The sequence below is a fragment of the Perca flavescens genome, chromosome 4 (assembly GCF_004354835.1).
Source record: "Perca flavescens isolate YP-PL-M2 chromosome 4, PFLA_1.0, whole genome shotgun sequence".
NCBI lineage: Eukaryota > Metazoa > Chordata > Actinopteri > Perciformes > Percidae > Perca > Perca flavescens.
Window position 1 is genome coordinate 12,397,747 of NC_041334.1, and position 121,896 is coordinate 12,519,642.

The window sequence follows — 121,896 nt, forward strand, 5'->3', positions numbered from 1 at the left end:
ATCATCAGTGTAGCAGGACAGAAGGAGGTCTTACCCAGTTGTGTTTGTGTTGCTTTCAGAGAGCCTTGCTTCACTGAAAGGCCTGCTGGAGTTTCCACATAAACCCTCCACAAGTGGAATTTGTCCAATCTGTCCTTTTCAGGAGAGGGAATATGATCAATAAACTAGCATTAATTCGTTGACAACATGCTCACTTTTGAAAAACCATATGAATATGAAATGAGTAAGGCTGGCAGCAAAAACTCAGTTAATCTTCATTAGGGTGGCCAGTGCCCCCTATCATATTAAGCCTTGACCCCCCTCTGGCCCCCCCTATCTGTTTTAACCCCACTTTTATCCCCCAAACAGGGGACATTATTCATGTGCAGTGATAAAATGTAGGTTAACACTGAATATAATAAGTATTCTTGTGTTTATTGTGATATGTGTACCGTTAGTCCTTTGTAGAACCAGACCTATGGAGGTTTGGTGGTATGAAACACTTAATATTAATTGTTTAATATATTTGGTACCCCTAAAATTGCATGTGACCCCCAGCCTGGCCCTTCCATTTGAAATGGTCTACAACCACCACTTCTGAGGATTCTTGATTTATCTAGCCTATCTGACTCCTTAATAATGTCACAACTAACAGTAACAACTCAAGCCACCCACAAAGGCTCTGATTTGGTCCTTAGAAAGCTCCACACTGTGAACCAGCTAAGCCGTGGCGTTAAGCGCCATTGTTATGTTGTCCAGCTGCATCATGGCAGAGGGGAAAAGGGGAGGTAAGATTAATAACTTCAACAATTAATCAAATATCAGCACTGCTATGTTTTCGGTCCAGTGTCTATGGGAAGGCTAGAGTTGATTATTTATCACCACGTTCAGCTACTCCTGCTGCCACTCAAAATGTAAAGATCTTAGAGCTCACAAAGGTTACGCTAATTAGACTTCTCCTTAGGGAAGTGTGTGCTTGGGCAGATACATTTTGGGTGTCATAGTGGGTCAGTTGTTCACACTGTTGCTTCATAATAATGATCTGCTGCTCTATAAAATAACCCAATTTGGTGGAAAAATCTATTAATTCCAGTGGATGGTAGTCCGTTGCAGTAAATCCGCAAAAATCAACCATCTTGTGAGGCACAACACAAGAGGATCCTGAACTGATTTGTTACACCTGTCAAACTGTGGTACTAGGTAGCTTACCTGAACTTTCCCGCCTTGTTCCAGGTAAATATTAACACCTGGATTGTCCAGAGACAGGATCACACGGTCCAAAAAGCTAACAACAACTTTACGCCGCCGTTCCTGGAATGTCGCGTAAACCTGGATATCTGGGATTGAGGGGGTCTTTATCAGAGAGTACACACAGCGATCCTGGACAGAGTTAACATGGCCATGGATATCGATGACAGTGGGGCCAGTCACAATGAACAGGGTGCACCTGGTGGAGGGGACCAGGGACAGATACATAAACAAAATAACATCGTCAGCATAACATCCGATCTGCCTTACTGATTTTTTTATATTAATGACACAAACCACGGGAAAGCATTGCAAAAACAACAGTAAATGCTAACATCAGTGTCTACATGGTGACAGATACAATGCTAACAAGCTGATGTTTATCAGATATAATGTTTACCATGTTCACCATCTTAGTTTAGCAAGTTAGCATGCTAACATTTGCTTATTAGCAATAAACACAACATACAGCTGAGGCTAATTTGTTCATTAACCTAGTATTAGACAAATAAAATGTTAACATGATGATAGCGCTAGATGAAAAGTTTGCCAAATTATTAGAATTGATCTTGAGAGAGGGCATGAATGTCTGAACCAAATGTCATCGCAATTCATTCAATAGCTGTTGGGATGTTTCAGTTCAGCTCAAAGAAGACCAAGTGATAGATGGACAAGGCCATCTGTAGAGCCACGCTCTACCTCTGGATGGCTTTAGGGATGGACCATTCTTAGTGGCAGTAGGCATATTTGGGAGCATAGTGTGCTGCACCTTGACTATGAAACTCTTGGGATGTGGAATACCATATCTCTGGTGGAGAACAAGCCAGAGCTTGTGCAGTTGGAGGAGCAATGCCAACTAAAGTCATAAGCGCACAAGTACGCACAGTTTTAGCTCCGGAACCAGACTTCTGGATTGAGTCTGGCTTTTCTTTTTCTAGGGTTGCCTAGGGTTCGAGGTCTCAGGCAGGGATTGTCAAGAGCCCCCAAATGAGATTAGCCGCCTCTATGAAACTGGACAAATTGAAAAGGAAGGCTCTAACTGTTTGCACTAAACAACAGTTTGGAGTATTCATATTTTTTCTGGCTCCTTTTTCAAGTCCCTGAAAATGGGACCAGACTCCATAGTTCTGCTGAAGGACTTCAACCCTTTCCCAGATAGACTAATTCCTAATATTTGTTAAATTGCAAGTCTTTGTTCATGCCCTGGTGATGAGATTTCATTTACATCAGTTACTTTTTCATAGCACTTTCTACCAAATGTGAAGCCAACATATTTACTGATTGTCTCCCTGGCAAAGCTCCATGGAACCACGGGTCAAATAGAGAACTGCAGTCAGGTAGATCAGCAACCAAAGCATGATGGAGTAGTCCAGTCACGGAGCTGGATGAGACAAAATCACAATGGACATTTTTTTTGGTGTTTTAATTTCCAGCCTAAACAGGAGGAATGATTACAACCCTTCTTACTGTTTTAATGTACAGTCAGGCATCTGACTATTGTTTTAAGACAGACTTGAATTGTGAATTCATCTGTTAAGAAGATAGAATTAGCTCCACATTGACCTGCTAACATTACAATGCTGCTTAAGATTAATCAGTTATAATAAACTACATTGTGGTAGTAAGCTTACATAAATGAAGGATTTGAGTTAGCATTCCACCAGTTGTGAGTTAAAATAAAACATGTAGGGTTTTTCCCATTTCCTCATTAATTGTCATTTAAACGTAGAATATGTAAGATTCTGCTAGGGGTCTCTCAATCAAAACCTAGAATTTTTTATTACGTAAAGCTGCATGGGATCATGGGAGTTGTTGTCTTCGTTGTTAAACAATCACCTTTGCCGATGAAAATGTATCTGTTCCCATACAAGTTAATGTATTAAAGTTTTATCCATGTTGTTTAGTAAACATTTTTGTATTTCATGTCATTCTAATGAAATAGCTAAATTTTTCCCCCATAAATAGTTAGATTGTATTTGTGGTAGTAGCTGATAGGAAAAATAACTATAAATAAAGTTGTTGTAACCTTATAACATTACCATGGTTTAGCCACCAAGCATTAGCAAGTCTCTACTGTATTACTGTGTTGCAAAGTGGCATGTTATTAATGCAAAAATGATGCTTTTTGGCAGACAAAAATAATGTATTACTGTTACTGAGTATAATTCTGACATTGTATGATTTACCATCTGGTTATCTAATTGATCATCTGCTGTTTCCAGGCATTTCCCTAAGTTAATTAACAGCTTCCCTACTTTATTCTTTGTGGATCCAACATTTAATATAATGCAACTTGAAAGCATCACATCAGGTTATTTTCTCAGACTTGACAAAGCTTTCACAGAACCACAGAGGACATACCGAGTAGACCTCCAACATAGACTCCTGCCCAATCCTTACTCATACTCAACTTATATAGACAAACTGAACTGGTGACACACACAGCAAAGGCCATAATAAGTTGATGACAGTTTAGGCTCAACTAAAATGAATTTAAATGAACTGATCATAAGACACAATATCACCTCCACATTACTCCCCATGAACATTAAGCTGAACTTGTCAAACTGGTGGAGTTTCCCATGAAACTAGATAGGCTAAAATGTATAAAGTTAAAACAAAACAACTTTTATTCGGGCGCCCATATAGCTCAGTTGATAGAGCGGGCACCCATATATAGAGGTTTACTCCTCAACGCAGCTGGCCCGGGTTTAACTATGACCTGACTTACTCAGGTTTTATTTAAATCAAACCATGTCACTAATCTTTCTGATTTCATACTGGCCGAGGGTCAACTTCTGGAATGTGAATTCTTTACAAAAACAGCATAACCAATAATACAATTTCAAGAATTCAAATCCAGTTGCCTTTGCTTTTAAAGCCTTTAAAGCAATTTAAAGCCTCTTTGCCCGTTCAGTAGAATTGGACTAAACCAAACTTTGATGCTCACATGTCAGGACCAGGGCTATTGATATGTTGATTGACAGTGAGATAGACCAATTGATTTATGTAAAAGCTTTGCTTTCATGTCCAGTGGACTGGACATAAAAGGTAAATTGAAGTGTTTCCTTATTTTTGCATTCACCTCACTCAGTTTGCTTTGTGTCTGCAGTATTTGCTGCTGACTGAAGAATACACAATTTAAGATTGATTCCCACTGTGCTTTTTTTGTGTAACGTTAGTATGTATTTTTTTTTTTTTCAAATTCAAGCCTTTGCTTATTCCAAATTGGTTTTGAAATTTTCTTTCATCTCTCCTGCTGTGTGTTTAAGAGGCAGGATATGTGCTGAAGATGTGCAGAAAAGAGATGGAAAGCATGGTTCTCTTACCCTCAGAAAGATGAAGTTTGGTGCTGATGTCTCTGTGAGTTTGTCTTATCAGTGGAGGACTCTACTCACTCCCAAACAGTCACTTTTTGTGTGTCTCTAAGTGACAGGCTGATGAAACCAACAGACCCCTGAATGTCATGCTTCTTCCTGCTGAACCCTGCAGCTCCCCGCTACATCCAGTCACTGTTCCATTATTAATGTGACTATTATTGCCACTGTTCATCACACCCCCAACCGGCCCGTCAGACACCGCCTACCAAGAGCCTGGGTCTGTCCGAGGTTTCTTCCCAAGAGGGAGTTTTTCCTCGCCACTGTCGCACTGCTTGCTCTTGAGGGAATTACTGTAATTGTTGGAATTGTTGGGGCTTTGTAAATTATAGAGTGTGGTCTAGACCTACTCTATCTGTAAAGTGTCTCGAGATAACTCTTGTTATGATTTGATACTATAAATAAAATTGAATTGAATTGAATTGAACCCCTCCTCTTTTTGTCTTCCACATCTGGTTATGTGACATGCACTCAGGAGAATGTTAGGGTGAGGGTTAGGGGTTAGGGTTAGGGTTAGGGTTATAAAATACAATATGTGAATTATTGTGACATTTTAAGGAGCTAGTAGGTGCAGTTTTAGACAGGTGTAACTTAGGTGTAACTCAAATATTTTAACTACCCCAAAGACTTTAACCCCCAACCCCCTTACGTATGTTTGTGTTGTGTTGTGTGTGGAAAAACCTTTAAATTATAAATCGAGAGATGTGAGATTCTTGGTGGAACTGCTTCAAAAAAATAGTATTGCTGTATGCAAATCTGTTTAAATGGTCTATAATGTAATGTTTTTATCTCCAGCTAAGGTGACTAAATTCAGGCTGTGAAGGAAGGGTGGGGATTAGAGAGGAGGAGCAGTTTTATAAAGCATCTAGAGCAGAGTATATTTACTCAAGTACTGCACTTCATAACAAATTTGAGGAACTTTAATTGAGTCTTTTCTTTTCATGCCACTTTCCACTTCTACTCCACTACATTTCAAAGAGAAATATTGTACTTTATTATTACAATTATTGGACAGCTTTAGTTACTTTATAATTTGCATAAAGAACATGTATTATAGATTATTAATGTTGGTTAACCAATTAATATATTGACAAATTAGTATTTTAGTAGTATATAGTAAGTATTTTGACAATCATTTAAGTCATTTTTTTTTAAACGTTTCATGGTTCCAGCTTCACAAATTTGGGAATTTGTGGCTTTTAGTTGAAATAGTTTTAATAATTCTATTTTATTTCTAATAATTTATTAATCAAGAAAATACACAACAAATGGATCCATAATAAAATGATTATTATAGTTCAAAATTAACTCAACTACAACAGTAAAAACATGCTTATCATATTGCAGGAGTAAAAGTAATCTAATGATGTATTAGAGTATAACACAGTGGCAGACTCAAGCTGCCTGAGTCCTCGCGTAGTGTATACAAGAGGTGTACTTAGGCTATTACTTATTTTACATTCTCTATTTATCTGCATTTCTGTCTTTGTGTTGCTGCAACAACCAAATTTTCCCTCTGGGGATCCAAAGAAATCATTTTCCATCCACTACTATTATGTGAATATAGTAAGTTTATCCAAATAAGCAGCAAGTGGACTCGATTCTCCAGTCTGATGCCATTTTATCTTTACAAAAAAGAGGACACAACAGAATGGCATAATTAAAAGGGGAAGCAATATCTGACCATTGTGTTGGGTCATAAATACACTTAGGCGGGGGAAGACTGAAGGGGCATGACAGCACCAATCAACCTTATTATTTATTAAGGTATCGCAAACGCTCAGGTTCTGGCAAGGTTGAAAAATAATTATTAGACTAGATTATTATATGTCTATAAAACAAGCATTTATTTTACATGAAATAAATGCATGCAAACTCGTCAAAATTATAATTCAAACACATGTCAAATTGTATTGACATCTAGGCCTACAGTATATGATCTTCTGTTTCGGCTTGAAATTTGACCTTTTGTCAATGGGAAAACTAAAATAGTTCCTTCCGCTTTGCGATTTATTGTTTACAAATGGATACTATTGGTGCGTTATATTATTTATCCGTGTCGGAGTTCCGATTAGGAAAACAGACGTTGCCTAGCAACAAGCACCATCACACCACCTTTCCTCGGATTTCCGAGCTCGGAACTCGGACAACCGTGAGGACACCGAGCAAGAATTCCGATATGGATTCCAAGATGGCAGCGCCCTGTGTGACTTGTAGTATGAATTGTTGTCATTGTTTTTGGACCGCTTTGGCTGTTTAAATGAAGATTTTAATCACTCGTATCACTGGAATACCTTACTGCGTCCGTTTCTCTGCCTGTTGGTATGGGAATCAGTCTTGTTGTGAGTGCAATATTGAATGAAGCCTTGTTTGCTAACGTGGCTAGCTACTACTACTCGGCCAGTGCTACCATAGCAACAGCTTTCCGGGTGGTGTCCATGTTTTTTCTCCGACTCGGACGCGCAAAACATACCAGAACGCTTGAAGTGTGGAAATGACGTCATATCCGAGGTCCGAGTCGGTTCGTTGAGAATAATAGAACGCACCATATATACAGTATAGCAATGCAACCTGTCTAAACAGAGCCTTAATGTAGGTTTACGTAGGTTGGGGTTGCATTGTAATACAAAAAATATATAATTACATTTAGTATTCAGTATTTTAATTTGGTCATTTTTTTCATTCTTTACATTTATATATCCTATTTTTTCTCGTGGCAGAATTGATCTTCCATAGACTACATATGACAACGCAGTACAGTGTCCTTGGATTTTTTTTCCCACTCTCGACTTTTCTCACGCCTTCGTCTCCGCTCATCTGCTGTGATTGGCTTTTTGCTATGACAGCTTCCGCCCTGCATGTAAACTGCAGCTCTGATTAGTTGAAACATCTGACCTACGCAGAGTTCACGCCTTGTCTCCGGCAGAGGACAGGTTAAACATGGCGGCGTCTGTGAGGTGCTTTCTCCGTTCAGGAAAGGTACTGAAAATATTATCTTTTGTATAAAATTTTGCATTTGTAGATGATTAGTTTCCGTAATGGCGTCTCTCTGTCTTTTCTACAGAATGCCGTGTCGGCTCTGGGCCGGCGGGGATTTCACAAGAGTGCTCCGGCCGCTGTGCAGGTCAGTGTTAGCAGCGTTGCAGGCTAGCTTTAGCTAGCTAACACTCCAGCTGTTGTTTTTATGGTTTTTATGTTGTTTAACTACAGAGTTAATGACAAAGTACAGCTGACAGTTGTAATTGTCAGTGGTTACATGGTCGGACTATGTTTCACAGCTGGTTTAACCATAGACTGTGTAATATAACGTTAAGTTTAAGGGTTACTGCTGTTGTCACTGAACCGAGATGTCACATCCTGTCAAACCTAATTTTCATCTATTAAACACATGTAGAAAAAAAAAACCGTTTACTGTGAAAACCCATTTCCGCTCATGTCATGAAAAAGAAATCCTGTCATAATGAGAAACTTTCTCAAAGTAATGACGTAAGTCATTATCTTGAGATACTAAATAATTATTTTGAGATATTCCCCTTATAATGACTTGCAGAATGTTTTTCATCACATTAGCGAAAATGGGCTTTCATAGTTCATTGGTTGGTTGAAGCAACAGAAAACATTAACACCAGAAATATAACAATTTAGCGGTCAACTGGATGGATGGATGGATGGATGGATGGATGGAGTTTCTTTCTTTATCCCCGGAGGGAAATACCTTTATGTCAGTTCACAAACGAAAAACACTGAACAAAGAATCATTTTAGGGAATCAATCAAATATTAAAATTAAAACCACAATCAAAATGTCAAAAACACATTATAAGAGCTAAAAGTATGCCCTTTTAATTAGGTGTGCAGATGAGCGGATATGCATTGGGTTTGCAAAATGGAGGTTATTATAAATGATATGTACAAAAAGATATATATTTGGGATGGTAATGGGGCAATGCCTCATCATCATGCAAATCAAATAATCAGAGTAAGCCTAACACAACCTTATGTCCTTCTTTCTCTAAACAATTTTTATATATACTGTATACGTATATAAATGTTTATGTAAAATGTACAAAAATATAAAAAAGGCTATTGCAGGAGTAGTAAAACATATAAGTTAAGTAGTTGTAAAAACTACATTTGCGACATTCATTGCATTTCTGATTAGAGTTTCTGTAGTCCTCCCAGACAGTTTGAATGAAATCTGTATATAAAAATGTATTACAGACCTCACTAACAGGATGGCTTGACATGTAAAAGACATGAGAATAAACTCTGTCCTCTGGGTGACAGTAGTGGGTCTGTACTGACTGCAGCCAACGCTGTTGTTTGTTTATTTACTTTTTCCAGATGATGGTCCGTGATGCCCTGAACCAGGCGATGGACGAGGAGCTGGAGAGGGATGAGCGGGTGTTCCTGTTGGGGGAGGAGGTGGCCCAGTACGACGGAGCCTACAAGGTGAGTAGACGCTCCGTAGAACATAGTGGACGAGTTTCATAAAGAGCAGTTTTGACGTATTTCAGCACATTGTCTTTTGCGAGATGCTAACTAGCCAGTGATTGGACCAGATACGGGACAGTTAGATTAATATTGCTTGTTGTTGTCATTTCAGTCACACTTCCTCCTTCCCAAAACCTGTTTCTATCACAGTTATACACTCAGGCTGTGAGTCAAATTCAGTAAAAGAATCAGAAAGGAGTTTATTGCCACCGTAGTTACCCTACGTGGAATTTGCCTTGGTGATTGGTGCACACAAATAAATATATTAAACATGAATACCAATAAACAATAAATACAGAAACTGAGACAAATTATATACACAATATATACAAAAAGCTAAAAGCTACAGAATGGTGAAATAAAGATCAGGCTAACATGAGCTGTAGGTCATTTTAACATTGGACATTTCAGCAGCTCAGCCTTTTATCTTAGTGCAGCCACATTTATTTTAGTCTCTTTAAAGGAAAACTACGGTTTGTTTAGCTTGGGTGTTATTGCCGCAGTTATGGTCATCATTTCGATCAATAATAACATTGTTCTTCTCACCAAGTTCATAGCTGAGATCAGTAAGAACAAGTCCAGCAGGGCAAGTAACATGAACAGTCAGACGATTGGCACGTGCTTTATATTTTTCCCTAATAGAACGCGTACCGTAAACTTTATCGGGAACAAGGAATGTTACATAGGTGTGTGTGTGTGTGTTTGTGTGTGTGTGTGTGTGTGTAGGTGAGCAGGGGTCTGTGGAAAAAGTATGGAGACAAACGCATCATCGACACTCCGATCACAGAGGTGAGACTCTATGCCATTTTGCCCTTTACAAATGTTCTCTTTTGTACTCTAAACTAAATCAGCTCTCTCTCTCTGGTGCAGATGGGCTTTGCCGGCATCGCAGTGGGAGCCGCCATGGTGAGTTTCTTTTCATCCACAACAACGTAAAAGGCTTGAAACATGGTCCACCTAGTTATACAAACTCAAATGACAAGGCCTGGACCTCATGGCAAAAACGCATGTCCCTGGGTAACATACTGAATGTGCGCTCTTAATAGTGTGTATAAAATAAGGGTGTAGTCTCTGTGATGTCACCCGTAGGTTTCTATAGAGCTAAAATGAATGGCCATCTTGGCAGTGCCTGATGTCACCTAAATCCTAGCTCATCCTGGATATAATTTGGACGTGGTCTGACTCAGGTGTTGGGACAGGTGTTAGTTGCTAGGAGTGGACCTGTGAAGACCTCCACTAGATCATTTTTTATATTACAGCAATAAATAAATACAAACATTATCATGAAAAATACTAAATTAAAATTAGTTCAGTGCAATAAATGCCAATTTAAAGTAGAGTGAGACCTCTTCCTGCTGCTCTCCCTTTCCCTTCTTTGTCGCATGGGGGATATACATGTCAGAACAGCCAATAGGATCTCTCTCTCACTCTCACTCACTTACTTACTCACTCACTCACTCTGAAAGGACCTGTGATTGGCCAAGGACTCCCGTGACGGCTAGATTTACTAAAGCCTGAAAACAAAGCAAAGAGGAGGTGTTATTAATTATTGTTTTATCTTGGACCACTTGAATTACAATATGCTGAAAGATTAAAATGGAATTTTGCCCGTTAAGTTCAAGTTACAAAATATATTGTCATATGCACAGTAAGGAAACATGTGTCCCTGTACAATGAAATATCTTCTCACGATCACCTAGCTCTCTATTTTCTGTGTGCCCTGAAAATAAATCTGGTAAATTTCTCATTCATTTCTCCCTTTGACGTTTTGGAAAAATCCGTATATAAGAGTTTTAGGTCATGCCTTAGACTAACCAGATGGTACGTGACTCATAAGCATTTCGAGTGAAAAAACGAACAGAAAATCCCCAAAAAGTGTACATATCGTCATTTCAGAGCAAAGGAAGTACTCATCCCATAAACCACCGCGCACCACTGAATAAAGGAAGCTACGTTAGTTTAGCTAACAGCATGTGAATTTGCCGGGCGGCCAGTAGTTATCTGTCTGTGAATATGGGGCCCGGAGCTTCTGAAGGAGGGGTTGTATTTATTTGGCAGCTTGAGTTCAAACATCAACAGTCTTTGCCCAGCATCACTTACTGCACCTTTTTAATACTAATGAAAGCCAGCCATGACAGCACACCTGATTACTCTTCAGAAACTCTTCAGATTTAACAAGATGTCTCTGCTGTGCACGTGTCCACGTTATTTTGTCAACATGACTTGTTTCCCACCCCCAGCAGCTCTCACTAACGTTACCTTTGTCCCAACCCCTCCCCCCCTCCTCCTCCCCCCTCCTCCTCCCTCCTCCTCCCAGGCTGGCCTGAGACCCATCTGTGAGTTCATGACCTTTAACTTCTCCATGCAAGCCATTGACCAGATCATCAATTCTGCGGCAAAGACCTACTACATGTCAGCCGGTTTCCAGTCGGTGCCCATTGTCTTCAGAGGGCCCAACGGAGCATCGGCAGGCGTCGCCGCACAGCACTCGCAGTGCTTCGCTGCATGGTGCGTTCCCTGACACCTGATACTGTTGCTGTTGTTACTCTCACTTTTTACAACTTGGATCTTATTTTCGTAGTTTTGTCCATTATTTTATCAGTAATAATACATTGTAATCACCAAGGTAACAGCTGAGATGTGGGTAAAAAAGAAAAGACAATTAAAGTTCCAAAAAGAAGATAAGTAGTAGTAGTAGTAGTAGTAGTAGTAGTAGTAGTAGTAGTAGGTGAAGTAACAGTATGTGATGTTGGTCTGGCAGTAACAGTTGCTGTGTCCGTCTGCAGGTACGCTCACTGTCCAGGCCTGAAGGTTGTGAGTCCCTGGAACGCAGAAGATGCCAAAGGTCTCCTGAAATCAGCCATCAGAGACGACAACCCTGGTGAGACACCGCACTACAGCAGGTCAAAGTCCAACACCACAAAAAAAAAAAAGTACCACAAAGTTTGGGCTGCCGCATGTAAAGCTCACTGCTGTGGTCCACATGTGGAGCAGGTTCTTTCTCCTCAAGTGGATTTTGATATCTGGACACATCTAGAAAGTCAGAAACAATGTCCGAGCCAACGTTCGTGATTTTCTTTTGTAATTGGAATGTATTGCATTGTAATTTAGAGTCTAATTGTTTTATACTTGGAGAGAGGGATGCGTTTATACCTTTTCAACATCGGACTAGAATGCGTCCCAAACCACCTCCGGAGGTTTGACCAGTCTTGAATGTATTTACACTTAGATTTTTGTAAGCTACCGAACTGCCTGAGACCCATGAAGTGACTAGTGTAAATGGGGTTTACACTGAACTGTGTGCGTGCGTGTGTGTGTGCGTGCGTGTGTGTGCGTTGCAGTGGTGTTCCTGGAGAACGAGCTGATGTACGGTGTTCCCTTCGAGATGTCAGAGGAGTCCCAGTCCAAAGACTTCACCATTCCCATTGGCAAGGCCAAGGTGGAGAGACAAGGTGAGACTTGGTTGTACCAAACCTGGCAACCAGTCACAGCAGATAGTTCCAGCATGTAGATCAGTATCACAAGCTGGTCTTTGTCTTACACTTTGGGGGGAAAAAGGCGGCAAACAAAATGTTGAACTGTTCTTCTGAATTTGCAGAAATCACTACAGAGGGCGAATAGATGGGTGCAACAGTCTGTAATAGTGTTTTATAGAATTTTCTTTTTTGATTTTGATGATTTGCATAAAAAAATAGAAAATGAGTTTTGTTCCCATTTATGTGGTGATTTAAAACGGCTTGCTAACTTGTTAACCCTTGTGTTGTCTTCCCATCAACCATGAACTTGTTGTCCTTCCTGGTCAAAATTGAAAATGAATTTTTTTCGCTTTTTTTCCAGTTATTTGATGCTTTCAGAAAGTTTTTGTCACTTTTCTTAACACTTTTTAATTCATGATCAATAAACCTAATTTATATGACATTATACCTACTTTTTGAGTTGGGGAAAAAAAGCAGAAATTGCGAATTATTTTGACTAATTAAGATCAGAAGATGTTGAGTGGATTACCACAGACTGGTACATGTCAAAGCTTGGTCAGGATGCTGTTTTGAAACAATAAAAAAAAAAAAAAAAATTTTTCAAATGCTATAAAACACAAGTAATCAATTAATTTTACATGCGAACAATGTTATATCTAGGTTCCATACAACGTACGTGCATGCATTCATGTTATTTTGGGCAATTTGTTTGAAAGAAACCCATATTTCTGATTATAAAAAACACTTTGAAAACCCAAGGGTTAAGTGAAATGTGACCTAAACCTCTCTTCTTCTCCTTTCTGTGTTTCAGGGACTCATGTCTCTTTGGTCACTCACTCTCGCTACGTCAGTCACTGCCTGGACGCTGCCGTGGTCCTCGCCAAGGAGGGAATCGAGTGCGAGGTAGAGGAAGGAACACGCCTGTCGTCCCACGCAGATGACCCGTGCTCTGCGGCCTGTTAACCACTTCCTGTCTGTCTTTGTGTCAGGTGATCAACCTGCGCACCATCCGTCCTCTGGATGTGGAGTGTATTGAGACCAGCGTGATGAAGACCAACCACCTGGTGACGGTGGAGGGCGGCTGGCCTCAGTTTGGGGTTGGAGCGGAGATCTGCGCCAGGATCATGGAAGGTAACAGCTGACGCGCTGCTTTAAAGCCCTTTTCAGACCTTTGAGGATGTCCCATTGCTGTTTTGTCTTTTGTGCTCATTTGTTAGTACGTTCACTAAGTGACTTACTATTTCTTACGTCTTCATCCAGACGTGGCCGGACTATAAGAAACGCGTGCTCCGTGGACATTAAATGACAATTTTAAAACGTATCTATTCAGCATTGCTTTTAACTCACTGTCACTCTTGCTAGGCCTTCCCCTGTTTTTATTTTGATCTTTCACATATTCTATTGTTCTTAGCATACCTGTTTTTGATATTTGCTGCATGCCTGTTGTTTGTTGCTAATTCGACTGCTTGGTTTAATCACACGTGTCTGCACTTGTTTTAATTTGCGTGATTTTGTTTGTTTTGTGGTTTCTCACTTTGCTGTATGAAAAGTGCTATATAAATAAAGTTATTATTATAAAGTCAGGAATCTCAGAGTAGTAGCTGTGACGGTATGGCTCTTTTCTTACCGCGGTGAAAAAGTAACATATCGCCACGGTTAAAGGAGAAATCCGGCACAAAATGAACCTAGGGGTTAATAACACGTGTACCGAGTCGACCGTTCTCTGGGACATTCTTTCATGCTAATCGAATGTGACCCATTTTAGCGCAAACCGCTAATAGTCAGGGCACTGGAAAAGTAAAACGAAAACACTATTTCTATACCACTAACAAGGCTCAAAATAGCACCACACTTCCACGGTAGCATAATGAGGCTCCCTACATGTAAACCAGAAGCATTGAGAACTTTGTAAGTGTACAGACCGTTTATTAAAAAGGTAGTTAATCGTGATCAAATGAAGGGAGGGTGGGCGCTGTTGAGCGTGGAGCGATATGGAGCGGAGTAGCTGGGAGCGAAGGGAATGAAGAGCTCCACGAGCAAGGAGCGGACATTCTCACCTTTCTCACCATCTAGAGAATTGAGGCCACCAGCTAAACTATAATCTTCAACCTCCTACGTGTGTTTTCAGGTCCTGCCTTCAACTACCTGGATGCTCCGGCCACCAGGGTGACGGGCGTCGACATCCCCATGCCGTATGCCAAAATCCTGGAGGACAACAGCCTGCCGCAGATCAAAGACATCATCTTCTCTGTTAAAAAGACCCTCAATGTCTGAAACGCACACACACACGAGGCAAACCCACCTGAATCCTTCTTTGTCTTGTTCACACAGACGGTAAAAAAAAACCGTTTGAACCATGTGTAAATACAGCCAAACAGTTCCTTTTTAAAAATGCTCCAGATTGTAATGTTTTTTTGCCAGATGTTGGCCAATGAAACGCACAGCTGTCTATCTGCGCCGAGAGCAGTGGACACACACGGTTCGGTCAAGTTGTCGACTCTGTAAGTCTGTTACAAACTCGACGAAATCTCCGTGTGGCTCTGACTGCTCTCTCCATTTTCTTCCCTTCAAAATAAAAGTTTCTATTTGGGGAAGTTCACTAACAACAAATCATGTTTGCTCCTGCATGCTCTGAAATTTAGACTTGCAGACTGGTTACAACTTAATTTTTACTCTCGCTAGTTTTGTTTTTAATAAACTCCCACATTTCTAACCACCAAAACATATAATACTCAATCTATTAAACGTAATTCCTTCCACTTACACAGACTGGTTTGTCTCTAAAAAAAAAAAAAAAAAAAAAAAAAAAGCAGCAGTGAAGTAGACCGAGCGAGCCGGAGTGCTGGAGGTGGAGTGTGGTCAGGAATATTTATTGTAGCTGCAGCAGCTCTGTGGATGTTTTTGCTGCTTTAAATGACTCTGTTACAGAAATAAAAAAATGTTTTGAGTCCTTCATGCTGTTTCATTCTTTTACACCACAATGTATCTTCCTTTTTCTAAAGGCCCTGACACACCAACACGATTTTCGGCCGTCGGACAGTCTGGCGAGGTCAGTGACTTGAGTGTGTGTGTGTGTGTGTGTGTGTTCCGTGCGGTTGTCGGCCTTCATTTTGGCCGACCTGACTTGCTGGGTCGGAAAGCGGGCAGTCGGACTCAATGACCAATCTGATTGGTGGAGTGCTAACCCGGAAATGACGAGCGGGATGAGCGTGACGAACGCCTCAAATCTTTTAAACTGACCTTTTGTTGATCTGAAATGACAGACTCAGCAACTGCATGGCCTATTTCTTTCTTAAAATGTTTTCAGAAACAAGTTTCGGTGAACTATTTTCGTAAAATACGATATGATATTCCAAACAAAGCCACCATTGTGCCCGGTTTTAAAATCTGGGAACAGCCAGACCCACGTGACGTGTTTGTCCAATCAGCTGCCGGTTTTAGTTTTTTTTTTTTTTTTTGGGTGACAATTCAGATTAGCGCCACCCGCTCTCATGGAGACGTATTACGTCTTGCGCACGCGCAGAACGTACGCTCAAGTCGGCGCCGGGGCGGTGTGTTCCGAGGCACTTTTTTGACCAACTCGGGGAGTCTGATCAGTCTGACTGGCTGGTGTGTCGGAGCCTTAATAATTCAGGAGTCCATCCTGTTAAAACCAGATAACAGGTAAGAAATAGATTTTTTTTTTTTTCCACTAGGTTTGACTTCCATTAATTATTTAGGGGACTTTTATTTCATAAGTCCACATTTATTTCACTTATTTTTTTTATTTCAATTTCTTATATTCAAACGAAGGGGGCGTGGTTATGCTCACAGACGCAGACCTGTGGCATGTTGGTGTTTTGTGTGTGTTCAGAGACGATGTGTAGGCGATCGGGGGGGGATGGAGGGGAACTAGGATGTTGAGCTTTCATATACCTGCTGTATCATGATATAGCACAATGTATTAGTTGATCTAAATCTGCAAGGTATAATGTAATGTTAATTAATGTAATATTGAATAAATGTAAAGTAAGAAATACATTTGCCTATAGTATAAAGTACCATGAAATGGAAATAATCCAGTAAAGTACAAGTACCTCAACACTGTATTTGAAGGTGCTGTAGGTAGGGTTGGGAAGATCCAGGACTTAGCCAAAACAATTTGAACATCAACAACTTCTCAGTCCCTCCCCGCGTTTCCGCTAAAGGTCAAAATGGTCTCCAAAGACGGTCTACGGAAAGCCGTTCTACTCCCTATTCAGCCCCATTGTGTCGAATTTGGTTGCAGTTCCACCAGAGTTCCACTGGGGGGTGATCGCGGTCCAGTGCAAAATGAATGGGACCCTATGGAGCTAGACGGCTAAATGTGTCTCTTTTGCCTGATTGTCGTTGAGAAATCTTAGATTTGATTGTAGTTTTTGCAAGTTCAACATGGATTATAGGTCGAAAGTTGAATGAACGAGTACTTATGTCCTTTCGATTTCTTACAGGGTGAGTCGTTGATGCCCGTAACACGCTAGCATTCTGCTAATGAATGCTGATTGGTCAGTGAAAGACTGATTACGATCGGAGATCTCGCTTGACGGCATCCGAAGCGGAACCAGAATGTCAGAGTGAATATTTCGGCTTGGTCTTTAAAACATTAGTAAACCTCTTTCTAGCACTAGTACAGCAGATTAATGGGATATTTCAAGAGAATCGTTCAAATTGGTATAGAAGCATGAAATTTGGCACAGATACTCTCTAAGGGTCACTTTTTGGGAAAAAGGCATTGGCCACCCAAACATTCAACATGGCGGCCATTTTTTCAAGATGGCCGCTATTTCTGTCAAATGCTCATTATGTCAATCGTTCAAACAGTGATGTAGGCATAACATTTTGTGAAAATACTCTCTTAAGAATGTTTTTTTGGAAAACGGTGCTGGTCCCTCAAAAATTCAAGATGGCAACCTTTTTTCAAGATGGCTGCCATTTCTCTTGAATCCTTTCATACATTTTTGACAGAAATGGTGGCCATCTTGAAAATGGTCGCCATCCTGAACTTTTGAGTGGCACATACCTTTTTCCAAAAGAGTGTTCCTTGAAGAGTATTTCTGCCTAATTTTATAATTGCATCCCCATATGAACAATTGAAATAATTAATATTCGACAGGAACGGTGGCCATCTTTAAAAATGGCGGCCATCTTGAATTTTTGAGGGACAAGCATCTATTTCCATTAACATGTCCTTTAGAGAGTATTTGTATCAAATTTTATGCTTGGATCACTGATATAATAAGCATTGAATAGCAATGGCGGCCATCTTGAAAAATGGCCACCATATTGAATTTTTGAGTGGCCAACGCCTTTTTCCAAAATAGTGGCCCTTAGAGTATCTGTGCCAAATTTCATGCTTGTATACCAAAGTGAACGATTTTTTTACTAATCTGCTGTACTACACGTGTATTGACCGGGAGCGCCTAACCTGTCCAATAGGACCCTTCTCCTGTCAGCTGTGTTGTCGATGCCTCGAGAGAAGAAAGGAAGCGACTCAGAGCTTGCCGTAAAGCAGTATCTCTGGCCGTATGAGTTTATGACGTCATTGACATTTTAAAAGGCTTTTTAGAACAAAAAAGCCACTTTAAAAAAATGTATTTTCTTAGCCTCCCCTTTGAAATGCAACATTCAAATTACTACAAAAAATTACATCCTGAGAAAAGTGGATTTTGAGGGGTATAGCTCCATAGAGTCCCATTCATTCTGCACTGGCCTGTGAGCGCCCCCTATATGGAACTCTGGTGGAACTGCAACCAGTCCAGAAGCCGGAAGTATCGAGAGAGTGAAACTACTTCCCTTATTAGAAATTTTTCGCGGTCTCCTACGACCCTCCCCCCCCACAAGGGAGAGTGAATGCGTGTGCCTGAGTGATTGACACACAGTTACACACCCCCTGGCCCTGATTGGTACAACTGAACAGTATTTTTGCACTACAGGCTGTAGGTGCTGCCAGATTCTTTTTTTTTTTTTTTTTTTTTTTTAATGACCTGCTTCATTGCTTCATGTAGTTCTACTGGAACATAGGGTCAGTTTCAGCAAATATGACAGAAAGTTAGTTTTATAAATCTTACCTACTGCACTTCTAAGTACAGTTGAGTAACTGTACTTGGGTCATTTCACCACTGTTCTTTCTATAGAAAATCGAGCAACATCACAGCAAAATCAAAACATAAAAAAAAAATGAGCAATCTAAATCATTGCTTTTCCTTATGGGTAAATAAACCAAATTTTATAAAGTGAAAGAAAAGTCAGGATTAATTCTGAAAGCCCCAAATCTGCAACAGGAGCAGCAACAAGTGAGTCACCGACAGAGAAACAAGACCGTTAAGGACCTTAAACATTTTTATTGGCAAACTTTTACAGGAAGTTCTGCATCAGCCTGGCGGAACATCAGATCTGAGAGCAACAGGCAATAAAACACATCGGTTACAGTCCTCAACATAAACACGTCAAAAATAAACTATTCTGAAGAAGCTTTGAAGAACTCAAAAGAACAAACCCTCGTTACGAATGAAACTGTATCACATCCTCTCCTGGTTCAAAAAAAAAAAAAAAAACTTAATTTCGTCGCTTTCTAATTAAGAGAGAAAAGTTCAGCCGCGTTTCTAGAAATGGTGGACTTATTACTAAGTGAACACCACAGAAAACCATAAGCACTTTTATCGTTTGTGTCCTTAATTTCATAACGTCTTGGAAAGAACCATTTCATCTGCTGCTAATTATAGGGAAAACATTGGGACGTTATTCTCCATCCGTCTGAAGACCGATTTCACTTCTGTGTTCTTCCATTTTCAGCTGACCTGCTGTGCTTTGATTAAAAACACAAAGTGACGCTAGTTTAGTCAGAATTGGAAGTGAAAGAATTTCATTTTTCTTTACTTAAAAAGTCAAGATTTTTGACGAAATTGAACTTGATTTTTGACATTTTTCTGAAAGCTCAGATATAAAAAAAGGTGCTTCATAACCTGGGTCTGAAAACCAAACATACTGTATATGGAAGCCCGTCGTTAGTCAAAGTCGGTTTGAGTGGTTATTTAATGTTTATAGTGTGATTTTTATCCCTCACACGACCAACTCTGTAATCACACAACCATCTTGAGTTGTCAGATGACGTGAACGGGACTTGAACACAGCATGAAGGCCTCAGCATGCTTCAAACAAGCCCATTGAAGCCTAGATTCTGTTCTCATGGGTTCACTGTGGCCAACAAACAAAGAAAAGGAGGGAAAAAAACAAAATTGTGATAAATTCCAGGTCCTTTTTTGTGTGCATCCACTCGGCTCCCAAAAACCGTTAAAACAAACACAGCTTCAGTCTATAAACAGGAGAAGCCTAAACAGTTTAGAACGTCCACAGAGTTCAGAATGAAAAATCAAACCATTTTCTGTTCCTGTGAGTTTACGAACTTTACTTTGTGTCTGAATCCTTCTGAGGAACTTTAAACTCAAAGAGCTGCAGCGACTTTTTAACCCTGAATCAAGATTCAAAATTAATAGTTTTTTACCTCCTGATAACTTCCATCGTCTGGATCGACAAGAGCAGAACTGACTCCTGCTGCTGGTCACTTATCTGTAATCGAACTGTCAGATATTTAAACGTTTACACAGATTTATTGGTGCCTGATGGCTTTTTTTCAAGGCATGTTTGGGGGGTTGCTCAGCCTCTCTGAAGCCAAAGATTTGGCGTTTTCTTCCCATCGTACTTTCTACATGTACTATTCGCCCTAAAGTGGAGTTTTGTTTTTTCCCCTCAGGAGGCCACAGGCAATTTGGTACTAACTATATGGAAATATTTTGAGAGTACACATTCCAGTTTTCAAGATGAAAGTTAGCCTCTTACTAGTAGTTTAACTGGGAAGTGTGGAGCTAACAGTTTCAAATCTGCTAAAATCTTCGAATCGAAACATTATTCTGAAAACATGATTTCTTTTCTTTAATGAATGCAACTTAATCATATTCAGGTTAAAATGTGGATTTGTTCTCACGAGTCTTTCTTCTTGAAATTACTAAATTCTTTTCGTAGCGTGCCTTTTTAATGACGAATGTCCAATGTCTTTTATCCCCAAGTGGACCTAGTACTCCAATCGTATGTCCTTACAATTAGTACCAAATTGCATAGTTCTGTCCAGAAACCTTCCTAAGATTTAAGAAATGTCATCTCAGTTCCTTTCTAGTAAATTACTAGGAAACTTCTGGAAAACAAAATGTTACCAAAAAAAAAAATGGAAATTTTGGAAGCCGCTACCATCGTATGAGAAACAAGGACAAAAGAGGAAGTTGGTTGATTTTGAGATCCAGCTAACCTGAGACACACCACCATCAGGGGCACGTTCAATCTCAAAACACAGTACGCGCCGCTTTTCCTCAGAACCGCGTGAAAAACCGCGTGCAGCGAGCTTTAAGGTAGGTTTTCTCCCGTTTGGTGGGTGTGTCCGAGATGTTATCCAATCAGCGGCGACATGTAGTATACTTGTAGTGATAGAATGCAGTGCGCTTGTGCGCAAAGCAGGTGCTTCAACGACCACCGTTTCGGTTCAAATAAACTTTTTTTTGCTACGTTTTGTCGTGGCTGAACGTGTCCCAGGGGTTAAACCAATGCAGCTGATCATGTGATCAATCAGCTGTGGGGGTGTTATTAGTCTGACTTTGAGGGGAGCTGTTCTGTGTTGTGAGGCATTTCTGGGATCAAATTAACTCGTTTCTGGCCCAAACTGATTTTCAACATCAAAATAAGAATTTAAAGTAAAGCCCTCATTGGTTTCCCTCCAGTTACTGATGTCCTACAATTCCCAGAATCCCTTTCAATACCCCCCCCAGAGATGAGGTCGGGACCTCTGTCCTGCTCTCTGATTGGAGGTGAGCCTGGGCGAGGCCTAAAAAGTCTTAGGGAGCCGATAGGTCAGATCGTCCGACTTCTGAGTGTCCTTTCAGCAGGCCCAGCCTCACCACCACGACCCGCCTCTTCTTCTGCTCCGACCCTTCATCCTCATCATCATCCTCCTCCTCTTCATCCACCTCCTCCCTCTCCTTCCGCTTCCCCCTCTCCTTCCTCTTCTCCTCCTTCCTCTGCTTTTTCGCCTTCTTCCTCCTCTTCTTCTCCATCTCTGCCTTTTCCTCCTCTACCTGTTGCACTTGTACCTCTACCGCATCCATTTCTTCCTCCTCTACCGCCATATCCATTTCCTCGCCTTCTTCCTGATCCTCCTCCTCCTCTTCTTCATCGTCATCGTCCTCCTCTTCCTCATCATCATCATCATCTTCTTCTTCTTCTTCTTCCTCCTCCTCCTCCTCCTCCTCTTCTTCTTCAATATCCTCTTCCTCCACGTCTGACATCTGTTCTCCTTTCATCTGCCGTCCATTCTGTGTTAGCTGACAGGAAAAGAGCACAAAGTTAAGAAACAAGAATGATGTTCTCATCAACAATCCTCTCTTAGATATGTTTTTTTTTTTTTTTTTTTTTCTTCTTCTGTCTAACCTGTTATTCCTCTTGTGACCCTTAGAAGGTTCAGCGCCTTGGTTTGGGAACCACTAGCCTTAAGGTGCTGAAACACTAGGCAGACGGAAAGAACTAGTGTCGATGAAGGCCGACTGTGTCTTGGCCAAAAAGCAATTGAACACAACACTAAGAGTTCAGTCAACTGCCAACCAGCACGCACGTTCTGTGCCTGCGTGAGAAGAAATAACTCTCCACTCCGGCAGGCGACAGTAATCTATTTGGCATTCAAAAAGGAAAACCGCTATGACGAAAGCGGACAGCGGGAGACGGCTAACCAGACGGGCTGTCATCCGTTCTCCCGGCAAAGAATTGTCCCTGCGGTGGGGAAGCATAAAATGAGCCGAGCATAGTTTCCACTGATCTGGTGATAGCAATGGGTTTTCCTACGCTGTGACAAAAGTGTGTGAATTAAACATTACGTTTTTGAATTTTACTAATTTAGTGGGCGGGCTGGCCATCTGACTAGTGAGCTTGCTTGGACGGTGCTCAGTTCTCAGGCTAGCACCAACCACGGTGCTGAGGGAGAGAGGCCTACAGTCTTTATATTAAGCTTTACGGTATTGGACATTATAGTTTTTGTTTCAGCCAGTCAGAGTGATTCTTCTCACGATATCTCCGACGCCGATTCAACAGGTTAATTCACCTGAGGAAAAAAAAGCCAATGGGGTCGACTAGCGGCGACGACTCCTAAATCAGACAAGCCGTTCGACGAGTACAACTGTATACTTCCTTTAGATGTTCATTTCATCTTTATTTGCGGTCGTTTTGTCTCCCCCTATTGTTGATGAGATACGGTCTAGCCGCCGCCAACGTATGTGCAAGCAAGTTAGTTGTGAGCCCTGCACCACCAGCACCACCGATCATGATACTCACCGTCTTCTTCTTGCCGTTTCGGAGCCTGTGCAGCAGTAACCTGACCGTGTCTTTGTTCTGACACAGTCCCATGGTGTTGAGGGCGTCAAGAGCAGTGCCAGAGCAGCCCTGCAGGCGCAGCTCTGCCCCGAGAGCGGCCTGCAGGAAGTTGTTCTTCCAGATGTTCCTGGTGAAGAGCGGGATGGAGAGCGCCAACACGGCCCGGCGCTCCAGCAGAGTCTGGGCCTGGTCCTCTGACATCTGGCTGCACACACACACACACACAAAAAAAAACAGAACAGATGCTCATCAGGTCGCTGACCCACGCCTAACCAGATTTTGATCCAAGGACCCCATGATGAGGTCTAAGTAGATAATAAAAAAAAATAAAAATGAAATTAGAATTCCTTGATTTTTTTTTACTTGGCACGTGTTAAAGCTCCGTGGACTGTGAACTGTGAGACTTACTTGCTGCTCTTAGAGAGAGCGGTGATGTCGGGGAACAGCGCGGTGAGGCAGGTGGTGACGAGTGGAGCTTTGTCCTGGGCCCAGTTCAGACAGCGCCGCCAGGGGAAGGAAGACAGGGGCTTTCTGTTCGACACCTTCTGATGAAAGGGACTGTCTGTCTGCCTTGTCAGCGCCTTCATCTGTACCGTACATAACAATGAAGAAACAAGTGCTATGTGCCTTATGAAGACTTAAAGTTGGATACATTTATCCGGATTAACAAGTTTATCAACCAGGAGGAGCTTCTGTCCTCACCTCTTCTTTCAGCTGTTTGCTCCAGAACTCCATCATGGGCTTCCGGGCGCCTTTGGCAGACCAGAGCATTTTGAAAGCAGACTTGTAGCAGGACTTGCTCACCAGCAGCGCCGCTTTGCTCTTCTTCCCCATCCTGCGACCTCTCTTATTCTTGTCTTTCACCACTGACTGCAGCCAGCCACACCAAGGACAAAAACAGCAAACATCAAACATTAAAACGTCTTAATGCATCCCAAGTGTATGACCATATCAATGGTTTGTGTGCAGAGTGGTAGCCCTCTGTGTAAATCTGAGGCCTATATGGCAGAATCGCCTGGATTGTGATACCACTGTTATCAATATCGCTATTGTATCACTTACACATACCCGTTTTGTCTGAGGCGGTTTCAGCCACAGAGTCCTCTTCCCGCTCTGTTTGCGTTTGCATTTGTTCCTGATGACCTGTGCACAGGTCTCGCAAAGGAAGGACTTCTCGTTCACTGTGGCGTCTGGGAAGACCCACTGCACAGTCTCCGGGTTGCTGAAGGTGTACACTGCCCTCCGGTTGAACCTGCGGCCCTGCCGCTCGAACTCAAACTTACAGGTGACGCAGTTCTTGTCCTCCGGCCGCTTAGGACGCCAGCGGCCAATTCCCATTACAGGAGAGATGGCAGCAGCACATTTAGTGGCATCTATTTCTTGGGGGTCCTCTTCGGACTTCGGCGGAGTAGACACCTCCACATCATTTCCACCGGGGCAGTCCACTTCGGCACCCACGGCCGGTTCGGGAAGCACCACCGGCAGGGTGGGCTGCCCTGGGGAGCTATGCTCGGGTTCAGCCGCTGTCGTAAAGCTTTCCTGCGCGGGGACTCCACCGTCAGCCGCCGGTGTAACAGAGGAGGAAGACGCCTCCGTCGAAGTTAAGTTACTGGCCGCAGTGTGGGCATAGTCGTGGTCGTTTGGTTCGGATGGTGGACCAGTTTCATTATCGTTCCCCGCGTTGGTCTCGGCGTTTTCACTCGCCATAATGTATGAAGGCTCTCGGGTTTGAGTCAACAGTCGAAATACGCAGAAAGATAAACTCTGTCAGCGAGCATCACTGCTCTCAGAGCAGCAGGCTAACGGTAACTTACAAGCTAACACTGAACCCTCCAGAGGAAGAAAAACAAACTAAATAGAATTTCCAGGCAGATGTTTCAAAGTTAAACTCTCCTGACCGCTTTAAGCGACGTGTGCAACAAAGTTTTTTGAATATTACAAAGTGGCGGGGACAAAATATAGTCTGTTTTGTAGTATGAATAGTTCCAGAGTAGATTGAAAGAAGAGCTGTGACCAACAGGATGTAGCCACTGATAAACAAAATAGTTTCCGTTTCTGTTAACCGACAGGCTGCTGGCGTCCCCACGTGTTGGGAGGCAGATACTACATGTCTCTACAGATGGATGGATGGATGGATGGATAGAAGCACAAATATTACACACTATGCTATTTTACTAGTATAAAAACTGCTGTAACAATTAAGTTATATTTATTATTTTATTCACATTTATCAAATCTGAACACTTAATTATTAAGTCATATAGGTTTTACACAGACTGTTAATATTTACATTACCACAGATTTCCTACTACTATATTACTATTATTAAGAAAAAGTGGTAGCTTTAAGGTCATTCCAAACTTTGTATGACTTTGTATTATGACCTCAGTATTTATAAAATCATTTTTACTGCTCTGAATATATACAGTACACTGATCAGTGGTGTAAACGTAGCTACAATTCAAATCACACCAAGAGCTATCTTGAGACACTTTACAGATAGAGTAGATGTAGACCCCACTCTATAATTTACAAAGACCCAACAATTCCAGTAATTCCCACAAGAGCGAGCATTTAGTGTGACAGTGGCGAGGAAAAACTTCCTTTTAGGCAGAACCTTGAATGGTGAGAAAAACTTCCTTTTAGGGAGAAACCTCAGACAGACCTAGGCTCTTGGTGGGCGGTTGTCTGATGGTGCCGGTTGGGGGTATGATGAACAGTGGCAATTATAGTCACAATAAAGATAATGGAACTATGACTATAAATAGTAGTTGTTGTAGTAGTTCAGAGCGTAGCAGAGTGTAGTGGTGCACTGTAGGGTGTAGCATGACGTAGCAGGGCACTGCACGGCATAGCAGGGCACTGCAGGGCATAGCAGGGTGCCTAGCAGGACCATAGCGACAGCTGCAACCATGATTTAGGTGCCACCCTAATCCAGGGAAAACTGTGGGGCGAGAAAACCTAAGGGCTTAGGGGAACAAGTTCCCCAGAGCTAGGTTAGTAACAAGCATTTGCTCACAGATGAAAAGAGAGATGAGAGAGGAGCTCAGTGTGTCAATGAAGTCCCCTGGAAGTCTAAAACTATAACCGCATAGCTAAGAGCTGCAGAGAAGCAGAGATAGGGAGGGGGCGCGCCGTGACTGTGGCTACACACTTTCCCCCGCCAGTCTAGGCGAACGCTGCAACTCCTCACTCCCTAAATATAAGCTTTCTATGAAGAGAAGCAGAGATAGGGAAGAGGCGCACCATGACTGTGGCTACACACCCTCCCCTGCTGGTCGAGGCGAACGCTGCAACTCCTCACTCCCTAACCATGAGCTTTATCAAAGAGGAGAGTTTTAAGTTTACTCTTAAATATGGTGAGGGTGTCTGCCCCCCGAGCCCAGACTGGGAGCTCGATCCACAAAAGAGGAGCCTGATAACTGAAGGCTCAGGCTCACATTCTACTTTTAGAGACTCTAGGAACCACAAGTAACTCTTCTTTCTGGGAGCGCAGTGCTCTAGTGGGACAATAAGGTACTATGAGCTCTTCAAGATATGATGGTGCCTGACCATTTAGAGCTTTGTAGGTCAGGAGAAGGATTTTAAATTAAATCCTGGATTTTACAGGAAGCCATTGTAGAGAAGCTAATACAGGAGAAATATAATCTCTTTTCTTAGTTCTTGTCAGCACACATGCTGCAGCATTCTGGATCAGCTGGAGAATCTTAAGGGACTTATTTCAATTTGAGCATCCTGATAGTAAGGAATGCAGCACTCAGATCTAGTAAGAAAAGTATGGAGACAAGTCCTTTGTCTGAAGCAGTTAGAAGGTCATTAGTAATTTTCACCAGTGCCGTCTCTGTGCCATGATGCATTTCTTCAAATAAACTACTGCTATGTAGAAAGTCACACAACTGATTAGTGACTACCTTCTCAAGGATCTTGGAGAGAAAGGGAAGATTTGATATAGGTCTACAGTTGGCTAAGACCTCAGGATCGAGGGTGGGTTTTTTCAGAAGAGGTTTTATCACAGCTACTTTAAATGACTGCGTAACATAACCTGTTAATAAAGTAGCCTAATATTGATCATATATAGTAATGAAGTGTTAACCAAGGGGACACCACCAACACCACTGTGTAAAAATACTCTGAAGTCCTGTATGTATGTATTGTATTTAATTCAATAACAAAAGTATTAGCATTAAAAATAGTGCAAAAGTAAGAGAGCTCATTCATCAGAATGGCCCATTTCAGAATTATACTATTGGATTAGTTATACATTAACATGTTCAACACATTAATATTGCAGCTGGTAAAGGTGGAGCTCATTTTAATTACCTTATACACTATTGGGTAACTAATCTATAATAATGTATTAGTTTATTTGTATTTGCTATTAATAATCTACATAAGTAGGCCTAACTGTAAATGCAATGCAGTAGGCTACTACTAACTATGCACAGGAACTAACGCCCCCTAATATCAACGGGCAAAGTAGCCTACCTTGGTTTCCACATCACCGCAGTGGGTAGAAGAAGTAAAAAGTATTCAAACATTGCAGATAAATCTTGTTAAAAAATAATAATAATAATAATTGAATACTACTCAAAGCTTGACTGACTCAATTGTGTAGAGAAAAAAAAAATCACAGGATGCTATATTTTGCTTTCTCATTACAGTCCACACAAACACACAAGTAGCCTACATTAGCTGGAATGCACTGACACTGACTGTAATACATTTATTTTGTATTATTCTCATCTATAAAGTAACGGACATAGAAATGAAATTGATCAGTCCATCATCAAATCAATTTTATTTCTATGGTAGGCTAACGACTCATTTTTCTATGAGTTCTTATTTTGATAGGTTACCGGAAGTGTCCTCACATTTGAAAGAACTGTAGCTTGCAAACTGGTGGACGTAAATGGACTGGTTAACGTTAGATAGCTTGGAGCTGGTTTGGAGCTTTTACCTCCCCCTGTGTGTCGCGGTGAGCAGTGATGGAGCAGTTCTAGGTAAGACCGGACGGACTTTTAACATTTTATTTAACCTGTCAAACTGACGGTGTGACGTCTTTGCATAAACACCATGCTAACTAACGTTTGCTACCGTGCTAACTGCAATTATAATGGCAGCGAGACACCGAGACGCTTCATTAGAACGGAGAGGGAGGGGGAATCATCACACACAGTACACGACAGGTTATTAACTCAGGTGTTTCAATTAGGATCCTTCATGTATAAACATTATGTGGCAAAATAGTATAAACGTTTACTGTATGACGCACGCACCTCTAACATGACCACATTTAAATAATCTGACAGCTGCACAAGATCACTGGTGGCAGAAGTAACGTTACTCTGATTTTATATCTATTCCCAGTGTAGAAATACTAGCTATGTTAGTTGCATTACAATCTCAATTAAGTAAAAGTACATAAGTATTGGCATCAAAATATACTTCTGATATGGCCAATTTCTATTAATAATATTAATAATTAAGAATATTTACCAGCCGCGACAGCGACAGGCTGGTATTGTTTTCTCTCTCTCTCTCTCTCTCTCTCTCTCTCTCTCTCTCTCTCTCTCTCTCTCTCTCTCTCTCTCTGTCTCTGTGTGTGTCATCATGGCATAATGGGGCCCTGGATACGTACTGTAGGGTCCATATATGGTCCCTGCATGTAAAATAGTGGATTTAGCATATATGACGTCACCCATTGGTTTTTGGACTGCCATTTTAATAGTTTGTTCTGCTGTATTTTGTGCATACAAACAGTGTAACAACATGTCAACAGATATATGTTGGACAGTAGTTTATTGTGACTGATTTAGTGAGACACAATTAAGACAGAAGTGCTAATAAACTCAATATTACTACAGCGTTCACTACTGTTGATGCATGGAGCAGCTGTCTTGCATTTTGAGGTTGGGGTATTGTGAGGTTCTCCGATTTTCCGAACGAGTCGGAAATCCGACTTCAAAGTTGTAGATTTTCCAACCTTTGGAAGCCAGTGGATCGAAGAGATCATCCAGTGGAGATTTATCGGCGGGTAAATGTGGACCTCTGGGTACTGCCACCATTTATCTGCATGTAACGTTACGGCAGTACAGAAAATCCGCAAACTTTCCCGCTAGCGGTAGCTAGCTAGCTTGGTTGGCATAATGCTGAACAAGACATTTTTAGGTGGCCAAATGTTGCAATTAACTCTGATGAAGTGAAAACACACAGTGAGAGGGTCAACGTTTAAGATTAAAACACGAACAAAACCCAGAAACAACTTCAAAGCTATTGTATACAGTGCCATGGTTAGCATGCTAAGCCTCTGTCCTGATTGACAGGTCGGCGTGTAGCCCCGACTCTAAAGCATCCCCTGCCATATCGTCATTTTAAATTAATGGAACCATAATTAACTAAATGAACATCATGGTGATTTAAAAAGACTTGAAAGTAGCAATTGATGCCATAAACTCATTAATGTTGTTGTAATGAAATGAGTGAGAAGTAGTGTCATTTTCCCATACACTTCTATAGTATAGTAACCAACTTTTTCTACAACCAGCAGAGTTGCCCCCTGCTGGAAATTAGATAGGTTTAAGATCCTTCTGCATTGCTTCACTTTTCAGGCCAGGAAGCTGTGGACATTATTTTTACAGTCTATGAGCGGGTCCTACCACCAAGGCGGATTTGTTTATATTTCTGTCTGTCTGTGATAGCATCATAAAGATACAAGATGCAGTCATGATGAAACATTACAGGTGAGTAGTTAAAATCCCAATGAAGGTTGAGTTTAGGGTTGAGTACTGTTCAGATTTTTACCGATACTGGTAAAAATTACCCAACAGTAACATTTTTTTCAGTGTTTCCTCTATGTTGATTTTGTAGTGGCAGCCCACCATGGCAAAATGTCTGCCAATCACGGTATCAGAAATAGGGCTGTACAAAAAATGCTGTACAGCAGGTTGATCCTGCCGACATAATGCACCCCCTCGTTGGCTGCCGCTCACATTGCAATTTAACAACAAGTAGAACTATTCAGAGGTTATTGGGCCCGTACAGTTTAACTCCACATACTGTTGTGTTGATGTAGTTTATTGTCAAAACGTTCGCTTTCTTCCGAGTCGACAGCTCCACCAAAAACGTCACCGCAGTGGGTCCATTCTAATTCATTTTGTACACCTGTTCTAGATGTTAAGTGCCCTATAGTTCCTCAAAAAATACAGTTCAATCACAACTGGGGGGTGGGGGGGGGTTGTTTGGACAGACTTGCCCTCACTGCTAAAAAGAATCCTAAAGGAAACACTGTATTTAGAACATTTTATTTATTTAGAACATTACACACCACACAAAATAAAACACCTCCCTCTCCCCTCCCAAACCTGTCCCTCCAACCTATTAAATCAAATAAATGTTCCTCTACACTGTAACTTTTATTCTTGTATTTGTATATTATTTTATTTTAGCCTGTTTTTATTTTCTATCTCTTTGCAGTTGCTGTTTTATTGTTTAATGTAAAACACTTTGAATTGCCTTCTTGCTGAAATGTGCTATAGAAATAAAGTTGGCTTGCCTTACAACCTCCAGCCTGTCAGTCTGTCACCAGGGAATAGAGAACACTGCTGTGACTTTCTGTCTCAGAGCAAGAGTAGTTAACTGCACCGCGACCGCTTTCGCCTCACCATTAGGCTATATAACATTGCAGGGACGCTGACTGCATGACGTTTTGAAAAGTGTTACCATAATTCACACTGTGACTTAAACAAACTGCAGAGGCAACGTAATTTCGCTCCGTCTGCACCGCACCTCTGCTAGTCTATCGGAGCCACGCTCTCCGTCACACATGAAGAGAGGACGGATGAGCTAGCAGTAGGGCTTTGACTTTTGCCCAAAAATCATATTCGAAGTTTGTTTGTTTATTAATATTAATATTTGAATATATTCTAATATGTATTAATAATATTTTGACCATTAAATTCCTTCAGTAAGACCTATATTTTTATCAGACTTAAGTTGTATATGTTCTGTCCACCAGAGGGCAGTGTATCAGTCAATGTCAATAGGCAGACAATGTTTTCAGAAGAAAAACACAATTATTAAAATTATTATTAAAAGTCAGACCCTGGATTAGACACAAACACTATGCTTTCGACAGGAAGGAGGAGCTTTTCACCGTAGCCTACATAAGTGGTCTGATGTTTATACCTGTGTTGCTGGTGTGTGTGTGGAGTGTGTGTTAGAGTGAGAGAGTGACGGTGATTACCGGTAGCTTCAGAGCGAGTAGCGACTCTACAGTCATAGTGAGAGGAACAAAGTGTCTCCCCTGTTCTTTCTGACCACGGTGAGACATCTGGAGCAGGAAAAGTTAACCCACTCCTTGATGTCACGTTGTTTATGGAGAAGGAGACCCAGGAAATGAGTCGGGGAATGCAAGCCACGGCCGAGTGAAGTGCGTCGCCGCGACGAGTAGTTATGTTTTGAAATGCGTGAAAAAGCCTCGGAATCTGAATTAAAAACAACGTTAACAAGCAAACACATTTACAAAAAATAATGCCCATAACAGGTTTGAATATCATTATTATTTTTTAAATATTTGAATTATATTCGAATAACGAAGTTTCGAAGTCAAAGCCCTAGCTTGCAGTTCGCCCCCTAGTGACTCACTGCAGTGTAGGTCAAAACTGTGCCGACGTGGGCCAAAAATACACATCAAATACTGTATATTTTTCCCAAAGATGATTTTTGTCATTTTAGGTAGTTCTTATTACTAGTCGCTAGTCTTGCATTGCCAGACCTTACTCCACAGCACTGGAGTAAGGTCTGGCTCTACCACACATACATTACAGGATAGGAGATAGATTGTTTGCATTTAGCTGGATACATGGTTAAACATAATTTGTATCGCTGTGTGTAACGTTATTTAATCCACAGCAATCCTGCCACATTCAGTCCCAAAATGTCCCAGTTGGATAGAAAATGCCATAACTTTAAACACATTCTTTGTAAATCTTTACAATCATTCCCATAAAGAACCAAGCAGGCCTGCCTTGTTGCACGATCCAAATTTTCTTCAAAACTTGCCATTTTTAGCATGTAGCTTGCTAGCTCGAAGATTGTAGTTGTTTCCGCCAACACACAGAGAGTAGAAGGTGAATCCAGTAACTATAAAAAAACAAACACCTCACCTCCTCATGTTGTTTATCACTGGCTGGCAGTTTGTGGAAAAAGTCAGGGACACAAGACTAATCAGCCAGATGATGCCTGGACCATGGCAACACAGCATCAGCTGGCCGTTTATCTCCTTGGCAACCATCTAACAAGCAGCTGTTTCTCTTCTTGTTGCAGGTGTTGGTGGAAACAAAGAGAGAGATGTTCCCCTTAACAGTCTGACCTGAAGAAAAACAACAGTCAGCAGCCCAAAGCTGCAAATGGAGAATGGAGACCTGGGTCACATGGTGTGTGTGTGTGTGTGTGTGTGTGTGTGTGTGTGTGTGTGTGTGTGTGTGTGTGTGTGTGTGTGTGTGTGTGTGTGTGTGTGTGTGTGTGTGTGTGTGTGTGTGTGTGTGTGTGTGTGTGTGTGTGTGTGTGTGTGTGTGTGTGTGTGTGTGTGTGTCTCTGAATTTTATAATGACTTTAACAAGGAAACCATCGCATCGTGGCATATAATGAGCGATAACCAGTAGCAGTGTTTCCCACAGATTAGAAAGCAATTTGTTGCGTGGGGGGGATGGAGAGAGATACTTATTTTCGTAACAATCAAGTATCAAAAACTGAGGAGGATCACGCTGTTGGATGCTGTCCTCCTCTCCTACTTTAATGCCTAATGAATCTCTCTCTTTCTCTCCCTGACCCGGTCTTTCACTGGTTGAAGCCTGAAAATATTGTACACAAATTAATAAAATAACTAATTCCACTGGTCGGACTGTTCAGCTCTGTTTCAGACTGATACCCCCAGTTCAGGCTGGTCCTCATCCTCAACAGGGGCCTTTTTCAGTGGCGGAAAATACTTTTCAATACTCATCTGGATTGAAGCAGCAAACATTCAGTGTAAGAGTAAACAAATGACATAACATTGTTTATAATAAGTTTATTTGATTCACAGCTGCTATATAGTGTTTTGACCTCGACAACCCAACTGCATTTTACCGCAAACTTGCGACTAGTTAACTTTCTAAAGCAGGCACAATAATCGCTTGTTTGCTAAGAGTCGGGTCTGGACTCCAACGTTAACACACTGACAACATTTCATTCAGAGTGATTGTGTAAAGGTGTTCATGAGATACCAACCTTTCGTGAACTTGTGAATTTCGCCAGCCGTCTTCTCTCGTTTTCATGGAGACAGACACTGTGTGCACGGTGGGGGAGGGTGTGTGTGTGTGTGTGTGTGTGAGAGAGACAGAGAGACGGAAGAGAGCAGGGAAAGGAAATGCAGCAGAATGAATACGCTGCGTGTGTTAAATAGAGTTTAAAAAAATAAAATTAATAATGAAACGCAATATGTGGCGGCCGGTGTTGATTGTATGGCGCACCGCCACACATTTGTGTTTGTGTGAAAAACACTGCAGTAGGCTTGTGCCGATTGGCGATCAATTCGTATATCAAAGATCGGAGGAATGATCGGCGATTGTTTTTTCCTACATTAAAGAAATTTGACCTATCAGAACTGTAACATCTAGAATCTGCTCTCTACTCTTTATATTCTCGGGGAGCAGTAAGTCCACCCGCTGAGCCCCGTTAATCAGCACGAGTGACTTTAAAATCCTTAATGTTATTAAAAAAAAACAGTTGTCCTTATTCATGGATCTCACACCTGATGGGCTGTGCTTCTTTCGGACTGTCACCCAGCCTCCCTGGCTTCCTGGCTGGTGCCAGGGGATTGGAGCTACGTTAGATCAGCCTGCACCAATTAATGTTACTCGGGGATAAGATACAGCAGCTAACGTTAACGATCAAGTTTCCCTGTTGCGGAGCTTCGCCTCCTACACGACAAATAATTACAGTTATTACATGTTCAATTATCACATTAGAAGGGAAATAGCTCAATTTGACGCGCAGATCAACAGAGAGCTGGAGAGTGAGAGAAGCAATCGCTAACTTCTAAGGGGAGATTAGCCAGAAAAGTTGCTAAAAGGAGATTGCTAAGTGCTTGAGTAAACTAGTGTAATGTTCGCTTTAAATGTAAAGTGGATAAGCTACCGAGGCAAGACTCTATCAGCAACACAGAAGCATGTCAGCTATGGAGGAAATATTTATTCATAATTCAAATTTGAAAGTCCAAAGAGAAAACAAAGCGAGATCAAATTAAAAAAAATTTATTTTCCATTGGGCTTTTCCATTTGGATTTAATATTTGGCTTTTGAATTTCCATTTAACATTGGCTTTTCATTTGGACTTGACACATGTCAATGTAAATGAGGAGGCGTGGCCCAAAGGCTGGTGGGAGGGTCTGAAACAAAAGGGGTGCAGAGGCACCTTATGAACAGCAGGGGGAGCTGACTGCTGGGGACCATCTGTCTGCAGCTTCGCCACCAGGCTGGCTTGGCCTCTTGTCTCACATGATAGAAAATGATGATGTAGGCTAAACACAAACGACATTTCATGCAACAACAGTGAAGTTTTCATGTAGTTACTATAATTGGGCCCGTGTTAGTGGGGACTAGATTAGGACTGGATTTAAAGCTGATTCTGGTTCCCAACTTCGCCCCATGTGTGTCTGTTTAAAACACGGACTTGATGTTTTATTTAATTAAGCAACAGTAGAAACATGGGTGTGGGTAGCTCTGCTACGTGTGTCTGTGTGTGGTCAGATCTTGCGGACGCACACACACACACACACACACACACACACACACACACACACACAAAATCTCAACCGGATAGTCATCGTCCGAACTGCGACCTCTCCTTTTTCTTTCTCTCACTTTTTTGTCCGGGTGGTGCGCGCGGTGTGAGGTGCGTATCCGCGCTATTCTCCAACATGTACTCACAACAATCACTCCTTATTGACGGCATTTTGTACAGCCCGTGTACTTTTTCAGACTTCCAGCTGACAGCGGTGTCTGTGAGCACCACTGGCCGGCCAGCAGGGAGGAGATCCCGGCCGCCACCAGCTGGCTGTCCCGTCAGACTGAAGCTTCTGACAACATCGGAGAAAGTGTGCAGTTGGCCATCAGCGTTTGTAAAACTGCCCATATTCAAACTCTACTCTCTTAATTTATCGCATAAAAAAAGTCTCAGAAGTGAATTTAGTGGTGGAATAGCAGATGAAAATTGTAAAAAGTTTCCAGTTGTTTGCTGCTGTTACAGCAAACTCCCTATCTAGATTATAGAGTCGATTTTTTTTTTTTTTTAGTCCTAATCTAGTCCTCACTAAAACAGAATCAATTATAGTAACTACATGAAAACTTCACTGTTGTTGCATGAAATGTCGTTTGTGTTTAGCCTACATCATAATTTCATAATAAAGAGGCCAAGCCAGCCTGGTGGCAAAGCTGCAGACAGATGGTCCCCAGCAGTCAGCTCCCCCTGCTGTTCATAAGGTGCCTCTGCACCACTTTCGTTTCAGACCCTCCCACCAGCCTTTGGGCCACGCCTCCTCATTTACATTGACATGTGTCAAGTCCAAACGAAAAGCCAATGTTAAATGGAAATTCAAAAGCCAAATATTAAATCCAAATGGAAATTTAAAAAAATATATATATTTTTAATTTGATCTCGCTTTGTTTTCTCTTTGGACTTTCAATTTGAATTATGAATAAATATTTCCTCCATAGTCAGCACGTCAGCCAAGAAGGAGGCAGGACAGCCGAGCCGGTGTAGTTTCATAGATGAAAGCGTATCCATAATATGTCCAATTACATGTTCAATGTAGCCTGTCAGACTGGCGATCTGGCTATCGGCGATCTCGAGTAACCACAATTGGATGATTTGAAAATATTAGAGTTCGCCCAAACCTAATATCCAGTCTGCTGCCCTATAACAATGCAACGTATCGTTATCGTCTAGTTCAGTTTCAACGGCTCTACTCATTTAGGGGCTATGAAATGCATTATATCAATGACTGGCCTTGTTTTGATAAATTCATCAACAAGTTAACAGTTTCGATTTCAAATATGTGGTCGATTTATCAAAATAGTGCCTACTTGAAAATTTGTCACACTTTTTTGAGATGTAAACATAGGTAGGTTTAAACAAACAAACAAACAAACAAAGGACTCAGATGTGTCATCACTTCTGCTCTCAGGAGTTTAGACTCCAGACTAGCCAAGAGCTCAAATTCCTTCTTGGTGTACTTAGTAGTGACACAGGCCTTCAGTGTTGTCTCTGACTGCTGTTCCTGCTCTCTCCAGATGGGGGAGCCCGTGACTCTGAATGTGGGCGGCTGTGTGTACAGCACGTCTCTGTCCACGCTGCAGCGCTATCCAGACTCCATGCTGGGAGCCATGTTTGGAGGAGACCTGCCCACTGTCAGGGACGCAAACGGAAACTACTTCATCGACCGTGACGGCCTGCTTTTTCGGTGAGAGTGTGTTTATGCGCACGAGTTTGTGTGTCAATGTGGTATAGGCAAGCAGCAACCACCAGGGTCGAAAAATTAAGCCAATGCAGAGTTCATCGAGTGGCCACTTGAGGCTGGCTCCAAAACGGAGTTAACCCCCATAGACCCCCATGTAAAAATTCTATATCAACGGTTCATTTACGGGATAGTTCCTGCGCCGCCGGAAGTTGTCCCTCGCTTTCCGCTTTCTTTATGTTAACTTTAAACTCCGGTCGCATCGAGCAACATCGACGGCAAGTTTTAAGGAACTTTTGTATTGTGCAACAAGTCCGGCCTGCTTGGTTCCTTCGGGGAATGATTGTAAAGATGAAAAAAAAAAAATAGGTTTACGGCATTTACTCTCTAACTGGGACGATTTAGGACCGATTGACCGGGATTTGCTGTGGACAAAATACACACGGCGATACACTGGTAAGAGCTAATGACGTTAACCAAGTATCCAGCTAATTTAAAGAGCTCATGTTACTGTATTGTGTGAAGTTATTTTTTATTTAATATTGTATGTGGTGCAAATGTTCCACTGAAACAAGTTCCTTCCCGAGGCTATTTTGAAGAGCCACGCTCGCTGCGTCCGGAGCTTTGCGCTGCCCAAGACGATCGGGATTGGTTTGAAGAAATGCAAACAACCCGGAGCGTTTTTTTTTCCCTCCTATCCAGGAGTGTATGCTCCTGTTGCCAGACATTCCTCTGCCGCGCTGTGAAGATAGGTCTGGCAATGCGAGGATGACCTGGGCTCAACTAGACCCTGTGGGTCGTACAGCAGCTCTCCACCCTCCCGTCCTGACTTTAACTGAAAGCAGAGTCTTGCAGTATCACCAGCTCAGCAGTCTGGACTGATCCTGTCTCTGTTTCTGCTGTTTCAGCTACATCCTCAACTTCCTCAGGACGTCAGAGCTGACGCTGCCGTGCGACTTCAAGGAGACTGAGTTGCTCAGGAAGGAGGCTGACTTCTATCAGATTGAGCCCCTGATCCAGTGCCTGGGAGACCCCAAACCCCTGCTGCCCTACCCCACTGACACTTACGAGGAGGTGGTGGAGCTGTCCAGCACCAGGAAGCTGTCCAAGTACTCCAACCCTGTCGCAGTCATCATCACCCAGCTCACCATCACCACCAAGGTCAGTGGGAACACGTCTGAACATAAAACATGATTATGTGCATTATTATTTCTCTTCAGACCCTCTTGTCTGCTTCTGCCTCTGCATTTTCCTTATTCATTCACTACATGTGATTCACACAACTGAGAAACTTTCACAACACTTTTTTTCTATTAAAAAGTGTTTCCCACAGAATTAGATTCCACTTGTGGTGGTAGCTGACACTTTCTTAGATGAATTATCAAATAATACTGTATACTGTATATTAGTGCTGCACAATTAATCAAATTTTAATCACGATCACGATTTTGGCTTCCCACAAGCAAATTTGCGTGATCGAGCGATATTTAAAATGCGTTATTCCGTTTATAGAACGCTCCTTATCAAAGTTTTTGCAAAGCCAATCTAGCGCTCTATAAACCACTGTCTGATCACGTGCTTCCATGAGCCAATCAGAGTTGTTCCCTGCACCGCGCAGCTTAGTTTCTAGATGTAGACAGTCACAGAGGACAGAGTAACGTGAGGAAAATTCCACAACAGCTAGCAGTCAGTCAGTCATCATAAGCCGGTCACGATGTTTACCAGTTTACCAGTAAACGCAACATTTTGTCCCGTCCGTTTTGTTTTTCAGACAGGTTGTCTGCGACCAGTGCTAGTTTGAGTCTTTTAGCTCATAGCTTTAGCAACAGACTGTTGGACGTCTCGCTGTTGGAATCCAATACAGTCACACTTTTACACTGTTTAGCTGTCAGCATTTTAGCCGTGTTTAATCCAGTTACTACTGTAGCTAACGGTAGGCTAACGTTACCTGCTGTGTAACGTGTTATTAGTGTTTACTTGCGTGACATGCAGCGATGTTTATGTTGCCTCTAACGTGGGTTTCGGAGCATCAGAGCGCAACGCAGACATGCAAGTGGCGGCGTTATGAGCCACCGAAATCCGCGTTGCTATTTTGTCCGGTAGATACCGGGCACCACATGCGCCATTAACGTGAACAGTAAATTGCGTTGCCTGTATATTTCATGGCAAACGTGCATGTGTGGAAAGTGGTCGCACAACAGCTGAAATGGCATACTCCTTCACAGTATCCTTCAATAAAGGAGGAATGTAGCACAATATGGATGTATTAGCAGGAATGTAGCACAATATGGATGTAAAAGCAGTTATAATTAGCCTATGTGACAATAAAATGAGTTTTGGTTAAAATCAACAAATAATCGTGATAATTAATCGTGATCTCAATATTGATCAAAATAATCGTGATTATCATTTTGGCCATAATCGTGCAGCCCTACTGTATATGCTGTAATATAATGTTAATTTATAGATATCCTGACTAGCTAGGCTCTTTACATGCTTGCTGATAATATTATTTGAATAGTTGGGTCTCCAAGATTGACTGCGTTGTGTTAAGAACATACAGACTAACTTATCAGAGTTAACTTAAATGCATCAGGTTTGGACCAATTTGTGCAGAGGTTTTCATGTATGTATGTTGGCATTGAAAAAAAGGAAACATTGGCACTGGAAAAAAAAAGTTCCACTGAAAAACAAAACACAGAGAGAGAGAGAGATTGAGTAAGAGAGAAAGAGAGATAGCAAAGCGCCGTTATCTTCATTTCGGCGCCCATGTTATTCAGTCTGTCCAGCTACACTGGCTGCGATCAGGTGCAGAGCGTAATCACATACAGTAAGGCTACAGTGCAGCCGGGTACCTTACAAAATAAAACAAATTTCAAAATAAAACACACAGGTTTATGGTGATTTTGGCTGTCTTTCTTCTAAGCGGTGTCTAGGGATATCACGAGAACCGATACTTGCGATACCTTTAGATTCTAAAATAACAAAACACAGACGATGCCCATTTTTTTGAGCACCGATGCCAGTGCCAGTCCCACAATGAGCTTTCCTAAAGCCCGAGACACAGAAATTACAGTTAGACATTACAGACGTTACAGTTAGACATTACAGATGTTACAGTTAGACATTACGTTACAGTTAAGCATTACACCTAGACATTACAGACATTACATTACACATAGACATGACAGTTAGACATTAAGAACATTACAGTTAGACATTACGTTACAGTTAGGCATTACACTTAGACATGACAGAAATTACATTACACAGACATGACAGACATTAAAGATATTACAGTTAGACATTACAGACATTACAGTTAGGCATTACACATAGACATGACAGTTAGACATTACAGTTAGACATTACACATAGACATGACAGTTAGACATTACAGTTAGACATTACACATAGACATGACAGTTAGACATTACAGTTAGACATTACACATAGACATGACAGTTAGACATTACAGACATTACAGTTAGACATTACAGACATTACAGTTAGACATTACAGACATTACAGTTAGATATTACACACATTACAGTTAGACATTACAGACATTACAGTTAGTCATTACACATAGACATGACCGTTAGACAATACAGAAATTACAGTTAGACATTACAGACGTTACAGTTAGACATTACAGACGTTACAGTTAGACATTACGTTACAGTTAGGCATTACACTTAGACATTACAGACATTACATTACACATAGACATGACAGTTAGACATTAAGAACATTACAGTTAGACATTACAGACATTACAGTAAGATATTACACATAGACATTACAGACATTACATTACACAGACATGACAGACATTAAAGATATTACAGTTAGACATTACAGACATTACAGTTAGACATTACAGACATTACAGTTAGGCATTACAGACATTACAGTTAGACATTACGTTACAGTTAGGCATTCCACTTAGACATTACATTACACATAGACATGACAGACATTAAAGGTGCAATATGTAATATTGTGCGTAATATTGGCAGCTAGCGGTTAAAATAGTTACTGCACTACCAATTCAAAATACTGGAGAGTCGTTTCCCCGCCTCCTGCTCAGACTCGAGGTTCACGGGGACTACCAGGCTGAGACCACAGCATTCACAACAATGTTGCTAGACGACATTTCTCAGACTAGCCAGGCGTTACTCCACAGCACAGCAGAGGAGCTAACGTTAGATGCTAGTCTCACATAGCCAGACATTACTCCACAGCACAGAAGAGTAGCTAACGACAAATGCTAGTCTCACATAGCCAGACATTACAGACAGCACAGCGGAGTAGCTAACGACAGATGCTAGTCTCACATAGCCAGACATTACTCCACAGCACAGCGGAGTAGCTAACGTTAGATGCTGGCTATATTGACAGTCATAAAAGCCTGTGCTCACGAAGAGCTCTGTAACCAACTGACAGACACACTTTTTCGGCTTAAAATTACAGTATGAACCGCTAAAAACACAACAACCTCACTGTCATACTCTCCACTAGTCAGACACACTTCCTCGGCTTAGAATTACAATACGACATACTGTAAAAATACCACTACCTTGACGACGGAACACAGGAGACATTCAATATGAGTACACAAATGTTGAAATGACAAAAATGCCCGAGACTAGTAGCTGTGATAAATTAGCCAGAAGCTAATGCTTACCTGTTCAGGAGAAAATAAGCCAACTCTGCATCCTTTTGGGCTCTAAGCTGTCTCCATCTTTCAAATACATCTCCAATATTTACCAGGGGTTGTTACGTCTCTGGTCATGAAGAACTGTTAGAAACATGCTGTTTTTTTTTTTTTATGTCATGTAGAACAGCAGGAAACCGATGGAATGCCTTCTCCAGGTAGGGAATGAGTCCTTACCCCAAGTGAAGGAGTTCAAGTATCTTGGGGTTGTGTTCGGTGAGGACAGGGGACAATGGAGCGGGAGATTGGTCGGAGAATGAAGAAGAAGGAGTGCGGTGATTGCATTCAATCTATCGCACCGTTGTGACATGAAAAGAGAAGCCAGAAGGGACAAAGCTCTCGATCTACACGGTCATTTTTCGACCTACCCTCACCTATGGTCATGAAGGCTGGGTCATGACCGAAAGACGAGATCAGGGTACAAGCGGCTGAAATGGGTTTCCTCAGGAGGGTGGCTGGCGTCTCCCTTAGAGATAGGGTGAGAAGCTCAGTCATCCGTGAGGAGCTCGGAGTAGACATACTGCTCGCTGCGTCGAAAAGGAGCCAGTTGAGGTGGTTCATGCATCTGGTAAGGATGCCCCCTGAGGACATCCCTGGGAGGTGTTCCAGGCACGTCCAGCTGGGAGGAGGCCTCGGGAAGACCCAGGACTAGGTGGAGGGATTATATCTCCAACCTGGCCTGGGAACGCCTCGGGATCCCCAGTCGGAGCTGGTTAATGTTGCTCGGGAAAGGGAAGTTTGGGGTCCCCTGCTGAGCTGCTCCCCCAGTCCCGACACGGATAAGAAGAAGATGGATGGATGGATGGAGAATCTATCTCCGTTGATCCTGTTCGTTTGTTTGCTGCTTTCATGGCTATACTACCGTTGCAGCTGTAGCGTGCTGGGTTTACGTTTTTACAGGTATATCTGGCAACCCGGCCTGGCTGTCAAACTGGGCCGTTGATAACAACACACAGACCAAAACATAAACATAAATTCCGTCACGGAATGTAAATTTCAAAAAGAAAAAATACTGAAATTAGCATTGTTGTCAGAAAAGATAGTATTTCAGTTTAACATGTTTCCTTAATATCTGATGAGGCATTGGTGTCATTTTTGGATTTATTACAGTACAAATATTACATATTGGACCTTTAAAGATATTACAGTTAGACATTACAGACATTACATTTAGACATTACAGTTAGACATTACAGACATTACAGTTAGACATTACAGACATTACAGTTGGACATTACAGTTAGACATTACAGACATTACAGTTAGACATTACAGACATTACAGTTAGACATTACAGACATTACAGTTAGACATTACAAACATTACAGTTAGACATTACAGTTGGACATTACAGTTAGACATTACAGACATTACAGTTGGACTTTACAGTTAGACATTACAAACATTACAGTTAGACATTACAGTTGGACATTAAAGTTAGACATTATAGACATTACAGTTAGACATTACAGACATTACAGTTGGACATTACAGTTAGACATTACAAACATTACAGTTAGACATTACAGTTGGACATTACAGTTAGACATTACAGACATTACAGTTAGACATTACAGACATTACAGTTAGACCTTATAGACATTACAGTTAGACATTACAGACATTACAGTTAGACATTACAGACATTACAGTTAGACATTACAGTTAGACATTACAGAGACATTACAGTTAGACATTACAGACATTACAGTTGGACATTACAGACATTACAGACATTACAGTTAGACATTACAGACATTACAGTTAGACATTACAGACATTACAGTTAGACATTACAGACATTACAGTTAGACATTACAGACATTACAGTTAGACATTACAGATTACAGTTAGACATTACACTTAGACATTACATTACACATAGACATGACAGACATTAAAGATATTACAGTTAGACATTACAGACATTACATTTAGACATTACAGACATTACCGTTAGACATTACACGTAGACATTACAGTTAGTTAGACATTACAGACATTACAGTTGGACATTACAGTTAGACATTACAGACATTACAGTTAGACATTACAGTTGGACATTACAGACATTATAGTTAGACATTACAGGCATTACAGTTAGACATTACAGACATTACAGTTAGACATTACAGTTGGACATTACAGACATTACAGTTGGACATTACAGGCATTACAGTTAGACATTACAGACATTACATTTAGACATTACATACATTACAGTTGGGCATTACAGTTAGACATTACAGACATTAAATTTAGAAATTACATACATTACAGTTTGACATTACAGTTAGACATTACAGATATTACAGTTAGACATTACAGGCATTACAGTTAGACATTACAGACATTACATTACACATAGACATGATAGACATTACAGACATTAAAGTTAGACATTAAAGTTAGACATTACACATAGACATAACAGACATTACATTACACAGACATGACAGACATTAAAGACATTACAGTTAGACATTACAGACATTACAGTTTGACATTACAGACATTACAGTTGGACATTACACATAGACATAGTTAGACATTACATACATTACAGGTAGACATCACACATAGACATTACGGTTAGACATTACAGACATTATAGTTAGACATTACAGACATTACAGTTGGGCATTACAGTTAGACATTACAGACATTACAGTTAGACATTACAGATATTACAGTTGGTCATTACAGTTGGACATTACAGACATTACAGTTAGACATTACAGGCATTACAGTTAGATATTACAGACATTTCAGTTAGACATTACAGACATTACAGTTACACATTACAGATATTAATATTGGACATTACAGTTGGACATTACAGACATTACAGACATTACAGTTGGACATTACAGACATTACAGACATTACAGTTGGACATTACAGTTAGACATTACAGACATTACAGTTGGACATTACAGTTAGATATTACAGACATTACAGTTGGACATTATAGACATTACAGTTAGACATTACAGGCATTACAGTTAGACATTACAGACATTACAGTTAGACATTACAGTTGGACATTACAGACATTACAGTTGGACATTACAGGCATTACAGTTAGACATTACAGAAATTACATTTAGACATTACATACATTACAGTTGGGCATTACAGTTAGACATTACAGACATTAAATTTAGAAATTACATACATTACAGTTGGACATTACAGTTAGACATTACAGACATTACAGACATTACAGTTGGACATTACAGGCATTACAGTTAGATATTACAGACATTTCAGTTAGACATTACAGACATTACAGTTAGACATTACAGATATTACAGTTGGACATTACAGTTGGACATTACAGACATTACAGACATTACAGTTGGACATTACAGACATTACAGACATTACAGTTGGACATTACAGTTAGACATTACAGTTAGACATTACAGTTGGACATTACAGACATTACAGTTAGACATTACAGACATTACAGTTGGACATTATAGACATTACAGACATTACAACATTACAGGCATTACAGTTAGACATTACAGACATTACAGTTAGACATTACAGTTGGACATTACAGACATTACAGTTGGACATTACAGGCATTACAGTTAGACATTACAGAAATTACATTTAGACATTACATACATTACAGTTGGGCATTACAGTTAGACATTACAGACATTAAATTAGACATTACATACATTACAGTTGGACATTACAGTTAGACATTACAGACATTACAGACATTACAGTTGGACATTACAGACATTACAGACATTACAGTTGGACATTACAGTTAGACATTACAGACATTACAGTTTGACATTACAGACATTACAGTTGGACATTACACATAGACATAGTTAGACATTACATACATTACAGGTAGACATCACACATAGACATTACGGTTAGACATTACAGACATTATAGTTAGACATTACAGACATTACAGTTGGGCATTACAGTTAGACATTACAGACATTACAGTTAGACATTACAGATGATTACAGTTGGTCATTACAGTTGGACATTACAGTTGGACATTACAGACATTACAGTTAGACATTACAGGCATTACAGTTAGATATTACAGACATTACAGTTAGACATTACAGACATTACAGTTACACATTACAGACATTACAGTTGGACATTACAGTTAGACATTACAGACATTACAGACATTACAGTTAGACATTACAGACATTACAGGACATTACAGACATTACAGACATTACAGTTGGACATTACAGTTAGACATTACAGACATTACAGGACATTACAGACATTACAGTTAGACATTACAGACATTACAGTTGACATTACAGACATTACAGTTAGACATTACAGGCATTACAGTTAGACATTACAGACATTACAGTTAGACATTACAGACATTACATTTAGACATTACAGACATTACAGTTAGACATTACAGACATTACAGTTAGACATTACAGACATTACAGTTGGGCATTACAGTTAGACATTACAGACATTACACATTACAGTTGGACATTACAGACATTAGACATTACAGACATTACAGTTGGACATTACAGACATTACAGTTGGACATTACAGTTGGACATTACAGACATTACAGTTAGACATTACAGACATTACAGTTAGACATTACAGGCATTACAGTTAGACATTACAGACATTACAGTTAGACATTACAGACATTACAGTTAGACATTACAGACATTACAGTTAGACATTACAGTTGGACATTACAGACATTACAGTTGGACATTACAGACATTAGACATTACAGACATTACAGTTGGACATTACAGTTAGACATTACAGACATTACAGTTAGACATTACAGACATTACAGGCATTACAGTTAGACATTACAGGCATTACAGTTAGACATTACAGACAGACATTACAGTTAGACATTACAGACATTACAGTTAGACATTACAGTTAGACATTACAGACATTACAGTTAAGACATTACAGACAGTTAGGACATACAGTTAGACATTACATTTACACTTTGACATTAAACATTAGAGTTGGACATTACAGACATAGAGACATTAACATACATTACAGACATTACACAGAGACACACAGACATTATAGTTAGACATTACATGACAGACATTAAAGACATTACAGTTAGACATTACAGACATTACAGTTGGTCATTACAGTTCGACAGTTACATTACAGACATTACAGTTGGACATTACAGACATTACAGTTGGACATTACAGGCATTACAGTTAGAGACATTACAGTTAGACATTACAGACATTACAGTTAGACATTACAGACATTACAGTTAGACATTACAGACATTACAGTTGGACATTACAGACATTACAGGCATTACAGTTGGACATTACAGGCATTACAGTTAGACATTACAGACATTACAGTTAGACATTACAGATTACAGTTAGGCATTACAGTTAGACATTACAGACATTATAGTTGGACATTACAGTTAGACATTACAGATATTACACATTACAGACATTAGTTAGACAGGACATTACAGTTGGGCATTACAGTTAGACATTACAGACATTACAGTTAGACATTACAGACATTACAGTTGGTCATTACACAGTTACAGACATTACAGACATTACAGGTAGACATTACAGGCAGACATAACATTACATTTACATTACAGTTGGACACACAGACATGACAGACATTAAAGACCTTACAGTTAGACATTACAGACATTAAATTTAGACATTACACATAGACATTACAGACATTACATTACACAGACATTACAGTTAGACATTACAGACATTACAGAAATTACATTTAGACATTACAAACATTACAGTTGGGCATTACAGTTAGACATTACAGACATTAAAGTTAGAAATTACATACATTACAGTTGGACATTACAGTTAGACATTACAGATATTACAGTTAGACATTACAGACATTACAGTTAGACATTACAGGCATTACAGTTAGACATTACAGACATTACATTACACATAGACATGATAGACATTATAGACATTAAAGTTAGACATTACACATAGACATAACAGACATTACATTACACAGACATGACAGACATTAAAGACATTACAGTTAGACATTACAGACATTAAAGTTAGACATTACAGACCTTACAGGTAGACATCACACATAGACATTACAGTTTGACATTACAGACATTACAGTTGGACATTACAGTTAGACATTACAGACATTACAGTTGGACATTACAGACATTACAGTTGGACATTACAGACATTACAGTTAGACATTACAGGCATTACAGTTAGACATTACAGTTGGACATTACAGGCATTACAGTTGGACATTACAGACATTACAGTTAGACATTACAGACATTACATTTAGACATTACAGACATTACAGTTGGGCATTACAGTTAGACATTACAAACATTACAGACATTACAGTTAGACATTACAGACATTAAAGTTAGAAATTACATACATTACAGTTGGACATTACAGTTAGACATTACAGATATTACAGTTAGACATTACAGGCATTACAGTTAGACATTACAGACATTACATTACACATAGACATGATAGACATTACAGACATTAAAGTTAGACATTACACATAGACATAACAGACATTACATTACACAGACATGACAGACATTAAAGACATTACAGTTAGACATTACAGACATTAAAGTTAGACATTACAGACATTACAGTTAGACATTACAGACATTACAGTTGGACATTACAGTTAGACATTACAGACATTACAGTTAGACATTACAGACATTACAGTTAGACATTACAGGCATTGCAGTTAGATATTACAGACATTACACATATACATTACAGACATTAGTTAGACATTGCAGACATTATAGTTAGACATTACAGACATTATAGTTAGACATTACAGACACATTACAGACATTAGACATTACATTACAGTTAGACATTACAGACATTACAGTTAGACATTACAGACATTACAGTTAGACATTACAGTTGGACATTACAGTTGGACATTACAGACATTACAGTTAGACATTACAGACATTACAGTTAGACATTACAGACAGACATTACAGACATTACACATATACATTACAGACATTAGTTAGACATTGCAGACATTATAGTTAGACATTACAGACATTATAGTTAGACATTACAGACATAACAGTTATATATTACAGACATTACATTACAGTTCGACATGACAGATAGACATTACAGACAATACAGTTAGACATTACAGACAATACAGATAGACATTACAGACATTACAGTTAGACATTACAGACATTACAGTTAGACATTACAGACATTATAGTTAGACATTACAGATAGACATTACAGACATTACAGTTAGACATTACAGACATTACAGTTAGACATTACAGACCTTACAGTTAGACATTACAGACATTATAGTTAGACATTACAGACATTACAGTTAGACATTACAGACCTTACAGTTAGACATTACAGACATTATAGTTAGACATTACAGACATAACAGTTAGACATTACAGACATTACATTACAGTTAGACATGACAGACATTACAGACATGACAGTTAGACATTACAGACATTACAGTTAGACATTGCACATAGACATTACAGTTCGACATTACAATTAGACATTACAATTGGACATTACAGACATGACAGTTAGACATTACACATAGACATTACAGTTAGACATTACAGACATGACAGTTAGACATTACAGACAATACAGTTAGACATTACAGACATTATAGTTAGACATTACAGACATAACAGTTAGACATTACATTACAGTTAGACATGACAGATAGACATTACAGACATGACAGTTAGACATTACAGACATGACAGTTGGACATTACAGACATGACAGTTAGACATTACAGACAATACAGTTAGACATTACAGACATTATAGTTAGACATTACAGACATTACAGTTAGACATTGCACATAGACATTACAGTTCGACATTACAATTAGACATTACAATTGGACATTACAGACATGACAGTTAGACATTACACATAGACATTACAGTTAGACATTACAGACATGACAGTTAGACATTACAGACAATACAGTTAGACATTACAGACATTATAGTTAGACATTACAGACATAACAGTTAGACATTACATTACAGTTAGACATGACAGATAGACATTACAGACATGACAGTTAGACATTACAGACATGACAGTTAGACATTACAGACATGACAGTTAGACATTAGAGACAATACAGTTAGACATTACAGACATTATAGTTAGACATTACAGACATAACAGTTAGACATTACATTACAGTTAGACATGACAGATAGACATTACAGACATGACAGTTAGACATTACAGACATTACAGTTAGACATTACAGACCTTACAGTTAGACATGACAGACATTACAGACATTACAGTTAGACATTACAGACCTTACAGTTAGACATTACATACATTATAGTTAGACATTACAGACATAACAGTTAGACATTACAGACATTACATTACAGTTAGACATGACAGATAGACATTACAGACAATACAGTTAGACATTACAGACAATACAGTTAGACATTACAGACAATACAGTTAGACATTACAGACATTATAGTTAGACATTACAGACATAACAGTTAGACATTACATTACAGTTAGACATGACAGATAGACATTACAGACATGACAGTTGGACATTACAGACATGACAGTTAGACATTACAGACAATACAGTTAGACAAAACAGACAATACAGTTAGACATTACAGACATTATAGTTAGACATTACAGACATTACAGTTAGACATTGCACATAGACATTACAGTTCGACATTACAATTAGACATTACAATTGGACATTACAGACATGACAGTTAGACATTACACATAGACATGACAGTTAGACATTACAGACAATACAGTTAGACATTACAGACATTATAGTTAGACATTACAGACATAACAGTTAGACATTACATTACAGTTAGACATGACAGATAGACATTACAGACATGACAGTTAGACATTACAGACATGACAGTTAGACATTACAGACATGACAGTTAGACATTACAGACATGACAGTTAGACATTACAGACAATACAGTTAGACATTACAGACATTATAGTTAGACATTACAGACATAACAGTTAGACATTACATTACAGTTAGACATGACAGATAGACATTACAGACATGACAGTTAGACATTACAGACATTACAGTTAGACATTACAGACCTTACAGTTAGACATGACAGACATTACAGACATTACAGTTAGACATTACAGACCTTACAGTTAGACATTACATACATTATAGTTAGACATTACAGACATAACAGTTAGACATTACAGACATTACATTACAGTTAGACATGACAGATAGACATTACAGACAATACAGTTAGACATTACAGACAATACAGTTAGACATTACAGACATGACAGTTAGACATTACAGACATTACAGTTAGACATTGCACATAGACATTACAGTTCGACATTACAATTAGACATTACAATTGGACATTACAGACATGACAGTTAGACATTACACATAGACATTACAGACATGACAGTTAGACATTACAGACAATACAGTTAGACATTACAGACATTATAGTTAGACATTACAGACATAACAGTTAGACATTACATTACAGTTAGACATGACAGATAGACATTACAGACATGACAGTTAGACATTACAGACATGACAGTTAGACATTACAGACCTTACAGTTAGACATTACAGACATTACATTACAGTTAGACATGACAGATAGACATTACAGACCTTACAGTTAGACATTACAGACATTATTGTTAGACATTACAGACATAACAGTTAGACATTACATTACAGTTAGACATGACAGATATACATTACAGACCTTACAGTTAGACATTACAGACATTATTGTTAGACATTACAGACATAACAGTTAGACATTACATTACAGTTAGACATGACAGATAGACATTACAGACCTTACAGTTAGACATTACAGACATTATTGTTAGACATTACAGACATTACAGTTAGACATTACACATAGACATTACAGTTAGACATTACAGACATTAAAGTTAGACATGACACATAGACATGACAGACGTTACAGTTAGACATTACATACATTACAGTTAGACATCACACTTAGACATTATAGACATTGCATTACACATAGACATGACAGATAGACATTACAGACATTAGAGTTAGACATTACACACATTACATTACACATAGACCTGAGAGATAGACATTATAGAAATTACAGTTAGACATTACAGACATTACAGTTAGGCATCACAGTTAGACATTATAGACATTACAGTTCGACCTTACAGATATTACAGTTAGGCATTACAGTTAGACATTACAGTTAGACATTGGTTTTCAAGCCATGCTGTCTCTCTCTCTCTGCAACGCAGAGAAAGGGCAGGTTACCTTCCCATCTTGAATCTTGCTCTTTATGAGGTCATAAGGACCAAGATTCCAGATCAGCCCATCTGAGCTTTCATTATCGTTATACCCTAACGGCAGAGCAGGATACCCAGGGCTCGGTTTACAACTATCACCACTTCTAGCCACTGAGTGACCATAGGCAGGCTGGGGGAACGCATATTAATGTAGAAAAACCTCATGAATTGAAATTTTCATGACATTACAGTTAGGCATTACTGTTAGACCTTACAGACATTACAGTTAGACATTACACATAGACATTACAGTTAGACATTACAGACATTACAGTTAGACATTACACATAGACATTACAGACATTACATTACACATAGACATGACAGATAGACATTACAGAAATTACAGTTAGACATTACAGACATTTCAGTTAGACATTACAGACATTAGAGTTGGACATTACAGTTAGACATTACAGACATTACAGTTAAACATTACAGTTAGACATTACAGACATTACAGTTAGACATTACACACAGACATGACAGACGTTACATTACACATAGACATGACAGATTGACATTACAGACATTACAGTTAGACATTACACACAGACATGACAGATGTTACAGTTAGACATTACAGACATTAGAGTTAGAAATTACAGTTAGACATTACACACAGACACTACAGACATTACATTACACATAGACATGACAGATTGACATTACAGACATTACAGTTAGACATTACAGACCTTACAGTTAGGCATTACAGACATTACAGTTAGACATTACAGACCTTACAGTTAGGCATTACAGTTAGACATTATAGACATTACAGTTAGACATTACAGACATTACAGACATTACAGTTAGACATTACAATTAGACATTACAGACATTACAGTTAGACATTACAGACATTATAGTTAGACATTACAGACATTACAGTTAGACATTACAGACATTACAGTTAGACATTACACATAGATATTACAGTTAGACATTACAGACATTACAGTTAGACATTACACATAGATATTACAGTTAGACATTACAGACATTACAGTTAGACATTACAGATATTACAGTTAGACACTACACATAGACATTACAGACATTACACATATACAGACATTACATTATACATAGACATTACAGTTAGACATTACAGACATTACAGTTAGACATTACAGACATTACCGTTAGACATTACAGACATTATAGTTAGACATTACAGACATTACAGTTAGACATTACACATAGACATGACAGTTAGACATTACAGTTAGACATTATAGTTAGACCTGACAGTTAGACATTACAGTTAGACATTACAGACATTACAGTTAGACATTACACATAGACATTACAGTTAGACATTACAGACATTACAGTTAGACATTTGTTTTCAAGCCATGCTGTCTCTCTCTCTCTGCAAAGCAGAGAAAGGGGAGGTGACCTTCCGATCTGGAATCTTGGTCCTTATGAGGTCATAAGGACCAAGATTCCAGATTGGCCCACTTGAGCTTTCATTTTCTCAAAGGCAGAGCAGGATACCCAGGCCTCTGTTCACACCTATCACCATTTCTAGCCACTGGGTGACCATAGGCAGGCTGGGGGAACACATATTAATGTTGAAAAACCTCATAAAGTGAAATTTTCATGCCATGGGATCTTTAAGTAATTTTGTGTAGGTGCAGCGCTGTCCATACTGAAACGGAGCAGAGGGGATAAACAGTACACATAACTTAGTTTGGTTTCTTAGCCTGCTTGCCTTTCGTGGTTGAAAATAGAAATTTTGGCCCTTATTAAATTTCCCCCCATTGTAGCAATCCACAGACAGAAATGGAAACGTGAAGGGACAGTCAACGAGAAAGAGAGAGAGAACTGTTTCCACGTTCCTCCCCCTGCTGATTTTGACACAGAATTGTTCATGAATCCAAAAAAATTGTATCGCTCTTCTAGTACTACATTATTATGTGAATGTTCTGCTTATTAAATGTATTCCAAAGTAGACTATATATCATTCACTGTGAGAAAACAAGCAATTGTATGCAAAATCAGACATTCAGCACCCTCCTATAGCCTTAATAAAATGTGTTATTCGAAAAGAGGCTGCTTAGTTTGAATACTAGACCATTCGGGGTCCCCTCTAAATGAAACAATACATTTTTTTTTTAAATAAGTAGTCACACAACTCATTTTTCTTTTTTTCTTTTTTTTTTTAGGTCCATGCATTGTTGGAGTCCATCTCCAGTGGTTTCACAAAGTGGAACAAACACATGATGGACACCAGAGACTACCAGGTGTCCTTTACCTTCGGACCATGTGACCACCAACAGGAAGTCAGCCTGCGTGTCCACCTGCTTGACTTCATCTCCAAAGCTGTATGTGGCTTTTATTTATTGTGTAGAAATGATCCTCCTGTTACAAAACACGGGTCAGATCAGTCGGAGTACTTTAACTTTTGACAAGTCATGGCAAAATTGTGTGGTGATATGACTCCGTTTGTCTGTCTCATTATTTTTCAGGGTTTCACAATACGCAACACACGTGTTCACCACATGAGTGAACGGGCCAATGAGAACACGGTCGAACATCATTGGACGTTCTGCCGACGTGCCCGCAAAGTCGCAAACTGATGGATGAACTGATGGAGACAGATTTGTTGAAAGACAGAAGATGGTCAGGGTGTCTGCGGACAGACAGACAGACAGAGAGACTTATTTGTGGAGGCTTTGTTGTTAGGTGTTAATGTTTTGTACAATGTGTTGTTTTTGAATCACAAAGAAGTCCTTTTTTTTGGAAAGTAAAGTCATTTTTGGAAAGTGTTTTCCCAGCACAAGGTGAGGTTACTGAAGGCTAGCACATTAGCTACATGTAGTATATTATGACGAGATGTTTTGGAATCACATGCTCACATGTAGATGCAATGTTTGGGTACAAGTTTGTCCACATACTTTTGGCCACATACTGTAAGGTAGCTACATATTGGGCATATCAGTAGTATCACAAATCTGTTGTAGTAATTGAAAATTAAACACTCTGGAAAATTCTGATCTCAAGTCATTTTTTTAACTCCCTCTCAGTTCTCCTTTTGTCGACCATTCTCACAGAAATAAATGGACCAGTTTAAGATTAATTTAAAGGATATCTTCACATTTCTTTTAATATGTCTTAAAACAATAGCCAAGTGCCCTTATGAACATTGACATGTTTTTTCTTGCTGTAATCATTTCCCCTGCACAATGATAAAACATGCGACTTGAGCAACAAAAACAACAAGCGAAAACAACTGTTCTTACAGAGCTGAACATGTAAATGACCTGCTGGCGTGAACATGTGCCCAGGCCAGACTAAAAACAGCCCATCATTAAAGAAACGCAAGGAGCTGTGTTGGTGTCGAGGTGTAGCTTCAGCTAAAGGTGTGAAGACGAAATACCAGGAGGTCCAGTTTAAGTTATTCATCATCCTCGAGTTTGAAGACTTACCAGATGGTAAATCACTGCACAGCAAACTGCACAGAATCATGCTGTTCAAAATGTCCCATTACAAATGAATCTACTGAGAATGTTGAGCTTGCTCATATTTGATTGGCCTTAGCTTAACTTCCTCCTTAATTTTATTACCATAGCCTCTGTGGGTGAGAAGGCACAGCCTGGGTTCAGAATCACAATCACACCTTTATTGGCAAGGTACACATACAAGGAATTTGACAAAGAAGTTGTTGTAACTCTAGTGTACATTGTCATATCTGCCTGAAATTTCTCATGATTGACAAAGGTCCAGGCCTGAGGACATCTACAGGCCAAAATTGACCTTTGGTCATAGCGCCTCCCGCTGGCAACAGTAAATGCGCCTTATATGACATCCGATTTACATGAAACTTATAATGTGTGGTCTACATGTGATACTGAGCCGCCCCAAAGGGTGTAAGCTTCGCTTCAGAACTCAAACCTCCTATGCCGCCATTTTGATGCTACAAAGCGATCACCTCCCGTTAGCATTCCATTGACTGCCATTCATTTTCACATCACTTTGACAGCGAATAACTTTACATCTGAAGCGTTTAAAGACTCTATTTGTCCATTGTTTATTTCTAAAGAAACGCGACAATGTATAAAAGGCTCCATTACCTGGTACCTCACGTTATGGCTCCGTAGCAGACGTTTTTGTAAAAATAGGCTAACGATTGTGTCATAACCACGCGACTTACTGTCGCATAGTAGAGGAATTACCGTATAGTACAGGAGAAGCTCGCAGGCAGTTTGGATTTACATTAGCTGTTTAAGATTAATTACTAATGTTAACTAGCATGTTAGTTAGCAATAATTAGCCTGTGCTATCTCCTTACATATACCTACGCTCTCCGTCTCTGCAAGATTGGGAATGATTGAGATTTCTCTTGGCACAGCTACCAGAAGACTTACAACTTTCAGACACGTTGCTCACGTCACATTTGCTTTGTCTCTCTCAGTTGCAGGCTGCTCAGTAACGCTCAGCCATCACTGGAAAAGAGCTTCTAATATCCTTCACTGGTCTCCGTCCAGAGCAACGGACCAACCATTTTATATATGTCAATGAGCCACCCACTATACTTTAACCACAACCACTTACTCAGGCCACGCCCCCTTTCATAACATTTAAACCGTTTAAGGTAGAGTCTTGTGTGAGGTGTCATTGAACTCAGCAGAGAGTTTCTTCTTCATTGGTGATGGTTTGACCCACCCCCTATGCTTTAGCTACACCCCATTTTATAACTAGTGACCCTTTTAATGTAGACTATTGTGTGAGGTATCCTTGAACTCAGCAAAGAGTTCCTTTTTAATTGGTGATGTTTTACCCCGCCCCCTATGCTTAAGCCATGCCCCCTTTACTGTAATAACTAATCACCCGTTTCTTGTACACTATTCTGTGAGGTATCATTGAACTCAACAGAGTTTTCCTTGGTCATGGTTCGGCCCGCCCCCTATGCTTTAGCCGTGCCCCCTTTCACAGCAAATAAACTGTATGTCGTAGAGTCTTGTGTGAGGTATCAATGAACTCAGCAGGGAGTTTCATTATCATTGGTGACGATTTGCAGTGTCTGAGTGCCGCACAAATGCACGGTCGCAAGGAGCGCCGTCCGCCACTAACCCCGACGCGCGCAGAGGAGCGAGGGCCCGTCCAACGCTGCTTGCAGCTTTAATTATATATACGGAGTGTCTATTTGCTCCCCTGGTACGAATAGCCTCGGCCACACAGCTGAGCTATTCACACCCTGTGACGTAACAACAAAAAATTGTTGCTCGCGTACACCGAAATCATGGCGGAAGTTCATCTTCCATGACCGCAGAAACTGGCATATTAGGAAAGTTTTGTCTCTAAAGTTTATAACAATTGAATTTCTAGCGGAAAATGGATACTACAGTTGCACTTTCTGTCTTCAGTGAAAGCATATAACCGTTAGTTTGTTAGTTAGTACCATAGGTTAGTACCTATTTTTTGTATACAGTATGGTTACCTAGCAACCGCGGCTTGAAGACACCAAGTGGTAAACAGTTATACAACATTCTGTAAGAACTGTTAGGTGAGTGGTTACAACACTGAACTCTGGTCTGGGAGTCTGGAGGTCGAGTAGTTTTTTCATTTTGGATTAGATAATTAGCATGCAATTGCGCAAGTCGGGGCCCGCAAATTAGTTTTTGGTTTGGTTCAAACTGACAACATTTAATGCAACATTTTTTTTGCAGGGTGGTAGGGGAAGACTCATGAATATGCCTGCTCTGGTTGGGTTGGTTATGGTTAGGGTAAGAATGTCAGGGCGATAATATTCCAAAAAGGTGTAATACATGAGTAGTATGGATAACTGTGTGTAAATATATGCCAAGGTACATTGATATTTGTACCAGATGGGGTATTTATAGAACACATTGCTGTGTGCACCGGCGGGGTACGAATAGCATTCATTTCTAATTGCACCAGGGTATGAATAGCACTTCTAATTGCACCAGGGTACGAATAGCATACACTGCTAATTGTACCAGGGGTGCAAATAGCCTCAACCTAATATATATTATTGTGATTTTCCCTTGCCTCACCTACTGCCTTTAGTGTGTGATACGCTGACAGGTGAACAGGATGTTTGCACAGTGTTGCAGGATGTATTGCTGTCCCATGTTGACTATGATGCTTTTGGAGTGTTTGAAGCAGGAGGGGACTTTACACAGCCCCAGTGATCTGTTAAACATCTGTGTGAAGATCGGGGACAGCTGGTTAGCACAGACTTTTAGGCAGGAGGGAGACACGCCGTCTGGGCTGAGGGCCTTCCTGATCATCTGCCTCTGGAAGAGCTGACACATCCTGAGTGCAGGTAGGGGGTCGTTCAGGAGGGGTGAGGGGGTAGCAGGGGGAGTAGGTGGTTATTTGGCGTTTGGGTGGGTGAGGGGTGTGAAAGTGGACTTATCGCACCTGTAGTAAAAAAAACATACAGGCCATTAGCCAGTTGATGTGTCTCCACATTGTGAGGGGATTGTTCCCTGTGTTTAGTGATGTCCCGCAGGAAACTCCACACTGGCTGGCCCTGTTCAGACCTGGCATTAACAGGGTCTTGGGTGATCCGTTAATAAGTAGACAGCTCTAAGTACAGGTGTGACTCCCCCAGCAAGAAAGCATTGAGATCTGATAGCTCAGAGTGCACATGCTGAGTAGGACCGCCTACTCAACTGAAAGCACAACTATGTACATTCACTGGCTTTGTCCACAACGTTTGGAAATTTCGAAAAGCCCAGAGAGATATATTTCTAGTGTTAAACATTTTGGGTGATTTGGTTTGCCTGGAACACGCCAAGGAATACACACAGTCTGTCTTGTTTCGATTTCTTCCGTGGAGCTCACCGGCTGATTGGTGGTTGCCGGACAGATCGGTGAGGGTTCATCACCTAGTTGGTCGTTGGACGCTGATTGGCAGGTGGAGTCATTGTATGACCATATACACACAAATTAAGGGCTTGGTTAGCTATTTAAAGGTCTTAATATGCTTTAAACAGAGTAGTTTGTACAAAGTGTTGTCTGACCAATAAAGGCAAAGCTTTTTCTAACTTCTAGATGGGCGAGATGCAATGAATCAGTCAAATCAGGATAATGACTCACGTTTGGTCTCTCCTTGAAGGCAGTCATCGTGTTGTGCTCGGTTGTTCACATGAAAAGTGACACAAATAGTTGTCTGAAGAACGCCAGTGAAAACAAATAGGGTATGTTGACAAAAGTGTAGGGTTAAACTTTATGCTGGTCTTAGCTAGTTCTACGGAAGTCAGCTTGTTTTCTTCCGTTCGGTCTTAGCTAGTTCTACGGAAGTCAGCTTGTTTTCTTCCGTTCAGTATGTCCACAAAGTGGGATGAAAAGTCTGCTGTCATAGCCTTGTCCTGGCTGCATCCCACTGCCTCGCAGCAGATGCCTCTCTCCCAATAACTCTGTCCTTTTGTGTGTCTTTAGTCTTTAAATCATGAATATCATAGCACACTTTCAGACAGTCTCTCCTTGAAGAAATGTATCTGCTGTTGTTGCATTCACTTGTTCACATGAAAAGTGATGGAAGTAATAGAGTTAGCAGTGAAAATAGAGAGCTTGAGAGATAATTTTAAACCTTGCTTACTTTCACACCCACACACACTTGGCCGATCACTGCGCAAAGTGGATGTGATTGTTGGATTCGGAGATAATTTCAGACACTGTTAGATAAGCAGCCAACCACTTAGTTTGAAGCAAACTGGGGCCTTCAGTTGTACTTTCAACTTTTGTCGACTGAAAGGGATGTAGCTTTGTTCACACACTGTTTGGTGTCCTCTACAGTAAAAAAAAAAAAAAAAAAAATCGGACTCAACAGATACTAGAGGTTACAGACCTGTTACCTCACACAAAGCCTAAATAGTGGGAGTTTTGTGCACAACTTTATCTTCTTGTAAAGTTTCTCACAATGAGTAGTCTATATCCTTGACGTTCCACTTCCAGGATTGCTCCGGTGGCGCAGGAAATTCAGCCGGATGCATGTATTTTCCGTTTCCTTCCGCTTTCTTTGTGTTGGAATTTTAAATTTGCTGTATTAATTATTGTTGACTGCTCCTCAGATCTCTGCAGGGCAAATACAGACACCTAGCTAGACTATCTGTCCAATCTGAGTTTTCTCTGGCACGACTATTTTGCAGCTGCTCTGTGCGGAGTTTAGCGCCGCCCATGATTTAAAGAAATGGCATTAAACCAAAGCACGTTTTCCTCCCATTCCACGAATGCTATGTGGAGTAGCTAGAACCTCCTTCAGCACGCTTTGGAGGAGGGTCTGGTAAAGCGAGACTACACAATGAGGTGGTAAAGCCTCCTGTTCTTTTTCCTCTACAGAGTCACATTAGAAAACATACATCAGTTTCATCTTTGTGTCCAGTACACATATAATATATAGTATGTAGTCATATATTTATAAACCCAAGATGTGTTAGCCAGTTTAGCACCTTCCAATCATTTTTCATTTACAGTCTGGCTAGTCTATATCAACGACAGTTCATTTACGGGACAGTTCCGGTGCCGCCGAAAGTTCCGCCGGATGTCCCCCTTTCTGCTTTCTTTGAGTTAATTTTAAACTCCAGTTGGCTCGAGTCACATTAACCGGAACCTCTGAGCAGCGTTACAGGCTGAAAATGCCAAGTTTTAAGGAAAATGTTTTCCTCTATGCTTATCTACTTTAATTATTAAAGGCCTATGTTTAAAATGTTTATCTAATAAATAAATAGACCTTCTAATCACAGTGCACCATACCATTGTAATATTGCTGCATCTCAAGTTTAGTTAGTTAGGCACATAGACAATCAAGTTTAGGATAATGTAATAAGGGCCGTACACCAGGTATAGATGGCATACCTACTCTACGTGATAGTTTGGGATATCATTGGACCAATATGGTTGGAAACAATTAATTATGCTACTGATGTTGGTGTGTTACACAGTGATCTAAATACAGCTCTGATCACAGTTATTCCTAAGCCTAGAAAAGGACCCATTAGAATATGCTAACCATCTGCCATTATCACTGATTAATGCTGACCTCAAGATTTTTTCCAAGGTTTTAGCCAGTAGACTTTAGATAGTGGTTGGGAAAATAATTAGCCCCCATCAAACCGGCTTTATTTGGAGATACATTTATCAATATGATTCAAACACTGTATGCTAATCCTACAAGTATGTATGTGGGAGAAGGCTTCTCTGACATATTTGACATAAAACGTGGAACGAGACAGGGGGACCCTTGTCTCCTTTGAATTTAAATTTATCCTTAGAACCGCTGGCACAATTATTAGAATCCCTCAGATATCTCCTATTTCAATAGGTGGGACATCACATTCAATTTCACTTTAAGCGGATGACACATTAATTTGTATGAAAGATGTTCAGAAAACTGTTTCCTGTATCCTGAAAACACTGGAGCAATTTGATACAAGATTAACCGAATTGAAATCAACACTGGTGCTAATTAATATAGACAAAAATAAGGTTGCCCTCCCTCCCCAGATTAATGTTTCAAATAAGGTCCTTTATTGGGTTTTAAAGTACTTCCTTATCATCTATAGCTAAAACAAATGACTCTAAAATAGATGAAGATATTAAATGGAATGATATTATGTCTTAGTTCGTATATCAGTCGTTAAAATGAACATATTATAAAACATATATATACATTTTGTTACTTCAATGATGCCTCTAGCACCTCTAATAGGTAGTGACAAAAACAAGATACTTTACTAAGATTATGTATTCGGAATGGAAGGCGACCCAGTATAAAATGGTCAGCTCTTTAATACAAAACATCAGATGGGGGATGGGCATGCCCTAATTTTAAACTCTATCACTGGGCATTTGTATTGACAAGTAGCAGCTATTGGGTGAATGAAGATAAAACTTATAATAAGAATAAGAATTAATGGCACCAGTAAGATTAAAGGATTTCCTCCTTATAGGTTTATCTAACTTATATGCTTAAAGTAATTAGAGCAGCAGGAAAATTGCTAAACATTAAGAGTGTATGGCGTCATCTCCATTATGGAACAATAATCACCTTTAACTGGGGGGAAACCATTTATTAACAAAGCTTTTACTTTAGAATAAGTTCTGTCTGGAAAGCCTATGGAGTTCCCTGGGGGTCCAATTTAAAAGAACATCCTATTCTGAGCTGGATGCATAATGCTCCTAAATGATTACTGTCATATAATTCATTTATTTTAATTCTCAGAGATATATGCATACATATGGCATTAAAGCTTGGGATAGGGAAATATCAGAATTGGGAAGAGAATTGGACTGGGATACAATTTGGAGTATCCAGGAGTATTTGATTTTTGGGAAAGGTTTTTAGAACACTTACAGAGTTAACAGGGGTGCCACTACCAATGGAACCTACTATAGATCTTTGAAATGATGACTCACCTTTCTCTAACGGAAATAAACCTTGCAAAGTCTGGCTAACAGGCTTGACTGCAGTCAAAAAGATTGTAGTCCACCGTTGGAAACCTCATGATATTTCAAGTAGCCTACTCACTGGCTTCTGAGTTTTTTGGACATTTCTTACCTGGAGCTATCTTCAGTACAAGTCAACGATGTATTACCAAATACAATTTCAATTAGGACAGATTTGAAATCTAAATTAAAAGATGTTCTAACTAGATAAGAATGATATCCTTCAGTAGATATTATCATGGTGGTTGGTAAAGGGGAGAGGAGCTAGGGAAATAAGGAAGAAGGGAGGGATGGGGGTAGTGTAAGGAATGAGGGTAGAGGGATAGGTCGCTTTTTGCAACTTGTATTCAGATTTGAATTGTAAAATGATGATGTTGCAATAAAAAAAATCTATGATAAAAAAGTTTAAGATAATGTGGTGGCACCTGAGGTGGCCAATTAGATGCCAGCCAGCTAGCCGCTATATTGGTGGGCAATTGTTGTTGCTAGCATTTTCCTGGGGAACTAGCATGTTACCAGTTTGCTTTTGTCAACTAGACCTACAAAATTATTAATTATTATATGACCATTAATTATGAAAAACACACATGTAGTCAACACACATGTAGACATGATTTACTCTTCCCTCCCTCTTTGTCTTTCGTTTGTTGAAATGACCTTTTTAAATGTGCCTGTTCAGATTTGGCAACCCTCAACAAGCCAGAACCTGTTTTGGTGCTGGCTGCCATTATGCCAGGCAGTCATCTCTTAGCCAGGATAGAACAGTGTCTACAACGCATAATCTGGCCCAGATTTGGCAACCATCAGTGGGCCAGAACCCGTTTTGGTGCTGGCTGCCGTTTCGTCCAGCAAATTAAATGGGGCAAAGCTGGCTCACATTTGGCCTCATGTAGCCGTAACACAGCCAAGTCAACCAACCACCAACCAGTCCGATGGCTACCTGCTGTATCACTCATGTACAATTATAAGCACACACGGTAACTACAATATATGCTGTGGAAATATTTGAAACTAACATGAAAGTAGAACAATATAACAATGTGAGATTGCAAAGTACTGTTTAAAGTACTGTTAGACCGTTACTGGAGTTACTGTCTTTGTCATTGTAAAATGATCCAAAGACCTTTTTGCGTCTGACACTGAAAGCAATGAATTCCTGACAGATCTTTTTACGATCCACAAGGTCAAGTTTAGCCTTATGAATATGACTTAAAGCTACATGGTTCAGTTGACCCTGTCCTATTGTGGACTGAAGCCACTTCTTGAGCCTCCTGAAGGCACTGAAGCTTCGTTCAGCGTCTGCGGATGACGCAGGCATGACTAGAAGCAATCTGACGAGAGCTTCCACTTCTCGAAACAAACTATGCACCTTACCTGGCACTTACAATGTTGGCAGCCTCCTGACCTGACCTAGCGTGACCAAGTGTGACATGCCTGCATGTGTGTGTGTGTGTGTGTTTATGTGTATATACGTGGGTGACATTATTGATTGGGTGTGTTGGCATCTGTGTAGATACTGATCTGAAGTCAGTTTGGTAGGATTTGCGTATACACAAATACATTGTTTTATTTAAATGATGGTTTTTATATTTATACATATTTTTTGCATGCAAAATATGTCTACTTTATCCAACCCGCGAACAAAAATCATCCTGCGAAAAGACTTAAAAAGTAGCCCAATTATGCGTTACAACCGTGGACCTAGGGCACGTTCAAAAAGCAAACCGTAAAATGAAATAGTGGTGCGTTGAACACCCTGCTGTGTGCGCAAGTGCACTGCCTTTTTATTATAACGAGTTTATATACATGTCGCTTTTGATTGAGCAACACCTCTGACAGACCCACTAACTGAGAGACAACGTATCTCAAAGCTCATTGGACGCTGTTTACACCGTTCTGAGCAAATATGTCGTTGCACCCGGAAACCATAGCAAAACAGTGAACACTATTTGAGATTGAACGTGCCCCCCGCAACTAAGGCTGTGTTTAGACGGAAACGATCTGAAGAGAAAACGCAAAAGTGTCGTTGCGTTCTCACTTTTTATTCCGCGTTTAGACGAGCGTGGCGCAAAAGTGTGTGAAATGCGGTCCACCAAGTCCGCACGCCTGCGTAGAAACTTCCTTCTACTTGTCTCCTTCTCATCCTCCTCCTCCTCTCTCCCTCTCCTCTCCCTAGTAGCGCGAAGCGGACAACAAAAGCTGACAATTTTGTCTGGACAGACGAGGAGGTGGAGTTATTGCTCCAAACAATGCACACACACACACACACACACACACACACACACACACACACACATACACACACAGCACACACACACACATACACACACACACTTGCACAGTGCGTTTTTACCAGGAACACGACAGTGGAGCGTTTTTAAGATTTCCACTCTGGAGGGTGGTTTCCCTTTTTTGCGTTTTTAAGCCCCAAAAATGCCGTCGCCGTCTAAACGAAAGGCACATCTTATAAAATATTTTGTCGTTTTCACCCGCGGGCGTATTCGTGTAAACAGGGCCTCAGCAGAAGCCATGAACGTGTGCTTCAAGGTTAAGATGGTCCACTACAGGGGTGTTTGAAATCATTGGGAAACATATATATATACACAGGTAAGAAGGATATATACATGTTTTGAGTCCCCTGAATGGTTATTGTTACCTCTTTTGGGGAGTGGGTTTTCTTTCATATTTTTTCAGGTCTTCTAAATATTGGGGAGGGACATATCCCCTGAATCCCCCCCCAAAAAAAAAAAATCTACGCCTATGCTTAGGAACATATAATCTGAGTGAAAATTGCTTTGTTATACTAGCTGTAGGCTACAAAAAATAATTGTAGCTATACCAATATATCAACTATAATCAGTAGTGGTGGAAGAAATATTCAGATATTTTACTCAAGTAGAACTTAAGCAATACCTTAAGCATAGAAATACTCTTGTTACAAGTAAATGTCCTACACTCAACACTTTACTTAAGTAAACAGTACAAAAGTATTTGCATCAAAATATACTTCAAGTACCAAAAGTAAAAGTAGGCTACTCATTATGCAGAATGGCCCATTTCTGCATCATCAACATATTACTGGATTATAATTATCGATTAATTAATTTGCACATCTCTTTAATGTTGCAGCTGTTACAAGTGGTTTTAATTGTCTAATATAGGCCTACTGCTGGGTAGTTTAACCTAAAATAATCATAATGTATTGGTTGATTTAGATTGTGTATTAACAATCAAAATCGGCAGAGTAACTAGTAGCCTAACTATGCTGTCAAATAAATGTAGTTGAGTACAATACTTCAGGAAATGTAGTTAAGTAGGCTACATTCCACTACTGATAATATGTAAAGTCACCAAGATGGCTGGTTGGTTGTTGGAGCGAAGAATTTTAGTCACAAACACAAAAATAGGCATAAACCCCGCCCAGCCGTGACGTCATAACGTACTTAGGTTTCTTGCTTGAGAGAGCCACTGTTCAAATTAATACTGTGATGTAAAATACCGTAAAACATGTTTAGATTCTCTTGGGATTTATTGTGGATTATGTTTCAGAAGGGATTTTTCTGGTTGAACCTAAAAATATTTTTCAGTCACTTGTGCCCGTTCCCCACCCCCACCCCTCGGCGGGGTTAACAGAGCCCGCCCCCTCTCCTCTCTCCCCGGCTGCCTCCGCCTCTCTTCCCTGGTCTGTCATCCACACCGCTGTTGTTGCAGCCATTTTACTGTGAAGCGTCGGCACAGCGGCGACCGGAGGATGCCGAAACAGCGCCGTTAAAAGGTAATTCCGCTTATTTGTGGAGCGCTTTCATTCACGTTGGTTACCTTAACGTTTCCGACTCAGCAAATACGTCGGATAATGTCTGGCAAGCTGAGGGGCCATGCCGGTGCTGGCTGGAGGGTCTGTGGGTGCCTCTATAACTAGTAGCTGCTCAGACAGAGGAAAGATTGCTGGGAGAGTGTTTGGCGAGGAAGGCTTGTCGCTGGCAGTTTACAAGTCTGTGTGAAAAATGGCGACGTCTTTCATCAAACCACTAAAAGTTGTAAATGAGGCTTTATGCAGCGGTTACGTTAATGTGTATCTGGCTATACAGTTTAGGTGTTCTGGAGCGCAGTGTTCTACAAATTAAAGGAGTCTTGTTGAAGCTTTCGTTAGGGGGGCGCTCGAGAGCTATAGTACGACGAAGGTTTGCGCACGTTTTTGTAGCTTAGCCCTTATTGGCTAGTTTGTTTATTTTAGTATTTTATGTAATTAAAAAAATAAATTTAGTGACACCAGTAGGCTATAGGTTTCTTTGTTCTTAGAAATCAAGTAAACGGTCTCTTTCGGTTAGTTTTGTTGACCTGTAATCTCCATGGATGTATAATAATAACGGGATACCTATCTCAAAATGGCGCCTGTTTAGTTCAACGGAGTTGCTCGCGTGGGTCACACGGCAAAAAAGTTTCTAAGCTTCCGGGTTTACTTTTGTGATATGCGGCCCACTGAATATGCACAATAGTTTCTCTCCCGCTGGCCCCGTCCGCAAGTTCCTGCTCAGCCTATGGACTTTTTTATTGTGGAACTCGAGGTAAGGTTTTCAAATCCAAAACGTCCATGGAATCTTTTTTTTTTTTTTGAGTCATAATCAACCTTCTTTGCAGTCCGAAGTGTCCTGGCATGAGTTTTACAAATGTCTCCATTACAAGGGTGGCCTATGGGGAGAAACCTTTTTGCCGATTATATGCTGCAATACCACGAGTGGCCACTGGAAAAAAGGCTGCAAGGCTGAGCGCACCTCCTGTTGGCCTGGTATCAAGCTGACCTTTAAGAGATTCTAAAATGGATGAAGTTATTGTGGCTAAATGTCAGTTAGCAAGCTATCTAGCTCGGGGAGCTTTTCCCATTTCTTCAACTCTTTATTAAATTAAATGATGTACAATCCTGACAATAAAATGGTGGTTTAGTACAGAGAAGATTGAAAGAAGCTTACTGTGACTACTGATTAGAGCTCGTATTGCGAGACCTCCACAGAGCTGCGGAGTAAGGTCTGGCTTCACCACACATACATTCCAGGATTGGAGAAAAAGACGCCGTGGGTTGTTTGCATTACTTTAAACCAATCACAATCACGCAAAGCTCCAGACACAGCGATGGTGGCTCTGCCTTTGAGAAAATGGAAGCTCAGATGGGCCGATCTGGAATCTTGCTCCTATAATGTGTTGTATACTAGACGCGTCCAACGTGGCGCGCAACATTGTGACGTCAAAATGATGTAATATCCGGCCGGCACGGCCAATTTATGGCGCGCGAGCCGAGGCACAGCTCTTTTTTTTTATTTATTTTTTTTTAAATCTGCAGCGTGCGACAAAGCGGAAACAGGAGGCCTGAACGAGTTCGCCGACAACCGAATGCCAGGACTCTCACAGTGACTGCAAGTCTCTCATGTAAACTTACTGGGTTAAGATGAGCTTTTTTACGGTGAATGAAAGGCTTGATCCGACAAAGTAGGTCATTGAATCAAATCGAAGCATTGACGGCAATGCTGCTGCCAGTTCTGCCGTTGTTTACCTTTTTCTTCTTCTTCTAGTCAGTAGAAAGAGCAATGTCGGTAGCTTTTGCTCATTAGCGCCACCGCTGTTCAGGAGAAGACTGCGACTAGTGTCGCGACCACCAGCGCAGGTATAAATAGTCACGGCGATTTCATGACGTCACATATGCGCGCGCCAGCTGGGCTGCGGTTACTGTTAAACACTCTTTATGAGGTCATAAGGCGCAAGGTTACCCCCCTTTCTCTTCTTTCCCCGCCCAGAGAATTTGGCCCGCCCATGAGAAAGAAAGAGAGAGAGAGACAACATGGCAAGCAAAGTGGCAGTTGGTCAAGGCCACTCCCCCACGCCTCTCTCCTCCTCAGTAGCTACAGACACAGAAATGGCACATACTAAGGAAAGCTCATTGTGAGACTGGCTCTAGTGGCTGTAATTCTGCACCAAGGCTGGATTTCAGGAAAGAGACTTAAAGGGGTGATAGACACAAAACCGATTTTACACTGTCATAGTTGAATAACGACAGTTCGGTGGGTAAATAGGACATGCATATAAGCTCAAAATCCCATTGATACCCCTTTACTATGAAAATCTCATATTTTTAAACTGCCGCTGAAAATGGGCGAATCTCAACAAAGCTAGTTGCTTACGTAAGCATCTCAAAACCTGTACCTTTGTCACGCCCATGGGTGTATTAAGAGAACGGTCACGCCGCAACATTTACATAGGCTACACAACTGACCTGAGATCAGGTAGTCTTCTGAATCTAGGTCACGAAGATCTCTGCTATTCCATTACTAAAATTCACTTCGGAAACGTTTTAAGCGAGAAATCAACTATGTAAAGCTCAAATATGGGCCGTTTTACAAAAATGTATGTCTAATTGCAGATTTTGTCCGACTGTGTGTCGGACTTAAGCGGCCGGTGCTGCCTGTGTTGATGGCTTGCCGCCTGGCCTGCCTTCCTTCACAGACCCCAGCCTGCTTTGAGCTTGGTTATGGCTGGCAGCCCACAGCACTCCATACCCGTGCAAAGTCACTGTTTTGTGGGCTAATGGACCACCAAACGCCGCCAGGTGTGTGTGAGTGAGTGCGGTCAGCGAGCTTGTTATGCCAGCAATCTCTTACCACAGGTTCCAGTTAATCTTATAATGTGTGTAATTATAATGTGTTGAGTTATTTAAACAATCGGTGAAATACACGCCTCTTGTCCACGAGTCTCATTGATAGAGCCTGCGGCTGGATGTAGCTCTATCAATGAGAATAAGAATTCCTCTGAAATTCACAAAAATTCATTAACTTGAAATCGGACACCGTTGTTAGCTTTATAATACATTTAGCTAGATGTTGTATAAGTGGCGTGGCGAAATTCAAACCGTAAATATACTCGAATTACGTCAAAAATGAAGCTAACTATCCGTGATTTGTAGCTACACATAGCTAGGATTGAAGGGACAGTCGCAGCTGACGAAATCCCTAGCTAATCTTCACAAATATTCATTAACTTGAAATTGGACACCCTTATTAGCTTTATAAGACAGCTAGCAGGAAGAGGGGAGTTGCAGGACCTGGAGCTCTGTCAGGGCAGCGGCGTTTGGTAGTCCACAAAACGGTGACTTTGCGCGGGTATGGAGTGCTGTGGGCTGCCAGCCGTAACGGAGCTCAATTGAGCTCACAGCAGGCCGGGGTCTGTGAAGGAAGGCAGGCCGGGCGGCGAGGCAGCAACACAGGCAGCACTGGCCGCTGAACTCCGACGTCTTACTAAATTTGCAATTAGCCATCAATTTTCGTAAAACGGCCAATATTTGAGCTTTATATAGATGATTTCTCGCATAGAAAAGTCTCAGAAGTGAATTTGGTAACGAAACATTGCAGTGTCTGAAATATGAGATTCTGTCGCGTCTCTAATGTGTGTGTATTGTGGATTCGCTCAACCAATCAGCGCGCAGCTCATCTAAATATTCATGAGCATACCATATTTGGAATAAAAGCTCTTGTTACAAATAGGGCCAAAACACAGGGATGCATAAGGGCCAATAAAATATCAACCAGGCCATTTTCAACCCAACCAATGTTACATACCCCATTAGGAGACCATAAGGAACAGTGTGAAATACCCTATATAATCATTCTATCACCCCTTTAAGATACAGTATTAGGGGACCAATAAAGTATTTATAAAAGCACCCAAGAGCACCATGTCATGGGACCTTTAAATTCAGCCTCCTTGCTGCTGTAATCTGAGAGACAGTAACTCAAACATAGGTCCACGTTAGACAACATTTGTGAGCACTCCAATAATAATGATATACAGTATTACGGGAGTACATGTGAGCACAATAATACCGTTGTTTGCATGCTTTTATGCTAATGTAACCTAAGCACCTTTTTAAAACTGATAAACTTGCCGGTTAGCATGTAGTGAGTAAAAGGAGCCAACAAAAAAAAAAACTAATTACTTGCACTGAGACAAAAAATGCGTTGGCCCATTTATCTAAAGCCAGGGTAGATCGTGATAAGCCCTATTTCAACAAACGGTGGCGTATTCCTTTTAAAGTGTAAAATCAGCATTCACCATGGTCTCCGTGCACTTTACAATTAAAGGAACACAGAAATAACAGACAGCAACAAAACAATTGAACAAGCAATGAACAGCATTTAAGGAGAACTCCGGGTAATTTTTTACGTTAATCTTGATCGCTATACGTACGTGAGTACTGTCGATAGCAAAAAAAAACGCTGAATCGGTGCTAGCAACCCGGAGCTGCTGCAGCTAATGCCCAGAGCTGACTTTGCTAAAACGGTAAATAGTGCCTTTTGTGCCTCTTAACTGACAGAAAATGCAATTAAAATGTCTGTGCAACATGAATAGGGCTCTTACCTGACAACAAGATGTGTTTTCAACTCAAGACACCTTGCCGCTAGCTTGCCCCGCTAACTGCTAGCTGCCATTCGGGAATGTGTTCAGCCAGGCTTCTGTGGTAATCATCAGGCAGCAGTACCGTGTGTATTTATAGCTCCTCTATTGTGTGTGACATGGATCTGGCGTTGGTGAGTAGGAGTCTTTGCAGTGGCGAACTCTGTGGTAGTTTCCTTAGCCGGGCTAGCAGGCCCGTCTGACACCCTTGCCTCTGCTTCCTCGCCTCCCGCGGCCGACAACAATCCAACTAGCGCCCGCTGGTCTGGTGGATGTCCTCTGGAGGACAAGTCATGCCTTTGCGGCGAAAATAAGTAATATAGCACTGTAGTGGTTATGACCATATCAGTGACTATGTAACTATATGGAAACGGGCCAAATTATGTCTGATCCTTGTAAAGTAATAGCGTTACAGAAGGCTAGCTCTAGTCTCTCGCTGAAGTACCGTGGGAATTCAGTTGTAGTAGGAAAAGGTAAACGGCAGTGTGAAGATCGGACCGTAGTGTGTGAAGAGAGTGGAGGTGTTCACAAGGGAAGAAGCTTGGAGTATGAAAAACTAAGGCTTGTCCTCCGGAGGACATCCGCCAGACCAGCGGGCGCTCATTGGATTGTCGTTGGCCGCGGGAGGTAAGATAATATTAGAGATTTCAATCTGATCTGTCTGGCCAGTCCACTCTCGTCCACAGCGCTGTTTACACAAACACAGCTCTACTCCACTCTAAATAGTGAATTTTGACAAACAAGCTAATTTGGACAAATTCTTGTAAACTTAACTGCTGGCTAAACTAACCATCCTCTGCTGGAGCATTTATGGATGTATTATGAAACCATAACAAACCAACGTGGCTACTTAATGTGCACGTGAATGACACAATCTTTATGTTCACATCTTCATTCTTGATGATGATGCTGGTTGTATTCTGGCCCTCATGACCCCTGACCTAGGACTGGGTATAAATTAAGTACATTTGCACTAGGGCTGAACGATTTTTGAAAATAATCTAATTGCGATTTTTCCCCCCAAATATTGCGATTGCGATTCGATATTCGATTATTTTTTTAAGCTCTTTGTCTTCTGATTTATTGTTTGTCTTTGTTGAATAATACATTGTATAGTATGAACAACACACAATTACACACTAGACAGTTAAATAAGTAAAACAGTATAAATATATATATAAATATATATATATATATATATATATATATATATATATATATATATACCATATATATATATATATATATATATATATATATATATATATATATATATATATATATATATACATACATACATACATACATACATACATACATACATACATACACACACACACACACACACACACACACACACACACACACACACACACACACACACACACACATACATACACACATTTTTTTACAGTGCACAGAGAGGAGCTGCCTCCAGCCCCTCCCCCTCGTGAAGTTGTGTGCCGACACCGTCAACACTGCACTAGCTCAGAGAGGCTATCGTTACGTTAGCTCTAGCTCAGAGAGGCTATCGTTACGTTAGCTGCTGGTGGTCTTGCCGTGGGATTAACTGTACTAATAACACCGTTGAAACACCGCGGCCACGCTGCTGTGAAAGCTCCCCGAACGTCATTTATCAGTCTGGTTGTTACCCCTCTCAGTGGCAGCTCCTCCACTCATATCTTTATAACGGAGCTAACCGCTAAACGGAGCTAACCGCTAATCAGAGCTAGCTCGTTGCCAACCGAGCCTTCAGTTCTGCGTGCCTGTGTCCATTAACTGCATGTATGGACTCGAGCCCGAACAAAACCCTTCATTTTATTAAACTGGCTGTAAAAGATTTGAACTTCAACTCAGAATTGTTTGAATGACAGAGATCAGCTCAAGGTACGGTGTAGCGTTAGCGTGCTAAGTTGATGCTTTCTCTGGGGAGTGCAGACTGATTTGCTCTCGCGAGTCATCAAATCAAGACCAAATCGCAGCCTTTGCGATTAGGAAATCGCGTTTTAACATATCGCGATATTATCGCAAATGCAATTAATCGTTCAGCCCTAATTTGCACAATGATATGGTATTAGGCCTAGGCCCAATTTGTTTAGGAATAAAATAGGATGAGAAATAGTAAAAAAAAAAAATCCTAAAGGAAACACTGATGTCAACTGAGTGAACTTCTTCTAACATGTAGTGGGAGGCTAGGGGTGTGCAAAAAAATCGATTCTCATTCGTATCATGATTCAAGCTCTACCAATTTCAAAATCAATTCATAGAATTACAAAAATCGATTCATAGAAATAAAAAAAAATGTTTTTAGCACAAAAAGTAAGGAAATTTGTGTTTGGTAGATTATTTCTCTGTTATCAATGCTTTTTGGCAATAAATCTTATACCGTTGGAAAGCCTGTTTAGTTCCCTTCAAATGATGCCCCATTTGTAAGGACCATGCATTTGTGGGATGAGCAGCAGCGCTGAGTGTGTGGGTTGCGCCCATGAAAAATTTGCCAAATCTTCTCTGCCATTGCCAAACAGCTTATTCTGCCATTGACTCGTTTGGTGGATTGGATGATTGAAGTTTGAAGAAACAAGACATATTGGCAATTGAACAATTTATTCATTTCGCAAACAAAAGCCTCAGTAGCATTTGGAAGAAAAAATCGACATTGAATCGTGACATTTTCTGAATGGTGCACCCCATTCTAAAGATGAGGGGCACTGTAGGAGAATGGTCTATAACTAACAGATTTTTAGTCTAGTCTAGTGGCACAATTTGCAAGATCAGAAAAAAGGAGATTGCAGTAATCAAGTCAGGAAGACACAAATGCATGGATTACTGTTTCAACATCACAAAATGATGCAATGCAATGTTACTTAGATGGAAAAATGCTGTCTTGGTAATAGCCTTGATGTGAGATTGGAATGTCAGGCGAGGATCCAAAATCACACCAAGGTGTCTGATGCTCGAGCTTTCAGAGATAGTACAACCATCAATATTAATACACAGATTCTTAAACAAGTGACCATGTTTGGCTGGTTTTACTACTAATAGCTCTGTCTTATCAGCATTCAACAGCAGAAAGTTCATACCCATCCATTTTTCTGATACACATGCCTCTAAATTTAGGAGTTGGGAAAAGTTTTTTGGCTGTACATGTACATATAGCTGGGTATCCTCAGCATAGCAGTGAAATTTAACATTGTAGATGCTAACTAGAACTGCAAGCAGTTATGACGGGGCCCAAGCCTCCGATGCCAGTCGCCCTTGACGCCCCGGGGAAGTGCGCAACTCGCCCCCGGGGAGCACGCCAAAGCGGGACCAAAAGCGTTACGTGGGGAGGCAAACGTTGGTGAATATCGAGAGGTGTGAGCCACAAGGTCTGCGGTAGCCTGGTCTTATCAGACTCTCGTACATTTCATTTGTACAGAGAGTCTGGCCTCTCTCCATTGACAAGCGTTAACTTCCTTGAAGGCAGGTACTCTGTTGAAGTTTAAAACTATTGGATCTGCCCAGAGCTACTCTGGATCTGCCATAACCAATCGCTAACGTTTGGTCGTGACGTATGTCATGCGCATGTGCAACAGGAGGGGAGACTGTCAAGGCTATCATGCAAGGCTATTAGCAATAGCACCTAGCGTTAGCCTTAGCCAACTTCTTCACCACTAACCAACCGAGCTGGGAAATCAAACTTTTCCCAAAGCCCGTGTGGAGGAGGGCCACAACATCATGGCCACCAACAAAACTCAGCAAAGATTGTTCTTCCTCGGGCTTTAACTTCTGGATATTCAGCAGCGTTGCCACAACGGACCGAATGGCTTCGCTCGCATCTTTCTCCGCCACAACTCCAGCACGCGGCCTCAACGTCATCATTCTCAGCCACTCCCTCTGTTCGCTGATTGGACCGCCAAAAACTTTGGTTGAGAAAACCCAAGACTATACCACAAACCCAGAGGGAGTACAGATGTATGGCTGCAACTAACGATTATTTTAATAGATTAATCTGTCGATTTATTTTTTCGATGAATCGGATAAAAAAAACAAAAGCATTAATTTACATCAACTCGATAAATATTTACATACATACTTGTTGTTTTAGTTAATAGTTGTGTAAAGGTAAGTAACCCAAAGAGCAGATACAGAGAACACACACACACACACACACACACACACACACACACACACACACACACGTTCACTTGAAGCTTATTCATTAAATTATTACCCTCATTGTAGTAAGTGCAAGTTAAGTTCATTTATACACCACATTTAAACACCGCTTAACAGGGCTCCAGACTAACTTTTTTCACTAGGAGCACAGTGGCCCCCAACTGAAAATTTTAGGGGCACAACCAGAAAATTTAGGGGCACACACCCTAAATCAACATGCTAACCAAATATTCACATTTCTACTAATTTCCACTGTATTACTAATAAATACTTTGATAATAGATGCAGAAAATACAATGTGCTGTTTCACTGTGTCACTTTTGAAGATGCAACGTATAAGGTAAACTTGACAACCCCATCGCTGTCATGACAGGAAAACAAAATATATATTTTTTTATTGTATTTGTATATTTTTTAGCCTGTTTTAATTGCTCTTTAATGTTTTATGTAAAGCACTTTGAATTGCCTTGTTGCTGAAAGGTGCTGTAGAAATAAAGTTGCCTTGCCTTACAACCTCAGCCTGTCAGTCAGTCACCAGGGCAAATCACCGTTGTGCCTGGCTGCTCGTCTCAGAAGAAGTGTAACGTCAACAGCACCGCGACTGCTTTCGGCTCGCCATTAATATCAATATCGCAGGAAACGCTGTCTGCGTGAAGTTATGAAAAACTGTAACTACTTTATCGGCATTTCCGTGACTCACTGTGACTTCAACAAAACTGCAGAGCCGATGTAGTTTGCATCATCTGCAGCTCTGCGTGCTTTCTCTTTCAACGTTTAACGTGTAAAAAAAAAAAAAAAAGGGGGCAAATTTACTAGTCGCACATGTGCGACTGGATGTAAAATTCACACTCTCAAATTTTGGTCGCAGTCTGGAGGCCTGCTTAAGATGACCAAGTGCTATAAAAGAACTTTAAAATGAAATTCAAAATTACAACACACACATTTGTCAACAATAACTGATACGGGACAAAGCATACATGATAACAGATTGAAAAATGAATGGGCACAAAAGGCGAGTGAATAAAAACGTGTCTTTAGTCTTGCAAACTATACCACCCCTGCTTTACTACTGTTATTAACGAACGAACGCTAGGTTGTCATGCTTGTGAAGCTGGATAACGAGTAAACCCCACACCAGCACCAGAAGAGCTACTGGAGGGACGGTACGCTCCCCCTTCCTCCTCATCAAGGACTCCAACATGTTTACGTTTTAGGTGCTGAATCATCACCGTGGTGCACCCGTGCCATGCCATGTCGCTTTTGCTTATCTTGCAATTAACACGTCTTTGACTTATTTAGTGTAAAATGCTCCCACACCTTGGATGACTTAGGTCGTACCGATTTCTCTGCCTCCGCCGAGTGTTTCAGAACGTTATTGTTCTCTCCGGTCTCTCTCCGTATTTCCTTTACCCCTACTCTGCTCTTTTTTTCTTTTCTTTCACGCTGCGCTCTTTTTTTATTTTATTTTATTTTTTTAATCTCTGCGACTGAGTGCTGTAATAGTTGCAAGACACAACGAATCGATAATAAAATTCGTTGACAACTTTTTTTAATCAAATTTTATCGATTCATTGTTGCAGCCCTATACTGAAGCGAAATGAAAATTGAGCGGAAGTACGTAGGAGGGCGGAGCCAGGCTAGGTCTGCAGTACTCTGCCATTGCAAATATCCCATTACCATTGATTGAGTAGGAGGGCCAAGACTGGTCTACGTTAGATACAGCGCCCCCTAATGGCCGATATTTACCAAATTTGGTACAGAGCCTCAGAGCGGCATGCCGAATGAGCATCACATCTATTATAGTTCTATATATTTGGAGTCATCCAGTGCAAAAATAAACATATTGAACACTATAACTCATAAAGGACAAACTAGTAACATTTCTTACACACAGTGTGTCAATCTTGGATGTAACAGTATGGATTAATTGCACAAAGATGCGAAAAACTCTGGACTTCTAGGCTGGATGCAAAACCTTCTGTAAGGGCTAGGAAGACAACAAAAACATCAGCAGAAAGAGGCAACTTTTAGCTCCAAAAGACCCTAAGTTTCTACTATTTATAATTATAAAGTTATGAATCAGAAGTGCTGTTCGGCGTTGTATACAACATGCTCGACCTCAGAAGGGGTTAATCTTTAGAAAATTTGGTACAGAGCCTCGGAGTGCCATGCCGAACAAGCATCACAAGTTTCATGTTCATAGCATTTACTGTGGCAGGGTTATTGCAATTGCAAATTTCCCATTTAAATGCGTTGTTATTGGCCAAAACAAATAAACATTGATTATAGCGCCTCCTTATGGCCAATCTTCGCCAAATTTGGTACAGAGCATCGTAGTGGGATGTTGAACAAATATCTAAAGTTCTTTGCTGATAACATTTAATTTGGCTGAGATATATGTTGTAGCTAGCTAGGAAAATTTGGTCCTCAAATGCGCATACTTTAACGTAGCAAAATTCTTTGAGTAACGTTTGGTCAGGGCCATCTGGATATGCTACATAGCAGGTTTTGTGCAGATCGGTCGCACGGCCTAGGACGAGTTCGAGAAAGTTGGTTTTAGACATTGCGCAATGATAACAGTTTTCAGCCGAAATGGGCATGGCCTATATCATGTGATTCAGCTTGATTCAAGGAAGACGTGGATGTAAGGTTTTCTAATGTGTAATGTGGGAGTTAAAGGCAAAAAAAATTATAGCGCCACCTAGTGGTCCACATGTGTAATTTTTGGTAGGTGTTGTCCATGACCCATAGTGTAAGTAGTAAATTTAGACTTGGGTCCCATAGGCCAAGCCCACTTTTACCACTCAGTACCCCACTCTAGGGTTGGCCTCAGGAGTGCCCCTAGATGGTACCCATCAAATTTTGTAAAAATCGGATGAGCCGTTCATGAGATATAAACTTTTTGTACTTGTAGCGCCCCCTAGTCACCAATTCTCGTAAAACGCATGGGGGACCTTCAGAGGGTCATGGCAAACAAGAATCTAAAGTTTGGCGTTGATGGCATTTATTTTGGCCGAGATATGGCAAAGTTGATTTTTTTCAATGGGTGATAGAATGCAAAACTGATTGTACCCTTTCATAGTTGAATAACGACAGTTCGGTGAGTAAATAGGACATACATAGAAGCTCAAAGTCCCATTGACACCCCTTTACTATGAAAATCTCATATTTTGAAACTGCCGCTGAAAACGGGCGAATCTCAACAAAGCTGGAAGTTGACGTCAACCTCCCAAAAACCGGAACCTTTGTCAGCCCATGGGTGTATCAAGAGAACGGTCACGCCCCAACATTTACATAGAATACGCAATTGACCTGAGATCAGGTAGTCTTCTGAATCTAGCTAGGTCACGCAGATCTCTGCTATTCCATTACAAAATTCCCTTCTGAAACTTTTTTTATGCGAGAAATCAACTATATAAAGCTCAAATATGGGCCGCTTTACGAAAATGGATGGTTAATTGCAAATTTTGTCCGACTGTGTCGGAGTTCAGCGCCGGTGCTGCCTGTGTAGCTGCCTTGCCGCCTGGCCTGCGTTATTTCACACACCCCGGCCTGTTATGAGGTACTTGGAGCTCCGTCACGACTGGCAGCCCACAGCACTCCATACCCGCGCAAAGTCACCGTCTCTTGGGGTAATGGACAACTAAATGCCCCTGCCCTGATGGGGCTCCAGGGCCTGCATCTCCCCTCTTCCTGCTAGCTAAATGCCCGGTATATGTGAGTGAGAGCGCGGTAAGCGAGCTTGTTACGCCAGCAATCTCTTACCACAGGTTTCAGTTAATCTTTTAATGTGTGTAATTATAATGTGTTGAGTTATTTAAACAAACGATTGGGGAAATAAACGCCGCTTGTCCGCGAGTCTCAGGCTCTATCAAGAGCTAGCTAGCTTCCTCTTAAAATTCCTCTGAAATTCAGAAATATTCATTAACTTGAAATCAGACACCGTTGTTAGCTTTATAAGACATTTAGTTAGATGTTGTATAAGTGGCGTGACGAAATTCAAACTGTAAATATACTCGGAATTACGCCCAAAAATGAAGCTAACTAGCCACAATCTGTACACATAGGATTGAAGGGACAGTCGCAGCTAACAAAACCCTTACAGTTCACAAATATTCATTAACTTGAAATCGGACACCGTTGTTAGCTTTATAAGACATTTAGGTATATGTTGTATAGCTAAGTGGCGTGACATTGTGTGTAACATGTGGTAAGAGATTGCTGGTGTAACAAGTTCGCTGACCGCACTCTCACTCACACACAACGGGCCATTTAGCTAGCAGGAAAAGGGGAGTTCAATGCCCTGGAGCTCTGTCAGAGCTGCCAGCCGTAACGGAGCTCACAGCAGGCCGGGGTCTGTGAAGGAAGGCAGGCCTATTCATGTTTATAAAGGAGAATTCCGGTCGATTTCAACCCGTAGCTCTGTTGTTTGTAAATCAGGACTAATGTCAGTAGCGAGAAAAAACGAAAACAAACGGTGCCGCCTACACCGAGTTATCCTCCTGCTAGATTTTTCACCCAACAGTCTTAAACAAGGCTTGAAACAGGGCAAGTTTTAAACGTATTTTTAGCCTCAAAACGTGTTCGAAATGCCATTACTAGTGCTTAGCCATGTGCAGTTATTCCTTACGAGGGAACACCGCGAATTTGACGGTAGTAGATGTGACAGAAAGGCATAAAAGTTGTGTTAATCCTTACCTCTGTTTATGTACTGCTTTCCGGTCAAGTCCTCAACAATCTAGTACCGATCTCATACAATCCAATAATCCAAAATTTATTTTTTCCACACAAAAAACGGTTTGCCGAGGTCCTGTCCATAGTAATGAGCATGTATCAACAGGGTGTAACCTGACACCGCAGTGAAGCACAGCTGACCTACAGTTCAAGAGTTCAGGAGCTCATTTGCATAGGTAACCTAGCAACGGCGGAGCCTGCCTGTCGGCAGAAGCAGGGAGGAGCTCACAGAGCTGACAGACGGAGCTTGGAGTTAGATCAGGACTAATATCAGAAAATGGTTCAAGTTTGTGCCTTTCCAAATTGCGGCAACCAAATGAAGAGATGTTTGAGCTTGAGCTTTCACCGTCTACAACCTCCGCAGCTGGGAGATTTTACCGTTATGGCTGGTTGCACTTGGTGCGGGTACATGGTGGTGCTCGTGTGGATACTGTATCGCAATACCACCAAGGAAGAAAGCCTGTGCTGTAAGGATACAGCCTGGTCTGGACGGGTCAACGGACATTGTTTCGCCCATACAGAGAGGTTTCCCCATCTGCTCTATAAGGATGATCTAACCGGACAGACCTGATGGCCAGCTGTCTAATGAGTGAGTACAACAGGCTTTCGTGACTCTGTCTAGCTTAGGCACATTTGTTTTTAGTTGTATACACATTCAAAACACTAATCAAAACACACCTCTTCAGATTAGCTTTCCACATACAATAATCTTACATTTCTCACCTGATAGTTACTGTTTTTATTGTTTTTAATTGCTTCTAAATATGCTTGTTGTATGTGTTGGTTTTATTGCTTATCTGTTTTTAATGTGATTATATGTGCTGGTTTTTACTGTAAAGTGTCTTTGAGTATGATGAAAAGCCCTCTATAAATGAAATGTATTATTTATTATAAATAAATGCCTCACTTCTTTAGTAAAATAACCAAAGCTCCCCCTCCCCCCCCCCAGCCAATGCAGACTCGTGGCCTACCGGGTGATTCTGGAGAGGGTTCTGAGAGGAGAGCGCCTTGGCTGTGGCACCAGAAGAACATTGCCTACCTGTGTTATAGCAGCGACCAGACAAGAGTACCCCTCCCCAACTGGAAGTTACACATTTTCTGAGTCAAAAACTATGATTTCTAGTAATACTTGGTATGGCCAGGAATAAACAAAGCAATTGCACAGTTATATTAGGAAAACGTAAGAATATGTATATTGTACAAGTAAAGTTGAATAAGTAAATTGTAAGAATAAATAAATTGTAAGAATAAGTACATTGTACAGTTCTATACTGCACCTGTCTGTTACAGTGGTTTTATAATATAACAATACACATTACATTTGTGCTTTTGTGTCTTTACTTCAACAAAAAGGAAATAACAATATCACAATCTAGACACAATTAATGTAAAGTATGTACAGTACAGTGTGTGGTTTTATACATAATCATGCTGCAGCATAGTCTGAAGTGTACAAAGAAAAAATTGTTCAGTACTCTTTTTCCCAGGTCACATGCTCTTATAATGTGACCTGGCTTGAGCAACCAGTTCACTCTTATCCAGCAGAGGAACTGGGGCTATGTTACAAAGCAGTCGCCTTCTTCTCTGTCCATGATGGGGTAAGGGTTTTTTCTTCTGTGGACTTGAAATAACTATTTTGAAACTGGCTGGATGACCAGCTGGATGCCTTCTTGGGAGTTGACTGTGGCACTGCAGCTAATTCTGTCTCTATGTCACTGGATGGTGTCCCCTAAATAAGTAAGAAGGCGAAAGAGCATTGTAGTCAGACTCAATGGCCAAAACACTAACATTGAGGATGCATCTATCATAATCAGTGTTGGGTGTAAGGCAATTACAGTAATATATACATGTTTGCTGTAACGCAGTAATATAACTCATTACTAATTACATGTCGGTAATATCATACACGGGTCTCCGTAACGGGAGTTACAACATTAGTGTTTTTTTTTTTTTTTTTTTTTTTTTTCAAGAATTCACCAACACCGTGAAACATTTCTTCACAGAAAAAAAAGTGAGAATTACAATAGCCTTGGAAAGTATAAATCATAAAGACGTTACCTCCAATTTGTCTGCAGCTGGTCTTTTCGCTTATGGCATTTTCCTTCAGATACCGGGACTTGGCGCTCTTTTCGGTGAAAACCGCTACAAACACAGTAATCTCTCTCATGTAGCTAACGTTATCAAGCAAGCTGAAGTGCAACCAGCCATAACGGTAAAATCTCCCTGCTGCGGAGGTTGTAGACTGTGAAAGCTCAAGCTCAAATATCTCTTCATTTGGTTGCCGTAATTTTGGAAAGGCACAAACTCGAACCATTTTCTCATATTAGTCCTGATCTAACTCCAAGCTCCGTCTGTCAGCTGCTTCTGCCGACAGGCAGGCTCCGCCGTTGCTAGGTTACCTATGCAAATGAGCTCCTGAACTCTTGAACTGTAGGTCAGTTCCGCTTCACTGCGGTGTCAGGTTACAGCCTGTTGATACATGCTCATTCAAATGGACTGGACCTCGGCAAATCAGTTTTTTTTGGGGGGAAAAATACATTTTGGATCATTGGATTATATGAGATTGGCACTCGACTGTTGAGGACTTGACCAGAAAGCAGTACATAACAGAGGTAAGGATTAACACAACTTTTATGCCTTTCTGTCACATCGGAATTCTCCTTTTTAAAACTAGGCTGCCCGCAGATGCACCTGCTTATTAATCGGCTTGATATACTGGGATATTGGCCGATGCCGATTATGTAAAAAAAAAAAGAAGCCAAAAATCGACGGATTAATCGGTCGAGCTCTAGTTGTGCTTGAGGTCCTTGCGGAGTTTCGGACCAGTCCTGAAAATGGCAACCCCCTACCATGTACGGTTTAGGCTGTAGTCGGAGTTTTAGGTGGAGAAGAATAATAAAATGAATCTTAGTAAAAACTATAGGATTCCACAGCCCTGCTGTGCGAACGGCGTAGCTCTTGCTACCGCCGGTTCTTCCAGACTCGGGCTTGGACCCCTAATAATGTCAGCAAGGGGAACAATATAGATGGGAAAGAGCATTGGGCCAAGGACAGATCCCTGGGGTACACCAGATTTCACTCTAGAGGAGTCCTAATTGGTATTGTTGTAGTTGACATGTTCAGTTCGATTTAATAAATAAGAGCAGTGGTCCACACTGTCAGGAGGAGCGGCAAGAGAGATGTTGAGTTAGAGTCTGCAGTAGTTATTAGATAATTTACTGCTCTTACTACAGTTTCAGTTGAGTGACGGGAATGGCAGCCAAATTGAAATTTATTAAAAAGATTGTTGTCAGATAAATTTGCAGTAAGTTGGCTCGCATCAGCACGTTCAAGGAGTTTTGGCATAAAAGGTAGATTAGAGATTGGCCTATAATTGTTAAGAACTTGTGGGTCAGTATTTCTTTTTTTTTTTTTTTTTTTTAAGCAGCCGTTTAAGCAGTGGTTTTAAAAGCTGAGGGCACAGAACCCACTTAAAATGACCGATTAATAATATTAAGAATACTTGAAACAGGAAAAAGCTCTTTAAAAAGATTAGACAGTAATGGATCTAGTATGCAGGTTGTAGATTTAGAGGCAGTTACCAGACTGGCAAGGACCTCAGGGAAAATGGTTTGGAACTCTGAGAGACTGCAGTTTTTTCTGGGCCGCAGTGAATGATCAAGTCCTTAAAGGCAGGGTTGGTAAGGTTGAGAAGCTAATAGGGTTGCACAATATTGACAAAATGTCATATTGCGATATCAATATAAATTTTGATTACATTTTTTTTTTTTTTTTGTATTGCCTCTGCGTGGTTTACCACCCTTCAACATGTTTTGCATCGTGCATTAGCCTGTGAAACATCTGTTGGCTTAAAGCCAAAGTTTTTCCAAGCTACCGAGGAGGCATTACTTTTGGCCACTGTTTCCTCTTCAATCTGTTATTTTGTCTTTTCCCTGAGCAACACTCATTTTCTTACTTTTATGTTCTTTCTTTAGATCCACCGACTTCCTTCACTCTCTCTTAAGTTCCTTTTCTTTCACTTCTCTGATTCGTTGGGTTGTCTCTAGTTCTTCACTTACACTGTCGCTCTATCGAAATATGCACACACATCACGTGGTGGTTTGCTCCATAGGGTTTGTCACGTAATGGCCCGTGCACTGACGTGCAAGTGGCACGGTAACTAGCCAATGAAACATTATCATTAAAGCTTTTCAAGCGGGCTCTATATCAAACACAACTAAGCCACACAGTCAACGGACGGGACGCATCGCTCCACAAAATAAACAATATATCGCATACTTATTGCAACACTTTCGATATAATATTGTGCAACGTGATCTTGCGATAATAATATTGAGTTGATATATATTAAGCACCCCTAGAAGCTAGCGAGATTTCAAAGTAGAATCTCCTCTGTGCTCCGTCTAACCCCTTCCCCTGCCGCCGCCCCCCAAAACACAGATGTGCACCACTTCAAAGTGAGGCGCCGTTCTGCTTCTGTTTCAGAGTGGTGAAGAAAGGATTGCAATTTCCTCAAAACTTTCATTTCATACAATTACACAATTCACAGTTTCCCTTTTTTATCTATTCCCAGGAGGAATTAACAGTACAAAGTACCTTTTTGTTTATACATTTTGTTCTAATAAAAAAAAGATAATTACTTTTCATTTATGTTATAACAACTATCAAGACCTATCTCATTTCCGCACATGCTGTAATATATCATATAGTAATCAAAACTGTGTCCCGTGCTCCAGAGTTAGCGGACAGGTCTGGCTCTGGATATGGCAGTATCATCAGCTGTGGCAAACTAGTCTTGGCAGTGATTCTCCTTGAGAGAGACTGTACGTTACCATTTCTCTGGCGCAAATATTTAGTACCCATATCATTGATAAGCTAGGTGTATATATTGCCAAAAGAGAACAGTTATTGTAATCCATGTTCCCTTCTGCATCAAGCTATAGACCTAACGTTACTCACCGGTCGCATAGACACTGTGAAACAATAATTGACACTGCAGGGAGAGGTGGTCTCATTGATCCATGTATCCATGGTGTGGACATCGAATTATCCCTGTCATAACTACAAAAGAAAAATGCAGACCCTGCATCCGCACATTTGTGAAAAGCCAATATGTAAATGACACATGTTCAGACCCTGGCGACCAAATTAGCATTTTGTTAGAGAAGAAAATGTAAACATGTTAACTAGTGTAGCTTACTAGTAACTTTAGCCTAGATCGACAGTGAAGCTAACGTTAGCATTGGGCTAATATGACTAACATAACATAAATTGCTAACGTTGGCTAGACATTTCCTGAAAACAACAAATCATCCCCCCTCCCCAAATAAACAAAACAAAAACATAACTTACCTAACAAAAAGACTGCAACCACTGCTTCACTTTCAATGCTTTGTAGCTGCCTCAGCAGTCGCCATTTCTTCTTTTATTTTTTTTTTTAGATACATTTTTTATAAGCACCATTTATCATTCAGACATACAGAACACATTCCCCAATGTGTTCCAGGTAATATTAGATGGTGCACAGAACAGAGAAACGCTTGTTGAACAAGAACAAAAACCCTCTCCCACCCCCCACCCTCTGCGGTCTCGAGGAAAACTAAACGATCAGAAATCACGCTATGACTAGTCCCTCTCCTCTAGTTCTTGTGGCGCTGAGGTCATTAAGTCTGATATTTGTGCTGCTGTGCTTTTCCATAGGTTGATAGTTGATGATTTGGCTTTGTTAATCCTTGCTGTAGAGAGCTCAAGCCTAACTATGTCTAGAAAATACGCTAACCACTGTTTTATACAAAACGAGTGGGGGGAGGGGAGCCATCGTTTAACTATCATTTTCTTGGTTGCAGTTGAGCCGGCTAGCCAAATCTTCCTGTAATTTAGAGTTGTCATTAAGTAACAAAACAATCGGGTCAGTAGGAATTAGATATTCTATCACATCAGATAGTATTGATGTTTTTTTATGCCAGAACTCATGCACCTGTTCACACTCCAGGACCATTTGCAGGAAAGTTGTAGTTTGTTCAGGTTGACAGAGTGTACAATAGGGAGTGGGAATGGCTTTTTTTTTAAACGTATCTCTTCTGAGGAGTACAGTATGTCCTATGGCATATGTTGAAGTGGATATACTGGTGATTTGGGTTCTTGGAGCAATGGAAAATGTCCCAAACTGTCTCCCAATTAATTGTTCCCCTCAGGGCTCAGCTCTCGTTCCCATTACTTTACTATTGGGAGTTCTCCTATGGATATTTGCAACAGCCTAGCATAAATCTTGGACACTAATCCTCTCACAGGGAAATCAAAGAACCATTTAATGACTGGGTGCACCTCAAGACTGCCTCCCAGTGGCACTCCATAACATTTTAGAGCTGATCTTAGTTTTTTACAATCACTTTGCTACTAATTTCAGAACCTTCAAAACTCTAGATACAAAACTCAAAATGGTCATCACTTGTAACACAGGCTGTCCAATGTTCAAAACACTGCATTGTGCATTCATATCTTTAAAGAAATCTTGCACTTGCACAATCATTGGTTCAAAAAACTAGGCTAATTGATTGTGAAATACCATTGAAACATTACTTTAGATCACCCACACACAAGCTACCCATAGTTTCACTGTGTCATTGTTTGTACAATCATTAAATATTGTAGTTCAAAATAGGTGATACATGTTTCATTATGGTACTACAGGTAAATACATCCCTGTAAAAGTACTGCAGTAGTAGAGGGAATACTACAGACACAGTGGAATCATTGAACAAAACCTGAAATGTATTGATGAAAAACAATACTGTACAAACACAACATAGGTTTATTTGAATCAAAACAAAATAATTAGCTACCAAATGGAAAAGAAAAGACAGTACTGTAAAACCTCAAATGCAGTGTTCCTCAACTTGCTTGTACTTTAAAAAGCAAAACAAAGGAGTGATTACTGTAATTCTACATCTTCATCAACTCTGTCTTGTGGATTTGGCCACAGGTTGCAATTAGCCAAACTTTCATATTTAGTTTGCCTTATAGCTTGGGCTAACGGTTCAAGAGAGCTCGCAAATAGCATGGGGGAGAGCGGGCATCCCTGTCGAGAGCCCCCTTCGATGGGAAATATGAGAAATGAGAATACAAGCCATTGGTTGAGACTATGGCCGTGGGATTCGCATATAAAGTATGCACAATGTCAATGAATTTGGCCCCCAAACCAAGCCTCTCAATTACTTGCCACAAGTAGTTCCACTCTAGATAGTCAAAAGCCTCTTCCGCGTCCACTGATAAAACTGCTGCCATTGTTGGAAGGTTTCTGGCTTCTATTACATGAAATAATCTGCATACATTGTCTGTAGCGTGACACTTTGGTATGAAGCCTGATTGGTTGGGGTGGACTAGCGTCTCAATAAAGCGCTCTAAGCGGAGTGCCAAGACTTTGGAATAGAGCTTAATATGAGTCCTGATGAGGCTGATGAGTCTGTAATTTGAGCACTCCGTAAGATCTTTGGCCTTTTTGGGAATAACAGAAATTAGTGCAATGTTGGTTTGTTGGTGAAAAGTACCCATCTCTATGGTCGAGGTTAAAGCTTGTAAAATGATAGGTCCTTATATGTAAAAGTTCAAGAAGAAGCAGATTTTGCTCTTTTAGGATCTCCTGGGACTGTGTCGGATCTGGATTGCAGGAGGACTCATACAACTTTGAATAAAAGGATTGGAAAGTGGCGTTGATATCTTAAGGATTCATTGAGATACCTCTGTCAGTGTGGATGCTGTTGATAGTAGCTCTGGACTCGCTTTGTTTTAATTTCAGAACCAACAATTTGCTTGGTTTGCAACCACTGAAATAATAATTTAATAACTCTGCATTATGAATTCAGCTCTCCTTCTTAGCAAATAATTTTGCTCTGCTCGTCTTGACTAAAAGAGTATAGTAATAGAGCAGCTTCAGAGATTTACAACGTTCTTCCAACTCCGCAATCCTTGCTTCTCTTTTTCTTTTCAAATTGACCGCAAAGGAAGATGTGAAATCTCTAATAAATCCTTTAGTTGCTTGCCAAATGAATGCCTGGTCCAAGACTGAGTCAGTATTGATTGCTATAAACTCAGCATCAAAGGCTGTGTTCTGGAGAAGGGAGTTATGACATTGCCACCTTCTAGATCTTTCTCCTAACATATTGCAATGGAATGTGGTTAACAGCGCATTGTGATTAGACAGAATTGCTGGTTCTATTGCCATCGTGTGAAACATTGCCTTACGCTCATTAGAGCACAAAATATAATCATACGGGGAGTGGGTGAGGTGACGTGGAAAAGAAGGTGTAATCCTTGCTAGTAGGATTGTGCATCCTCCATACATCTGTAAAATGGTGGGATTCCACAACTGCTCTAAACATGTCGGACGTGTGTTTCTGGGTCTTTGTGTGGTTGACCCCTGATCTATCCTGATTTAGATCTAGCACTGCATTCATGTCTCCCCCTATAATTGGTGAATATTCATTAAGAGAGCAATTCATTGGTTAGACGCGGGAAAAAGCTTACGTCCTATGTAGACGGTGCATATCGAAACAAATGCTATTTTCCTTCTCCTTATTGTGGTGCATATATATGATATTCTGCCTGATAGATCTTTACTACTTTTATCTATGGTGAGTGTGAATTTCTGTGACAGTAACACAATGGAGCCCTTGGTTTCGGTGTTGTCACTAGATGAAGTAGCAATCTTGTAGTATTTATTTTCTAGGCGGTTTACATCTCTTTTTACTTAAATATGACTCTTGTATAAGCGCTACATCTATTTTCTTTCTTCTTAAATAGTCCAGGAATATAGCTTGTTTGATCGGTCCGTTTAGCCCCCTGATGTTAACTGAAAAGCTGATAAATTTGTAGCAAAGGGTGAACTGTTAGATCTGAGCAAGGTGTGGTAAAATCATAAAAAGTAAAATAAATCCCCTAACCCTCTGAGACCGCAGACCCCCTCCCCTAGCTATAAGATATGTGGCCACATCAAACGCAGCACGTGTAAACTCCAGCCCACAATTACCCTACCTGTTTAAAGTCACAGGTATGTTGAAACAGGTCTGGTAAACTTCTTCTGCTAAATATGAACGGTGTTAGAAAAACCCTAGAACTAGGTCTCAACCAGCTATCAAATTTCTCAAATAAGCTATGTGGAAATCACACCAATCTAGTAGGCCTGGCAAACTCGATTTCCTTTTTAGGATTCAGGTTATTCTGACTCACTCACTAAACTGATCCGGGTTGTGCGAGTCACTTGAATCACTTGAGTCAGTATTGTATGCTACGTCCAAGGCGAGCTTTTGATTTGGATAAAATGCCATGTTTTCATTTAGAATCTTTTAATTTTATTTAAAAAAAATATCCATAAATATAAATGGTCTGATAGAAAACCAAATATTCATCTAAAAATGACATGGAATTATATTTTTTAACTTTAATAGGACTGACAAATAAGAAAGTCATCTGGACTCTGAACATTTACAATGACTTAAAATATCTTTAATGTAAATTCCATGTGCCCCTTTTTCATATATGCACTGTATGCATTTAATGTTTTCAATGTGTATGTGCATCTGTATTTGAATAATAAAGTTTTGAGTTTATTAGTTTTGAGTTGTCGGCGAGGCGAGCTTACAATGTTTCGGACTGTCTGCTCGACCTAATTGCATTTTAATATACTACATTTATACACCAAACCTACAGTAGGCCTAGCTAGGCTATGTGCAGAACATTTCAAAAGTGAAAGAATGGCTTTTGTTGTTGATTTGCTTTAACCTGAGCTCGAGGAGAAGCTGCACTTGCTCGCTGCTCGCTCATCTGAATCAGATCCACTCATGACAACGTAGCCGACTGATTCAGTTGATTCGGGGGATTTACTGACTCCCACGAGAACTCACGAGTCATCAACAACTCATGAGTCATCGAGGGCTTGTGAGTTGTCGACAACTCATGAGTTGTCTGCGAGCCGAGCTGAGGCGAGCTTCTAATGTTTCAGACTGTCTGCTCAACCTAATTGCATTTTAATATACTACATTTATACACCAAACCTACAGTAGGCCTAGCTAGGCTACGTTCAGAACATTGTATGTTATTTCAGAAGTGAAAGAATGGCTTTTGTTGTTGATTTGCTTTACCCTGAGCTCGAGGAGAAGCTGCACCCGCTCGCTGCTCGCTCGTCTGAATCAGATCCACTCATGACAACGTAGCCGGCTGATTCAGTTGATTCGGGGGATTTACTGACTCCCACGAGAACTCACGAGTCATCAACAACTCATGAATCACCAACAACTCACGAGTCATCGAGTGCTCGTGAGTTCTTGAGTGAATCCCACGGTCTGCGAGCTTCCGCCTCTGAGTCTGCGGGTCGGGACTGTCTCTCTGCTCACTCTTGAGTTGACTTGTGGAGTTGCGGTTAACTACGAAATTGTAAGTTATAAAGCTTTTTGCAGCTAAGATGGCTAGGAATAGTAGAAGCTAATGTTGCAAGAGGTTTGTGTGTGCCGCTGTTATCATGTTAGATTGAATTGTAGTAGGACTCAACTGAACCGGGTTAATGATGCTAGAGACTCGTGATTTGTGAGTCAATTTAAAGACTCGGGTTAAAGATCCGAGTGAATCACGACTCGAACAGTTCTACAATCTAGTTGGAGTAACAAACAGAGTATAGGCTGAACAGACAGCATCCATCATGTTCTTTCAGTCTGGCTAAATGTTAACAAACAGACTGTAAACTGACCAGCCAGTATTTGTCATGTTCTTTCAGTCTGGTTAAGTTTCCCTTTTAAAGCTTGACCCCAAAACTCACATATAGTGTCCTCAGCATTTATCATGCTCTTTTTAGCCCGGTTAAATGTCAACAAAACATGACTGAGTACTGAGTAGCCAGCATTCATTATGTTCTTACAGTCTGGTTAAATGTTCCTTCAAAGTTTGGCTCGGAAACTTACATACAGCGTCCTCGAGTCAAACCTGGTACAGTAGCCCAGCTACCGCTAGTCCACAGCCGCTGGGTCCGCCAGCCTCTGCCCCGCAGCCGGCTCCAGCACCAGCCACGTGGCCCCCCTGCCATCTTCTGGTTCCATTGTTTTTTGCGCTGATCCGATCGGTGACTCAAAACTGTGCTCCGATCCGTGAGTTTTGTGATCCGTTGCACCCCTATTTAAGAGGGATGGGAAATATATATTACGACATTATTCAAATGTGTGGTATAGTTACATAAGAAATGAATTGCTCCAAATATAGGCAGTTTAAAACATGGCAGCCGTATTGTCAATTTCGGCAACCAAAAGCTGATGCCTGGTTGCCAAGCTGGCAACCACTTGGCTTCTTAGATGAAAGGTGCAGATCTGAGTGAAGGTTGCCGTGGTAACGAGCCAGTTGGGGTCTGGGCACCGAAGGTCGATACTTTTATGGCAGAGAAAAAAATACTCCGGTCCTATGAGTTTCGAAAAATGATTTATCTTTCGGTGCCAAATTTCGGTTCCAAAAGTGTCTGAGTGCGTAAGCGCGAGCTTATCTGTCCTGTCTGCATATTAGGGCTGTCAACGAATATTCTGAATTTGAATATATATTCGAATAGTTTTAAAAAAACGAATTTCGAAGGTGAAAATTAATATTCAAATTTAAAAAAAAAAAAAAAAAACTGCCATGGTAGCAGAGGCTGTCTGGCTGTCTGCTTTGCTAGCGCACCTGAAAGCCGTTACATACTGGACGCAGCTCAGCTGGCGCATACAAATGTGACCTCGTGAGATCGCCGTGACTATTTATACCTGCGCTGGTGGTCGCAACACTAGCTGCAGTCTTCTCCTGAACAGCGGTGGCGCTAATGAGCAAAGGCTACCGACGCTGCCCTTTCTACGGACTAGAAGAAGAAGGTAAACAACGGCAGAAGTGGCAGCAGCATTGCCGTCAATGCTTTGATTTGATTCACTGACCTACTTTGTCGGATCGAGCCTTTCATTCACCATAAAAGAACTCCTCTTAACCCAGTAAGTTTACCAGAGAGACCTGCAGTCACTCTGAGAGTCCTGTTGTCGGCGAACTCAAAAAAGAGCCGTGCGCGACGTCTGCTCGGCCGGATATTACATAATTTTGACGTCACGATGTCGCGCGCCACCTTGGATGCATGCGCAACCAGATGTTCGAATAGTTCGAATATTCGTTGTTATTTTAGAGGGAATATTCGAACGTAATTTTTAAGCAATTTTGACAGCCCTACCGCATATTGACAGAGAACACACACGCACACGCAGAGATGCGGACAGAGCAAACTATGTCGGCCCTGCAGTTTTGTCACAGTGAGTCACGGCAATGCCGATAAAGCGGTTTCAAGTGTGGTTACAGTTTTACAAAACTGTAACCACACAAACCGCAGATAGCATTTGCTGCGATATGATATTAAAGGAGAACTCCGGGCAATTTTTACATTAATCTTGATTGCTATATGTATATGAGTACTGTTGATAGCAAAAAAAACGAGCCGAGAGCTCCCACTCAGCTAAAACGGCAGTTATGGGGGCATAAGATAAAGAGTGCCTTTGTGCATCTTAACAGACACAAAATGCAATTAAAATGTCTGTGCAACATGAACAGAGACCTTACATGACAACAAGATGCATTTAGCAACTTAGCCATTGTTTAAATTCACCTACCCTCTTAGCTGCTAGCTGCCGTCTGAGATGAATGAGGCTCCGGTAATAATCATCACGCAGCAATTCCATGTGTATTTGTAGCATATATATCCATTTTAACCGGTATCGAAAGATTTTGAATGATGCCCAGCCCTAACTGTCTGGTGGTCTGGCTGTGTGAAGTGTCTGACAGCGCTGCTGCTGCTGACAGTAAACTAGTTTTTCCGCTGAGCATTAAACTAGCTATTAAAAATCCCCACCCTGTGTGTCACAGCTGCAGCAGTACACGTTCATGTTAACATTTAATATTCAAGTGACTCATATCAACAACATCTTGCAGTGAGCTAAGCTGCAGAACACGCTTCAGTTTCTGGACCACATTTAACAAGTAGTTGGAAGGCCAGGGGTTAGAAAGTCATAGTACCCATTGTCTCGCATTGCCAGATCTTCCTCCACAGTGCTGCAGAGAATGGTCTGGCGAGTCCACACAGCATTCCGGGATGGATATTGGCATTTCTTTAAACCAATCACAATCGTCTTTGGCTAAGCGCCGTGCGGAGCAATGGCACCTCTGCAATATAGCCTAAGGAAGGAACTTGTTTTGGTGGAACATGTGTACATTCAAAGGTTGTTTTGCAACAGAAAACTCCGATTGGACAGGTAGTCTAGCTAGCTGTCTGAATTTACCCTGCAGAGATCTGAGGAGCAGTTAACCATAGTCCTCAAAAATCCACCGGAGTTAAACATTAACACAAAAAAAAACAAAGGTAATGGATGTCCGGCGGAATTTCCGGCGGCACCGGAGCAATGGTTTATGTAGACCTATGACACTAATTATTCGCTAAATCTGTTTCCATTGCGTTTTGCTTGTAAACTTTTTTGCAATATTTCAAGACTTTTTTTCCCAAAATAAGCTTCATAAGGAGAGTGCAGTGTGAGAGGTCCACAATATCTCAACCAACATACATTTTTAGTTAATAAAAGGTTAATTCCTCCTCATTTGGTAGAACGGGGAAAAAAAAAAAAAAAAAAAAAAAAAAAAGAGTAGGAAAAAGAAAAGTTTGCAAAATAACAAAGTTCTTGTTCTTTTCTGTGATTCCATTTAACCAAATGCTTTCTGTATTTCCGGCAGGACTAGAAACATGGCTGGCGCTGCGCGAGGTCCCGTGGTTGGCCGGCCATTGGCATTTGCCAATGAAGAGCGAAAGGCGGTCCACTCCTGGTCCCGGATCTCGTCAGCGGGGCACAACGTCCTCCTGGATGCTCTAAAGATCCTCAGCCCAATGTCCTGTGACCTCTCAAGCAGTGAGGAGCTGGTCACCTTCCTGCAGGAACTGGGCGACGAGGGCCACAAGCCCACTGTGCTACGTAGCATGGACGTGTATGGCTACCGCTCCAGCACAAACCAACTCCTGACTGAAGACATGCTGAAGCCCCCCAACAGGAGCGCCAGACCTGCTGCCAAGAGGAGGGGAAGGAAGCCCCCGACCAAGAAGAGAGAGGTGCACCCATCCTGGAACACCTCTGAGAAGTGCAACCCTAAGATTCAAGGGGTCCGCCCTCCAGAGCTGCTGGTGGACCATCGTGCCATCACCTGCAGCAGGACACCCAGTCGGACTATGGAGGTATCGCAGGTGCGGCCGTGCCTCAGACTGACCAACATTGAGGGCCTGTCTGGCTTCCATACAGCCAGACTCCAGATTCACACTTCTTGGGACAAAACCTCTGAGGCACCATCTGTTGCCTTTTCAAAGCAACAGCACCCTCCAACGCTTTCAGGAATACCTTTGCAGCCTTCTCAGAACGGTGGTGGGGCGCCCACCAAAGCTGTGGCCTTGTTCAGCCAGAAGAGCCTGTCCTGCCCCATCCGATTGGACGGCGCCCTCATCGGAGATTCTGCACCGGTCTTTTACACAAATGGACGGGCATTCCCAGAGACTCACACAGAGCTGACCAGCAATGGCTGGAGGGGAAACGGCCTCCACAGAGATGGTCGGGGCCCCAAGGAACTGAACAACCCGACCCGGCAGAGGAATGGCTGGAAGGACAAAAACGGTCTTAGAAGGAAAGTGATAAAGGTGGATGACTCTCGCTCTGTAGCTGAGGCCCGCAGAAAAGCGCAAAAGATCCTACAGGTCAACCTGTCTCCAGTGATTCAGATTCAACCTCTCAACCATGTGCTGAGAGACTTCAGATACCAGAATAACTGAAACCCCCCACCCCCATTGTTTCCCTTAGCAGATGTTAGTGTTTTACATCCATTAGCCTATACCTGGCTGAGCCCCAGTGTTCATAGCAGACGTCTTACATTGGTTTTTTGTTAACTCTGCTGAGTGTTGAGGTCAGTCTGTCTTTGGAAGTTCTGGTTCCTGACAGGGGCACTCGGGATTGAAAGGCATTTGAAGTTAGGTGATGCTTTTCTCAGCAGGCAGGGAAAAGACTTGGCCGAATGCTGGTACATTTTCACAGTCCACTTTAGTTTACACTATACAATTCAACCAACCATCATTCTGCTTTATGTTGACTGCCTGCTAGCCAGTGTTGCTGATGGATTTGGGACACAGCATCCACTGGGACCGTTTGGTCAAAAGTGAATTTTCTGTCCTTCAACGAGGCACTGGGTCCTCCTCACAGTTGTTTAGAGTATGTATAACTCATTTGGAGTAGAGTGCCATTTTGTTAATTATTTTTACTTGTAGCGCTTAAAAACTGCTGTCACTCTGCAGCGCCCCATTTCCCCTGAAAAGAAGGGGAAAATGAAGTTGGTGATGGGACAGAACAATCGCATTGAACGCCCAGATAAACTGGTGGAAGAGCAGGGCAAGTTTCCAAAGTCCTTACAAGAGCAGACATGATGGTTGGTTGGTCCCAGCAAACAAATTAACTAAACAATTAAGAGAAAAATGTTTAGTTTGTCTTCCTTTTTGTACTTTTGTTGTTTCCACTGGAAATCAGGAAGGCTCTGGGGGCGAATATAGCAGGGAATCCAACCTGCAGCCCATATAGACATAGATTGATACTTGGATGATTTGTTTGAACTGCAGTCCTTCACAAAGTGTTCCTTTTTGGTTAAGTTTATCCACACATGGAGACAAAAAGACTTATAGAATATTTTTGACTGCTGGATGATTTGATGTCCTACAGAAACATGAATCCATAAACTGCAGAAAATGGCGACTATGGAAGAGGACTTGGGCCTACATCAAACAATTGGATTTCTGAGCTAAAAGAATTCTGACTTCAATCTTTAAAGTTCTCTCACTGTTAAACTTCATCTCTGAATCCTATATTTACAAATTTCTGACTAATTTCAGAGTTTATTTTCCAAATTGCACCTTTTCCCCTCAAAATTCCTCTATTCCATGATGTGGCCCTGGTCCACCGCCATAAACACCAGATACAAAAATAACCATCTGCTGTCGGTCTAATGCTGCTCAAGATTTACTTAAATACATTTTTTTTCTTCACAGGCAACCAACTGTCATTTGGAGCCTTGATGTAAGAAATTTGTTTGGCTGATTTAGAAATGTTTGTGGTGACATTTGTTAACTTAAGCTGCAGGACTTTCTGTTTCCTGACAAGTTAAATTTGAAACTACAGCTTCAGAAAGTTGAATCTCCCATCAGAACTTTGCTCTGTTGAGTCGAAGGAAAGAATTGCCCATCAAAATCTACTTGGTAGTTTCTTGATTTCTTGTGCTGTTATCAAACTGATGTGGCTCACATTCAAACTAAAATAAATGCACTTTGAGAGTGTGACAGTGCTTAATTGTCGCCTGTTTCCTAAACATGAAGGTCGTTAATATTCTTATTTCCTGTATCATGTAGAAAATATGTGAAATAATCTGAAAAATCTGGTTGGACTTTTTTTTTTGAAACCACACTGTTTTTTGCTACAGGTGCTAACTTTGCAACGTTGGTGCTGAATTAAATAACTGGCACAAGAATGTCGTCATATTCTGTTTTTCTAGTTCATAGTGGGGCATTTAGGAGTAGCAACTTCCTTTAAATTATTCTGAGGGATTTATAGCACTGCTGCCCCCTGCAGGTTGGGATGAGCTTGCCAAACCACCTTGTGTGTTTTCTAAAAGGTTTCTACTGTGAGGAGCCACCTTAATTAATTTTCATGTTGTCATCTGTAAGAAACTCCTGTGAATTTCCATTTGCGACAAAACTACATTCCACGAGAGAAAAGTTGAGTGTTGACCTCGGAAACAGTACTTTTACACAAAATCTTAACTTATAGTCCACTTAATAGCTTTTTCCCGGAACTTTTACTGATCTCACAAAGACCGTTAAATGTGAACAAAAGCTCTGGAAAAAGACAAAGCGAAACTTGATATTTTTTGTCAAAGTATACTTTTAATTTTTCTTTTTTTTTAAACAAAAAAAAAATAATGGAGAAAAAAAGATCACAAATATTGACTACTTTAAACCACCAGTTCCTAAAGTCCATGTAAAACAGAACTAAACCACCATCCGGTCAGTAAATGAGAACGAAAAAGATCTGTTTGCTGTGGACACCATTATGGCTGTAGAAAGATCTAATCAGATTTAAAATGGAAATATGTGCTTACTGGTTTGGAGTCCATGCAGTATTCACGTATTAGCATTCTGTTCCCCTGTTTAATCTTAGACCACATCAGTGTTTGGTGGTCGGCTTTACAGAGCTCCAAGTCCCTGTTCTGGTGAATTTTATGTTCCGATCTGTCTGTACGGAGTCATGTTCATGCCCACTGACAATTCCCCTTTTCTATATCTTTGTTAGTCTTGTTTGTGCAACACTTGTATAATATTGTATTTCCTACATGACCTTTTGAAAACGTTTTGTTCAATAAAACCAATCTAAAAAGAATCTGTAGGTAGTTTTTTTCCCCTCAAATAGCAACATTTTTTAAAATAAGACTCACTACTGCAGGAACAGTACCGTTTCTAATGCTGAGAAAGTTTAGCTTTATTACCACGTGATCAGGTTGTGTACGTTCTTAGGCAAAAGTTGTGCGTCACTGACGGGCAAGTAAGGGATCAGTCAATCAACAGACTATTTTTTTTATTATCTTTTGGGCAAAAATGAAAAACAATTGACTCCAACTTCTCAGTTGTAAAGATTTTATGCTTTTCTTACCCTTTCGTGATAGTAAACTGATTATCTTAAGTTTTTTATCGGTTTCCAGCACAAAACAAGCGATTAAGATGTCTCATTGGGCTTCAAGAAATTTTTCTCTTATTACGCTTATTTTTGACATTTTATAGACCTCACATCTCCAGACCTATGTCCACAGCGCTGTGGTGTTAAGGTCTGGCTCTACCACACATACATTCCAGGATCCACCTTCACTGTTCTGCAAAATGGTCTTGAGAAGGAACTTGTTTTGGTGAACATTTGCACCCCCCAATGTAGTTAACTGTTCACACAATACAGTAATTTGAGCTATTTAAATTAGCTGGATTATGCATTATTTTTACAGTAGTTTTCTGTCCCAAGCGGCAACTTCCGGGCCTGAAAAGTGAAGCTAATGTGGAAACCTGTATTAAACCTGCATTCTATCTATCCGGACAGAGGCCTAGCGATGCTTATCCGTGGTCCTTGGTCGCCTAAAAAGGTCTTGTTCAGTGTTTAGTAGCATCTTGTCAACCAAATCTAGCTAGCTAGCGTTAGCTGGTAATTTAAGGGAAAGTCTGCCGATTTTGGATGACTTGCTTCAGAAGAATTGAAAATCTGCGACTTTCTCTTTCTCTTTAGCGTTGAGCTTAGCACAGTGTCATTCAAGCCATAGAGACCCTGGCTTATCCTCCTTGCTCCTTCCTTTTGTCCAAAAATGGTCACTTCTGGCTCCAAAATACCAAGATAGTGGCAAAATTGTATTTCAATTATCCAAATTTTCTTCAAAACTTGCCATTTTCAGTGTGTAGATTGCTAGTTCGGAGGTTGTTGTTATTTCCCGTCACAGAGAGCAGAAGGTAATGGGCAAAGCCTGACCTCACACACGTGATTCCCGAACTGGGGCCCGGAGGTATAACAGAAGTGGGGCGCATATATAAATGAATGCATGGTTCTGCTAGCAAAGCATAGACAAGTTTGTGAAAGGACTGACGATTAATCTACACCAACACCACAACTACCAAAACAACTACAAGAAAACATGTAGTGGTGAACACGCTTCAATCTAAGGAGCCTGATTCGACTGTCAATTTCCCAGTCAAATCTTTTGCAGTGTGGTTTCGATGTCTATCGCTTCACGGAGAAACGGCTGATTATGGGGCTTCTCTCTCTCTCTTTCACTCTTGCCGTAAGTGGTAATATCAGTTCAGCTGTGTCAAAAAACTTGAGCTAGTCAATAAGCTTTATGTGAAATTCCGTTAGCCAGGTGAGAGTTTCACAGCCTGTTCTGCTGGTGTAGTTTGTTGACACAAGTGTCAAGTTCCAGAGCTGGTGTGGTTTAAAAAGCTCTTTGCTCAGGGCCCAGTCTGCAGGCATCATGTCTGCTGTGGGAGGTGGAGCAGGTGGAGAACGAGATATTAGAGCCAAAGAGAAAATAAGTGACATTTCAGTTTGGAGGGAGGGGGGGTGGAGGGGGGTGGCATGTTGAGCAAAGCAAGATGTTCAGCTGGTTGGATTTTGGCCTTTTGATTCACAGCTGTTTTCTGGATTCTTATGAGACAGAGTCACAGTAAGAAAATACGTCAAAATGTCCATTGAAACTTCTTCTCTGAAGTTAATCTGTATGTGTAGTTTCTCCACAACATAACATTACATTATATTAAGCTGACGCTTGCATTCAATAGGGGCACTGTAGATCAACATATCAACAGTAATGCGCTGTTGCATGCACACAGACTTATTCAAATGGACAATATTGTAAAAGATATGACTACGATCGAGAAGTCATCAATTCCACCAGCACACAAGCATGGGAAACCAGGAGTCAAATGGTTGCTTATTGCCTCACACAAACTAACAGTAATAAATGAGACAGTGAGCCTTGATTTACCTGTTTGACTCATTTCTTGTTGTTGCTCAGAACAGGTAACTGTGGTCTGGTGCTCAGTGCAGGCAATAAAACTGTAGGCTGCTGTTTGTATCTATAATGTTCTGGAAAACTGCAGGAGGGGCATCAAAATATTCAAATTGTACAGATCTGGCACATATTAAATAATGTTCTTCAAGTAAATTCAATGGACAAAATAATGACAGCATGTGTCCAGATTGACGAAAGGAATTCATAGCCTCCAGATGGAGCTTCAGGCGTGACCCTGCCATGCTTGGCATGAGCATTGGTTTAACGCAAGGTCTGCCATTGGTCACCAGAAAAGTCTGTCTTGAGTCTGGTGTTTTGTTTATAGATGACGTAACTGTTTGATTAAGGTGGACCTTCAGTCAATCCGTTAACCACATTATGAATTCAGACCAACAAATTAGCTGTACGAGGCTTCATCAGTTCCAAGGGCGGACTGGCCATCTGGCATACCTGGCACTTTCCCGGCATGCTTTTTGGGCCAACTGCCGACACTTTATTTATTTATTTATTTTTTATTAAAAAGATTTTTTATCCGGCCCATAAAAGTGGTAGGCCTAGATTGGCGGCCCATTGTTTTTTCAATTGACACTGTCACTGTTGGCCCAAAACACTTTAGCCAAAAATATCACATAGGCTTGGTTTTTTTTTCTGACAGACGTGGCCCATGAAACACGTAGCTCAGCGGCCCATTGGCTGTTTTCTTAATTGACACTGGACTGGCCCAATCATATCTTTAAACAGCACCCTCTTCGGGATTTCTGCATGCATGCAGTTTCAGGGCCCTATATTAACGATCTGAAACGCAAGTATGAAACGCAAAACGCAAGTAGCTTTGTGGGCGGATCTCGGGCGCTGTTGCTATTATACCGGCAGGATAAATGACTCTTGCGCCCGACGCAAATCTTAAATGGGTTGGTCTGACGTAGCTAGGTGTGGTTTGGGCGTAATGTGAAAATAACCAATAAGAGCGTCATCTCACATTCCCTTTAAGAGCAGGAGCGCTTGTTCCATGGCGGATTGCTATTAAGACGGCGGATTGCCCGGCGCACGCCAGCGGGAGCTGTCCGAGATGCGGCAAAGTAATAAATGCCCGTCTTGGCCGGGTGCCGATGTTGCTGCGGCCTCTCGGGCGCATCTCCTCAAGTCTGGAGAGGATTGCTGCAGACATGGAGCGTGGGCCTCCAAACGCACCACCTGCACCTGTTGTGCCCCTTCCTCCTCCCCCCACTCCATCTCCGTCCACAGAATTCTGTGACTTTTTGAGGACTGTACTGTAAAGTGCCTCCTGATCTATCCAAACACCTGAAGCGCACTTTCAGTAATATTTTTCTTTGTAATTATGTATGGTTTGCAAAAACAGGAACTGCTGCATCCGTGTAGATGAGAGAAGTGTATGCGCGTTGTGCACACGCTACATTATGGCCAAGCATGCGCCCCTAAAATAGCATCTGAATAACGCGCCACTGACTTTAGACCAGGTTTTTCCTGGTATGTGGCGGAATTGTTTTCTGAAACTGCAAAATAGCACCAGGGAACGTTTGCGCCTGAACACATCTCCTCTTTTCGCTGAACCGCCCCCGGGAGCGCAAATACATTCCCTAATTTACCAACGTGCGTCTGTGGAGGGAAAAGTCCGCTGTGCGTCGGGTGCAAAATAGGAATGATACATGCGTCGGTGTAAAACGATGAGTGCAAGATAGGGCCTTCAGTGTGCATCTGCCAGGCTAGAATAGTGATAGAAATCATGGAGAAGAAACGCAAAGGAGGTGCAGAGAAGCTGCGTGAGAAAAAGAAACAGGCCCTTCAGGCAGACGCTGCCAAATGTGTCAAATTGACAGACATGTTTTCGGCAGTAGCAGGACCTTCATCAGCTCTTGTGGCTGATGATGGTGGTGGTGGTGTCGGCGGCAGTGGTGGAGTGGAGTGAGGGTAGAACCTGCGGTAAGCAGTACTTCCCTTAAAACACTTTGCCCCTTGATAAAACTGAGCCAAAAACAAGTGGTGGACAAACTGTTGATAACACTGAGGAGTATACCGTTTTATTGTGTTAATAAAATAAACATTTTTGAAGTATTTAATGTGTCAACTCTCACTGATTCTTGCTTACTCATTACATGGCGTTAGTAGTTTTAAGGAGTAGGAGTTGGTATACATATTCAGGGCGCGAGGACGGGTGGTATTTGTGATCTTATGTGGTGGGGCGGTCTGGGCCAAAATGCCAGAGCCGATTTTTGGTCCCAGTCCGGTTCCAACCAGTCTTGGCTTACAGTGGCTCAGGATCCTATCTGGATGGTTGGTGTTTCTGTGCTTGTTCAGAGGAACAGTGTCACTGTAGCTTTGGTATTGCTTCTCATGTGTCCAAACAAACTTAGAACCATGAACTGAGAAGGCTTGGTGGGTCAGATTTCAAATGTTATTATGGTTAGTAATTTTTGTGGCGTGGGGTGCAGCTTTTTGGTGCTTGCCTACTGGTAAGTCTCCTGTGCACAGTGTATGAGCAACTCCAAATATGGAGCTGAAAGCGGTTTACCTTGCTCTTCAGCAGTTTCTGCGAGGTTATTGACCCTTTCCTACAACTTTTATAGGAACCTAGAAAACTTTTTAAAGTAACAAGGAGCTCACCTTTACATGTGTTTTGACAGAAGGAACGAGGTCTACATTTAGTTCTTGTCAGTGCCTGAAATGGCCCAATACTCAACAGTACTGAGTTCCGGCACTTCTGATTTTTGGCCACATGAGTACCCTTACTTCTAATTGTTAATAACAGAATTATTAATAGGCTGATATTTATACCATAATAGGCTAAAGCCTATTTCATGATTTATTGGGAAAAAACATTCAACACCACCAATAGTCGACCATTCAGGTTCACCCCTACAAGATATACAGACATATGAATATAATGTTTTTTGTTCCAATTCAGGCACTAGTTCCTGTGCTCATGCTCTGGGGGTAGCACTTAAAGGCCCAGGAACTTTCGGGACAGAGTTAGCTGTACTATTACTGATTGGCCAAACACAAACTTCACAACTACTACAACTGAACACACAGCGGACATTAAATAACTCTGGGTTTTGTTGGTATCAATAATTAACTTCTAATGAATTCAGCAGAGTGGAGAATCCATCCCCAGGGAGTTTTAGGAAATCTGATGCTGCTACACCAGCTTACCTATGTGCCACCAGGAAGTTAACAATTAGTTTTTTCTGCTGGAGCTATTTGCATGAAGTTGAACCTTTCTCAACTTCTCTTGTTACATTGCTGAGCACTTTTTTGAATCTTGAATACTGGTTGGTGGGGCCAAGGTGGTATTTCAAGACTGAATTCCCAATGAATGGCATTTTGATACGTCTCTAATGTTTTAATCCCAATGTGTGAGAAGGGTGTTAGACCTTCTGTAGTTTATATCCACGATGTTCTGTTGCCGCCCGAAATTCCGCCGGATTTCACTCTTTTCCGCCAGATGTCCATTACCTTCCTCTTTCTTTGTGTTGGAATTCTAAACTTCGGTGGATTTATGAGGACTATGTTTAACTGCTCCTCAGATCTCTGCAGACAGCTAGCTAGACTATCTGTCCAATCTGAGTTTTCTGTTGCACGACTAAAACAACTTTTGAACTTACACACGTTCCACCAAAACAAGTTCCTTCCCGAGGCTATTTTGCAGCGGCACCATGTCTCTGCCCGGTGCTTAGCGCCACCCATGACAATTGGGATTGGTTTAAACAAATGCCGATAAACCAGAGCACGTTTTTCTCCCAAATGTTGTGTGGACTAGCCAGACCCTCCTCCACAGCGCTGTGGAGGAAAGTCTGGCAAAGCAAGACTAGACCTTCAGTAATGCATTTGGCTTTTTACGCAGACTCAAATACTGAAGACGCAACAGAATATCACTGATTGGGAGCGGAACCTCCAAATACATGCTGGGGATGCAATCTGGGACTCAGATTTAGAAATTACCTTGAGCGTGACACAGATTCAAACATCCTCTGACCCACATGACTCTTGTTTTATTTCCATGCAGAACAGGCACACAAAGTTGTTTTCCACACCATACAATTATGTAAAAGTACAATGGAGAAAAAGATAGATTGTTATGGTCAACAGCTTCACGACTCTCTACGACTGAACAGTAACAAGCTACTAGGACTAGAACAAGAACGAGGCATGAATTACGTTGTCATATATAGCTAAGTTGACACTGTACTAACAGTACAGTGTCAACATGAGAACCCAATCCGAGTATGTAAATCATATGCTTAATGCTACGGTAGCATATTTCACACTGTTCGCACATAAAGACTCAAAAACTTGAGATGAGACAGGATATCATTAATTTTGAACTGAACCTTGAAAAACACGCTGCTGCTGCTGCTGCTGCTGCTGCTGCTGGCACCTGCTACAGCAGAAGTTGGAAGGTTCAGCATTATGCAAATGTTCTGTGAAAGAGAGTTGTTTTCTACTCCACTCAAATATTTTAAAAACTTCATACAAAATGGAGGAAAATTCAACAGCTTCACAATTCTCTACGATAGAACTCTATCAAGCTACCAAGACTTAAATAAGACAAACAAAAAATTCGTCAACTTCGAGAAAATAACCGCACAATCAGAGCCGAGTATGTAAATCATGTGCCCGACCCAAACATACCGGACTTCAGACTCGAGAGAGACCAACTTTTTGTATGTGGGAACGCATCGTTAGATTGGCTCTTCGGTTTCCTCGCCACAGAAACCAGCTGTCAGTCCCAGCTATGAGATGGCCGGAGAGTCGGCTCGGCATCCAACCTGATTGGATTTTTCGTCAGACAGGATGTCGGATGTGAAGCTGCAACACCGGTTTTAAATTAGGTCTGCAGTGACGGCAGACAGCCAGACAGTCTGCAGCAGTGGAAGTCAGGGTCTCTGGTCCACCGCCCCAAGCCCCCCCCACCCACCCAGCCACCCAACCCCACCCACTTTTCTCCCCCCAGAGCGTTGCTTCTCAGGCAAAACCGTTTCCAAGCTGCTACGCTCTGCAGCCAGCGCTGCCGCTCAGCTCTTTGTGTGTTGGGGGGAAGGGAGCTCAGCAGGCAGAGAAAAAACCGGAACAGTAACCTCCACAACTGCTTGCTCTCCATTTTGGAAAAGGTTACCTCTTAACAGATATGTTAATCTCAATATGGCTTTAAAGTATTATCACACAGCTTCATGTATGTATCTTTTTGTGTTCACTGCTTTCTGCTGAGCTGTCAAACTGTCTGATAGCCACATGGACAGCAGAGGGAGGAGGTCAGACTTGTTTTTGTGGGTCTTGAATGTCCAGCAGAGCAGGAAAGCTATTTAAAGGGAAGGTCTACAGAGAGAGGAAACATTTGGGGTTTTTCAGTGAAGGCCAGCAGTGGATGCAGCGGAATGACAACATTTGAACAGAGGAAGAAGGAGAAGAAACAAACTGACTTGTTCTATCACAAACAACATGGCTGCTTTCACACAGAAAAAAAAACTAAACAAAAATCTGCTGGCTGTGCAAACAAAACAAATTTGTTCTGTTTAGTCAGCCATGAGGAAAAACACAAGTGGGAAAAGAAAAGATGTGAAGGCCAATGACACATCAAACAACAATCAGAGTGAAGACGCAGATCTCTGTGGTTTCAATGTGAACAGACTAGGTTAAAAAATCAGTTCTGACAGCAAATAAATAAAAGAAAAGCCAACAAAGGATCATCACGTAATGTTTTAGTTTATTGACACAGCAGCAGGATCAGGTGATGATTAGTCTTTGGCCTTAAGAAATTCAACAAACACTTCCGATTTCTTCTACAATCAATTCATGTTTTTTCTTGAATGATTAACCTGACATTTTGTGTAGACATCGAGGGCTTGGAGCCAGAGGGGCATATGTGGCTTTTGACAAACTTTACAGGAGAGACAAAACAAAATTTTGACCACACTTCAATCACCTGTATTGTTAACCTTAAACCACAAATATTGCAACCACAGGCATACTTACATGAATGAGTATTTAAGTAATAAACGTATGGCATGTTAACACAATGAACATGTTATAAAACATTTAAAAATAAAAAGAATATGGCAAAAACATCAGATACGCCTTTTTGACACCAAACATATTGGGCGTATCTGCTGAACAATGCAGAAAATAATTGGTCAAAAGGGGACTTGATTGAATAATTAACACTTGAATAACACTTGAACAAATAATTAATTTTCATTTAACTCATTCATTAATTTTCTTTCTCATTTCACTTTTCCATTCTGGGCATCTGCTGAACTGTCATAAAAGTCACTGCACTTGCTAAACACACTTCTGAATGGCAATTCATGAGTTGTTCAATTTATTTAATTACATTCATTCATTTTTTTTTCAAATACTCTATACAATTGACAGTTCTCTTGTGTTCTTTTTACTCATTTCACTTTTCTTTTTTGTTCAACCATTTCAATTACTCAGTGAGTCTATTCATTGACCACATCCAAAGAATCATGTCGCGTCTTATTTGCTTTTCTGTTCACTAGTTTGTTTAGTTGTACTCACTGTCCATTTCATATACAGTGAGGTTGTAAGTACTTAACTTGCATGAGTAGAACAGGCTACTAACGTTGCTCCAGGGGGTGGTTAACACTTGCTCCAGGTCAAAAGTGACAGCCTTGTATGACTCCTGTTCCTTTGCTTTCTTTTTTTCATTATCTTTATGTTCTCTGGCCTGTTTTTTTCTTGACTGGTGGGCCTCAAAGTCATCCTTATGACTTTCCTTCTCACTGTCTTCTAAACGTTGGTACCATTCACAGTATTTGCACGCGTGTTTCTTTGGAGTGTGGAAAGCTAGATTGAGCTCAGTGTCAAGCAACATTCTATAAAGACTTTGTTTTTCTGGTTTAATCTTCCACTCCTGTTCACATTTCTCTTTATACAGTGCATACATTCTTGGCACATTCAGAGATCCTTCCAAGTAGAGCTTGTTTGTATCTTTCCTGGAGTAGTGGGATTCGAGTTTTGGGAAAGACTTGATATGTTCTCGAATTTTGTCTTTGCTACTCTCAGGCACTTTGTTTTGAGGTGCATGCTGCCCTTTCTTGCTTGGAGGGGAAATTCCTAATTCACTAGACGGATGGCCGCCTGCAGACCTCACAAATTTCTCAGACACATCAAGGGTCTTCAAAAAGAAGTCTTTGCATGCCCTTATCTGTCTTCCCTCAAAGGTTAGATAATACTCAAAAACATGAGTTCTTCTTGAGATTTTTTCACTTTCTTTTCCCTCTTTTGAACCATTGGATAGAGCTTATCAAGACCTTTATTTTGATATGAAGAACTCATATTCGCCCCTCTGGCTCCAAGCGTTCGACATCTATGGTGTCCAGAGGATGAAGCCCAATGACTTTGGTCATGACTTATGTTACCTCTAGCACCATCATAAGGTTGACCTTTTAGGCTTTTAGTGAAGTGTTTCAACAACTGTTGGAAGGATTACCATAACATATGGTATACATGTATATTTCTATTGTCCCAGGATAAATTGTAACCTTTCATGTAGCACCACCATGAGGTTAAATTCTAATTTGTCTAATACTTTGGTTTATGACTAAATATTAAAATGATATTCCCATCAGCCTCAGCTGTACTTAATGTTTGTTTAATGCTAATGACAATGCCTGTGCGTCTGGATTTGATCCGTTGTGGAGCAACTATGCTCGAACCAGAACTGTTCGGACCAATCAAATTGTCATGACGGGCTTTATACGATGATGGACAGATGGTCAACAGTGACGTAATCAACCACGTCACCAAAGAGCGCTTGGGTTGAATTTGTTTACAACTCCGTTGCTCTGATTGGTTGTAGGTCTATCCAATTGAGTGCAGAGGCATTTTCTTTCCTGGTTCGGTTGAAACACATCCCATAATCACAGCCCAATGGAGCAGTATCAGACTCATATTCTGACTAGAATCTGAGTATGACGACGTCAGGCTATAAAGCCTCAGGATAAGCACATATTTATGATTATTGAAACGTTTTGAAGTTGTACTTCCTGAGGAATATTTGAGTCTTTCCTTAGACTTTGTATGCGATTGTACCACCTGATTCACATTCTGCCTGAACACACAGGCAGAATGTTTCCAGTCCAAAATGACAAACATCTGGTTTTGTCTGACCAACAGTTTAAAAAAAAAAATTCAGTTTACAATGATAAAACTGAAAAAAAGCAAATCCTTACATTTGAGAAACTGGAAATGTTTGGCATTTAATTCTTAATGAATGAAAATAAAAGCATTTTGGCATTCTATACTATGACTTTTGTCGACGTACTGTTTGCATGTCTCATCCCTGTGTCAAGTTTTTGGTTTGAGTTTTTTTCATGTTTTTGTTTAGTTTTCCATTTCCTGTTTTATTTTGAAACTTACAGTCTAGTCTTGTTGTCTTCCTGGTCTTTGTTCTCCTTCCTGCCTGTGTGATTACCTGCCCCCTATGTGTTGCACCTGCGTCTCATTGTCTCCCCTGTCTTGTGTATTTACGTTCAGTCTTTCCTTTACTCCTATGCGAGATCGTCTGTTTTCCTAGTGTGCAGCCTTCGAGCGTTTTTCCCTGTTTCCTGTATTCCCGATTGCCTGTTTTTGGATTGCCCTTTGCCTGTCGTTTCTTGGACACTGTTGCCTGAAAGTTTTATTAGCGTGCTAATAAAACCATAAAACTTGAATCACCTGAGTCATGCATTTGTGGGTCCATTTCCTGGTGTGCGTGATAACTGTATGACTTTTTGATTTTTCAACATCATATACTATGACTTTTTAAAACTTTTTCTGACATACTATGAAATTACGTTTTTATCATTTTTTTTCAACATACTATATTATGACTTTTTTACCTTTTTCAACATACTAACCTTTGACTTTTTCAGTACTGGACCATGACTTTTTGACTTTTATCGACATATGTATTATAATATGACGTTTTGGGGATTTTGTTTGACATGTTTGACACTTTTTTTGACGTGCTGTACTATGATGTTTTTGTGTTTTTTCTCGACATACTATACTATGGCTTTTGAATGACTTTTTTCAACAGACTATACTATGTATATGAATACTTTTTTGACATATTGTACTATTACTTTGTCTTAAAACAGTCTGCATGGACTGCTACTCAGGTGTGTAGAGAGTGTCTCTCTTGTGCTTTTCAGTTTGGGGATCCTACTAGTTTAAAACAGTTGAAGGAAACTGAGGCAATCAAGAGAATGAAGTTCAAAAAGCCTTTAATTTATGACATGCCTACGCATTTCAGCCGTTAAGACCTTAATCAGGGCAAGTACAAAATGGTCACCTTTAGGCTGTCTCTTATAACTCATTGGCAAGTGATCACATGGTCAATATGCATAGGTAAGAAGACACATGATTAGTGTAAACAGGGGCACGTTCAATCTCAAAATGGTGTGCACCATTTTGCTACAGTTTTCTGGTTGACCGACATGTTTCCTCGGAACCGTGTCAAGCAGTGTGCAACGGGCTTTAAGATATGTTTTCTAGTGGTGGGCGGATCAATCCAAATATCGATAATATTGATACCAATGTTGGTATTGATATTGATCAATACCAGTGTAATAAGATCGATACTTTAGTTTTAGTTTCTCTCCAGTATGCTTTGCTGCGGTTTCATCAAATAGGTGACCTGGCTGTCTGTGTAAATGCCGCTGCTTTCAAGTGCCGCTCCTGTCATTGCACGGAGCAAGCACACTTTGCTCCTCCTCCCCCCTCTTCTGATTTGATGTTGTACCGTGACATGACTCAGCTGCGGCAGGCAAACAAGCAAGCAACCAGGCCTGGCGGCAGCCAGCAGCACACACACACACACACACACACACACACACAAGCAGTACAGAGACGGAGCAGAAGAATGGCAGAGAGGAAGAGGAGCGCTGTGTAGCTAGATTTTCAGGCCAAAAATGAAATGACGGCAAGCTGTATAATTTGGAAAAAAAGATACAGTGGTAACAACTAATTTAGCCCTGCTACATCCTGCTATGCCCTGCTACGCCCTGCTACGTCCTGCTACGTCCTGCTACACCCTGTAATGCCCTGCAGTGCCCTGCTACACCATCCATCCACTCCATTATCTTTATTGTGACTATTATTGCCACTGTTCATTACACCCCCAACCGGCACCGTCAGACACCGCCTACCAAGAGCCTGGGTCTGTCCGAGGTTTCTCCCTAAAAGGATGTTTTCCTCACCACCCAAGGTTTCTCCCTAAAAGGAAGTTTTCCTCACCACCCAAGGCTTCTCCCTAAAAGGAAGGTTTTCCTCGCCACTGTCGCACTAAACGCTTGCTCTTGGGGGAATTACTGGAATTGTTGAGTCTTTGTAAATTATAGAGTGTGGTCTAGACCTACTCTATCTGTAAAGTGTCTTGCGATAATTGTTATGATTTGATACTATAAATAAAATTGAATTGAAATGAATGAAAATTCTGTCCTGGGTTTTAATTTATCAATAATCCAAAGTTAAAATCACAAAGTCCGGCAGCCCCGCCGCTAGCTTAGGTTAGCGTAGTGAATGGAATGCTTTGTTGCTGTTAGAATGTCGTGAGTAAAAGTGGCCCAACAACAACAAAAACAAAACCTAATTACTTCTTGTGGCCTGCGTATTCATGAGTACAAATAACAATGCAGATTAAGACTAGACGATTTCCTAGGCAGATATTGATTTGGGACTATATTGGGTAGAAGCACAGCCGAAGCACTGCTACTCGGTCACAGAGATATCACGCAGCACCTGAAAACCCCCAACTTCCGTCAACATACCGGCGTGAATATTAGCTGGCTATTTTTCCTACAGTGAACAGTAGGGGTGGTACGGTTCATTAAAAAACATCTGAACCGCTCTGTCTGCTTGTGAAAAGAGGTGTGGACAAGTTACCAACAAATGTACAGTGAAAGACCGGGCAACATTTCAGGCCATCCTGCCAACCTGTATACTTTTTAACATCAATGTACTGTAACACAACGTCTCTGCAGCGGGCGGGGCTGCTCAGTTCTCCCCGTGACTGACATCCGCGCACACAAACACACACGGTGGATGCAGGAAAAAACGGAGAGGAGACGTATACAGGAGGACCTGAGAGCTACGCTCGTTATTGTGAGTGCAATGATAAGTCCAATAAGTACTGTGTGTCCCAGCCCAGGCCAGGATAGGAAATTAACTAACAATGTAAACTGTTTTTATGTTTAACGTATTCTGACTTATTCAAAAGATGGAGCTTTAATTCAATTCAATTCAATTTTATTTATAGTATCAAATCATAACACGAGTTATCTCGAGACACTTTACAGATAGAGTAGGTCTAGACCACACTCTATAATTTACAAAGCCCCAACAATTACAGTAATTCCCTCAAGAGCAAGCAGTGCGACAGTGGCGAGGATAAACTCCCTCTTGGGAAGAAACCTCGGACAGACCCAGGGTCTTGGTAGGCGGTGTCTGACGGTGCTGGTTGGGGATGCAATGAACAGTGGCAGTAATAGTCACATTAATAATGGAAAAGTGACTTCAAATGGTAGTCGTAGTAGTTCATGTCATATCAGTGCGCTGCAGGGCGTTACAGGATGTAGCGTGGCCCAGCAGAGCATGGATGGACGTAGCAGGAAGCAGCAGGGTTCAGCAGGACGCAGTATGACACTGCAGGGCACCGCAGAGCTTAGCAGGGAGTGCAGCAGGACCACGGCGACAGCTGCAACCAGGAGCTTAGTGCCAACGTTCTCCAAGGAAATACGCTGGGTGAAAAAAACATAAGGACTCCGGGGAGTAAACATCCCAGAAGCTAAGATTAATAACAAGCATTTCTGGGACGGGATGCACACAAATGGTAATAGAAAGGGAGAGAAGAGAGCAGCTCGGTGTGTCAAAGGAAGGAAGTCCCCTGGCAGTCTAGAACTATAACAGCGTAACTAATAGAGACAGGTCATAAGAGCTTTAAGAGTTCATCTCTTTTTCTTTTAAAGGATATATTTTTGTAAGAACTACACTGAAGTTGGCAGTTTGATAAATGCAAGTTATTTCAATTGATATTCTATAATATTTCAATCTTCATGTGCTAAAAAGGCACATTCCTGTAGATGACAATACACATTTTCCTTTTTTTGCCAAATAAATGAAAAGCTTGTTGAAATCATCAATGTCTTCCCTCTTGCTGTATCAAAATCTCACCTAGCTTTCCTCAGAGATGGTCCCAATAATGTGCTTAAAGTCAAGTCAAACTCAATTCGTGATATAACATGATATAACTATATAATTATTTAATACTGTATCCTACATTATGTATAGTTAAGCTATATATCATATGCTGAAGTATATTTCTGGAGTGTTAAAGATTAAAAGAAAAAATAACAAGAACCGTACAGAACCGAAAACCGTAACCCTAAAACCGTGATACGAACCGAACCGTGGGTTTTGTGAACCGTACCACCCCTAGTAGACAGTGAATGGCGATGAACATGGCAGATTTTGTGAGAGATGAAGAGGATGACTTCTCAGACAGTCAAGATCCAGAAGTATACAAACCAGAGTTTTCAGAAGAGGAGCTGCGTGCTTTGGAAATAGAACGACAGGAGGAGGCGGTTGCGATCGCTCAACAGCCCGAGGACATGAGGATGAGAGCCAACACGAACTGGTGGTGTGAGTGTGGGGGAATATGCCAATATGCTGACTGAAATGAGCGCGCCTGCAGTTGTGTCACGGCTACCGAGGATTTTTCGGCGTTGATCCATCTTGCAGTCCTTGACTTTTTTTTGGGTGCGATAAAGTCAACACGAAAAAACGCCGAATGGACCCAATAAACAGCTGTACACAGAGTAAGTCATTATTGTAAACATGACGCATGGTTATTTTATGGGATAGATCGATCCTTATGGACCTTTTTCATAGCAGACATTTTGACTTGTCATAGTAGAAAAAGCACAGCTGAAATTGATAACCTTAACAAAGGCTCAATTCCATCAAGTGTCCCAGTGAGCTATTTCAGTGAGTCAGCATGTACAATACCAAGGCCTCTCCTAAGTGGAATGCAGCCATCAGTAATGGTTTTGAATACACCTGTGCTTGTCCTAATTGTCAACATGTCTGCCGTGAAAAAGGTCTATTAGTCCTGTACTCACACAGAGTTGCTGCGTGATATCTCTGTGCCCGAGTAGCAGTGCTTCGGCTGTGCTTCCACCCAATATAGTCCCAAATCAACATCTGCCTAGGAAATCGTCTAGTCTTAATATGCATTGCTATTTGTACTCGTTGTGAATAGGCAGGCCACAATAAGTAATTAGGTTTTGTTTTTGTTGTTGTTGGGTTGGGTCACTTTTAGGGGTGTGCATTGGCACTGCCCTCACAATTCGATCCGATTACGATTCACCAGGTAATGATTCAATTAAATTCGATTCTACGATGCATTGCGATGCATCAAAATTCTACTGCACACAACAAGGCACATTTTTCATTAGTCATGAGGCAATACAAGCAGTCAGATATTGAACAACAGATTTTATTGGCTGCTATGTGTATATTATCACTCTCCTGTATCTTTGACATAAATGTCATTAAATAAAATAAAATTGAATGGTACAGGGTATTGGATATGGCATTTTCAAACCTGAAAAAGAAAACATAAATCATTGCTTTCAGTGCTTTGAATGAGAAATGTTTCTCTTCTCTCAGCTTTAGAACCATTTGAAATTAAATAGAGCAATAACAGCCAACTTTTTCCAGCAGTGACCATAAGTGTTTTTTTACACACAGTAAAATAGAAGCTCCAGGCGTCACTTGTAATGGCTACACGACTGGCTTTACACATTGATTCCATTATCTTTTGCTTTTTGTGTTGTTGTTGTTGAAGCCAACTCAGGAAACCAACGATCAACATGGTTCGTTAAGTTAGTTGTATTGCCAACGTGCTTGATTTTAGTGTGGCAGGTTTTACACACCGCGTAAGTCTTGTCTAGTTTCCCATTAACTTCGTAGAATTCGAAGTTAATGTCTGCTTTCCAAGCTTTGGGTGCGTTTTTAATTACCCATCTATCGCGGTCATCTCCCTCCACCTCAGCCATCTGGATTGTTGTTGTTATGCCCCCGTAAGTAATTGAAACTTCACAACTTTATTGTCCACTCAAGGCCAGAAAATAAACAGTGACATAATCGATTATGGAACTTTGCCACATCGATGCTGAATCATGCATGCCCCACATTGCAATGCATCGCCGAATCGATTATTGTTGACACCACTAGTCACTTTTACTAACGACATGCTAACGGCAACAAAGCATTCCATTCAATACGCTAAGCTAAGCTAGCGGCGGGGCTGCCGGACTAACTCTTCGTACACACCGCCGCCGACTTGAACTGCAAAGAAGCTCTGGCCGCTCTGGCCGCCCTGTCAAGGACGCTTGTCAGAAAGTACGGGGAAGCTTTTTGACGCTTTGGCCGCTCTGACGTGGCAGCATTCTTTGATCATGTTCAACACATGATTGAAGAAAAAGCACAAACAGCCACTGCACGCCCAATACATTGACACTAGAAACCTTTTATAAAGGACAGAATTTGTATTGTTTGTTGGTCGCAGCGGTGTCTGTTAGCAGTTAGCTCACTCGTTAGCCGCTGAACCGCAGCAGAATGCAGGCAGAGCGAGCAGCCGCCAGCTGTTGATCCGTGCAGGACTTCACCGTGAGCGGACTGTTTAGAGACGAGGTGACCGGCAGGTAACGTTAACTGGTCCATATATGCAAACAACGTCATATCATAAATGATAGGGAACCCAGCAACGGCGATTATGAGCTTTTCCTCCCTTTTCTCAGAACTAATGTTTTGGTAGGAATGAAAGTTTACATCGTATGTTTCTCTGGAATCAGCCAGCGCGAAGGATGTCTATTCCGATTGGTTGCTGCCGTTTGCCGCTGCTTGCCGCTGAACCGCATCATAGCTCATTACCATAAAGTTGACATACTTTCAACTTTCTGACTGCCCCTATGGACGCTCAAAACGCCCAAAAGCTCAAGTCGGCGGCGGTGTGTACGTACAGTTAGGCAATGCATGCACTGAGACAAAAAATGCATTTGCCCACCTATATAAATATAGAGGAGATGGTGAATAACGGTGGCGTATTCCTTTAAGCAGAGGAAATCTGACATCAAAAGTTCAAAACAATATAAGGATAAAATAGCAATAAACAAGCAGCATCTTTAGGCAGAGCAGCCTATCCCATCATTCATCAGGGCAAATACAAAATGTTTACGCTTGGGCCTTTTTCCTCACCTGTTGGCAAGTAGTCAGATGATCAGCATGGTAGGTAGTTACATGATTAGTGTCACATGACAGATCATGTTCAGCAGAGGAAACCACACATCAATGGTCTGACACAGTGTAAGTGCAAAGTACCAATATACAAAGAAAAATAGAAAAATATATACAAAACATCTTTATGCCTCTTAATATTTAAGTATAAAGGACACACAGGCCAAACAGCACATTGTTTTACAAAAGATGCCTAGAGAAACAAGAAAAGACCATTTTTATCATTTATTTCGACATACAATACCATGACTTATTTTTGTCATTTTGTTCGACGTACTATACTATGACTAATTTAAACATACTATTGTATGATGTTTTTATCCCTTTTTACGACATACTATACTATGACTTTTTCATAATTTTTTCGACATACTATACTATGACTAATTTCGATGTATTATACTATGACTTTTTTATACCTTTTTTTGACATATTGTACTATGACCGTTTTATCACTGTTTTCATCATACTATGACTTTTTTCGACATACTATACTATGACTTTTTTATACCTTTTTTCGACATGCTATGACTAATTTCGAAATACTATACTATGACTTTTTAGCACTTTTTTGAAATACTATACTATGAACTATTTTAATCACTGTTTTCGACATACTATACTATGACTAATGTCGACATACTATACTATGACTTTTCCATAATTTTTTCGACATACTATACTATGACTTTTTTTATCACTTTTTTCGACATACTATAGTATGACTTATTTCAACATAATATACTGTGACTGTTTTATCACTTTTTTCGACAAACTATAGTACGACTTTTTCATAATTATTTTTCGACATACAATACTATGACTTTTTGATCCCTTTTTTTGACATACTATACTATGACTTATTTCGACATACTATACTATGGAATTTTTTTATCACTTCTTTCGACACACTATACTATGACGTTTTGATACCTTTTTTCAACATACTATACTATGACTAATGTCGACATACTATACTATGACTTTTTATCACTTTTTTCGACATACTACACTATGACTTATTTCAAGATAATATACTGTGACTGTTTTATTACTTTTTCGACAAACTATACTACGACTTTTTTATCCCTTTTTTCGACATACTATAATATGACTTATTTCGACATATTAATACTATGACTTTTTTATCACTTTTTTTTCGACATACTATAGTATGACTTATTTCAGCATAATATGCTATGACATTTTTTTTATCACTGTTTTCGACATACTATGACTTTTTTCAACATATTATACTATGATTTTTTTAATAATTTTTTCGACATACTATACTATGACTTATTTCGACATACTATACTATGACTTTTTCATCATTTTTTCGACATACTATAGTATGACTTATTTCAGCATAATATCCTGTGACTGTCTGATCACTTTTTTTGACATACTATACTATGACTTTTTTATCACTGTTTTCGACCTACTATGACTTTTAGACATACTATACCAGGGGTGGCCAACCAGTTCAGCATAAAGAGCCACAAAAAAACACGCACCATAGCAAAAAGCCACACATGCACATCCACATTACAACAGCAACAGTGACTTCCAGATCTAATGACAGTCATAATACATAGCAGTTTTCATAGGTTTTTTTTTCTTACTTAGATTGATTCAGTGGGAAACCTGACAGTCTTTGTTATCCACAATCCTTTTTAGGTCTGGTTGTACTTGGTTGTGGCCACTCTTTCACTCGTTTGTCACTAGAGGGGCTTTCAGACAATCAGCAGTGAAAGGGTTAATGAGGAAGGTGATCTGCGGCTGCTTTTTTTCCTCAGGTTGCAGAATCTGTCCATAAAAAATCTCTGCTGCATTATTTTTTATTTTAAAATAATTGGCAAATGTATTGGCAGATGCATTCGAATGCTTTTTTTTTTTTTTTTACTTATCTGAAATGTTTCAAAAAGTTAAAAAAAAAAGAATCCACCAATAACACAGCCCCCAGCCACACAGTAAGAGCCTCAAAGGAGCCGGCAAAGAGCCGCATACGGCTCAAGAGCCACAGGTTCGCCACCCCTGTACTATACGATGACTTCATTATCACTTTTTTTATCACTGTTTTCGTCATACTGACTTTTTTTGACATACTATAATATGAATTATTTATCACTTTTTTGACATACTATACTATGACTTTTTTATCACTTTTTCAGATGAGACAAGATAAGATAGACTTTATTAATCCCACACTGGGGAAATTCCTTTGCTACAGCAGCTCATAAGAAAAAAGTTACACACATCAGAGTAACACAAATACACATTAAGTATTTAGGGGAAAACATATGCATAGGGGAAAAACATATGCATAAAGTATAAGAAATACAAAAAATAGAATTAGTTATAATAATAATAATAGTAATAAAACAAACATATTTACACAATAAACACCCTTATATAATATACACAGATATACAGATGAGTAAGGCTTTTTTCAACATACTACACTATGACTTATGTCGACATACTATACTATGACTTTTTTATCACTTTTTTGACATACTATACTATGACTTTTTCATAATTATTTTCGACATACTATACTATGACTTTTTTTATCACTTTTTTTGACATACTATAGTATGACTTATTTCAACATAATATCCTGTGACTGTTTTATCGCTTTTTTCGACCTACTACGACTTTTAGACATACTATACAATGACTTCATCATCACTGTTTTCAACATACTATACTATTAACTTTTTATCACTGTTTTCGTCATACTATGACTTTTTTTCGAAATACTATACTCTACTATACAGTGGCTATACTGTGGCTTTTTATAACGTTTTTCGACTTACGATACAAGACTTTTTTATTGCTTTTTTTTTATCAATTTTTCAGATGAGACAAGATAAGACAGACTTTGTTAATCCCACACTGGGGAAATTCCTTTGCTACAGCAGCTCAAAAGAAAGAAATTACACACATCAGAGTAACACAAATACACATTAAGTAGAATTACTGTAATTGTTGGAATTGTTGGGGCTTTGTAAATTATAGAGTGTGGTCTAGACCTACTCTATCTGTAAAGTGTCTCGAGATAACTCTTGTTATGATTTGATACTATAAATAAAATTGAATTGAATTGAATTGAATAGGGGAAAACATATGCATAAAGTATAAGAAATACAAAAAATAGAATTAGTTATAATAATAATAATAATAGTAATAAAACAAACATATTTACACAATAAACACCCTTATATAATATACACAGATATACAGATGAGTAAGGCTTTTTTCAACATACTACACTATTACTTATGTCGACATACCATACTATGACTTTTTTATCACTTTTTTGACATACTATAATATGACTTTTTCATAATTTTTTTGACATACTATACTATGACTTTTTCATCATTTTTTCGACATACTATACTATGTATTTTTTTATCACTTTTTTTGACATACTATAGTATGACTTATTTCAACATAATATACTGTGACTGTTTCATCGCTTTTTTCGACCTACTATGACTTTTAGACATACTATACAATGACTTCATCATCACTTTTTTCAACATACTATACTATTAACTTTTTATCACTGTTTTCGTCATACTATGACTTTTTTATACCTTTTTTCAACATGCTATGACTAATTTCGACATACTATACTATGACTTTTTATCACTTTTTCGAAATACTATACTATGAACTATTTTAATCACTGTTTTCGACATACTATACTATGACTAATGTCGACATACTATACTATGACTTTTCCATCATTTTTTCGACATACTATACTATGACTTTTTTATCACTTTTTTCGACATACTATAGTATGACTTATTTCAACATAATATACTGTGACTGTTTTATCACTTTTTTCAACAAACTATAGTACGACTTTTTCATAATTTTTTTTCGACATACTATACTATGACTAATGTCGACATACTAGATACAAGACTTTTTTATTGCTTTTTTTTTATCACTTTTTCAGATGAGACAAGATAAGACAGACTTTGTTAATCCCACACTGGGGAAATTCCTTTGCTACAGCAGCTCAAAAGAAAGAAATTACACACATCAGAGTAACACAAATACACATTAAGTAGACATAGGGGAAAACATATGCATAAAGTATAAGAAATACAAAAAATAGAATTAGTTATAATAATAATAATAGTAATAAAACAAACATATTTACACAATAAACACCCTTATATAATATACACAGATATACAGATGAGTAAGGCTTTTTTCAACATACTACACTATGACTTATGTCGACATACCATACTATGACTTTTTTATCACTTTTTTGACATACTATACTATGACTTTTTCATCATTTTTTCGACATACTATACTATGACTTTTTTTATCACTTTTTTTGACATACTATAGTATGACTTATTTCAACATAATATACTGTGACTGTTTCATCGCTTTTTTCGACCTACTATGACTTTTAGACATACTATACAATGACTTCATCATCACTTTTTTCAACATACTATACTATTAACTTTTTATCACTGTTTTCGTCATACTATGACTTTTTTATACCTTTTTTCGACATGCTATGACTAATTTCGACATACTATACTATGACTTTTTATCACCTTTTTGAAATACTATACTATGAACTATTTTAGTCACTGTTTTCGACATACTATACTATGACTAATGTCGACATACTATACTATGACTTTTCCATAATTTTTTCGACATACTATACTATGACTTTTTTTATCACTTTTTTCGACATACTATAGTATGACTTATTTCAACATAATATACTGTGACTGTTTCATCGCTTTTTTCGACCTACTATGACTTTCAGACATACTATACAATGACTTCATCATCAATTTTTTCAACATACTATACTATTAACTTTTTATCACTGTTTTCGTCATACTATGACTTTTTTATACCTTTTTTCGACATGCTATGACTAATTTCGACATACTATACTATGACTTTTTATCACTTTTTCGAAATACTATACTATGAACTATTTTAATCACTGTTTTCGACATACTATACTATGACTAATGTCGACATACTATACTATGACTTTTCCATCATTTTTTCGACATACTATACTATGACTTTTTTTATCACTTTTTTCGACATACTATAGTATGACTTATTTCAACATAATATACTGTGACTGTTTTATCACTTTTTTCGACAAACTATAGTACGACTTTTTCATAATTTTTTTTTGACATACAATACTATGACTTTTTGATCCCTTTTTTTGACATACTATACTATGACTTTTTCATAATTTTTTTGACATACTATACTATGACTTTTTCATCATTTTTTTCGACATACTATACTATGACTTTTTTTATCACTTTTTTTGACATACTATAGTATGACTTATTTCAACATAATATACTGTGACTGTTTTATCGCTTTTTTCGACCTACTACGACTTTTAGACATACTATACAATGACTTCATCATCACTGTTTTCAACATACTATACTATTAACTTTTTATCACTGTTTTCGTCATACTATGACTTTTTTTCGAAATACTATACTATACTATACTGTGGCTATACTGTGGCTTTTTATAACGTTTTTCGACATACTATACTATGACTTTTTTATTACTTTTTTTTATCACTTTTTCAGATGAGACAAGATAAGACAAACTTTGTTAATCACACATTAGGGAAATTCCTCTGCTACAGCAGCTCAAAAGAAAGAAATTACACACATCAGAGTAACACAAATACACATTAAGTAGACATAGGGGAAAACATATGCATAAAGTATAAGAAATACAAAAAATAGAATTAGTTTTAATAATAATAATAGTAATAAAACAAACATATTTACACAATAAACACCCTTATATAATATACACAGATATACAGATGAGTAAGGCTTTTTTCAACATACTACACTATGACTTATGTCGACATACTATACTATGACTTTTTTATCACTTTTTTGACATACTATACTATGACTTTTTCATAATTTTTTTGACATACTATACTATGACTTTTTCATCATTTTTTTCGACATACTATACTATGACTTTTTTTATCACTGTTTTTGACATACTATAGTATGACTTATTTCAACATAATATACTGTGACTGTTTCATCGCTTTTTTCGACCTACTATGACTTTCAGACATACTATACAATGACTTCATCATCACTTTTTTCAACATACTATACTATTAACTTTTTATCACTGTTTTCGTCATACTATGACTTTTTTATACCTTTTTTCGACATGCTATGACTAATTTCGACATACTATACTATGACTTATTTCGACATACTATACTATGGCTAATGTCGACATACTATACTATGACTTTTTATCACTTTTTTCGACATACTACACTATGACTTATTTCAACATAATGTACTGTGACTGTTTTATTACTTTTTCAACAAACTATACTACGACTTTTTTATCCCTTTTTTCGACATGCTATGACTAATTTCGACATACTATACTATGACTTTTTATCACTTTTTTGAAATACTATACTATGAACTATTTTAATCACTGTTTTCGACATACTATACTATGACTAATGTCGACATACTATACTATGACTTTTCCATCATTTTTTCGACATACTATACTATGACTTTTTTTATCACTTTTTTTGACATACTATAGTATGACTTATTTCAACATAATATACTGTGACTGTTTTATCACTTTTTTCGACAAACTATATCACGACTTTTTCATAATTTTTTTTCAACATACTATACTATGACTTTTTGATCCCTTTTTTTGACATACTATACTATGACTTATTTCGACATACTATACTATGGAATTTTTTTATCACTTCTTTCGACACACTATACTATGACGTTTTGATACCTTTTTTCAACATACTATACTATGACTAATGTCGACATACTATACTATGACTTTTTATCACTTTTTTCGACATACTACACTATGACTTATTTCAACATAATATACTGTGACTGTCTTATCACTTTTTTCGACAAACTATATCACGACTTTTTCATAATTTTTTTTCAACATACTATACTATGACTTTTTGATCCCTTTTTTGACACACTATACTATGACTTATTTCGACATACTATACTATGGAATTTTTTTATCACTTCTTTCGACACACTATACTATGACGTTTTGATACCTTTTTTCAACATACTATACTATGACTAATGTCGACATACTATACTATGACTTTTTATCACTTTTTTCAACATACTATACTATTAACTTTTTTTATCACTGTTTTCGTCATACTGACTTTTTTCAACATACTATAATATGAATTATTTATCACTTTTTTGACATACTATACTATGACTTTTTTATCACTTTTTCAGATGAGACAAGATAAGATAGACTTTATTAATCCCACACTGGGGAAATTCCTCTGCTACAGCAGCTCATAAGAAAAAGGTTACACACATCAGAGTAACACAAATACACTAAGTAGACATAGGGGAAAACATCTGCAT

At 40.2% G+C, this 121,896-nt stretch overlaps 4 protein-coding genes and 1 pseudogene across 7 annotated transcripts; 3 read left to right on the forward strand and 2 right to left on the reverse strand.

Annotated features, from left to right (window-relative positions):
* LOC114553682 (uromodulin-like) overlaps positions 1-2,093 on the reverse strand; it is a 10,672-nt pseudogene extending 8,579 nt beyond the window's left edge.
* Positions 2,094-7,468: 5,375 nt separating this feature from the next.
* pdhb (pyruvate dehydrogenase E1 subunit beta) lies at positions 7,469-15,390 on the forward strand. The gene is made up of 11 exons (XM_028575696.1): positions 7,469-7,583; positions 7,669-7,728; positions 8,948-9,055; positions 9,824-9,886; positions 9,968-10,003; positions 11,415-11,605; positions 11,884-11,978; positions 12,439-12,549; positions 13,385-13,476; positions 13,563-13,704; positions 14,702-15,390. Exons 1-11 carry the CDS (start codon positions 7,545-7,547, stop codon positions 14,845-14,847), a joined length of 1,083 nt encoding a protein of 360 aa, XP_028431497.1. The 5' UTR covers positions 7,469-7,544; the 3' UTR covers positions 14,848-15,390.
* Positions 15,391-21,632: 6,242 nt separating this feature from the next.
* On the reverse strand, positions 21,633-25,053 carry LOC114554250 (bromo and FHA domain-containing protein DDB_G0267958; the record flags this gene model as incomplete). Its single annotated transcript, XM_028575962.1, has 5 exons — positions 24,064-25,053; positions 23,698-23,865; positions 23,404-23,582; positions 22,957-23,200; positions 21,633-21,956 (listed from the first exon to the last, which is right to left on the reverse strand). Coding segments are annotated over exons 1-5 (1,554 nt in total), but the record flags the coding sequence as incomplete, so codon positions are not given.
* Positions 25,054-27,867: 2,814 nt separating this feature from the next.
* On the forward strand, positions 27,868-54,690 carry kctd6a (potassium channel tetramerization domain containing 6a). Of its 4 annotated transcripts, XM_028575964.1 has the most exons (7): positions 27,868-27,995; positions 29,604-29,735; positions 32,320-32,429; positions 36,324-36,493; positions 37,396-37,648; positions 53,860-54,018; positions 54,163-54,690. In XM_028575964.1, the coding sequence occupies exons 3-7, from the start codon at positions 32,403-32,405 to the stop codon at positions 54,271-54,273; spliced, it is 720 nt and encodes a 239-aa protein (XP_028431765.1). In that variant the 5' UTR covers positions 27,868-27,995; positions 29,604-29,735; positions 32,320-32,402; the 3' UTR covers positions 54,274-54,690. The 4 variants fall into 4 exon arrangements, with proteins under 4 accessions (XP_028431765.1, XP_028431764.1, XP_028431766.1 ...); XM_028575963.1 differs by lacking the exon at positions 29,604-29,735; XM_028575965.1 differs by lacking the exons at positions 27,868-27,995; positions 29,604-29,735; positions 32,320-32,429 and adding an exon at positions 32,987-33,021.
* A 10,931-nt stretch (positions 54,691-65,621) lies between these two features.
* On the forward strand, positions 65,622-96,924 carry ccdc71 (coiled-coil domain containing 71). Its single transcript, XM_028575579.1, has 2 exons — positions 65,622-65,885; positions 93,203-96,924. The coding sequence occupies exon 2, from the start codon at positions 93,213-93,215 to the stop codon at positions 94,278-94,280; it is 1,068 nt and encodes a 355-aa protein (XP_028431380.1). The 5' UTR covers positions 65,622-65,885; positions 93,203-93,212; the 3' UTR covers positions 94,281-96,924.
* Positions 96,925-121,896: the final 24,972 nt, after the last annotated feature.

What these genes read in the sequence shown, in the direction of transcription:
- ccdc71 (XM_028575579.1), top strand. Translation starts at nt 93,213, where the DNA reads ATGGCTGGCGCTGCGCGAGGTCCCGTGGTTGGCCGGCCATTGGCATTT.
- pdhb (XM_028575696.1), top strand. Translation starts at nt 7,545, where the DNA reads ATGGCGGCGTCTGTGAGGTGCTTTCTCCGTTCAGGAAAG. An exon ending in GCTTTCTCCGTTCAGGAAAG is followed by an intron (nt 7,584 to 7,668) that starts GTACTGAAAATA and finishes TCTTTTCTACAG; the next exon opens with AATGCCGTGTCGGCTCTGGG. An exon ending in AGTACGACGGAGCCTACAAG is followed by an intron (nt 9,056 to 9,823) that starts GTGAGTAGACGC and finishes GTGTGTGTGTAG; the next exon opens with GTGAGCAGGGGTCTGTGGAA.
- kctd6a (XM_028575964.1), top strand. Translation starts at nt 32,403, where the DNA reads ATGGAGAATGGAGACCTGGGTCACATG. An exon ending in CGTGACGGCCTGCTTTTTCG is followed by an intron (nt 36,494 to 37,395) that starts GTGAGAGTGTGT and finishes CTGCTGTTTCAG; the next exon opens with CTACATCCTCAACTTCCTCA. An exon ending in TTGACTTCATCTCCAAAGCT is followed by an intron (nt 54,019 to 54,162) that starts GTATGTGGCTTT and finishes ATTATTTTTCAG; the next exon opens with GGTTTCACAATACGCAACAC.